Here is a 142,376-nt window from a genome sequence, read left to right as displayed (position 1 = left end):
TCTGTGTAGCAAACACTCTCCTCCATTTTTGTTTATGTTGCCTTCATGTTGCTTTCCCATCTGTATCTGTGCCCTGTGGCTCAATGGGATATTTACAATAGAGCGGCATATGAATCATGTTTCACGTTGTTGTCAGATAATAAATATAATTACTTTGCCGAACCGTACCTCAAACTGAAAAGGGATGTACAGAAAAACTGTGAAGTGACTAAGTGTCAACACAAGCACATACAGTCAAGTTTCAAGTTTGAATGAACAGTTACAGTGAAGCTGTTGATCACTGTGCTGTCAGCCACAACAAACAGAGCCACAATGGAAACCACACACATGCTTTGAACAGTGTCTCAGTTCTAGGTTCAGGACAGGTCCATTATTTTTAATTTGTCAAAGAGTCTAAGTCTAAGTCAAGTTTCCTTTTTCTATTTGGGAACAACATTATTTCGTCCAAACCAAAGAAGCAAATTACATAAATAGTTGATGTATATATTATTATTATACTTGTTCTTACCCTATCACACTACTCTTCCAGTGCTGCCTATTAATATCCGATTGGCTTGGTTGTTCTTCCAATCTTGGAAACAGCCATCAAGAGCACAGTGAGTTTTCAGTGAAGTGCTAACATCAGCATGCTAAAGTCGTTAGACTGTTAATATGCTAATGTTTAAGGTACAATGTTTAACACGACTATGTTTATTTACCTAAAATGACAGAAACCATCTTTGAGAGACACTTTAGTTTCGGTCACTGTCCCATCCACCAACACGGAGTTAGGGATTATGACCTATGAAGCAGCCAGCTACCAGGGGGTGATCAAGATCCTTTGGATTCACTTTTAGAGGGCTGTCATGTCACCTGTCTTTATTTACATGTTTTATATGTACTATGTTTTATTTCTGTACCTCTGTAGGCTGTGTCTCGTCCCAGTGGTTGTTGTGGCAACACTTCCTGTGCCGTTATCGCTTCACAACAGTCTCCCTCATAAAGCCAGGCAGTCATATCCCACAATCCACCAACCAGCCAGAAATGTGTCCATCCGTCCATTCATCCATCCAACTGCTCCCGGTGGGGATGATGGAAATTGAAAAAAAGAACAAACAGCAAGATAAACAAAACTGAGCAAAATTAAGATTGAGGCAAAAAACAAAGTAAACTGGAGATCGTAAAAGAGAGACAGGGAAAGAGATCAATCAGAGGAAAGAAGGTCAGAGACAGAGGCAACATGTTATTTGTTTGAACCCATCATTCCTAGAAGACTGTTTTTGTGTCTGTCAGCAGCTTCTTATCATTCTCTTGTGGGCAAATGTACGTGCACCCAAAATGTCAACTTTGTCTTAGATTATGCTGCCATCACAATTTTTCCTTTTTTTATACACGCATAGATCTCAATGACACATCATTATAGTGCCATCAGTAAGGTCCTATTGAGATGATTCTGAGTTGATCTGACTACATGGTGAAGTCAGGTAATCTAGGTACATTCTTGTTGCCCCTGATCTCAGACCTATCAAAATGATTGTGTCATGCAAAAGACGTGTGTAACAACAATGCAATTACATGTTTGGTGATTAGCTGCTAATATTGAAAAACCCTGACATGTGAAACCTAATTTGTCACAATTCACCTCACGTCCCTGACTCCACTCTGGTTCAACCATCTTGTTTTTCCTTCCTTCCTCCCTGTGTCCTACTTCCCTTTTGATCCCACAGTTTCATACGCATTTCTCATTTTCACTATTTCATTCTTGTGACTTATTCTTTGTCTCATCCTCTCCCAAGACGCCTTCTTTGTCTTTCTTATCAGGACAAATCACCACCCTGCTGTTCCTCGTAAATCCAGGAAATGAAACCATAAAAACTGGAGGGAAACATCTGAGGACCTTTATTCAAACCTCTGTCTCAATATGTCTTGCCTGTCTCCCTCTGTCTTCTTATATTTTCTCCATCCCATTTGTCATCTCCCACATTCCCTTTCTCTGCTGGTGTTATTTTTAAGTGCACATTTGGAGGCAGAGTTAAGGAGACTGTGGATTTTAAATCTCATAGTCATTTATTAATCATGGAGGTGGCCTCAGCATGCAGAACACCTTCCACTGACTGTGCTGTCTCTCAAACCATTTTCATATCTCCTTCTTTGCCCAGTGGTTGTGGACAGGGCATGAGATAGAGTAGAGATCCACTGAATGCTGAATTTTCTTGGCCGATTCCAATTTTTTTTAAAGTCTGACCTTCAAGCTCAGATGTTTTTATCACTTGTGATAATATGTCTGACTGTTGATCAGCAGATTAATCAATAATCAATAGTCAAAATGAAAGAAATATGGTTTAAAATCTGCTGTTTCTGAGTCATCAAACTCAACCAACAGTAAAATCATGCTTTTATAATGTACCTGTAATGTTTATGGAATGGCATGGTATATACAACAATATTTGCATTGTGTACTTTTACTTAAAATGCTTCAACTATAAGTGATAACTCACTTTCATACTTTTATCATATTCTATGTAAGCTCTGCAGTGCGGTACCAATAACCTTTACTGATTTCTAGTAAAGAATTTGAATATTTCCTCTGACACTGGTGCAAACATTGTGCAAAAACAATAATAATCATGAAATACAATGTACTGTGAAACCATTATATTTTTTATATGTTAATAAACCACAAACATCTGATACCATCACAACCCCGCACCCGACACAGAAGGTGCTGGACAGGGAGTGTTGTGGGAGAAGAATAAACAAAGTTGATGGAGAGAAAAAGACGCCTTAAGACAGAATAGAGGGTTTCAAAGAGACACACAGCGACACATGGACAGATGATGAGTAGGAGGAGGAGAGCAGATGAAGTCATTGAGGCGTGTAGGAAAAGAATGGTGAGAATCTGACGCATAGCTGAGACACGATGTAGCGAGACAGCGCTGCCCTACATCACACACTGAACTGACATGGAGCAGAAATGAATGGAAGGAGCGCTGTCAATTTGTCCTCTCGCTCTTTTTTTTAAAATATATAATCAAGGCTTTTTCCCTGGTCAATTCCCAAAGTCAAGAACAATCACAATCACTGTTTACTGATTCTTCCAGTTTCACCACTCACATAGTTATTTTGACATGGAAACACCCAGCATGAGATGATTTTGTTTGGAAATGTGTGGCTTAAGATTTGATTTCAACACTTCAACCTCACTTCTCTCAGCTTCTCTTCCCTTTTTCCATTTGCAAAATTCATTTAAACAAACACAGACATAAGGAGTCACCCACACCCACCCACACCATCATATCCCTGTCCCTTCTGACCGCCAGTCCCACCCTTCCCTTTTAGTCCCCTGCTCCCATCTTTCCCCTCTTTCACACTACATTATAGAACAGCTTTCATTTAGGTATGAATATTAGATATTGCTTTTGAATAATGGAGAAAGACCGTATGTGAGGAATCTGCAGACATAAGAAGAAAAACGACAGTCGTACTTGTGGTTCTTCACCCGCACATTTAAAATAGCTCAATAAAAATGACTTTCTCTCGTCCAAACTGTTTCATTAAATAAAAGATTGGCTTTAAGTGCGAGTGAAGAAGTGAGGTGTGTATGTGTGTGTGATGCTACAATGGGTTGGAAGCTCTGCCGAAAGACTTGAGAGACACACTACTGTTGAAAATGACAACATATTACATCTGTTCTCTGTTTTTGTAAAAACAACTTGGGAGGTTTTATCAAGTTTTGTGCTTGCTATACTTTATGGGTGTAGAATACATGAAAAATGCATCTAAGGGTTTTGAACGTTTTACACGACTTCTAAAGCACAGAGACAAGTGGGGAAAATTGTTTTTTCCTTAGTTCCTGAAGAGGTGGTTTGGGAAATTGCATTTGCAGCAATGTAATATAAGAGAACAGGGCAAAGGAAGAAGAGAGAGAAAGGAAGAGAGAGGGCCACAGGAAGAAACAAATAACACAAGCCCTGAAGCATCTGAGTCACTTTAATTCGATGGAAGTGATTAACTGCTGTGTCTCCGTGTGAGTGTGTGTTGGTATTAGTTATAAAATAAGTACCTCTAGGAGCACATGAACTTCATGGCACACTTTATTCTTACCGACTATTAGATTACCTGAATTACCTGGTGCAGGAGTTTAAATAGCTTGCCTACACACACATGCACACACACTGCTGCAACAGAGGAGGCATGCATGAATAAACACATAAAACTAACCCAGGGCTGCGCAGAGAGACACATACAACACACTAAAACGGCAACATGAGCAAGACAGAGGAAAACAGATTTGAGTCGCATTTAAAAGAGATTAAGAGCTTTACTTACAAAGTGAAATATTCTTATTGGCTTTTCTGGCACAAACATTAACACACACACAATTGGATGGTCATTGGAAGTGACAGCAACGAGCGAGAATGAAAGCATGATTCCTGTTCATTCCACATGGACTGATTCCACATCCACCAACATGAAGTTTAAGTCGCTGACCGAACACAGTGGAAAGAAAAAGAACCCGAACCCTGTGGAAGTATCTGTTTCTCTGACTTAATTTTTCATAATCTGTGATCTAATCATCGAAGTAAGAACTTGTGTCTTTGTTGAAAACATCCCTGAAACATTCAGAGATTTTGTGACTGGTAAAATCCTCGTTTGGCTGCAGTAACCTCAAAGTGTTTTCTGTAGCTGCAGATCAGAAAAACACAATGTGAATGTATTTTTTTTGACCATTTTTCCAAAAACTGCTTTTAGATCAGACAGAGCGTGAGCTGCACCGCACTGGCCTTTTAGAAGCCCTTTTTTGTGATGTCTGTAGACCAATAGAATTTTCACATGTACAGGCAGAGGGCACTTGCTCGGCTCCGACTGAGAGTGATAGGCTATTCCTGAGTAAAACACTGGACACATGTAAACAGTAGACCAACCTAAATAGGAGAAATTAGGGGAAATATCACTTAAAGTCCATTTGCTTCGCCTGGATGATGGTTGATTCAAGGTTTTTATTTGTCCAGTCAAAGACAATTTGACATTCTAATGTAAATTGTTTGATCCCTCATCTCAACAATATAAACTACAGGGAGTCCATTAGTCCTGCTGAGTGGCTGAGCAGTTTTCTGGGGTCAGTGTCATTTGTTTCAATGTCACTGCTATATTTTGGATTGAGACCTATCCTACTCTTTATCCAATGAGCCAAAATATTTGTGTAGATGTAATTTTTTAACAAAGCATCAAGTTATGATAGATCAGAATACTTATACTTAAAAAATATTTTAAATGACTGCAGGCCTGCTCCTACGCAATAACGGAAACCATGAAATAGGGTTGGACCGTCGACCTTGGTTGTCATAGTTCACATGGGCAAGATACAGTTGACTCTGAGGAACATGGAGACGGCATGCAATTTTTCCACCATTAGTCTTACTGTGAGTAAACAGTGCTAAATTAATCCCCTGCTTTCACCCAGGTTCAGTGGCTCAGACAGTGCAACTAACAGAGTTGGCAGCACTCACAAGAGGGAACGCTGCCAATCTCTCCATGGTCGCTATGACTCCTACAGGTTAGTAAGGATGTCTGTTCAGCAGGGATGGGGCAATCTGTGGGAGACAGCACCAAAACTCACTGAGAATCTGAGGAGGTCAATTGGCTTTGTCCTGTCTATCTTGTATTTTTTATCACTCTGCATGCTTGTATATACTACTTTATGGCGGTTATATAACATCTATTCAGAAGGAAAGATAGAAAATAGTCAACTATTAGTAGAATTAGAAAGATGGTTTGCCAAGAAGGCAACAAGTGCATAACATATCACTCCACCCCCCAAACCGTCTTTATAGTTCAACTATTTCCATTCAGTCCTCTGACACAGCCTTTCTATAATAAAACTGCCCTCTCATGGTCATTCAACCACCGCCCCAACCCAAAAATCCCCACATCAGTCCAGACAAAAAGTAAAGAATGTCTAAAATAAATAACACACATGCAAACGAGACACAAACTCAACCTTTACAGCTCTGAAGATAGATGGAGGGAACACAGGGAATCCAAAAACAACATGAAAGAAGGAAATAACAGCCTCTGAGAAACAACATCACATGTTCATATTTTACCAAGCGACTGCTCCAAGCAGGAAAGTGTGTTGTCTGTGAAAATATGAATTACTATGTGTCCTGTGTGTGTGTGTGTGTGCGTGCAGGAGAGAAACCCATTTGGGACAGTTGGGGTTGGTCAGACCAAAGAGGTTGCAAAAAACAGGAAACACATGGTAGTGGAGGCAACAAAGCTCAACTCAGAGCATCACACACAGAGCTGCACACAAACACACTCATGCACACACATTTGCATTCCCGAGCCCCTTACCCTAACCTTAGACTAATCATAACCTGAACTCCAAAACCAAGTCTTAACCCTGAAATAATAGTCTGGAGCCACGGGGACCTCAATTTTGTGAGTTCTTTTTATACTTGGCTACCGAATCAAACCATAGCATTCCAAGGATGTTTCCCTGAATCGCTCGATAAACACAAAGCAACTTATGTTACCGGAATGTGAACAGCACTGCAGACCTTATTTTATTCAAGTTCCCACTGTTGATATTTAAACAGCTGCTTTGTAAGAGAAGGCAGTAGAACTTGAAAGGCTCAGTAATGATGGTAATATAAAGCTTAAAGATAAAGGTCAAATGTTATGTTATGAGCAGTATCAAAAAAAATTATGAAAGTACTGTGAAGAAGGATTCAATATAACTGTAGTAAAATATACATTTATATGTATACACCCCAGACTCTATAGACGGTGCCCCTGAGACAGTCCAGCAAATAATAGTCAGCTGTATGATGCACGCAGTACTGACATACAGTACATTGAACACCTCAACCAAGTGGTTGGCATAGCATAGCATAGAAGAACCTTTGTATTGAGTATTATGGGCTGGAAGTCAAGATCATAATGGAAGATGCCTCTAAAGGTGGTTGATGATGACATCTGTTGGGCCTCTTGTCCACATGTGCATACAGGCATTTTTACAAACGCCTTCCAAAGTGCAAAACTCTTTCTGTGTATCTGTCTGCACCTGCAAAATGAAGCATTTGGGAAACTATGGCATCACAGCTTACATCACACACGTCCACTATTGCTTTGTGTAATGACCATGCATCAGAAAATAATGGAAGCTATACATCACTTTCTTTATGTTTGCTTCGTACTTCTAGGTCTTTAATCTAGTTTTGATTGAATTGGAGAGCTGCTCTGTAGACACCTGACACAGAAAAAGGCATTTTCAAGTTTTTATTGCATTTACCTGAATGTGAGTTTATAGTGTGAAAGACAGTTTTTAGATCAGACAGTAGCAGAAAGACATACAGTTGTGTTTTTGTTGAGTGTTGACACCCACATGCAGGTAGGTTATCTCCAGTGTGAGAGGAGGTCTGCCCTGTGACACCTCAGTCTGACGGCCATAACTCATAACAGCACACAAATACATACAAACACAATAGATACTGTACGTGGATAATGATGTGACAGTGTGCTTTCACGGACAGATACCACTAAATGAACACACACTCTTGAGCATGTGAACAGACACACACAGACACACATAATTTCACTACATAAAGTTCAGACTGCATGTCTGCCCTGAATGCCCCTCAGCTACATAATTCACAATGAGTGTCTGACCTGTTTTTGATGATGTAGGTGGAAACTTCTAGACGATTATTCATGTCTGTGCAAAATCCTGACTCAGAGATAAAAAATAATTATATTACAGCAATACAATGTGCTTAAGGGGGGAAAGTCTCAAAGGCTTATGACTGCTTATTTGTTTCCTGTAATCTACATTATGTTTGTACCGTGCAAAGTCAGCTATATAAAGCTTAGACAACATGCGAGGTAGAGTGTGGACAGTTCATCATATAGACTGAATATGGCTGCAGACTCAGGTGGATTCTCAGTGAGAAAGACAAACATTTATATTGCCTCTCAAGAGGTTGCTAGATTAAATGTAGACATCAGAATATAATGTATTGGTGCTTTAAGACATTTCAACAGTAAATATGTCAAGTGTAATATATTATGTATGAACCCCTGGGTCAATGCACCTTCTCTCTGTATTTTATGAAAATTGCAATTATGGTCAAGCTGATTGAAAACATAAATTACAGGATCTCCATCATTTGTCATGTGTCAGAATGTGTCATATGTCCAACTTCCCTCAAGATCAGTGGCCGGAGAAACAACTCTACATACTCCTGATGTCTGACTTCACGCTCAAGAGGATTGATGAAAACACATCAATTAGTTTAAAATAGCAAATGTTCAGCAAGCAACAGCAAAAAAATGACACAAACTCTTAGGTTAGGAAAACTTGGCTTAACACCAGTCACAGGGAATTTGACATCAGTTGACACTAATCGATCTTTTCCTTTGCAATCTTATTTTAGGACGACTCAGTTGGTTTACCAATAATTTCAGTTTCTTTTGCTTTTCCACAAAGCAATAATGATACCATGAACCGCGTAAACTTTAAAGGCCATGTGAATCTTGTCTTTCTGCTCAACTGTGGGTGAATTCAATTTCTGGTGAGACGTTTCTTTTTTCTGTTAACACTTTGTCTTCATACTGTAACTTCACTTTAACATGAGTTTTAACATGAGTTTTCTAGAAAGCAGTCCCTAGCCGGTATTAAAGTTTGACAGCTTTGATGCAAAACTTCATACAGAGAAAAAAAGCCTCCGTTTGGTTTGCTTTACTTGTCTGTTGCAAGCTAGATTGCTGTAGCTGTAGCTAGCGTAACACTGCCCACTGGAGAAGTTAGACCAAATGAAATAATAAGAAACTAATATTCTGCCTATGGAAAGCAGTGTTTCCCACAAAAGCACATTTTGGCTGCATCCAAACGTGCGTCACATGTCCATATACAGTATGTACACCGGGCATGTGTGCTGGTTAGGCCATGAAGTTGGTTATTTAGTTACAGAAAAAACAACTAAGGAACAACAATGGTGAAAAGAAACAGGGATTTTCTTTTTCTGACGAGAAAAACGAGGTGGAACTGTCACTGTTATGGCAACACTTTGCATTTACCACTGGAAGTTTAGTGGTGATTGATAAGGACTTATCAAACATCTCCATTTTTGCGTAAAGTAGGCAACAGTGATGTGTTTTAAGACTAAACATAGCAGTGTGGATGTAGCCTCTTTCAAATCCAGTATATGCCCCCCCCCCAGTTTGTGTTGTAAACTCATTTGCATATTCATCACATCCTAACTTTGATGCTTCCTCCCAGCTTTCCTGCAGGTTTAATGACACAGCTCCACATCTTGCGTCATCCTAAATTTCAAATGGGGGCCTCATGATTGTTCCAGTCAAAGTAAGACGGAGAGGAGGAGTCTGACTCGTGTGGCAAGGAGAGTTAAAAGCATTTTGGAGCCATTAACACCATTTTCTCTGCCTTCACAGCCTCTTAAAGGCAATGAAGTCTGACACCATGTCTGTTTCAGTGACGTCTGCTGCGACTCCGTATCTGTCTCTAATAGAAAGAGTGAAATCATGTTGGATGAAGATCAACCTCACACTCCTCCCTTGAATGAGGTTTAATTTCCCTCCGTCTGTCCCTCTGTCGTCTTTTACCAGCCTCCCACTCTTCACTTCCTTCTTTCTCTCAAACAGACATGAACATGCTCCTCATCTTTTTTTCATCCATTAGAGGAACACCCTCCCTCTTATTTCTCTTCCCCGCATTTATCTTCTGTCTGTTTCTTTTAGCTCATCATTTTGTTCTGAGTCAGAACTTCCATCAAGCTCTTTTCCCTATTTGTGCCTTTTAAAACACTTTCAATTTCCATTTGATTCCTCCATCTTTATCTTTACCTTTTACTCCATCACATCACTCATGCTGTAGATCTCCTTGTGGATACAGCATAACATATCCACAATATATCTTGCTTTGTTTTAAGGTGTGTTTACTGACCTCATACACAGCAAGTATTAGAGTATTATGGAATAAGTAATATGAAATGGGCCAAGTGCTGAAGACGCCGTGACCTTAACCAACCCCGAACTCACCACCTGTCTCCACACACGTTTCTCTGCACACTCTCCATTTGCTCAGCTGTTGTGTCTGACTGTGTCTGTCTGCCTGCTTGGCTGAGTTCATCTTTACTAATGAAGCATGTTAGTGACAGAAACACTGAGCTAATCCTGCCCAGGATACAGCATTTAGGAGAATTACAAACACACAAATGAACAGACTCTCCAGCAGGCTGGGGGGCAGCTAATGTGCTTCATATGCCACAAGAGAAAAGAGGCTCTTTCCATCTTAAGATAAGTCAATACAAACAAATTCCATCAGGTTATTTTTCGATATCTTAAAAAAATAGTTTGAATTTGTTTAAATCATATTCACAAACGTTCAAAGAGGCACGCTGCGGTCGCATAGCAACAGTATTGTGCTCAACAAGACCGAGGATTGACAAGAGCTACTCTCAGTAACACTCCACTGCTCTGCTGATGCAATGCTGATGCTATGGATGAAAGTCAAAGATAGCATCCTCACACACAGACACATTGTATCATACACGCAGAAAATCAAACCCACACATGCCAAACAGATGCTCGCAAAAATAAAGCGTGCATAATAAGTTTAGATACATGAATGCGTACACACAGCGTGTTGGCAAGGCAAATAAACTGTTCTTTGCACAGCAATGTCATTCATTTAGGAACTGGTCGAGCACAGGCTGGCAAAAGTATAAACTTATACAGAAATAATGTGTGAGACTACGGGAAAAAACTTCCCCTGAAAACCATGACAAACATTTACAAATAATAGTTTGAATGCAGTTGCTAAAGGAGTTTAACATAGTTCAAACCTTTTCAATGGGTTTTTCCATTTTCATAAACTGTTGCACAAGCAAATATGGCAGTGCAATTGTCCTCAGGTAATGAGTCTGGGTATTTTGGGTGTAGTTTTAAAGGCAGGTGGAAACAGGCTGGGATTAAAAGACATGAATCTGTCAGTACAGATATCATTTTGCAGCCAATCAAACAAAGTGCAAAGTGCTGATGGAAAGAATAACTCAGAGCTAATCACATCTTATTCAGAGATAAATCAAGGAGAAGTGAAGAGTGATCACACCCTCAGTAAATAAACTTGTGAAGGCAGCTTATGTTAGAATAGTGTTTGAAGAATATTTGGTGCCTCTCTGTTCCTTTGAGAATGTTCACCAGACGTAAGTAGCAACAGTGTTAAAAACCAGCAGCACATCATGAGGACAGCTTTTAGCCACAGGAGGGGGGCGTCCACCAACCACTGCCTGATATTTCTGATTTAGAAAAAAGACAGCCTCTGTGTCATGCCACATACTGACAGCACTTCCATCTAGAATTGCATTAACGTTGCAAATTATACAGAGGTGTGGACTTTCTTCTTCCCGGGAATAAATGGTGTCTGCCCATATGTGGTCTGAAACAGCAGGCTTTCATTGCTTGACACTGCCCAGACTGTGTCTCTCCTCCCACGTAAGTGCAGCCAAGGTCATGATGAGTCATCAAAAAAACAACTAAATGGATACAGGTGAGAAAAACAAAAGTGATGAAAAGGCTCTTTTTCTGGTGCAAACCCCCACCGTGCACTGGTCACAAACACAGATCCCCCTTTAAACTGGTGATTTGGTACAAAGCCTTACATTGACCACAATCCAAAAAATGATACAGAAAAAAAGAAAACATTGAAAATTGGCCGTTTGGGCTGCGAAAAAAACCTGCACAAATCCTGCAGGATTCTACACCTTGATTTTATACCTTGAAGCCTCAGGTGCTTCAGGCCAGTTGGTGATGAGACACCACGCTAACAGTGAAGACTGGAGAATATGATCCAGCAGTACCATTTCTTATTAAAGACAAGGGCTGGAGATTCACTTCAGTCACCTATATGTGCATGTTTATTAGTTTCAAATCTGACTCTGATTGATTCACTGTTTCCTCACAGTGTTTAGTGAGCGGAGGTTGGACAGGATTCTTACAGTAAGCCAGGGTTTTTCTTGGGTTATGGGGGGGGATTAGGTGCCTTACAGCAGCTTTATGAAACTCCTGCTGGTTAAACTGGACTAACCCAACACTTTTAGAACAGACGCACTCTAAAAAGCCTTATTTAGACTTTTCTAATTGTCAAGACCAAATTCACTAGTGCTAATCATTAACATATGAAGAACACGGCGGGCGACGGTCCTGGTCAGACGTGTTCACAACAATGGGAACATCTCCAGAGTTTTCAGGTGACAGGTGGCTTCTGGGTATAGATCAGGCATGAGGTAGGACATGAAGTATACATTTTCCTGAGAAATCACATTTTTGTTTTCAGCAAATCAATACTGGCGTCGGCCCTTAACGCAAAAAGCTCTTGAATCTTGTTGTCTCCATCTTCTTCTGTATCGCTCCTGTTTTTCAACCCGAGATATTTTCGTTCTTTTCTTTAGAAACAACATAAACAAACACCCTTGCTTTAGGTGATTCCTCCGGATGATATTCTATTGTATTCTCACACATTTTGTGGACATTTCACGAGGGCGCTGGCAGAGAAAAACAACTAGGACATTTGCGTTGTCACATGCAGCCCCTCCAGAAAATTTCAGGAGAATATCCAGAGTTGAGAGTTGAGAACACCTGCTATCAACCCTGCATCTGCTCTGACACACACATACACAGATTGGTCACTTTGCATACGACTGTCAGCCACAAACTACAACAAAAGGCCTTTACGCTGTCTGGGATTGTGTATCATCTCCAATAGGAAGTGCATGTGTGCGTGTAACTGTGCGAGTGTGTGCGGATGATCCATGGTTTGTCTACGGGCTGGTAGACAGAACCACAGTCATAAATCCGCCCAGCTGTAACCGTGGTGATTTGCAGGTTCAGAGAAACCATAAACATCGGCACTGAGCGGCCCACTGCCCTCAGAGGAGGCTGAATTAAGTGGTGAGTGTGTAGCTGTTTGTGTGTTTGTGCATGCAAAGTGTGTGTGCGCATGTATCCCCTCTCAGTGCGAGTTTGCTCAAGGGCATCCTTTGCTGGAGATGAGAGGTGAGTTTGGTGATTGGCCGAGGATCTGAAGGGTCATTAATCTACGCTGCCTCATTGGCTGTGACGGCAGAGGGGAGGGGTTAGTGCAGCTGGTCAGTTAGCTGCTGTCATTTTTCTAATCTGGGACATTCTTCAATATTAGACAGAGTGCAGAGGATCACTGGGGCCAAACTGGAATCACTAAAACATTTGATTTCTCTGTCCTGCCCCCTTTCAGTTTTCGCGTTTCTTTTATTAGGGGGCACGCTGTGCTGGTTATTTATTTATCTATTTATTGGGGTTCAGAGGCAGATAAATAAGCAGAAAGGTGTTTTTAACATTAGAGAATCCTGAGGTCGGATCATATATATATTTTTATTTTTTTCATTTTCACTCTCCTAATCTCTGTCTGTTAATCATTTTTATTTTCACCTCCCTCCTTCAAACCCATTTCTCTTTTATGAGAGGAAGGATGGACAGTCCAATCTCCAAGAAGATTGTTTTTCCTTCCAGTAGGATCTTTACAGATAAACATCTGCTGGACAGTGGGTGACGATAACGTAGGACAAATCCAACATGAAAGAAAGGCTCACTTGAGTTTTACGGTTGGACCAGGGAACAGGAGTGTGTCCAAAATCCCTCACTAATCATATGCTGCAACTAACTATTATTTAGATACTGATTCATCTGTTGATTATTTTTTCAAGTAATCGATTAATAATTGGATAAAAACACACAAACATACATTTTACTCTTTCCAGCCGTTTTTTTTTGAAAATTAACCTACTCTATATTTATTACAAATATCTTCTATTGAATTATTCCATTTTCACTTACCAGCAATTTAATTCTGACGAGTCATAACTGCAAGATGTCTTAAAGTAACCTAAATCCAAGCTACCTTAAATTAAGTTTGAACTTAATTTAGGATTGATGTTGTAGATATCATGAACATGAAATATGACTATAGTCAGAATTTCATTGTATATAACTGAAACTGGAAATGAAAATTATGATATAATATGATATAACTCAACTGAAACGTTCGAATGACATCACAGCTGCTTTGCACATGCCCACTGTTGCTTTGTTTAATGAGCATGTGCCAAGTGCACGGGTTTCTCTACGTTTGGTTAGCGCTGCTAGGTGTAATCACAAGTTTGCAGCTAAATACAGAATCACTGCACCACATATGCAGCTTTCACACTTCTGTCTCAGCCATTTCTACTTGTAACCATAGTGTTTTTCTCTAGTATTCGGTGGATCAATGATGTAGACTTGATGTAGCCACCAATATGCTTGTTTGAGCGTTTAGTCATTTTTGTTCTCCTCTGGACTAAGATATTTTAAAACCCAAAACTCTCGAGGACCCTTTTTTAAAGGGAAAAATTCAGAGTGGACAAGGCTTTAATATCTGTCCACTGTAACCGTGTAACACACAGTTCAACAGCAGTGGACAGACACCATTCACAGCCACTAGTTGGTAAACTGATTGATTCAGAAAAAAGGTCTCATGTAAAATCAATCAGCAAACAGATTCTGGATGGCATGTGTCCAGTAACATCGATCCAGCAGGAAAAAAAAACAGTGACTACCTCAGTATTCTTCAATATCTGGAATAAAAATCTATGTATATATAATATAATATAATATATAGTTCAATACAGGATTCAAACATAAAGCAAGATGTCCAGTAAAATGTAGAGATGGAAGATTCATTTTGACACAAACAATAAAAAAGTGACAGTATATTTAAAGTATTTGAGGAGGACTGAAGTAGCTCCAGAGCATCAACACAGGAAAATCAATCAGCTCATTCCAAACAGGGAGGGTGTTTAGAATGGGCTCTGCATTACTTAATATAAATGGAATGGAAGAAAAGTTTGGAACAACTCTCTCTATAACCCAGTACAATTCCACAGTACCACAAAGATTTATTGCAGGCCTTTATTTTGTTTTGTCTCCTGTTCCTAATAAACTGGCAAGTGCAAAGCTTTTGAATTTTTAGTCCACTATTATCTAATTAAGTGTCTGACAAATAGGGTCTATCATTATTAATGTTATTATTAATACCACAAACAGCCCTGACAGGGAAATCAGATGGTGATGATTGGAAGATTTATTTGATGATTGAACTGTTGAAGCTTAGTTGTAAGTCATTTGCAAGCCCTCCTGGAAAAGAGCGCCAGCAAAATATGTCCATATAAATCAAAATTAATATAATATTGACATATTGATGATACAGTGAGTATTTGCAAGTCAGTAGTCTCAAATATTGTGCAAGAAGTTCTTTAAAAATCCTGTCAAACATCCAGCAATAACTCGGTAATCCCCTTAATCTGCAGGGACTACGTAGATTAGAGTAGAACAGAGAGAGACAGGGAGAAAGTGACGCTGCAAAAAAAAAGCCGGGAAGCAAAGACATAAAAAAGAGAAAGATAAAGAAGTGGTTGAAAAAGAACAAGGGAAGGAGAAAGAGTACAAAGAGAGCGAGGTGTGAAGGTGCAAAAAGAAGAGGAGAGAGCAAATTATACGAGAAGAAAGAAAAGCCGTGAGCAGAGACAAGAGTTATAGAGGAATAGAGGAAATCGGCAGAGGAGAGTGAAGATAAAGAGAACAAAGGAGAAACAAAAGCAAAGAGGGAGAGAGCAGGAAATTCCCCTGAAGTGTGTATGTGTCTCCTGAGAGGATCACAGATCAGAGAGACGAGTGACCTGGTGGTCATCTGTCAGCCCCTCTGACTCTGCTGGAGGCGGGAGATCTCTCTAGGGAGAGAACACACTGTCTCACACACACACACACTCTCTCTCGCACACACACACACACACACACACACACACACGCGCACGCACGCACGCACGCACACACACACACACACAGACGCACACACACAGACACACAGACACACACACACACTCCCTGTACAGTATACTGAAAGAAACTGATTTTTGCTCCTACTCACAAACTCATAAACAAAGCAAAGCGTGAAATGTCTTGTCTGTGTTTTACTCTCTGAAGTGAGTCTGTATTGTTTTGTAATCAATGAAAAAGATGATCTTAATACTAAATGAATTCTTCTGCTTCTCCGTCCTCACTAACACTATCACCGCTTCCATGTTCAACTTCCCATTTTCCGTCTCCTGAGGTTTTTATGCCTGCACTGTACTTCATAAATGAAACCCACATAATTCACTATGTATGCCGCCCACTATGCTCCATATGGAGATTCATCTAAAATACAAAGATGATGAGCACAAGGTCCACTTAGTGGAAATGTTACAACCTCAGGTCAGAGGTCATGGACTGCCAAATAATCAATTTCAATGAATGTGAAAAGACTCAGTTAATTAGAATATGTTTGAATCCCCACAGGTGAATGGTACAGCTCACCTTTGTTTGTGACTTTGATGTAGAACTCAAAACGCTTCATTACTGTGCTATTCAGATGCGTTGGTTTCATGGTTGTCCATTTACGATGGCTTCGCTTTGCTAGCATCCCCAAGTTTCACAGAAAAACAATGCAACATAGATTAAGCTGACAGCGAGCGCCCTCTGCTGGATCTTGAGGCAAACTACTTCAGAAAGCCTGATGCGCATATGGACTTTATATTTTCAACAATCGAATGACTGTTTCAATTTCGGATAAAAACAACAGCCTTAGACTCCACTTCCTCCCACTATCCAGAAATGAAGCCAAAACATTTTGGATATGAACACTGCCATCTTGCACAGTTGGAGTCTGTGCAGTAGCGAAAAGGAGAAGGAGAGTCCGTAGAAGGATCCCACCAGCACACACACTACACTTCTCATTCGGGGAGCTGTTATGTCGTCTTATCTTTATACACTTTATACATTTTCAAAAAAAATTTATTTGGCCTTGTAGTTCAAACATGGAGCTAGTTTTACAGTGTAACGAACACGTATATTAAGAGCTCAACACAACACCCCCCCAGAACTACAGAATATTTAATGCCCAATTATCATACACACGCACACACGCCTTACAATACAAGTCATGTGTAACGTGATTGCAGTGAGCTGTGGCAGCAAACCAAAGACCACAAACCAATGGGTGACAGCACGAGTGTCACATGACCAGCGGGGTGTAACTTGATTGGCTGGATGTTGGTCAGACTACAGAATCGATTGCTTATCCTTTGTATATCTGAATGTTGAGGAATGTCTGAATTCATTTGACTTGAATTTTGTTATGTGAATTTAACACGTTGAATTAGAGCAACTTGAACATATGACTTTAACTGTCTTGTTCTGAATTTATTTACAATGTAAATAAAGAATAACAGTGAAATGAGTGAGATACATTTTCAAGAGTTGAATTCAGAAATAAAATTTTAGACACATATTCAAAGAGGATTTAAATGTTCTAGTTGTGGAGACTTTGTTTCCACAGTTCTGTCCTTTAAACAATGACACCACGCAGACCAGCCAGGTGAAACCTACAGGAGAAGGTGGTTGGTACTCACACATTATGGGCTGTTTCCTGAAGCGTGACAGAAGTAACAGAGGAGGGAGGTGTGCGGCCTTGTTTCAGGTGTTTCAGGTGTTTCAGGAGGTTGGAACAGGATCAAACACACGCTACACACACCTGAGGCCTGTCAGGTTGAGCATTAGCACTGAGCTAACTAAACTTCCTCCTTTTCACTCCTCTGCCCCGCCCCCTCGACTCTCAGCCAATCACAGTTAACTTCACTCACCTTGCTCGTTGTCATTGGTTAGCTGATTTGACTGACATGTTCACTGACATCCGGGAAAACTCGGCAAGATCCATTTTGTGCTAAACTCATCGTGACCGTCTTGACACGGTGAAGCTGTGATGTTAGCGTTGAAATGTTACCCCGTCCATGGTTAGATGAGTGTATTTACAAATGGACGTGATGAGCGCTCCCAAAAAGTGAACCTGGAACAGGTCATAAATCCTACCTCCTCCATGTTAGTGGATGGGATGTGGGCCTAACAAAATAAATAAAAGTATACGTCAAACCCATTTCTTCTCATATGGTTTCTGAGAACTAACCTGGGACTATAACCTGCAGCATTACCTTCACCTCTGCCTTCACAGTGACAGACAACCAACCTACACTTAACTGACTTGTGTTGTGTTGTGTTGTGTTGTGTTGTGATTAAGCTACGTTCAGACATGTTCTGAACTCTGGAGTTTCTTCAGCCTTTCTCCACAGGGGCTGTCTCTGTGAAGACAAATGTCTAACTGACAGATTTCTCTTTGTCGTTGTGAAATCATCTGACCAGAGAACCTCTTGTTGTGTTGCTCATGTGTTAAAGGCAAACAGAAGGTCCAGACCCAATTCTTCTGACTCCCACTGAAGATCACGAGTGTCCATTTTGTTGTACTGTTTGAACAGTTTGTTATGTTACAGTGAACTACTGACTTTTCTGACATGTAACAGTTTTATATACTTACCTCTTTTATATCCTTCTACACATCAGATTTTATTCAGAGCTGCATTAAAACATCATGAACAAAATAAACAACTCTATTCATTGAAAATACTTTCATGAGGAAAATGTGCAGCAGGGTTTCAAAGAGAATGAAACAGCTACATAACTGAAAAGATGTTGGGTTTAGTCCTTCCATTATTACACTGTGTTTATTTTCAGAGCAGTATACCAGACCCACTTACTCGAGAATCAGATTTTCAATTTATTTTACAATGTGCTTAAAAAGCTTTGCAATTATTTTAATGTTCATTGGGGTTCATATATTTTTATTATTAGCAGGTGCAGGACATTTTCCTGCAGCTGACCACTCACACATGGCCTTTTCAAAACCTTCATCTCCTCCTGGAGGACAGAGCTGTCATAAGGAGGAGTCCATTACAACATGATGGTGTCACAGATACAGATATAATGTTGTGTGGTGCTACGATGTGTCCCCGTAGACACATGGACGGATTGATTATATGTCTGGTAATTCTGTTGGATCATTTTATGAGATCAAATAAATCCTCTACAGTTGACCATAAAATATTTATTAACCACAAAAAAATATATTTCTAAAAGAAGAATTTTAGGATGAGGAAGATTATGATTTAAGTCTGACAAAAGCTACAGGGGCCATTGGATAAAGAGTAATCTGCTGTCATACATACTGTTATTTAATCCATTGTGTAAATATTTCCAGCTGTAAATGTGTTACTGAGGGCTGAGGGCAGCAGGATGGTGTATGTGGGACTGACCCAAATAAATTACACTGCCCATTTTCATCACAACGATGATTTGTCTCGCCAGAATTGAAATTGTTGTTCAAAATGAAATTGTTTTTGAATAACAGTGAAGGTCGATGATACAGAGGAATTCGATTTATTGGGCTTTGGCTACAGTGAGAGGCGTCGTCAGGCTGATGAATTCATCACTGCTTTTGGTCTTTTCATGGAACTTGCTGACAAGAAGAAAATGAAAACTTCACATCTGCTGATTTAGATGTTATATATAGATTTACCCAAGACAGGTGCATTTAAACAGAATTCTCCCGAGAAATGTGGGTTAGTGGTTCTGATCCTGGTGTTGATCAAACCTACAGGAAAACACTTTGATCCCATTTGTCCTCTCAAACATTTGGTCCACACCTCGTCCACATGTTTTCACTGCAGAGTATTTTCAGCACTTTTTCCATCCTCGTCCTCTTGAGCATCCTGTCGAAGGTGTTGGCTTTTCCTCTCACTTCCCAATTCTTAAAACCCCTGAGGTGGGATACACCGGGGCATCTGCTGTAATTTAGCAGCACAGCGAGATTCACAGTGATAATGATGGAAGCGATGGTTAAAACCAGAGCTGTCGTCACTAAGTTTCAGCTCTTGACCTAAAAACAGACCTGTACCTTGGTGCGACGGCAGATCTAGGATATTGCTGAATCAGGGGCCATAAAGGGGCCACAATTTACACAGAGGGGCTGTTCATGCACCTTTCTTCATTCAGCAAGGTGCATATTCAACCAATTCTTTGTTTACTGTTAGTGCTATAGCTTTGAGTCAAGCCACAAATCATTGATTTTATTTTGACTCCAAAAAAGCTTAGAAAATAAAAAATGTTTACAAATTGTTTATAGTATTGTTCATAAGTCACTAGGACTGTGACACTCCAGGGGTCAATCAGATTTCAACTGGGGCTGGTGCCCATGGCCCAGTCCCTGGATCCACCCTGGCATGGTGAAATGTTCATGAGTGGCAGTGGGACGTGTAACAAAGCAGCTGTATGAATGTGTGTGAGTGGGTGAATGCGACAGCAGCATATGTCCTTTGTATGAATAATATGATCATGATAATACTGATCATCAATGTTATCATGGTAACTGTGATGATTAGCAGCAGCGTTGTGTGAACTCTGACTCTGAACAGATGTAACATGATGAGCAGGGCTCATCTGAGGTTTCTGTGGTTCTCATTGACAGTGTGAAAACTGCTGGATGCAGCAGTGATGAACACTTTCAATCCAGAAACCCAAATAAGAAATCTACGTTCGAATAAGAACCTTAAACATTTAACCTCTCTTGTTTTACGAGGACCCACAGAGCTGAGAGCAAAAGTAAAAACACCAGTGTCACATACATTAGACAGGATTCCTGCGTAAGAACAAATGAGGTCAGATGACATTTCTACAGGATAGAAAAACAAATTAAAACATCTCATTCTTCACTTTATACATTCTCATGTTTGTGTGTTTATTCTGACTGAATGTGATTATCAGATAGGTAATGTTATGTTTATGTCTCACACTGGCACAGGCGATGCTTCTGCAGAACTGTATTGTGTTATTGTTTAAACATAGGAAGGCCCCAAACACTTTGAGTGGTGGGCGCCATCGAAGAATGATTGGAGGAACTTGTGGAAGAATGGATGGAGGGTCTGGAACTGATTGTAGCCAGGAAAGGAAAATAATTTGAGAAAAGAAAATTATAGAAATAATGATTTTCCAGATTAAACTCTTTGTGTTATGCAGTTCTACTTGAGTGTGGGTTCTGTGGCTGCTCTTTGATTTTAATGAGGTAGACGAGAGTTTTGTCATTTGTCTGTAAATGCTTTTAAATCAATGCTCTGAAACTGACTCATTTTGTGTGGGTTTGAGACCAGAAATCCACAACCAACATCTCACTGCAGCAGCGACAGAACACCGTCAGAGTTTTATCAGGAATACTCTTTCAAACCTGGCACGGCAGCTCGTGATAAAAAAAAATTAAATCTGAAAACACATTGCCTTGGAAACAAGCCCTCGGCGAAGCATTGTGTGTTCGCTGTGATGCTGATGTTAATTTCCCACCTGTGCCTGCAGGATGAGAAGTCATCAAAACTTAAGGAACGAAAAAAGAGATGGAGGAAAAAAGAAGTAAGGAAACAAAGGGGGACTGGGGAGGAAGTGAAGAGGAAACTACATTGAACATTGAGAAAAGTCAAAAACAAAAAGTTATTGAGATTGTGGTGTTTAAGAAATGACCAGCATTTAGAGTTAGGCTTTTACTTCTACTTATTACACCAACATGTATGTGTGTGTGTCTGTGTAGCTTTTTCTCTGGTTATCTAATTTTTAAAAATGTAAGTTCACCCCAGCTCTAAGCTACTCCATAATTAAAAAAGAAGTGGTAAGAAGTGGGCCAGGGGCTGAGAGGGGAGTCGAGGGGGCTTGGATGTGAAGTAAGAGCTGCTCAGTGATCTCCCCAGGCTGCAGGGGATAATGGAGAGCGACACAGAAAATTGCAAAGCACCTCTGCTACAGGGCTCGTTGGAGGTGGAGGTCTTTTCCCCCCTTCAGGAACCCCTGAAGCCGACATCAGTGTGGTGGAGGACCATGGTGGTCATGAGCCGCATCACTTTAAGCTGGTGGCTCCGGCCCCAGAGCTGCAGCTCTCTGAGCTCTCGTGCACTCAGAATGGCACTGTGGTGAAAATTGCAAATGTACACCGCAGTTTGTGGTTATAGAGGGGGCTACCACACCAGACCACTGCAGAGCCACAGGAGGAGTCAGATGATGATTCTACAGCTGTCGAAAGACCTAATTTTGCCCAAACTGAAAATACTAAGTAAGGCATGAACGCATAGACTGGAAGAAATGATGGATGACATGTTTCTACTTCTTCCCACTATAAAAACAAAGTATCCTGTATACAAACGTATTTGGGGCCAGAGTCTGCACAGTAGCGATCAGGGTATAGAGCTGCGGTATCAAAGTCCTGTCACATTGGTCAAATAACAAATTCAATCAAACAACTAATTAAAACTGAACTTAACAGAAAAATTAGCACTTGACATACATCGGTTCTTTTACTGACACAAACCATCTTATATTTGACTTGTAGCAAACTCCTGCGAGTGATGAGTCAACAGATATTTAAAAGTGAGAACAGTTTCAGATTCCAGAGAACAGGACCTGAGAGAGGCGGGACTTGAGGACTCAAGATGTTCACAACATTTATCTTTAATTTTAAGAAATGTCAGTATCAACACATACTGACGTGTTTCATCACTATATTCATATCATTATAGTTTACAGCTAATAAACGTGTTGGAATGTGCAGAGCTTTTTTAAGGTTGCAGAAAAGGTAAAGAACAAACTGATGGTCTGTACGTGTGTGTGTGTGTGTGTGTGTTTGTGTGTGTGTGTGTGTGTGTGTGTATGACATTTTCTATCTGCTCCCTCTCCTTCACTCGTCCCTCCTGTTCATTTTTCCACGACTCACTCACTACTTATCCAAACCCTCTCCCTCCATCTCTTTCCTTTTAACCCCCTGCTCTCTCTCCCAGCCTCCTCATCACCTGTGCTCTCCTCATTTTCCTGTTTCCGTCCTTTTTTTTTTAAAACCCAGTTGTATAGCCTTTTCTCTCCTTCTCTCTCTCATTCTCTCCGCCTTCATTCCTCTGTCTCTCTTTCTCTCTCTGACCCAGAGGGCTGTGTTTTGCCGAAATCCAATCCTCTCTCATTCTTAAACCTGCTGTTCCATTTCACTCGCATTTTGTCACACTGCGATGCACACACAATACCTGCTCCTCCCTCATTTCAACCCTTTTCTCTGTCTCCCTCAACACACACACACACGCACATACACACACACACATTCAGACACAGCAGAGTGAACACACAAGCATATGCACACACGCATTCACAAACATTTGTACAACTGCATAAACACAAACACAAAAAAGAGAAGAAAAAAAAAAAGACTTAATTAACCTATCAATCAAATTTGATGCTCCTGGTTGGAGTCATACACAAACACACACACACACGTACACACTTTACGCACCTAACCCCCCCCCCCGCAGCTCAGTGGCCATCCATCACAGCTTCACTGACTCCGCTCAACCACAACTCAGAGCCAATCACACAGAGGTTAGGGACCAACGGAGTGCTTGTGAATGTAAGTGTGTGTGTGTTTGGGGGAGAGAGAGGGAACCCACATTTGCTTTGGGAACAGACACTGATGCGTTTCATGCCTTTGAAGCACATTTCAGCAGAACTGAGGGAGAGGCCGAGCGGGTGGAGTGAACTGTGACTGCTGATGGTGTGTGGTGGAGGATTGGCTCTCACACACACACACACACACACACACACACACACACACACACACACACACACACACACACACACACACACACACACAGGCACACAGAATGTTGGTGCTTTGGTAATATTATTCTTGATAATTATTCTTGACAACTGAAAAACAGAACAATAGTGATATTTATTTCATCTTTACTCCAAATATATAAAGTTTTACATCCTCATATTTTCCAACTTTTTCTGCCAGCCCTCTTGAAAAATGTCCAGAAAATGTCCAAATGAGCCAGATGACATTTCAACCATGTGATGGACGCAAAACAGACAGGAAAAATCCAAAGAATATAAATATCTCAGGGTGAAGAGGAGGTTCCGAACATGTAGAAGACGCTGAAGATGTCGACGTGGAAAGACAATGAGTGGAGAGTTTTTGGTGATGAAACACAAGCATTGAGGTTCTGGAGTAAAAAACATGATTTCCACAGAAACATTTCCCTCCTGCTTCGCCCATGATCCGGATGTTTTCCTGTTGTTGTAAACGTTCTGACCCGAACAATCTCCTGCTGCCTTCTTCATAATCGAAAGGCAATCTCTGGAAAAATATCTGGACTCAATTTTCCTGAGTTCATGTCTGAAAGCAGTTTAAAAAGAACGCAGCCCCGGTCTGTATCCACTGGTCGGGGTTCACTCCGCAGGGCAGGCAGAGGTGTGTGACCACCTTCACCCGCTCTGAGCTGGTGTACAGAGGCAGCCAGATCTCTTCTATCACAGCAGAGTCAGCAGCAGACGTCTATGATTGAACATAAAATACACAAATTAATACATGTATTCACAATGACTTTGTATTTAAGTAATTCGATTACAATGATAAAATATTATTAGGTGTCTATAAAAACTAATCAATGATCAAATCTCCAAAGATCCATAAGTTAAGTTTAACATTCACAACTGAAGAAGGTATCAGTATATCCAGTTTCACACAAATCATCTAAATGCAGAAATTTCTGGTTTTAATAACCAGTAATTATTTCATAACTCTGTTCTGCAAACTAGTGCAGAGACGATCAGTCGATTAGTTTATATGTTTGACTCTGTCCATTGCTTTGTTTATTGCTTTGTTTTGTAAGCAGGGTTACGCAAAAACTAACAAACCAATTTTTACAAAACTTGGTTTCAAGGACGGGACATACAGTAGGTTGTAAAAGAACCCAATAAACTTTAGGGAGGATCATTCTTTTTTTCCCCATGCAGGGAATAATTCATGGATCTTGATCAAATTAAATCTGATATATTTAGGGGACTCATACTTATACGTCTGTGTAACTTGGTGCAATTAAAAATCTGGATCTAGTGGATTGAAATGGTCTGATTACACTATGCTGATGTTTTAAACACAATTATACACCTGTGGAACCCAGGCCATGTAGCAGGGCGGGACAGCTGACACACTGGGAGAATTGTGTTGATTCTCACAAAGACGGAGTCCATCAAAACTACAACCCTCCAACTGCAGACCTCCAACCTAAAAACAAGAAAAGAAAGAGAGATATATTAGGTGAGAGGAGGAGAGGGGGCAAAGAACCACAAATAAAAATATCATATCAATAAAAAGTGATCATTACAAGAATGAGAACAACTGAGAAGGTGGGTTAACAAAGACGAGTAATTACAAGCAGCAGATTCAAGACATGAGGAGACAACTGTGGTGACGAGAAGAGAGGGAAAGGAAAGTGGTGAAGATGATAGAGAGCATGTAAACAAGAAGAAATGTGATGTGAGAGAGAGAGAGAGAGGGGTGTATGTGTGTCAGTGAAATCAGTCCAGTGACTCAGGGATTTTCCTCAGTGGGCCAGACAAAAAAAAAAGAGGGAACTCTGGCATCAAGTCAGATAAACACAAGTGACGACTAAATCACCATCATCTGAGGGAGAGAAGGCGAGAGGGAAATTCAGAAAAAGCTACATTGTGTGTGTGTGTGTGTGTGTGTGTGTGCATGTGTGTGCGTGTGTGTGTGTGTGTGTGTGTGTGTGTGTGTGTGTGTGTGTGTGTGTGTGTGCGTGTGTGTTTGTGAGCATAGAAGAGAGCTCATTGCCTCTCAACAATTATCCCCTTTCTCTTCCACTGTCAGATGTCTGAGTGTTTCCCTCTCCTCCCTGCAGCTGCAGCCTCTCTCGAGGCACACACACCCTTCTCCTCGCTCTCTTTGTATGGTTAAAGTTCACGTCAAGTCGTGCCCAGTTTTATTGGCTTGACAGAAATGAAACAGAATCCTTAAAGTATTCAAATTGCAGACGATACAATTATATCCCCCTCAAATCAAAGCCTGAAAGGCAAAGAAATGAAGAGTGAGAGTGGGGCTGTGCAGTGTGTGTGAGCTCAGTTCTTTAATTGTAGGAATTTCTGTCTGTCAAATGCATGAAAAAGCAACAAGGGAGCAGAGATTACAGCTGTCAAAGACAGTAGACTCTGATGCATGTGCAGAAAACTTACTTTTCTTTCTTTCTTACTCTTTTCTCTAGTCTTTCAGTCTCAGCTTTCTTCTCTGGATCCATATACTATTCCAATTCAAACTTGGTGTAAGGATGCAGTGTGGGTCAAGGAGGAACCCATTGAATTTTGCTGCAGATCAGGATATTTCCCCCCACTTTCTTTAACTTTTCAACACTTAGAACTCATGGATCTTGATGAAAAAAGTCAGGCACTTTTGAGAAACTGTCATTTATGAGTGTGTGGAATAAAAATCTGGATCGATTGGATTTAAATGTGGTTTCATGAGGGGACTGTTAGGCCTTGGCAGAGGTATGCACTCTGCTGAGTGCTATTCTAGTTACATTATATTTATCACTCAAGCTGCTTTCAGACATGCACTGAACTCCGGACATCCTTCTGAGGGGATGTATCTGAGAACTCAAATGTCCGACTTAGAGCCTCCAGACTTTCTGGTAAAAGGTCAACAGAAGGTTCGGAGGAGCTGATGTGAGAACACAGCAACAGATCCTCCGGAGGATTCACCCTGAGCGAATGAGGGGGGTGATTAAGTTTCTAACACACAAAATAAAAAGAGAAATAAATCGAATATCTCAGGATGAAAAAGAAAATAAACAAAAGTTGAAGACCTTCGTAGGTCATGTCTGAAAACAGCTTCAGTTCCAGTCTGTCTTGTTTAAAGTGTCAGTTTTCTGCAGTGACATAACAGCAGTATCCATCCACTGTCTGTATATATATCATCTGTGGCTTGAGTTGTAATTTTACCTTCACTTGCAGTTTGGCCTGTGTAATGGGACTCCTCCATGATGAGACAAACACCAAACTATCCATTGAACAACCCATGGACCTAAAAACCAAAACAAATGTGGTTAACTTTAGCATTCATGCTCTTTACGTCTCCAAAGTGTGTTCAGACTCACATGTACAGTAACGTCAGCAGTGTCAGTGTTACCTGGCTGTTTCCTGTCTCAGGGCATTGAGGAAGGTATCCGGGTGGAAGAGCTCAGACAGATCCAGGGTGTCTGAAAGAAGAGCTTGTCGACCTGCACGCTCCACCCAATTCTGTAGGGACAAATGTAGAAAGAGACACACACACAGACAGACACACAAATTATTACCAAAACAAATTAAGCTCTCAAAGATAACACAGACATTGGGAATAAAATCAGTTTTACACAGGAGTCAGGTTAAAGAGTTAGATGGTCAGTTAAAGATAATGAGAATAAACACAATTTTCCTCATCGACTCTGTTTGGTTCAAGAAAACACACAGAGCTAATGTTTGTGTCGTATTTACCCTTTAAACTTACATAGAGAATGTGATTTGTCATCCGTTACTTCTGAGTCAGTGTGTATTTGTTAATGAGAGATGTCCTAATGGAGTACAGCATATCTGTGTACATGTACACACACGTACACACACGCATGCACACACACACACAAATTCCCTATGGTGTTCCTGATTTGTCACAGGAACGTGAGGTGACAGTGCCATTGACCTTTGACCACTAAATTCTAATCAGTTCATCTTTAAGTCTAAGTGAACATTTGTGCTACATTTGAAGAAATTCCTGCAAAGTATTCTTGAGATATCTTGTTCAAAATGGGACAGACAGAAACCCACCATCACTGGTGCAGAAGCAAAGAACACAAACGAAGAGTGAATCTGAATGATCAGAAATGAGTGTTTTAACAAAAACAAACCACAACTTAAGGTGAAATAACTCACAAAAAAATCTATTATTTTGTATTTCTTTTCTTTTTCGCTGGAGCACCGCAACTGATTTCGCTTATGACACTTGCAGCTGACAATACTTGGTAGAAGTAGACATATGCCTTGAGAGTTTATCTAAGATTCAGGTCTAGTTCTCTCCTGGGCTCATTTTTGCACTTATTATTTTAATGTGTAGTTTTGTCTGAATCACCATAGAAAATATTGGGATTTGGAGATCAGCTGAAGAAAGAGTGAAAAAAAACATCTGATCCAATCTCTTCTTTATATGGAGTCCTTTTTAGCACAGTGTCAGTCGCCACTGGCTTTATTGAGCTTTATACCAAGGAAATAATACGCACAAATGAAAACCCATACTCACACACGAGAGTGCACACACCATCATGCACTGAGAAAGATATATGGCTGGTGTGTGTAGGTATGCATTGTGTTTATGTGCATTACTGTGTATGTGTGTGAGCATTTGAGTGTTTTCAAGGTCGTCTGGCACTTCTGGGTGCATTGCTGCACTGTTAGCTGTTTTGTTTTTTTTCCTCTTCAGCAGCTCCACACAGCAGCAGCTCTGGCCGACTCCGCCTTTATTAGACTGATTAGCTTACAGGACACAGACACACTGCTAACAGAGATATCACTCAGTACTGATGGGCAGAGGGAGACAGTTAAGGACAGTGCAGCCTCCAGAGAGACACACATGAGGACAGATGGAGTGCAGGCAGACAGGTAGGGTAGCAGACAGCGAGAGCAACGAGTGAAGACAGACGGGGAGAAACAGATGTGTAGGCAGGAAGGCAGACAGAGCGTGGCTCACCCATACAAATAATGAAATTCATCAAATTCACTAAGAAATAAATAATTTCTGATTGTGTGTATGTGTGTGTTGTGGTCTGCCAGAACATATTGAGGGAGGCGTACAGTCAGACACAGCTGAGAGGAGACAGAAAGTAGTTTCAGCCAGAACCTTACTGATGATACTAATGCTGATTAGAATTTTTTTCTTAAAGCTTCTTCCCCAGGGCTAAAAGTGCACAAATGTAGTTGCTGCAAGCGAACAGACATTTCACCAGAACAAAAGCAGGCCTGTGAGAATGTACCTGAATGGCGAGAGCCTGTGTTACCACAGCTCTGAGGTACAGCATTGGCTCCTCTGGTCCGTCCCATTTTTTCTGCCATGTTGAAGGGCACTGAAACACAAACAGGCACGAAAAGAACAGGAATAAAAGATATTGAGAGTCATTATGGAGAAATACAAAATACAAAAATAAAAGATATTGAGAGTCATTATGGAGAAATACAAAATACAAAAATAAAAGTGAGTTCACTAAACTGAAAGGGTGCATTCTTCAAACCAGGTAAATGACCTATCTCGTCCTATCCAAGCAGTGTTTCCCATAAATAGTGAGCTGTGAGCAGCACCATTTTGCAATGTTATTTGCAGCAACCTCGCTCAAGCTCTCCTGCTATTGTCCATAAAGTTTTTACTGTCTATGCAAACAGTCACACCTCATGGTTTCACTTGCAGTTGCACAAGTACCCACACAGGAATTCAATAATTCGTAGATTGAATGCAGATTGGTTGGGTCCTTTTTATGTAATCTTGCTAACTTACAATCAAGCAAAGGCAAATGAGAACATCACCTCCTTGGTAGAGGTAATTAAGTGATGCCCTGATAGCGAACATTGTGCATAACATGTGACCTCAACTTGACCCATACCAATGTTGCATGTCATCCCCCTCTCCACCCTTGTTTCCTGTCGCCTCTAACACATAAACAGTTTTTTTTAAAACATACTAGAGCCTTCAATCTCACTTGAAAAAATTCCATAAATACACATTTAAACACAGTGCTGTGTCGTAGCCTAGGAGACCATAAAGCCTGTGTCGTAGCCTAGGAGACCATAAAGCACCACTGTGGTTGAGAAAAGTGATGAATGTAATATGTGTAGGTGGCAAAAGAACGCTTCCCTGAGGAGACAAACTGGAGAAAGTTGGTCTGTGTTGCTTTCTCTGTTAAACACTGATCAAAGAGTTGCCACACACACACACACGCACGCACGCACGCACACACACACACACACACGCACACACACACACACACACACACACACACAAATAAATATGCTCAGCGGGAGAGTGACGATCTGGAATTTTGTGATATTCAAGCTTTAAGTCATAATGAAACTAATAGGGAATTGATATGTCTCTCAGCAGCGAGTCAACCATTCAGTCAGTCTCCAGCTGTGTGTGTGTGTGTGTGTGTGTGTGTGTGTGTGTGTGTGTGTGTGTGTGTAACACTTTAGTGTGTGAGGAGATAAACACGAAGGCTTAAGTTGTGTTGCTGAAATGACTATGGTTGAAATACCAATGTCTACTAATGATGGGTTAAAAATGACAGAAAAATCTAGAATTACCGCCCACCAGTTGTATGCCTCTGCCAACCAGTGAAGAATATATTTTTTTATTTTCAGCTGTGTTTGATGAAAACTAAACCTCTTAGGTCGTCTGAGCAGATACAAAATAGTATTTGTGTTTAGCAAATTCATACCAATTACACATTCTATCTCAGGAGGCATACACCTAAGACTTTATACTGCAGCTCATTGCCAGAACATTTAATTGCTGTAAATAATCACCATGGTAACTTGCTTCATTTTTCAAGTACCAACTACTGTTTGCTGGCAAACAAAAGTTTTGGATATCAAGACTCCTCTGGCTACTTATTACTTCTGATCCCAAGTTTGCATGAAAAAAAATCAGTCATGGTGACATAATTAATACAACTGGCACAAAAATGATCACTGATGCCAGAGATTGCTCAACCTTTAATCAAAAAGCCATCCCTGCATCAGTCACCATGTCTTCATATTAATAATCTTTCCACTGACTATAGGCTGTGCTGATATTTATTTCTGCTTTGCGGCGCTGCTTACCACTCTCTGATGCTTGGGTAGTTTCCAAGTATCTAATTATTTCTTTACTGCACAGTTGAGGACAGGGGCAATGGAGCTGATCCCTCCAGAGCAGCGCCTGCCACACTTTTACAATATTATAACTCCAAGAGGTTCATTTTTCCAAATGTATAAATCACATCAGTAGCTCTCTCTGTTCCTCTTCTCTGATTGAAACTGGGCTAATCAGTAATGCTTGGTTAAATCAACATTATGTGTTGTCATATTTGTCATATTTTACAACCAGCTGAAAGTCTATATGTAATCATTTATTTATTTTTATTATTTTAGATACATGGTGTCCTCTACAGTAGAGAACAAATGTCAGACTGTAGGGGATTCAATAGCAGAGCAGGGATGATCAATTAAAATACAGAGAGAAACTTTCCCCAAGCAAAGGTCCAGGAACATCATAATATCGCATTATGATTCAGTGCAATGTGTGTCGAAATATTACGTTCATCACAGACACCCTGCAACTGAGCATAATGCAATTATATTTTAACCGATAACTATATAAGTACACTTTTCTCATGTCAAGTATAAAATAAAATACTTTCATTGTGCATCCAAAAGATTAATTAGTTTGGAAAAATAAAATTTAATTTAATTTAATTAAGTTCTTCTTGTTAACTAATATCCACTTAACAATTTCAAAATATCCTGACAACTGAACATTTTCTTGTTCAGTGAGAAAAGTTTAGTTCCTTTCTGGATTTAAATCTGGACTGGTGTAGTGCTATTTCACATCTTTGTCTTTAACAATTGCCTCAGTCCTGGAACATATGAGATATACTGGTTTTGAACTGCCCATCGAATAAACATAGGAGTCTGATGAGTCTTGAGTAAAAGCCTGTCTCTCCCTGGTGTGTACATTTCACTCACAGACAGGTGCTTATTGGAATTCCCTGATCTGACTGACTGAGTGGCATCATGATGAGATGATTTACACTGCATGCAATTGAACAGTGAGTTCTCTGGGCTGCTAACCTTGTGTTGTAAAGGCTAGAAAAGCTGCACTGGTTAAAACTGAGACGCTCTAACAAAATGTTACAATTCTTAATGATTTATCAGTTATAGGTCTGGATAGGGCGGTGTCTGGATCAGGATGCGGACTGCAGTCTGTCTATTAGTGACCTCTGCTGTAGAGTAAAAGGTGTGCACATTGAAATTAGCTAATTTTATCAGGCAAATTCTAGCTCTACTTTTTTAGGTTTTCAATAAAAAGCTCAAATATTTATATGATACATATTATTGCTCAAAATGTGTCTGCTATGATGGATACTAAAGAATGGTATTATTATGAAATGTTCATTAGACAAGAGGAGAGCTTTATGCTTTTCAAATGCTCATTAGTTTTGAAAATAAAGAGTCTCATAGCAATTACACACTGATAAACTCATACACAAGATAATACAAAACAATTATTATCACAACCAAGTTAAGATAAGTTTATATTACCAATAGTAATCAAATACCATTGTGGTTTCTTTGTTTCACTTTGTCACTGTGAGGTTTCTTCTTTGAGGAGAAAGTGGGTTCTTGTGTCATCTCTTTGACAGTGATGTAAAACTTTGCCTATCAGGGCCACAAATGTCATTAGGTTTTAAACTGTGCTGCTGGTAAATTTAGTTTGGATGAAGGATTTTGTGGTTTGGCAAAATGTACAGAAGCATCATCAAAGATAAGAGCCTTTTTAAGGTTACACGATTTTTTCACCCAATGATAAACAAGACTAATTCTTAATATCCTTTTTAATATACTGTGATTTAAGTCTGCAGAAATATTTAATATCTGGGAGAAGCAAACTTTCAGCCCGAACTAATATTTATGCACCATAATTAATCATCTTAATTTATAAATCATGCTATGTTAAAACGCTGCAAAGTTGTACTGAACTAAAAAACATTTGCTTGATTATCAAACCATTTCATTGAAATGTTGCATTTTGATTAAGCCCAACACAGACAGAGGGAATATTTTAAAATGGACCCTAGAAACGATCATGTGAGCTGTGCTCACTACATTGGGTTATGGGAAGTGTTTCATCAGCTGAGTTAAAGAGGTTTATACATTTTTAAAAAAGGAATAAGAGCTCATCTGTTTTATATACTGGGTTGTTTCCTAGGTCAGCCATGCTGCACTACAAGGTGTCCTCATTTGTGGAAACTCATGCCAGGTGGACACTCAATTTTATTTTTGTGTTTGTTAAATGAAAAGAGGCACAGTAAGAATCATGGTAAAAATATCTATAACACAGTTGTATTGAGACACATGAGGAGACGTCTTTGAATGCCAGGTGTTGGAACTGATGTACTTACAGTTCACCACTTGTGATCAGATCACATGAGATGCTGTGATTGCTGGTATACTTTGTTTGCCTGCAGCTTTAGAATCAACTTTATAACAGTGAGAGAAACTTTTCCACTTCACCACTTTAGCGAGATTAAAATGAGAGAGATCTGATCATTGTTTTATGATAACATGAAACATATTGTAAGTCATTGGTGATTCAACATATTTCTTCCATTTCCTCATTTTCACAATTTGATATTAAATATGAAATGTCACCTTCTGTATACACAACAGACAGCAAGCAGCATGTTTATATTTTCAGCGTCTCTCTCTCTTTCTCTTCTTACCTCTTGATTGAGCAGGGCAGTGGCCAGTTTTTGGACTTCAGGAGTCAGCAGCTGTGTCCCTCTGATGACCTTGCTCAGTGCAGCCAGGGATTTGTGGATACTCTGTGAAAACACCTGCATATTATTTCACATTCTGTGGAAACGTTTGAGGAAATGTGTAGCTGCAGAGTCATTAATCATTTGATTGAAGAGTTGTCATTCCTATGACTAATTGTCTGAATTAATTGTGGCATGAGATTTAGTTAGTAATCTTTGTTATTTGATTTGATTTCCCAAAAAGTTATCAGAGATTCTTGAACCAGAAGAAAAACACTCTAGTACGTAAGTCACTATATTAAAACTATAATACAGTTATGTTCTGGCCTTTTTCATTATGAGGATGCACATTTTAAATTCTCATAATAACAGTCATACAGATTGCTCCTACAAACGTCTGTTACAAAAGAAGGTGAATTACATAAGCTGGCATCTTATGACTCATCTCATGCATCTTCATAAAGCTATGCCCACTTTCCATCATTCTTACCATTGTTATAGATCCATCTCTTTTATATTACAAGGTACAATCTATTACATTTAATGAGGGCCACAAAGGGTAAGTAAGCACAACCCACAGACGTTTTGAACAAGCTCAGTCTTATTTTGATTTCAAATACTACAATCCTAAAAATTTAAGAAATCTTTTCTAATCTGACCCACCTGGACCAAGCGGATAGCATTGAACTGCTCCAGAGCGATGAATGATAAGACTGGTGACCCATGACCTTCTGCAGGTGGGGCCACCTTCTGATGGATCAGTGTAGAGCCCTGATGGAAGGACAGGAGACAGGGAGCCTCATTAGCACAATGACAGAAAAGTCAAACTATAGAATAGATACATACAGTGGATAGACAGAATAGATACTGTATAAAGATGGATAGAGAGAGCCAGAGAGAGATATGAAACTCTAATTTTACCAGACCGACATTGAATTTTAATAAGAGAATATACAAATTCCACACACAGAAAGTTCAATCACCGGACCTACTGCTCCGAGGCAACAGAGCTTATCACTGAATAACCAGTTAATAAAATATAGAATGTGCCTTGTGTTACCTGATGTAACCAAACAGGAAACTGTTTCTCTCTGTCTGCAGAGCAAACCAAGATGACAATTTGTTTACATTGGTTTTCACAGAAATCTACTGTAGGTACACCAAGTGTTTATGAAGACAGAGGTACACAAATGTAGATATTTTGATGTATTATGTTGCAGATATCACACTCTGTACTCGCACCCTATTTTGTTTCCCACACAAATACTCAGCAAGAAGCAAAGGAGGAGGGAGGGGGAGAGAAATGGTGGGTCTGTTGGATAGAGGAGTGGAGACAACGGAAAGTGAGAGATGAATAAGACCAGAAAAAAAATCTGTTGGGGTGTTATTCAGCTTGTCTACAGCTCTGCTTTTGTCTCTATTCAAAAATGTGACTAAACAGCCAAATAAACACTTTCTGCAGTCTCATGAGTCTCTCCTCCATCCAGACTGACTACAGATTCACCAAAATAAATACAATCATTTCTACGTACACACAGTTTATACACACACACACACACACAGACACACACACACAGTGTATACAGTATCACAGAATGTATCAGCTCCACAGAGGTAAAAGAAAAGCACTTTGATTGCCACCTAGTGGCTGGCTGCAATAGACCTGCCTCCTTCATGTTAGTGGATGGGACATGGACCAAACTAAAAAAGTCAAAGTAAACATCAAATAGTTTCTCAGGGATGGTTTCTGTCGTTCTAGTTTTGTATCACATTGTTGTTTGTTCAAGTGTTTTAATTTCCTGATAAGGTCAGTATTAGGAGCTGAGACTGACCCGACATCGGTCAAACATGTGTTTCAAAAGGAACTCACTACCACGGCTCATTCCCACGATCACTCGCAGACTCTGGCTCCAAATGTGTAAAATGTCATCATTCATGTCCTCGGTATTTTGGCTTCATTTCGTGATAGAAGGAGGAAATAGGTACGCGTCATCCATCTCTATATACAGTCTATGGTACACGATCATACAGATGTGCGCTGACATGAACATTATCCTTCATACACACATGATGAACATGCAAAAACACGAGAGCTCAAGCTCCACATTGTGGCAAAAAATCCACTGATAGTCCAACACAGAGGTGACTGACAAACAAAGGGCCCGTTAATTGAAAGCAGCCAGACATGGATTGTGATCTATGGGAGAGCTAGCTGGTGATGTGATAGTGACAACCATTAATCATTCAATCATTCCCCTTTCAGTAAGTAGGAAATAGAACTGTGCCTGCGAGGGACTGAGAATATAAGTCAGAGAGGGGGAGAGAGAAAGAGAGGAATAGGCACACATGAGAGAGGGAAGGGAGAGCAAGAAGCTTTGTAATTTACAGCATGAGAGTGAATATAAGAGCGGCAGAGTAAGGGAACAGGAATAAGGTAGCTAAATTATTTAATGTAGAGGTAGATGTCCTTTTGATTTGAAAGGTGCTGGTCTCCTGGCAACCACACATGGTAGAGCTACGTGGCCCGAGTAAGCCAGTGGCTATCACACACCGTGCTCAATTAGACTCTACTAATTTCCAATTAGCTTTCACAGCTTTTAATTTAGATTAGTTGCTGCTGTACCGGCAATGTAAAAACATGGTTTTGCATACAAATAAAGAGTCGCGTGGAACTGTTAGAGAATACAAAGAAGTACAAATAAGAGGAGGGGAAATCAAACAGTGTTTCTCCAACTAATCAAGAGTAAATGCTCAGCAGAGAAATGAACACATGATCTCCAGGAATCCTAACACAGAGAGATCTTTAAAAAATTTAAATCAAGACCATCAGGTAGGGCTACAGGGACAATAAAACAATATCAATAATTATCACAATATAATTTTAATTAAAAGCAATATACCAGAGTCCAAAATAAATCAATGTATTGCTTATGCATTAACATCACTGATGATTTGTAAAGTGTTTTGCTGTTTTTAAAATATTTGTCATTGTTGAAAACCTCCACCTTCACTCAGTCTTTAAACTTAACAGGATTATTAATGTGACCTTTAACATGATTGTTATCGATACCAACTGGTATGAACCTTTTTATCTGGATATAGCTTTTGGCCATATCGCCCAGGCCGACATTTACCAATAATAGAGTTTGAGGTTTTGACAGCATTAGTAAAGGGATTTGATCTCCAGGAATCTTAACACAGCGTTTCTATGATTCCAATTACAATTTCATGACGTGAGTTTAAGAGTCACAGAGGAGACACCAGGAGACCATTATAAGGGAACAGGATGGAATGAAGATTAAATTGAGAAAGAAAGCTTTGGAGAATGGTCTGCAGAATTTACATCAATGTAAGAAAGGTTTTTGATTTCTCATCTTAGAGAAAGAAGAAAAACTAAACACAAAAAAATAAAGAACTGACCTGGTTGAGTTTCTTCCATAAGTTGAGGACAGGTGAAAGTCCATTCGACCAGAGCTCCCTGTCAAACTTCGACCCAGTTGCTACTGAGCGGCTCAGGATACGGAGCTGGGAAATCACCTGTTAAAAAATCAGTTATAAACACAAACAAATTATCCAACTAAACAAAATCATGTAGAATTAACAAAAACAATAAATGTCTGTTGCATGCATACTTGTAAAAGGTTGCCCCAAAATAAATGTCCATACATGTCCATATTGTTGACAACTACCTTCATATAATTAGTCAGGGATGATCATAAAAACATATGTACACAAACATTTGCAACATCAGACTTCAGTAAAAGTCTTCTGTAAAGAATAAGAAAACACACACTTTTAGTAATTTCAGCAAAATTTCCCAATTTTACCCAAACACAAAATAAAGGTAAATAAAATAAATCACTATTTGCTCTGAAAACACTGTTAAAATATCACCATATACCTGGTGGCTACAATCTCACTGTTTCAGGTCTGGAAATATTAGTGAAAAAAGGTCCAGAACCCATACACATCTCCTAACAGCTCCTTACACACCTAATCAAACATGCTTAGCTTTTATCTAGACACAGCGAGTGTGTGCGTTTGTGCAGTTGTGTGTGACTCTGTATGTGTGTTTGTTGCACGGAAGGCAAACTGTCTGATAAATGGCTTTCATTCGGTCAGGGAGAACTCTGTACTAACACCTGCTTTATCTTCTCTGCTCAGGAGGGAAAGTGTGTGTGTGTGTGTGTGTGTGTGTGTGTGTGTGTGTGTGCAAGTTTTTATGGAAGAGAGAGTGAGAAAGGGAGAGAGGAGGAAAGAAAGGGGGAGGGGAGGATAAAAACAGATAGCTGATTTAAAACTTTATCCTGATAGCGGTAAAAAAGGGAGCAGCTGAGTTGGTGAAATACATTGGAGTTATGAATTTAAAGATATTAAGATTTATTCTTATCTCAACCAGTGACGACCAGAGAGAGGCTGCATTTACCGTCATAACCGACTGGAAAGTGAAACGTTATTGACAATGTCTCTGTGCAAGGAAGTCCGTTTTAATCTCATAGGGTGCAGTCAAATGAGGTGAGGCTTTTATTTTAAATCAGTGTAATCCAGGATTGTGGATCAGGGTTTTTAATCAGGGGAATATTTATCATAGTCTTAGTCAAGATGATGTTCAATGAAGAGTTTTAAAGATATTTTTGAGGTATTTTGCCATTATGGAAATCACAGAAACGTGAAATATGGAGAGAAAGCGGGGAAGATTCGCAGCAAATGGTGAGGCTGGAACTGAACCAGTGATCGCTGCAGGAAGCTATATGGGCCGCCTGCGCTACCAGATGAGCTAGTGGGCGCTACTGAGCAGAATTCTCTAAAAAAAACTTAGATATTGATGCGACTATTTCAAAATATATGAACTGAATATAAGCACAATGAGAAATGTATATAAAATATACTTTATGGTTATGCAATGGTTTTTCAACTTACCTTATGATAAAATGCCAATGATACATTTCCACTTTCGCGTTCCTACTTTGCCTCATGTCCCTCATCTCATCATCATCACATTAGCTGTGTCACAATACAGGGGTGCCTCTTTCTTTGCAGCTGCTTAGACCAAGAGGGCTGGGCCAAAATGATCTGGTCTGGTCTACAGAGGATTTCTGTGATCACATGTCCCCGCATGTCCCGCACTTAGTGCTGTCACCAAGTGACAGAGCGGAAGTTCCGAAATGAAGAGAAAGTTCAATGCCCCTTTTTTAACATGTGTACCATTAGCTGTTTGGTTGCTTATGTCTGATACTTAAGAATCAGATGTCTTGTTGCTTGCCAGGGCCATTACCTCTTGGCAAACGGTTCTTCACTGAAGCACAATCAATCCTGGATAGGTTAGCCTGAGAGTGATCCTACTGTTGGAGCCTATGTTTCATGGGGTGGAACGACACGTTTGTTGGCCACATTTAGAGGAAACAGTGTAGTCGTGCTACTGTGATGCTATCATTGCTCAAATGAAGCCTCCGAAGGATGCAACCTCTGAATTAAAGCACAGCTGGTGAGTCTGTAAGTGCAAGAAAATCATCTGTTTATATTTCAGACCATTCTGACCAATGACTGATGTCAGATCATTCGCAATAAACTCAATCATCTGTTTTTAAATGACATCCACCAAAACCAGTGATTATCCCAATGTGGTGTGGTGTGTACCCAACCCACAAACACTGACAAGGGTCTTTGGGGAGAAAGAAGACCATGAAGGGGAAAAAGGGGGGATGACAGAGAGAGAGAAAGAAAGAACATGAAAGTGAATGACAAATGACAGTCTGGGGGAGAAAGAGACAATGACATATGGGGGAGATAGGAGGAGAGACACACACGGACACAAGTGCCCTTGTGGGGGTTGTGTGAATGAAACTAGGTTGGTGGTTCCAGTAATCGACCACACTGACAGTATGAATGGACAGAAAGGCATTAACACCCACACAGGGACTGCACACGCAAGCTGTAATAGTTCTGGTTGCTGAGGATAATTACACAGAAGGACACATGCTAACACAAAAACAGCAAAAGGATCACTGTCCCCTTATTTTCAGCTCCATGAGCAGCTCTGTCATTAAAGCAGTGATTTTGCTCTTGTTTTTCAGTAAATACTGTATGTTACATTAAGTGTGAATCATGCTCATGCAATAGGTTGGTTGCAAAAACTTAGCAGAGCAGAGCAGTCACTCGCCTTTTTCTTTACATCCTGTTCCACTTCCATGTTTGGTTTATATCTTCTATCCATTTCTTTTGTTGCAACCTCTCTTACAAACACACACACACAACCATGGCATTGCGTGAACACATTTGACGTATGTGTGATACTGTTGCACTGAGTTTCATCAGAATCTGCAGTGGCCATCAACACAAACTCGTACACACACACACACACAGACACACAGACACACACACACACACACACACGCACACGCACACACACGCACACGCACACACACGCACACGCATGCACACGCATGCACACGCACACAAATTCTGTCTCTAGACTGAAACTTAATTAACCTCTTGTTCATTTTATATGACACTCAAATGAATATATACTATTCAGCTACATTAAAACAGGGAACTGGTTTTCATGTCGTAGCTGATCTGTGTATGGATCCTGGAGGTTACACTTGACCTTGTCTCCATGTCAAACAAATTCATGTTAAGAAATTCCGCTCTAACCTTCACACCTACACGTCTAACCACAACCTCTTGACCGATTACAGTCTCTGAAAAAATCATCTTTTCATTTTTTGCAGACTGTTGAACATTGCACTGTACTGTAAGTAATATTATTGCTGCAGTCTACACATTTTAAAATCGATTGACATTTAAGAACACCTCATATTGACAATAATAATACAACTGTGACAACGATAAAAGCAGACATGATCTCCACTGTGATGGATTGCCCATCTAAACCTGCCTTCACATCACTGCAAGGTGAATTTTATTTCCTAGTGACGTACTGTATATTGAAACGGATGTCTGCCTGGTAAAATGCTTTAACCTTAAATTGAAGTCCTGACCCTAAAATAAACTGCTTTCATGTCTCCAGAATGAAGGTGACTGCCTGCAACATGAGTGGGTGTGGGTTTGTTTTAACGATACACACACATATGCATTAAGTCACACAGTCCAACACACACACACACACACACACACACACACACACACACACACACAAGATAATGTCATACAGTGTAACAAGATGAACAATAATCACCTCTATAATTTGAGTATTTAGGAGTTAAATTGCATTTTTTAGGTGTAAAGTTTAGTAACAAGGCACAGAATGGCTGCCGAGTGAAAGACTGAGACTTTCCTTTTGGCAGGAACTGCTTGTTTGACCTGACTCAGTGAGTGAAGCTCCGTTTAAAGCTTTAGAAGTTGAAAAACACCAGTATCTGTAGAGAGCCGCTTCACTTGCTGATACACATGGTCAAGTCAGTATATCTTAATAGGCCTTGTTCTGACCTGTTATTAACATCTGTTCTGAAATATCTAGCTTTCAGTACATCTGTTCACACCAGGTACTAAAATGCATCCTCAATGTAAGTCTTGTGACCACTTGTGATCGAATCTCACTTCCCCCGCTCTATATGCTCGCCATGTCTGTTCGTAAAGAGCAAATGATGTTGTTTATAACCAGTCTGAGTGAACAGAAATCATAATATGGAGGTCAGTGTTGATATGGTGGCAGTGATCACAAACAAAACAATGTATGGTCACTGTAAAACTGTAGCGGGTCAGAGAAGGTGAGATGAGGCAAAGAGAGAAAAGGAAGTTCTTTCTTGTAAGGAAAAGCATCATCTGCACTGTTGATATGGGCTGTTTGTGGCAAATAAACACGGAACGCCACGATTTTCAAACTGTCAAATTTGCACAAAAGAGCAAAATGAAGCTTTGAATGAAGGAAAGAAGTCACCGTGGCCCTGTTCACACCTGGTATTCACATCTGTCCTGAGACATCTGATCACAAGTGCACGGCTCAAAGTTCTTCTGTTCACGAATGGCATTAAAACAAGTCCTGAATGTGTCTCATGTGACCACTTGAGGTCTGCCCTCCCTTCCCCGCTCTATATGCGAATCCACATGTGCTTCAATTCTGTTTGCAAGGACAAAATTATGTTGTTTTTAGCCTGTTTTAGCTTGATTTTATAGATGTGTCTGTTGTCATTGTCTTAGTATGTGTGTGTGTGTCTGTGTGATGGTACGAGCTGAGTGAATCGATGAGATATGTGCAGGTGTGTGTGTGTGTGTGTGTGTGTGTGTGTGTGTGTGTGTGTGTGTGTGTGTGTGTGTGTGTGTGTTTGCATGCGTGCAGTTGCACCTGGGAGCTGATGATTCTTTGGGAAGATCTCTCTATGTTAGCAGGCAGACCGAAGAATGCAGGTCTGTCGTCCTCTGGGAGATGCTCTATCACGCTGCGGTAGTCCTGAGAAGACACACAGACACATGCAGAGATGTTTACGTTTAGTAACAGATACAGTGTAAGATACAGTGTAAGGGTCAAAAGGAGATGCACATATGATGTCATGGCTCTCAGACAATAGACAATCCTACAACAGTTTTACCTTTCGAAGCAAAATATGCTATAGACCTGCAAGTAGTTTGATATTGTCTTTAAAGTTGTGTTGCTTGATACTTTTTTGTAACAACATTCACACAAAAAAAAGACTGTTAAAATGTAAAATTCCAAAATATAGATTTTCATTTTGACTTATTTAAAAAAGGATCTCTCAGTGGCTGTGCAGTATACTTACATACTCTTAATAGGACTTCAAATGAACAGGCATCTGATAAACTGTTGTAAGTATTTATGCCCACATTTATTTTTTTTGTTTATACTAAGCTACATCCATGGAATATACACTATATGCACAACAATACAATAGCAACATACATCAAGTAAACTTGAGAGGAAGTAATGGCATTTATTTGTAGTTGCTACTTTATAAACTGACTTAAAATGAAGCTAACACAAGACAGGCTAATGAAATTTCAATAGAATGCAAACCACAAACACTAAATCCAGTCCATTGGGTACCTTTAATTGATTGCCATTGCTTTAGCCTTTTTGCCAATGCACTTGGGACTATTAGGGTGTGCATACACGACATTGCACCTTAACTATTCAGTATAACAAGAAAGTAGTGTTTGTTTTTTGCTCTGTATATAGAATTAATTCCTTGAAAATGTTTAAGAACCCTACAACACCTCTGCCTGCAACACTTAATAAGGTCTATTGCTTTCCAACTGTGTGTTACACCACTGTGTTGTCCTGACAACCTACCAATATGCTGCAAGAAGCTGGGAGGCTGATCTGAGGTGGAAAGAAGCGCGTTCCTCCACTGCTCTTCCTCTGAGCAGCTGAGAGGGAGGATGAGAGGAGTCGTGCCGAGAAGAACTGCTCCAGGTAAGAACGTAGGATGCGGAGGTCAGAGGGGTTGTCGATGCGTCCGCCGTAGATGGCACTCTCCAGCAGTCCATGGACAAACTCCCACTGGAAAGATTTACCACCTTGGAGATACCAAGACAGCACCGGTTCAAGTAAAAAGCTATAATCATGTGTAATGAGTGTGCACAGCACATAACAACTGTGCTGACATGGACACATCACACACTCAGAAAGGAAAGGAGACACAGAGGTTATGTTATACATACACCATGCATTAAAATACAAATGCAGACTTTTTCAGGTCATGCTCTATCACGGGTGGTGTTAATATAACAGGTAAATGATTGACAACTCCATAGATTCCCCTTTCATTAAAATGTGTTGTGTTGAGATGAACAATCGAGCAGGTATGTCCACTGCACTGGGATCAGTTACCAGCTCTCTTACCTTCAAAAAGACTGTCGATGATCTCAAATCCAGCGCGGAGGTCTGACAAAGAAAACTCATAGAACTTAGTCCAACCCTGTAAAAAGCAGAGAGGAGGGGAAATAAATACAATAACAATATATTAATGTCACTGTTTGCATGAGTGTTATTTTTAGAGTCTGAAAACCACAGAATAACAGATGGCGTTCACACCTTTTTTTCTTCATCCTACACCTCCATTTCTTGTCAACATTATAACAACTGTGTAGGCTTAATTACCATGTTTGCAATTTTTTTCCTTAAACTGTTATCAGGCCTGAACTATATCCAGAAAACATCCCTCATCACCAAGACTGTATCTGGTTTTCATTCCAAATTGAAATCCTTAACGGCATCTTCTACATATGTGGCACCTCTTTTTCATCATGAGATATTTGTATTATTTAGTTTTTTTCAGTGTTGCATGTGTTGTATGTCGGGAATGTCAATGCGCCCACTCACTCGCTGTGAATTCTCTGCAAGTAATCCTTCTATATTCTCACATGGTCTCACTCGGACATCCAGACAATGTCTATGGCCACTCACTCGAAACCTCCAGGTAATTACAGGTGAATATCCAGAATTCAATGCATGTCTGAAAGCAGTTTATCTTGGATTACACAGATCTGAGAAATTAAAGGTACCTGTATACTGTTTAGTAGAGAATATGTTTGGCTTATCATTTAATCTGATGAAATTCAGTGGCTCTTATTTTCAGGGTGAATATCCATCAGCAATAATACATTCAAACACAGTTAAACTTAGTGATACCTTTCAGAAACCCAATTCAACCAATGTTTTTTAATACAGCCCCAAAATAATGCTGCAATGACTTGCTGAAGGGAAACACGCTTTCCCATATTACCAAGCTATTACCATTAGATTACCATTTACTTCCTTTATCTTGAATGCATCTAGTCAGAAGGGAAACTCAAATACATCCTTGTGTTTGCGCCTGTACTTAGCGCTTTGTGATTGGATCACTCAGGATGGATGTTACAGTAATGCCAGGTCTGAACGTGGCCTTTAAATGAAGGGGTTGTTGCACAGGCACAGGCATACAAAAAGTATGAAAACAAGGGAGAGAATAAATGAGAAATGGGAGGGAGGACAGTGGATGAAGCAAGAAAGGAGTGAGTAATGGTGGATGAAAGGAGCTGTGACTGTTTCAGTAATGAGGTGATTATGTTTTTGGGACAGACACCACATTACAATCAAAAATGACAACACTTACTAGACATTCAGTGATTAAGAGAGAAAAAGAAAGAGAGAGACAGGGAAATCCTCTTCGAGAGGGATACTGATAAAATGAAAATGTGGGGACAGATAAATGCAGAGAGAATATAAGGAAGAACATGAACACAGACCCCTGTGAGATTTACAAGACACAGAAATGCTGTATGTCAGATATGTGGGTATACATTGTCCCTTTGGGCAATCAATACTTTATTTTTCTCTAAACAACTCTGCGATGGGGGGGAATGATTAAGGGAGAGCATTGGGACCAAGCCTGAGGAAATAGGAGAGACAGCTAGAGAAAAAACTAGAGTACAGAAGTTGAAGCAATTTAATTAGAAAAACACGTTCTATGCTACAGTTCTCCCTTGTGTTCTCTGGTTTACTGGGAGGGTTGTGATTGTTCGTTGGTGAGCACACCCCCAAAAAATGTCCTGCTGTAACTGCAAACATTTCGTATTACTCGACTAGACAATTTGACCGCTCCGCAGCATCACTGCTGCACACACACACACACACACACACACACACACACACACACACACACACACACACACACACACACACACACACACACACACACACACACACACACATAGATAAATGAGTCCCAGTGCAGCATAGGACTCTGCCCCATACTGGCATGCTTGTAAAAGAGGAAACATGACACAGCAAACTGCAGCAAGTAGCAAGTAATTACAGGTGCAACCACATCTTCTATCGCCTGTGTAAAAATGTGCTCACATCTCTGTCTAATGATGCGCAAAACAGCACTCATAAACAAACGCCAAAGATTCAAGAAGCTTTATTTACTCAATGCTGCTTCCTAGACTGCAAATAGATGGAAGACACAATTCCACTTCCTATTGTTTTGCAAAAATGAAGTCAAAATATCAAAGTCCCACCGATAAACGTGCTTGACCAATCTTGAGTCAGTCTCAGCTGTCATTTGTGACATTTCACAAATTCAAACTAATCTTACCACAACATTTGTGTGATAAGAATGACATCAAATGACAGGAACCATCTTTGAAAAAATTTGATTTTATGTGTACTTTGACTTTTTTTGGTTAGTCCATGTCCCATCCACTAACATGGAGGAGGCAGGGGTTAATGACCTGTACTGCAGCCAGCCACCAGGGAGCAATCACAATGATTTGGGTTTCATTTTCAGGAGCTGTTCATCTGCTAGACAGTCTATACTTCTACAGGTTATATTGTACAAACACATGGCGAGAAAGCAAAATGTGATAATGTGCTTTTCTAGATTTTGAGGGGACAAGCAACAACTGGGTATCAGATGTGAATGTTCGCCTGAAGACAATGTGTCTGTTTGAATTTGGTAGAAGTGAGAGCTCCATAACTGTTAAATGCACTGGGCATCAAAAGGCTGTTATGTTATTTAAAAAACATTCAAACAAACCATTCCATGCTTCTGTTACTCACTGCACAACATGAAGGCAGCATGCCACACTGACTTACTAAGATAAGGAGATACATTGGGTCTCAACAAACTTGTTTGTACAACATGTCATGTTGTGTTTACTGTTGTTCTGGACAGCCACAGTCCAAAGCAGGGTGAAAATCCTGCTTTCATACAGAGTGGTGAGCTGTGTTAATGGTTTTAACATGTGAATAACTCAGTTTTTAGATAGTCCCTTCTAAAAAAAAAAGGTTTCCCCCAAAGGGTTTGCAAAGGGAAAGGATGATTTGAGTGGACTGTTCCAGAAGCCATTTTCTGCATTGTACATGTTCATACATACAAAACTGAATATCATTTCAGAATTTTTGTCAGAACCAGGAACCTGATCCTGGAATCTGATGGGCTCTGATGGGCCACTACACTCAAATGTGTATGTATAGATTCATACAATGAACTTAAAATCCACTTTTACTAATTATTTACCTGTATGTAACCAGCAAGGTCATGTGCAGTATGCACATGTGAGTAAATACAGCTAGTAAAGTAAAAAGTAAAAACTACCAAGAAGCTTCAGCAAGGTATTAAAATGTTTTATGATATATTGTATATGTACAAAAGTAAGTAAATAAGACAGCAACTAATGCTCATAACATTCAGGTTGAAGTTGTCTGTAATCCAACAGTAAATTCAAGAAAAGGAGCTGATTTAATAGTTTTTGTGTGCATTTTAGTCCTGCTTCAACTGTTCCTTTCCTCCTTTAAACAGCATTGTAATGCTACAGTATAATTTGGATTTATTGTCCTGAGATAAACCTGTGGAGCTATGACCAGTTTGGTTCATATTGGTGTTTGTGTATTTTACCTGGGGTATGTAGTTGCGTCTCTCTTGGCAGACAGCATGGAACCAGGCCAGACAGAACAGAGACTGAGCTCTGGCCAGGATGCCTCCTAAACACAAACAATCGATAGCATGTCATAACAAATCATTGATGCTGTTTTCTGTTACAGTTCTTGAAACTTAAGGGATGCTTAGTAACTGTTTCTGCTTTTTAGAATTCTCAAAACTGACTGACAAACATTGAGAGCAGAGCAGAGCAGAGCAGAGCAGAGCAGAGCAGAGAAATGAAGAGAAAAGAAGAGAAGAGAAGAGAAGAGAAGAGAAGAGGATCGACAACCTTTACTGATCTGCTCAGGAGTCCACGACTCATACGTCCTCAGCAGATTCTTCTTCAACCCAGGCGGAGCCTGGAGATGGGAAAAGAAAGGAGGATTAGATATACAGACAGGGAGAGGAAAAATGGAGGGAGGGTAAGTGGGGGGAGTCCAGGTGACTGCAAGGACACAGAATCCCAAGTTTTGGTTTGTTGGGGACATTTTAAACCAAGATAGTAAAAAATTATATCTCCCATCCATCTGTAATCTGTGATTCATGAATGATGAATCAATCTGACTTCAAAAACAGCAGTTACACTGAAGACCAGCTGTTTCATGTGAGCTTATTGTGAGACTGTGAGATTGAATTGAAAGAATTTGGAATAATATTATCTGGACATCTCCAAGTGATCCCCTTAATCAAATATGTGTGCCTGGCAAGACTAGAGAGAAGGTGTGAAAGCCTTTCAGGGTGTGTGTCATGTTGATTCTGTTTAGTCTGCTTTGTGTTCTGTGTTTCTAGGTCGAAGCACCAGCAAATATTGGATCACGTATAAAAAGCATTTCTCTCATTCCAAAACTCTCAATTTACAGTAACAACATATAAGACTGGTCTGACAATGTGGAGAAACTGGACTAGCAAGGAAGAGAAATAATATAAAGAGAGAGATAAAGAAAAAGTTGATGTTTAGGTCACTTGGATCGAACCATTGGTGTCAAAGAGTTACAAGGAAATCCTGTAAAAGCATTGTTTGGTCAGGGATGGACACTCAATAAGAAATATACTACAGTCACGAATAGAACCACAGCCCATGACAGAATGATTTCTGTGCTCTTTTATATGAACTAAATCATTCAGTGACAGTGATAGTGTTTGAATGTGTATTCAAATTCAGCCTTTTCCTACTCCCTGAGAAATGTTTTGTTATTTATCCTGTAATGTTCCATGTGTTTTTCAAACTGTGCAAATATATAAAAACATTAAAATAATATATATAGATATTACTCTGTTCATTTGATCCATCTGTCAACAATATGTTCTTCTTATGATACAAACAATGAGTATATGTTGAGATCAGTTCACACATTTTTAGCTTTGCTGAACATTTGGTAGCTCCATCTGGAGGTTTTGATAACACACACAGTCCATAATGAATATGTACTAAATTTGCCAGATTCACTACATATGTTATCAAGTTGAGTGGATTAAACGTATTTGCAAGGCACAAACCTTTTTTAATATTGCACATCCCCAGACAGTCTGGATTTAACCTGTTTAAGCAGCTGCAGTTTCACCTTCCGCATCAGTGAGTGATTTCACCCGTAACAATTGAAACTAACTGTTCAGATACCTGTTTCATCACTTTTTAATCTTACATGAAGTAACTGGATTCTGCTTTGGTTTGCTTTCATTGGATACGCATTTGTTAATTTCATATTTGCTCTACGAAAAAGTTGGAGCTGTTGGTGTACTGTACACTGCCAGCTGTAATAAAGAGGCACCAAACACACTTACTGTCTGATGCTTCAACACAATAATGTGAAGGGGAGTTAAGTGTGTTGTATAGGGGAAAGCTATAGTGGTTGGGATATGACAGTTTTATTAATTGAGTTTTTTATAATATTTGATCACTTGTATCTATGTAAAAATGCATTGTACGAGAGGCTACTACTATTAACACTTATATTGCTACAGATAGTTCATCTTTGCTTTGACAGATTAGCATCAACATTTTCTTTTCCTGCAGTCAAGGAATAATATATCACAGTGCCTTTGTTTACCACTGGGGGATGCATTCAGGACGTGTGTGTAATGTCAGTAAGTTTTAGCCCATAAAAGTGTTTGTGTGTGAGAGAAACAGAGACAGTCAGGGAGAGGCTGTTTGTGCAGCATGCTTGGCTGCTGAAGTAGTTAACCCCGTGAGCATAGCTACCATCAGAAACACCCAGCGCACTAAAGCACAGTAGAGTCATTATTCCATAGTATGTGAAAAAGACACGCTACGCTTTGTAGTAACAAGCAGACAGTATATGGAAAAACTAAAGGAAAGGTTTAAATACCATGTGGACAGTGGGGACATGTGTAAGTCAGCAATGCTAAGAATATTGAATGTGAATGTGTGTGTTTGACTACCTCATAAGTGATCTTGAGGCTGGACTGCAGCAGTATAGGAGGGAATCTGGGGTGAACTTCTGCCGTCAGCCAGAGGCGGAAACCCGCTTTGGGACGCAGCACATTAAGCTCCTGTGAGGAAAAGACGGTGCACACACTAGACTCATTAGCTAAGAGATCAGAGGAGGAACATGAGAGTAATATTAAATGAGACCACTTGTGCTGTTATATCAAGCTATGGTCTTCACTTACATGCCCTACCCCCCTATATATATACACATACACACACACAAATAAACTTTATTTCAAATTATAAAAGTCACTCATAAGTTGGAGCGATTGGAAAAAACGTAATCCTTTGCTGAGACATATCGTCAGTTACGCAGTTTGATCTATTTTAGGGGTGTAAAGGGCTGGAGTCTGAGTATATCCACAAAGCTGATTTAGATTCAGACACAGGGCTGTCTTCCTCTGAGGTACAAGTACTAACCACAAAGTTCACTCAAGTTCACACAGACCAACTTTTATTTCAAGAGTAGAGTAAATGCTCCACTTTTTACATATCAATAACCTTTCTAACAAAGCACTGACTTAAATATATGTAACTTAAAACCTATTAACAACAAAAGTGCTCTTTATGTTTTATCTTTGTGGAGATACAGTAGGTGGACATATTCAGGCAACCTTTGTTATTACATATACTTCAATTATCGAAGAGTGTTTGCTTCGGTGGATTGGAGGTATGAAGTAAATACTGAACACTAAAAGGAGGATGAACAAAATATATTTCTTCTTTTGATTTTTCTTTTTTTTGTCCATTAGATTTCCTGCCTAGAAAAAAATTGTCCACAATGACAAACCATTAATACCTCACTTTTATAAATTTGTTACTCTCCCTCTCTCTTAATCTGTTTCTGCTCACTGTCTCCATCTCTGTCTCTTTGTCTCAATTTCCAGCTCCCACCCCCTTCCTTCTCCTTTTACATTCATCCCCCTCTCTTTCTATCTTTCTCAAAGACATGTGGTTAAAAATAGAATACGGGCAACTTAGGGTCTTGTGTCATCTTATTGGGAACTCACACACATGCACGCACTCACACACTCACACAAACACTCTCACACACATACACATGCTGTCTCTCTCTCATGGTAGCGAACACAATCAGAGAACACAGGGGACTCTAAGAGAGCTCCTGTATCGCTTTTTGTGTCTCTTATGTGTCATCAACCAGAATTCTACTGGAACATGGCAGAGACACTACCAAAGTGAATATGAAAAATAGGCAGATAAAAACAAGAGAAGGAAAAAGTCTGAGAAGAGAAGAAAGAGCAGGGATTCAGCACATCAAAAACTATCTTTGTCAGAATACAGACATTACTGTAGATGCAGATCGTGAAACAAAGCTATTTGCAGTCATATACTGTAGATAAACAGATTTTGTATCTGCACACTATGGATACAGTGACTCCTGATGCTACTGTCTCACTTTGAACAATAACACCAATACAGTTTTTTTTCTGAAAGCTGCTATAAACTGAATTTCATTTATTTATTGTTCTATATAACTCTGTGTTATATTCATCATTTTGAATTTGGCGTACGACTGAAAGTTAGATTGAGCAATGAATTGAAAAGATAGATCCATAAGTGGATGGATGGAGACCGAGATGTGAAAAATGAGCGACAGGAAACATCATAAGTGGAAGAATATGAGTGGACAGGGATGAGAGGACATCTGCACTGCCAACTTCAATTATGAACACTTTCTGCCCCGTTTTACTTCCCTCCCTTCTCCTCTCTCTGACTGACCAACTGGTTTAGGGATGGAGGGAGTGACTGGGGAGACAGATGGCAAAAAATTTTGAAACTACATTAGGAGTTAGACAGAGTAAATTGAAAGAGCTACTGAAACAGTAAAACAAAGCCCTCTATTGGGTAGAATATCTGCCTCAGTTCATTTCTTTTACTACTCCCCTCCTTTCACATCTACTGTTTCTTAATTAATTTTTTCTTCTGCTTCCTGTCTCCCTCGATCCCCTTGTTGCATCAGTTTTTCATTTCAAGCTCGACTACTGGGACCTCAACCTCATCGGTTTCTGAGCAAAGAGCTAGAGGAAAAAACAGAGACAGACAGACAGAGCGGGAGTTTTAGTTGGACAACATAAAGGGGGACAGGAGGAGTGCTGAGAAAAAAACTTGGGAGGAGATGTCTGACATGTAGTGGTGGAAACAAGTGGAGGAAAAACTGGAAGAAAACACAAAATTAAATAGGTGGGAAAAAGCTAGAGGTGAGTTGAGGTGAAAAGGGTCAAAAGTAGAAGACGACAGCTGTATTAAGCCCCGGTTAAAGTCACACAGGGAGCACAGACGACTCAGGACAGGAGGGATCTCTGGCTAACCCCAGGGCACGAATGCACAAATACACACCAACACAAACACTAAAAACCTATACACAATGCAACTCACACACACAGGTGAGGATGCATAAATATAGACACACACACACGGGCCAATCACTGCCAACAGCTGTGCCTCCTAGTGAGATATGACCTGCTATAGTTACACACTAAACTGAACCCCAGGAAAAGCACCTTGACACAAAATAAACCCAAGCAGAAATAAACCTGCTTAATGTGACACAAACGCACACAATAATTAAAACATACAGAACAATCTAATTGAAGGACACACACAGTTATACCCTCATTACATTTTAAGCAAGCATGATACAAATGCATTATACACACATGTTGGTCCACAGAGAGACAAACTCAGAAAGACAAACACACCTGGCCACAAAAAGAGCCACACAAACAACAGCACGGTGACTAACATGAGCTGACAGGAGGAATACAAAATGTGTACGTACAGGCAACGGTAATTTTAGAAATGGAAATTTAAGCAGCCAGCAAAATATGCGTGTGTGTGTGTGTGTGTTTTAAACAGTGCTGTACTCCTCAGTATTATAGATAAACACTGACAAGCTGAGTGAAGCTGAAAATTGCTTGCAAACTTCAAAGGTACCCTGTGGAGTTTTGGATTTATGAAAATGGTTTGGTTATAGAAGATATCTGTTTATTTTGTCTCATACACTTATGTGCACCTAAACAGTCCTGGTCATGCTTTCACATTGTTCCTCTCATCCAGTGATGTCAACAAGTGTAGATATGGAGCGGTGCTCTGGTAATTGCCATAAAGCAGGATAGTTAATAAGCATAGATGTAAATGATGTAGGATTTCGAATAGTTTCTTGGTTTAATAGTTCTCTTTTATGGGGGAGGAAATGCATTTGACCTGCTTGTTGGAGCTTGAGGACACAAAGCATGTGACACTGACGGTTAAAATTAACTTTTGTTTGTTTACAAGAAAACTCCACTGGGAACCTTTTACTACTTTTTAGTACAGAACATCCTCCTGGGTCCCTCTTTCACTGACCTTCACCCTGAAAGATTCAGTGCGTAGGATTAGGATACCAGTTGCATCTGGTAGTGAGTATGCAGTTTGCTACCAACTAAATATTCCTCATGGTCCCCTAAAGCATGTAGCAGAACCTACTGTGGCCTTCAGGTAACATGAAAATGTGAAAGGCTCATTACAGAACCGGTGTTTAGTTGGTCCCTTCTGTGCTACTGCACTAGCATGGTGGCACTACATGGCAGGTTCCATGGACGAGGACACTCTCACAAAATGACAAAATAAATAGGAAAAACAAAACTCTCTCTCTCTCTCACACACACACACACACATTATATAAATACATTTAAAACAAATTTCCCAAAAGCACACAAAGCACCTACTTTTTCCAGGAGTGGTAGCCATGCAGTGACGAGGTGAAGGTTTTTCAGGCAAAGCCAGTCTCCATTTCTGGAACATTCTCTGAGTGTAGCCACGGCCACGTCAGCCTGTCCCTGCCCCATAGAGATCTAAACAGATGGAGAGAGTTGAGATTATGGATTTGTGTGAGGCCGGGAGGTGGAAATGTATAAAATTTGATTCAACATTGTAATTTGTCAGAAGTTAGGGGCAGATATCTGATTCAATATATTAATTCCTTGCTCTCCTCAGTGAGAGTAGCCTGCATAGTGAGATTCTCAATGTGATTTTACTCAATAGGGGCACCCACATAGAAGCAGGTAACTCTTAACTAATGTGATTTATATTCATATGTAACTGATGTGATGTAAGTAATGCTATATAAAGTCCAGTAAAAAATGACTGTGAACAGCACAGACTAAAACACATAGTGGCTATATGGTTAAACAAATCTAAGCTCTAAATCTGTGAGCCAAATGTAAGATTTCTCATCAAAATGACCACAAATGAAATATTTTGAAATACAGTATGTAAATAAAATCTATTTAAAAATGTAGTTCAGTCATAAGGTTTTTGGCCAGACGTCTTATTAGTGTCATTTAAAACTGAAGGAAAAACCCAAAGAAATACAACTCAAACTGAAATGTAGGAACTTGTGTTGTATATACCAGTGGGGGTGGGGGGTGGTCACCTACTACCAAACTCGGAGTGAACATTATTTGGGAGGGTATCTCCAGATGATTAACATTTTGAGCTGATTGGTCAGGGTGGGGGGTGTAGAGGATGACACCCCAGCGTTAGAGAACTTATCCCACAGGGTGAAAGCAGTATCTACCTAGTTTATGCTGAATCCAGCCTACCTGCTGAAAATGACTACATATTTATGGATGTTTTAACAGTCACTGATGCTGTTAGGTTTTCTGATTGTTAATGTTACTGTGACAGACAGTCAATGTGTTTGTGTGGGAGAGAGAGGGAGGGTGAGGCAAAAAGCACTGTCCTCATGATTTAGTTAGCAGTATTAAATACAGGATGTTAACCTGCACACACAGGTCTCTCATAGTGGATGGGGGGGATGGCATCTTCAGCTTTATCCTGTTATTCATTACCTCATGATAGTTATCTCTGCCAATGGTTTCTGCTGCTAGTTCAGCAAGCTCCTGGGATGGATCTGCCCCAGGAGAGATGATGATCAACACAGGCTCCAATTCCAAGGTCTCAGTGTAGAGACGACGCAGGTTCAGTGGAGGGGGGGAGAGCTCTTTCATACCTGCAGAGGAGAGAAAGTGGAGATAGGAAGAGGATGAAGGGGTGGGGGTGAAAGCTGGATCTTTAAAGTGTGTTTCAACATATTTCAATTTAATATGCTACTCAAAGTTACTGGATATTCTGCAAAAAGAGGGAATGGATAAAAGCAGAGGTTGAGGCAAACGCCAGCAAGCAGCAGTAGCAAAGGGGCACATGGTAGCCAAATCAAGTGGGAAAAGATGACAGGGAAAGAGAGAGGGCATGAACAGGGAGGGGTAGACAGTACCTAATGGGGGATGATGGGGAATGGAGGTTAGGGTGAAAAATGTAGAAGAAGAGGGAGAGCATAAAGAAGGCAATGATGGAGAGAGGGTTTTAGAGGAAGACACTGAGAAACAGAGTGAGAGAGATTATAAGGATAATGTGCTGTGCATACTGAGTGCTAGGTATGCAGCAGTATTCAACATACAAAGCAGAAGAATACCTTGTCAGCCCCCTGGTGTTGAAAAGCCAGGCTCTTTGTATCTGTGTCTAAGTTTGTGTGTGAGTGTCTGCATGTGTGCGTTTCCTCAGTGAGCATTAGACTCTAATCCTGCTGTAATATATTGAATTGCACATCAGATATGAGTTAATAGTGACACACAGGCAGCGGTACGGGCGCACACAGTGTGAGCAGCTGTGTTAGAAATTCCACAGTGACGTTATTTGTGCGTGTATCAGCAGATATACCTTTCAGACTCACACACACATGCATGCATGCATGCATGCACGCACAAACATGCAGGCGCGTGCACGCAAGCACACACACAAAGCACTATCCTTCCTGGTTGAAACGACTGCTCCCGACTGAACATTCTCTCAGTGTCTGCTGCCAAATGCAATCTGCTGCACTGAAATACACACATTTGTGCACGTAAGGTCTTGAAAGACAACATCTTAGAGCGACCTTTTGCCACATCACCATAGCAACACAAAGAAAAACATCTGACCACAAGGCTTGTGGTGTATGATTGCAAAAAAAGGGGAGCTTGTACAGATCGTGCACGTGCACAAATACATACACAACTACTTTGGACAGGGCAGGTAATCAGTATTCGTGCTGCAGAGCAGCATCGTCTGACTGTGAATAGCAAAGTTCACCTTGGCTTTTATGACACACAATCAGGCCAAAGAGAAGCCTAGAAAAAAACAGTGCAGTCTCGTTATGGTTCAAACACAGTTTAGGGGGAAAGGCACTGAGAGGTTAATAATTAAAGAAGTGTTCTATCATTTTATTTAATCAGTATAACGGAAAGGATGCATTTTTATCTAAAAGTTGATTGGTTGTTTAAACAAAAAGTGATTACTGATAAGAAAAATGACTGAAAATAGAGACATTGTTTTATGCTTATGTGAACAGGGGTTTGTGTTTTGGAAAGTAGAGTTAGTATGCCAGTGAGCGTGCACTGTCTGACTGTGTATGTGTGTTCACTCAGGCATGCCTGTGTGCATGAGCAGTGCCCAGGCCTGGACTGGGAGGATTGAGTGAGATTAGCTGTAAGAGGATTACAGACTATGCCTCATTAGCATACTGATTCACTGCCAAAAACACATACACATAAACTCAAAATCTTCTTCTCTCCTGCTATTTTTTTTATCTGTCTGTCTTTCACTTTTTTTTCAGACAGAGACACACTCCCACCTCATGCACTTGTACACACACACGCACACAAACTGCACTTTTATCCCTGGGTTCACTCTGTGTTCAAGGAGTGCAAGGGCTATCATGATATATCAAAAGTGTGATTTAGTTTACTGTACACAGAATAACAAGAAGAGACACAAGGAGGAATTCGCTTAAATGGAGAGAGACCTTAGGAAACATGAAATATGGGACAAAGACACCTAGACAAACACATTGTCATACACACAAAGCCTGAACCCTCATCTTGTAGGGCTGATATATCCCATTCTCTGATGGCCTTGTTGAGATAATAAGCAGTGTGTTGGCATCATAAACAGAAGGTTGTGGCAAAAAGAGATAATTACAACACACACAACATGGCGCAAAAACACACACCTTCAAGGACAGAAAACTGGTAGAAGAGACACTCATAAATACAGATAGATTCTCGTCCTCACTGAGCCTGTATCATTATTAGACCTCTCGAGCAGCTGCACAACAGCTGACACTGAGTTTCAGTCAATAGAGGTTCGGCTATAAGTAGAAAGCAAGGCAGTCAAAGTACTGGGCTCTTTCCCTCTTTGTCTACATCTCCTCCCTTTCATCCCTCTTTTTTTGCAACCACTTCTTTTTGGCTGGATCTCTATTGAGTGTCCAATTTCTAACATTTGAGGGTTAAGAAAAATGCTACAATTAAAATTGCAGCCTATCATTTTCAAAAATAAAAATGAGTGAAATATGTGTTGCTGTTAACAGTAAAGTGCCAGGAGATTTGATAAAGCAAACTAATCAAAGAATATTACATTTTTTGATTAGTTTGGTTTCTCATAATTATAATTCAGACTGCAGCACACACAGAACTAAGTCTGAAATGCAATACCACTTTTACACCAAAAGCAGCTAGTATACACGTCGTTTGATTTTCAGCTCTGGTGTTTGTTTTTTTCTCAGTGAGACATGTTAAACCACAAACTATTGGAAATGGGAAAAAGATCAAACAAAACTAACCCTAACCCCAGAGGAAGCATCAGGAAGACCAGTGACACTTTTATTTCTCATATTTCAGGCTCTCTTTCAAACTCAGTGGAAACTGAACGATTTTAGATTTCTTAGAATTTCAATTCGCATCATGATTTCACACCAGAAAAGGTGCAGCGTCAGCGTCCAGACTGCCAAAAGAAAGAGGAAGGAAATAAGCACATTCACTTGGGTGTCATGTTTTCATAACTGCTGATCTGAGCCAGAACCGATAAAAAACCTGTTTCTACCGCAGAGTCATTTGACCTGGGAGTAAATCCCGATCGTAGGCATTCCAATTGCAGACAAAAACCTGAAGCTGGTGGGTTTTTTGACCTGTTGAAAAGGGGCTAAAGTGATTTTATGTTCCTATTACCAGGCCAACTATAATACTATGTATGACTGTGAAGCTGGATTAACACAGGAATTAGCCCTGACACAGAATAACAATATGAGGCTTTTATTTGAGAAAAAACAGAACGTTTAATGAACTGTCGCAGTTTTCCCATAAGATTACACTGTAATAATGACATGACTGCCAGCAGAGGCAATCTACTGGACCAAATTCAAAAGGTTTTGTACCATTAATTTACACCCCATCATTTATATACATAGGGCCCATGAAAAATACTGGAGTTCCCCATATTGCCAAGTACACATGGCGATTTTCTTATTGAAAATGTTATGTTGTCACAGCAACATAGAATAGTGGAGACGAAGATCACACACTAACAAACAGCAAGTAGAGTCATTTTGTTTAAGGATGGAAAAGTAGTCCATCTAGAGATGAACTGTCTATCTAGAAGCATAATCACATCACCACCATATCTTCCTTAGTGTTGGCTGCTACAGTATCAATCTTCTGTTTCCCTAAATCTGCATGCCCTCTCTTTAGTCATGACTTTGGTGACGGGTAATATCACAGAGTATCTGACAAAGCATTTTAAAAAAATAAAACACTTCAGATCATGTCTGAACATTGTTGGAGCAGCAGGCAGCGCATCACTCTCATAATGTGAATGTGTTGCGTTCAAGCCTCATACAGGGCAGGCATGTTTCATACTATAATGAAGAAAAACATGGCTACAACTGTCAATTAATGCTGACTGCATTACATGTGATTCTGTGCAGCAAGTTAAAAGGTTGACAGCAATAATATAAATGATTCATAAAATCTTGCAACTTTAGTCAAACAGCCGAAAAACTTTCTCAGTATGTCCTATTTGGAAAATGCAATTTCTCTGTCCTCACATCCTCATCAAAGCTTTTCTTTGTGACTCTCTCACATCCCTGTTGGGAGGAGTTCAAAGGCAAATAAAAGATGTGAGCGAGGGAAGCAGTCCAACATCTCTACTGTTTGTTTTATGCGATTCAGTGTAAATCTCTCACATGCCTCACATTCATCCATGCACAAACATTTACTGAACTAACAACAGCATGCATATGACTTTTGTTGTAGTTATATAATGAGGCCTTAATGGTATAACGTTGTATAAAAGCTAAGGTGTGCACACACACTGTTGTCGTTCGGTGCAAAGATCTAATTGTATGTTTTCATTTTCTAAACTCCTCCCCCTAGTTGGTGCAGCAGGCAGTGTCAGTCTGGTAATCTGAAAGTCATTAGTTCAAGCCCCACACGGGGCATATGCTTTATTACTGAAAAGAAAACTACGACCCCACAACATGGCAACAACAATGGCTCTCAAATGAGCCTTGCAGATACACAGCTTAACACTGAAACAGCTGTTTATGATGCAGGTAACTGTACCATTCTTGGGGGAGAGTTAAAATTGCTTATTTTAATGTGATGCGCTATAAGCTGCTGCTGTACACATGTAGACATGTAAGCCCCCCTCCTTTGCGATCAATCAGTGCAGGGCCATTCCACAAAGCAGGCCTCGTTGGCGCAGTAGGCAGCGCGTCAGTCTCATAATCTGAAGGTCGTGAGTTCAAGCCTCACACGGGGCAGACTTTTCATGCAAAACACGACGTCAAAGCAGTGGAGAAATAAACACCAACTGAATTTACAACATTGGTGCATATTGTCAAACGATTTCTTAAACTAATCTAATGTTTTTAAATCGATCCTCTTTAGCATCTATTAAGAGTTTTCCTTCTTTTTAACTTGCCTGTTTAACTTAATTGCGACTGTATTAGGAAGAGTGATTAACTGGATTGCAAGCAGCTCAAAACCAGCCCCAAAAAAATGTAAAGACTTAAACCCACACAACAAATGTTTATCTATTGATGGGAAAATGAATGTAAGTGGTATTGTAAGTAAAACAATCCCACACAGCGAACAGAGACAGAACACATTACATATAACTGAATACCAGTTTTATAGAAATAGATGAAAAACCTGCATCTTAGTTTACCTGACACCAATTAGCACCAATAAGTGTCCCAGATACTGCTGGCAGAAGTCAACACACCATTAAAATTATCCGAACTGAAAGAATGGGCTCATTAAGCAAAATAAACTAACCACTCTCAAGCAAATCATAACTGTATCTTTGTGATGTCACTTATCGTATGTATAATGGAGAATCATTTTCTGCTCAGTATACGTTTTAGGGATTACTGTTGATCCCTGTGCACATGTTGCACCTCTGTGAGGTTGGCACCCCGTGTGATCATGAAAATATTAAACTTTTAATTTCTTTGTGAATTTTTCTGACCAAGTAAGAGCAAGAAATAAGAGAAACCTTGTAAAATATGAATAAAGGTGAGACCCATGTGCAGAGCAGGTAGGTATTGAGTGTGCTGCATGATTATATCGTAAATAAGGTTTGTGTTATTGTAGTTTTCAGTGGGATATTGTTTTGTTTTTGTATATTCTGGTTACGATTATGGAAACAGTGCCGAACCCAACTCCAACCCACTTAGGCAACACTGGTAAGTAATAATAATGAAGAAAGATTAAAAGCTCTAAAATGAACTACTTACCCAGAGCCTGAGAGGCAAATGCTGCCATGGCACTCTGCAGTCGGTCTGGTCTGACTGCCTGAACCAATAATAGCTGAGGAGATGGGAGCGCAATGAAGGAGAGATAAGCTCAGGGACAAAGAAATATTACATATCAAAGAAGCCAAATAAAACAGCCTACCAACATACCCAATGTTAAATTAACAGAGGTTGTAGATTTTCAATTATTATATATTAGAGCACAATACATGAAATAAATGATAAAGTCAGTTGGTTTGACAGTCAAGTGTGCGTAGTTGACTTTAGTGATAGCTGCCTTCTCCCCTCTCTGTGGTTTGTAATCCAGTTAACTAAGTCTTTATTTAATCTTGACTCCCACATAAAAGTGTGTACTAAAGGATTAGTATCTACTGTTATAATGTTGTCTTTAGGGAAAAAAGTTAATATTGATTTAATGGGCTGTCATTAGAGCAAATCAAAGTAGCTGTCATTATTGCTCTACACTACTTTATGTCAAATTTAGAAAAGAAGAAGGTTTTAATTAGCATCAATATTTAAAGCTGCATTCAAAGATATGTATTGATTTACAGCACAGATAATAGAGATATATGGAGAATATCTAAATCCTGTTAAAGGTCAAGAGTGTACAGTAAAATTTAGGTGAAAGGGAATGTAAAGTAATCCTATTGATGTTTTTACAAGTGTGTTTCACCTAAATTGGTGAAAATGGTCATTTAACTTCATAATAGGTCATGTGAGTTTATATCACATAATTCACATGTATAGAAATATGATAAATCATATTTGTAGCTTTAAATGTTAATCAAAAAATGTTCTGCAGTTAATATGTTTTAGCAGAAATGGGTATGAACTGTACTCAACATTTACATTACAATACATTACATATCATTTAGCTGACGCTTTCATCCAAAGCAACTTAAAATAAGTGCATTCAACCATGAGGGTACAAACCCAGAACAGCAAGAAACGTTTCATGCTTGACCAACAAATCCAGGAGGGAAAATAATTATATTTTTTAGTTTCACAGTTATTAACTATGAACCAAAATGTAATGTGCTTTATAAATGTCCAACCCCAACTCTAAGCACATGGTGACACTAATTACACTAAAGCTAACAATCTTCTTTCCGGACCCATGTTCTAACTTTAGAATAATTGTATTCAAATCTGCTTATTTACAGGGAAACAAACTGAGCTGAAAGCAGAACTTTCGTGGCCGAGGTAACACAACATGTGTGTCGACTTCTGAAATGGTCTGTAAATAATGATAAGGTTGTTTTGCTTTTTTTCAATTTGGCTGATGAAATGAAACGAGTGGTTTTGATTGAAAGCTGACCTGCTGGAAGGGAGTAATCTTCTTGGCAACGGAGGATGGGATTTCCTGTTCACACTGTGAGCTCTGCGAGAAGGACATCCAAAGGTCTGAGTCACTCAAACACAGAGACTGGTAGAGGGCTGGGAACGTAGCCTGTGAAAGAAGGATGGCAAAAGTTTCAACAGGTGAATGACAGATTTAAACATTTAATCATGCAATTCAATAAGGAATGAATTATTGGTATTCTATTTGAACTGCAGTAAACTTTTATTTGAATGGATAACGGATCGATGGATGTTTACTTTAAAAATAGCCACTGCTCCATGTCTCTCCAGATCAATCCAGGAGGGCAACTCCTGCCGAGAATGGGTTTAAGTCAAAGCCAGAAATAATAACATGTTGACAAAAAAAATAAATAAAAAGCTGCATGCTCACATCTTTCTTAAACATTTCTCCTACGATGGATCCAGTGAAGACGTCCCACTCCTAAAACAAAGGAATAATGATTATATGTTGAAGTAGAAGTTGTGGTAAGGTTAAAATTTTGCAGATCCAAAGCTTCTATTTTTATATTTAAAGCTGGGGTTGGTCATTTTGGGAAAAGCTAGCAAGCTCAGGGTACTCTGCAAAAAATGCAACCGATGAATCCCATCCTCTCCCACCGGCCCTCTGATCAAGGCCACGCCCCAAAACACATGAACGTGCACTGTCTGACAACTGCTAGAAGGCGACTTTTCCATGACTCGCTTCTTAACTAAAAAACAATATTTGCACTGAATGAAATGATTGGTCGTATTTATAACAGTCTACATTGTAGACTTTTCTGATTACTTTATATTGAAGTCTATTGGGATCTGATGATTTCAACAAATAATATAATTTAATAATTACCGACCCTCCCTTTAATTTGTCCTTGAAATCAGCATCAATGGTTGCCTAAAATACAGATACAGCAAATACTCACGTTCTCCTGGAAGAGTTCAGGGTACATGCCTTTCACAAAGTGCATAGCAAACATCAATTGGTCAGCCTGAGGCAGAGAGAAGAAAACAGAGGGAAGCCACACATAAGAACATGGAATTTTCCCTTGTACAAAGCTTAACTACAAACAATGAAAGTCAAGGTAGAGCAAAAAAAAAAACTTCAGCATCTTATTCACATGAGGCCCTCATATTCCCACTGCATGATAAGCAGCTCAGCCAATTTATCTTAAGGGCTTGTAGAGGTTTTCCACAACCAGACAAAAAGCCCAGAGGACTCCAACAACTACACTGGCTGTTGTATCATCCCGACACTGTCTCTCTTTCTCTCTTATCTGCTGGTCAAGTTTAAGAGAGATAGCAGAAAAAAGCTGCTAATCAAAAGCTCCCCCACCCGTGAAAGAAAACAGGAAGACTTTGAGCAAGAAACTTCACCGCCCCAGTAAATATGGCAGGAAGAGAAACAGGGAGACCACAGCAAGTATATACACATATACACATTTACACACACGCACGCGCAACACAATGATGAGGCTTGAAAGACTTGTTTAATCTTAAATTAATCCGTTTTTTCCCATCACAATCTTAAACCCTTCTATAATCACACAGCTTTCTTTAATCTTAATAAAATATCTAATATATGATGAAAATAATTGTATAAAGAAATAGAAAAATGTGTACATCCATGCAGGTTAACCGTTTATAACACCATGACTTCTCTCCACAGTTTGCTCTTTAATGATTCGTTCACTGACATTGCCCATAACATTCACTTTGAAATACATACACACTGCTCCTGTGCTGATCTAGCATACTGTATCGTGGAAATCAATATGTATGCACACAACGGTCAAGCAAAGGGCAACCAAATTAGAAGTAGAATTGGATTTTAGTAAAACTATAAGTCAAATGACTGTATTCATACAGTCACAGTAGCTGCTATCACTGCTCATTCATTTGATCTAATCGTAAGACAACTGCGTCTGTGTGCATCAACGTGTGGTTGTGTTGAGTGTGTATGTGTCAGAGAGAGAGAGAGTCTGTGTGTGTGTGTGTGTGTGTGTACTGCCAACACTCTGACAGGAACCTTAGTAGACAGTACAACCTGTTATATGTCACACTTAAGCACATCACGAAACTCAAACTACTGCATGTGTACAAGAGATGCATCAATACGCTCATACATATAGTCAAAGCCCTGAATGCTTCAACCTGTCACCACACACAAACACACAAACACACAAATTGAGTCCATATATAAATGTTTGTATATAAAAATCGGTAAACAAATGCACAATCTTATTTTTGCCCATCTTTGACTGTTTACTACTTTGCTCCTCTAAAAATATAATCTCCTGAGTGAACACCCCTTCAGTGTGCAGCAATGTGCTGAAAAGAAAAGCTTTAATGTTGTTGTTGTTGCATCTTCTCTATGGACAAAAGCAAGATTCACTAGGGTGCTACGCAGAGTTGACAAAGCCTACTGTTGCATCTGATACTTATGAACTTATTTTGTCACAGCAAAATTAGGAATCCAGGCCATTTCTTTGGTAGAATATAAGAACACTGTCTTCCTCTGTCTATACTGTGTTTTTAAATGAACAATTAATTTGTTTTTCCAAAGTTTGTATTATTGACAAAGTTTGAAATATTATACAGTGTTTCCCACAGAATTAATTTAGTCCGTGTCAGCCACACAGGGTCACCTGCATGTGCACGCAGTCTGCTTTCACACGCAACTGAGCCCAAGTGTCAGGTAAGCATGATCCCCACATGTCTCGTTCAGTACATTTAAGAAAATGAAAGCTGCTCCACATATAAAACATCTCATTATGGTTCAAATGACACGATCTAAACAAAATCACACCAGGCCCTGAGATAAAATAAATAAAAAACTATTTTTGTTCATGAGAGGTTCAACAATCAATATTTAGAGGAGCAGCCCTGCTTCTTTATTACAGCTCTGACGTATCCAGCCATGCTCAATCAATACCTTATTAAGCTGAATCAGTTGTTTGTGGTGGAATTTAACACAAAAACAGAATGGTCATCTGGGTGCCTCCCACTACCATAACAACAATACAGATATTCACAAAAAGGTGTACATCATGCTTTCCAATCTTGATTATCTTTCACTTTCTATTTATTATCTTTAATTTATTTTTTTCCCTCCCTCACTAATTATCCACCTTTATCTTTTCATTGGACGCCTCTTCCACCTCTTTCCTTCTCTCCCTGGAGTTATCTCTTTGGTAACACAGATGGGGGTGTTGACAAGGGCACTGATAATGTAGTCTATTGTTTCCTCTCTACTAATAACTGGGCTGCAGCATCTGTATATATGTGTGTGTGAGAGGTGGTTAGCAGTTCACAGCCCCCCACAGCCATCCAAAGAGACACACACACACACAAAGACAGAGAAATTACATTTACTATTTACTGCCTGATCGATGCAACAACTGCTGTGTTAGTCAATATTTGACACTTCATTAGTGTGTTAATGGCAGAGGTTGGACTGTATAAGTGTGTAAATGTGTGTTCATCTAATTGTGCATTTGGTCTAAAAGATCAATAATAATAGTAGTATGCTATTTCTTTGCTTCTGTATTTACAAGAATTCAGTGGATCCGTGAACAACCAACCTTGTTTCTATTAAACACCAAACTGACCACTCAAAGCATGTAGATGTTAACCTGTTGTTTTGATTTGCTGGGAGAGTTGGTTTGTTTGTCAGGAGGATTACACATAATCTATTCTCAAATTTCAATTTTAGGGCAGATCAAGGATTTTTCATTTTTATTTTTTTTACCTTATTTACCCACTTAGCCCACCACTCAAAATACTGAACAAATCACTGCAGTGATGACAGGAAGTTTAAACTCATACTCAAAACCACACTTGTTCAAGTATGTATGTGAGTGTGCATATTACCTTGAAAAGCGACCGGCAGACATATTCATACACCATGTTCTTCAAGCTGGACTCCAAAGCAGCAATCCTGGCCTCAGTATTCTCTACTTCCTAAAACACACACACACACACACACACACACGCACACACACACACACACACACACACACACACACACACACACACACACACACAAAATTAGTGAGGTGAGAGATATAAATAGATAAGCACCATTAAACTGGGTGAGAGGATGTTAGACTCGGGGATAATTCATGTCCATGTGTCTGTCCATGTCTCTGTTCTGAATAAATATGAGGCAGTTGTGCAAGTGACAATGAAATTAAAAAGTTAGAAGCCACATTTTTTTCAAAGCGTTAACTTGTGTTTCTTCTCTTTGTTTTTTAGCCTTTTTTTTTTCTTTTCCTCTGAGACACAAATTGAAAAATTAAGAAAGATCAGACTTGAAGAACCAGAGTGTTGAAGTTCCTCTTATAGTGTCTTACAATATTTTGGGACGTTTGCCATTATTGAGAGAACAGTTCAAGTGTGAACTGGGGAGACATGCAGCAAAAGGCCAGGTTTGACATTTTTCTGAATTTTCTTCCTTCTCTCATTTCACCTTTTTGACATTATGTATATACATTGACAGTTACATGGGGTCCAGATTGGAACTAAACCTGTAGCCGCTGTAGAGGAGGCAAGTCTCTGTATGCGGGGATCTGGCCATTTGCAGCATGCAACGGCAAATGAAACTTGCTCATTCAGTACAAAAATGGCCAAAAGTAACAAAGGGACATAGAGTCGATGAATAAATGCACTTTTATTACACCCTCACATACACACACATACATACAGTACATAACAGTGGTGACCAGCTGCTGCCTAATGACATTCTTGGATGACAGCAGTGGCTCTAACAACCCACAGAGGATTTGGGGAATTTGTGCTCAATCTTTCAACCCAGTGTGTATGTGTGTGTGTGTGTGTGTGTGTGTGTGTGTACACTGGTTATCAGACAGCGTTTAGGGGCTCAGATTGACAACTGCAGCGTGATAGACATTCTATGGATCTCTCCAGCTGCACAGGTCAGATTGAGATAGACATGCCGATACAAACAAGCCGACCCCTCAACTGAAACAAAATCATCTAAAATAATCCAAAGGTTTATGGAATTAACTTCAGTTTATCATACACTTTTTCTTGAGATTCATAACCCAGTGCCAACCCAAAGCACGCAACTACTGAGAGGAATTTGTTGAGAAATACGTACAAAAACAATGAATGGATAATGCCTTTTTTTGCCTTATTGCCCACGCAAAGTGTTTTTACAGTGCAAGCAACAATCATCTATTCACACACACATTCATATGGCAGCATTAGTATCTTGCTCAAGAACACTTGGGAATGCAGACTGGAGTAACCAGGGATTGAAGCACCAACCGTCAATTTAGTGGATGACCCGCTCTGTCTCCTAAGATGAAGCTGTCCAGGTATTCTGATACTTTTACCCCTTTGTTTGCACCTGGGTTAGCATGTTGCCATGGCCCCATGAGTGAGGTCAACAAGCTCATCAAACATAGTCACAGAAACACATCTAAAGATTTTCTTTTAATTAAATGCACATGAGCTGAATTAGAATTTAAGTTTATCTATAGGTGTAATTATTCATCCAGTTGCATGAAAGTTTTATATATTTCGAATGTTTTCCAACTCTTTGCTGGACAGAAATGGAAGCACTAGTAAGAGTTGTGTGGCATCCACTCACCTTCTTGGCCTGTAGAGCTCTTTGGAAAAGGCGTAGAAAAGAAGCTAGGCTGAAGCGGTACATGTTGTTGATCTTCGACAGGTCTGTGATGACAAAATACATCTTGCTGGCACTCTCCGCCAGAGGTAGGTAGGCATCCCGCTCCTAAAGTAAAAACAATAAAAAAAAAAAAAAACAGAGATGAAAATGAACCAAGGAGCAACCGAAAAACGACCACAAAATATAGATTTAAAGAAAATACAATATATGTATAGATGGCAGGGAGAGGGATATATTTGAAGTTGCATGAGTGGACAAGTAGAGAAGAGAATATTTATTTTAATCAAGATAGAAGGAAAGAGACAGAAAAAAAGAAAGAGAGAGAGAGATGAGGATAGACAGCACAAGGTGTGATAACAGGAAATGTGAGAGAAAAAATCAAGGTGGTGCATAAGAAGAAGACAGAAACAGGGTTGAGAAAATGAATAAATAAAAACAACTGAGAGAAAAGTACATCAACAGATCTGGTGTAACACTGCACCCTAGAGGGCGGTTATATATTGCATCTACAGTAGTGCCCTGCTTGTGCAGTGTGCAGTTTATGTATCTGTAGACAACTCAACTTTTTGTAAAACTCAAAATGATGCTTGCTTCCAGAAACCACACTTAGGTACAAAAGTGGAGTCATCTTACAGCCACATTTTCAGACTCTGTCCGTTCTCACACACAACTGAGCTGAAGTGTCAGGTACACACACTAAAGACCGAAAGAGAAATCCTCTGTGAGAGCGAGGTGAAAGCCAGAACTCTGGGGTCTGACTGCGTGGAGGAAAAAACTTTAATGGATGATTTAAATTTTATCAAGCTGCACCAAATTTTGCATACTCATAGATGTCAGTCCCCTAAATTTGATTTAGATTTTCAAGTTGTATGAATAATCCAATAAGAAATTTGTGAAAATGTTAAAAAACCCACTAATAATGTGATGGATTTTTTCTTGGTCTGATTCTTCCAAAGGTTTTGCATAATCCTATTGACAAACAAACAAACCAATGGACAGGGACATAACATCCATTCTGGAGGTAATATATAGCATTATATTGTCATTTCAATGCACTACCATGTCAATTACGAAAATACTATTAAATATAACAGAGCTATAACTGATATTCACAAGCTATTAATATTACATAGACAGATCCCGGACAGTATGAGTTTGCATGATCCCCACATGTCTCGTTCAGTACATTTAAGAAAATGAAAGCTGCTCCACATATAAAACATCTCATTATAGTTCAAATGACACGATCTAAACAAAATCACACCAGGCCCTGAGATAAAATAAATAAAAAACTATTTTTGTTCATGAGAGGTTCAACAATCAATATTTAGAGGAGCAGCCCTGCTTCTTTATTACAGCTCTGACGTATCCAGCCATGCTCAATCAATACCTTATTAAGCTGAATCAGTTGTTTGTGGTGGAATTTATCAAAAAAACAGAATGGTCGTCTGGGTGCCTCCCACTACCATAACAACAATACAGATATTCACAAAAAGGTGTACATCATGCTTTCCAATCTTGTTCAGTTGTTTTTGTGAGATTTTCCATAATTTGTGTGTGTGTGTGTGAGTGTGTGTGAGTTTGTATATCTGAGGTCCAGTACCTGGTCCAGAGATGCCTGCAGCCTGTGTGATTCCAGCAGTGACTCCTGGATCAGGGCGCTGCTCGCCTTGGTCTGGTTCAGGCTGTCTATCAGCTCCCTGTTCTCCAGAATATTCCCCTGAGCTGTAGCCAGTGTCTGACATAGGAAACAGACAGATGGACGAACATGCAGGTATAAACAAAAAGACACAGCAAGGAGGCAGAGAGGGTGTCTCTAGTATGAGAGATAAAAAGAGGAGTATGGGAGAGGTCAATTGGCTGAAGTCTGTGATCTTACAAAAGTTGCAGGGGCAAGAGATGTTGTTTTATAACTGTCGGATTCGGGACACTTTTTTATTCTTTTATCCAAGCTTATATTCTTATACTCATTGAATGCCATGAGTGGCCCATTTCACTCTGTAGAATCTATTCTCTGAAACGAACTGATAAAGATTTATTCAAATAGATTCACATAAAATAGATGAGAAAGCAGTGGAGCATGGAAATGTCAAGTTGAATATGCTCCTACAGTTCTAGATTAATTACATGTCTAGTAGCACTGAAGCACTGACATCCTGCTTTTGGCACCGTCTATGTGTTGGTGTCTGAATTTCTATCACAAATCGTTAAAGTGTATATATACATTTATCTCTGTATGAAAGTTTGTGATTGTACTTACTACAAACAATCTTATTCAAACGCTAAGGTTTCTGGACTACGTAGATACACACAAAAAACATTACAGGCACGTGATTTTTAAAGTTATAAAATAAAAACCATATAAAATCAACTCTGGACTGAGCGAGGTTGTCCAACCAATTAAAATGGCTCAGTACATGAGTTCAACATCAATAAGTTGTGCTTCTGTCTGGGCTGAGTAACAGAATTAATTGTCAGTGACAAATCACATCCTTGATGCAACAGTGACTCCTCCTGAATGCTCTGTTCATATCATCTCATTCTGGCTATGACATTCTCCTTAGGCTAACAGTGGGAGTTAGCAACAACAAGGTCTCTAGTGCAGCAAGAACGGAGCCTTCCACATTTACAAATGGTCTAATGAGGGAGAATGGGGGAAGACATGTAGCAAAAAGCTGGATCAGAACCGAATCTGCAGTAGCTGCAGGAGGGTTCAATGTATGTGTATCAATTCCGGGGTGCCATTAAAATGAACTTGCTGACAGTTGAATGTGACGGTTCTTGTTTGTCAAATAATGGATTTCCATCCACATACATGAACTCAGAGCCTAAAGATTTCTAAAGGTTCTCCCATTCTAGACCAAGAGGAAAAAAGACTTGATTATTCTGAGTAAATTTGATAAATCGCATCCTAACAGGAAACTTTTTATGTACCAAAGAGGTACACTTTCTTCTTTATTGTCTTTATTTATTCCTCCACTTATAGCTTCACACTTTTCTTTCCTGAGTCATCTGTAATTCTCCCCCAAGTACACTCATAAAGCGCTCCTCATGGGTAACTTGTTTCAATGTATATATCTCATCTGTCATTTTCTATTGCCTCTAAGACATCGACCTTGCCAAAATATTATTGGTCACAATATTTTACTGTATTTTGAGTGGATATAACTTCCTAGTAACTGTCTGTATTTAGCTCAGGCTTTCAGACTTGGACATTTTTACTTTCTTTGTACTTGTGTCTCTAATGTCATGTTGATAATAAAATATATGTCTCAACATCAGACTAGGTGAAATGGTGGAAATGGTGATTTGGTGGTGACTAAAATCTGATATTAAGACCATGCTGTGTACTGAATCATGCTCCATATGAAGAGGTATATTTATATCACATATGTGCACTGTATTATATCAGTAGATGATCCTGCCCCAGCTTGTGTACCCAAATTGCAGTATTTGCTTCTATATGCTCTAACAGTGTATGCTGTGTGCCTGCATGTATACCTCTAACAGTGATTCTTCCAGCAGAGCCAGCTGTATTTTCTTGTCTTCCTCTTGTTGCAGAAGTCTTGTTTTCTCTGTCTCCAATTCTGGCTTCTCCTGCTGGATGGTCAAGGCTAGGAGCTAGACACAAGCATAACGACATGGTCACAGTGGACACACAGCCTCACAACACACGCGCAGTATGACTGCAACATACAGCATATAGTCTTTATATACACTGTAGTATTGTACTATAAAAACACTTGTTTCACAAAAGTAGGTCAAACTTCGTATTTCATTGTATTATTTTATAAAACATCACCACAGGCTTTGGCCTTAAACACCGTGAAGTCTTAAAAACACTGCTGCAAGTGTATACAAGAGTGAAAATAGACTCCCAATGGTTACATTTACTGCAGTTACAGTAGAATGTGTGAGGGTGGTTGTGGGTTATGTGCATTACCTGTCCTCGTAAGCCTGCCCGGGTGGTAGTAAAGTTGACCTCTGTAACCACAGAAACAGCATCGGGTGGGATGAAGGGAGAGGGATTCCTTGTTGCCAGGAAGAGACGGAAGTCCTCGTTGTAATCGATAACCTTGTCTCCTATCTGCACCACATATCTAGGGCCTGGGTGTGTTTGTTTGTGTGTTTGTGTGTGTGTGTGTGTGTGTGTGTGTGTGTGTGGGTGTGTGGGTGTGTGGGTGTGTGTGTGTGTGTGTGTGTGTGTGTAAGTTGGACAGAAACACAAGGAGTCTCTGTTAACGACATACACTATCAAACAGTGGTGTAACTTTGTCTTCAATGGCCACTTTATATTCTGTCTTCACTCGTTTACATTCTGCTCTCGTCTTCGTCTTCTAGATGTCTGCAATGCAGTGCTGCCATCTCTTTGTCTCGCCTCTTTTTTCAGTCCTGCTCGACACAACTTTTAAGTGAATAACTTGCTCTTTCTCACACTTTCTCTGCGCCCACTCTCTCTGCGCTTCAAATAACAACCGCCTTGCCCTGGATGAACCAGAGCCTTATGAATCACCCTCATTTTCCAGAGGTTGGTGCGTTTCTAACCTCTGTTTGGTAAGAAAATACTTAAACAGAGAAAGTGAAATATCACCAGTTATATAAAAACTTTAAGAGCAAAATACACAGAATACACAGAATATCTTTTAAATGTTATAGATACTATATTAATTATTATTAATACATAATTTCAAGTAGTCTTTCAAATGAACTAAATCCATTAACTGAATTTATTAAATAAATCCCTACAGCACATCTGCTTGCTTATTTTACAGATGAAATATGAATTCCACTTGGGAAATCACGTTTTTGTGCAAATCACATCGACACCTAATTCAACCCGTGGCGCCAAAAGCTCTTGAATGTCTTTGTCTTTCCAGTCTGACATCTTCATCTGTGTCTTTTATGTGTGTAGCACCTCTTCCTATTTCTGAGACATTTGTATTCATTTAGTTTTGTCCTTTCAGTTTACATCTCTTTAAAAACTTCTCACATGGGTGCACTCTGACACTTTACGAGGGGGTTGGCAGGAAAACTTGCAAAAAAATGTTTGCAGCAACTGACTCGGACATTTGAGATTCACTTGCAGAAGCACCATTTCTGTATGTATTGTACTTGTTTTCTGTGTGTAACTACAGCCATTCTTGACCAAGAGGGAAAAAAAAGTTGATAAACACATCCTAACGGGAAACTTCTTATATACCAAAGAGGGGTATTACATAACAGCAATGACAGTGTGACACACTCACTTTCTTCTTTATTGTTTTTATTTATTCCTCCACTTATAGCTTCACACTTTTCTTTCCTGAGTCATCTGTAATTCTCCCCCAAGTACACTCATAAAGCGCTCCTCATGGGTAACTTGGTTCAATGTATATATGGCATCTGTCATTTTCTATTGTCTGTTACTAGTTTAGCTCAGGCTTTCACACTTGGACACAACTTTCTTTATACTTGTGTCTCTGATATCATGTTGTGGTACCTGCTGCTAAAAATACACATCTGAACATCAGACTAGTTGTAAATCTATAAATGCCCTTAAAACTGATATTAAGACCACCATGTCTACTGAATCACACCCAGTATGAACATGTACATGGGTGATGTGGCTATTCAGTAAAACAGTCAATATCTCATTGTTAATTTTACATATCATTAGCAGAATTAAAGCATTCATAACCACTATGTTGTTCATGGTGCACAGAGCATAGATCATCTGTTTTTGGCCGACAGCTTCATGCCCAGTGCATGGGCTGTCAGGATTGGTTACTGAAAATTGCTTAAAAGCCAAAGAGAGGCAGACTGGCTCACACTAGTTAACATAATGATGTTTACATTCAGGAAATATTCCTCAAAATGGGATTTCCCTTCATAATTGAAACGCAGCTGACAAACTTAGACAAACTTTTCGTCAGCAACCAGTGGATGTGGAAGCCTCTAAATTACACCTAATATAATTTCCCTATCCCCACCTGGTATTTAAGTGGTGTTTGTGTTTGTGCTTGTGAGTGTTTGCATACCCTGTGCTATGAGGTCCTTCCTCAGCAGTGGATAGAGCACAGGTTCAACTCTATCCATCTCTTGGATGATGAGAGTTTTTCCAAATCTGACTGCCAGCTCCAGAGATGTCATGAAGTTACTGTCCTGCAGAGAGCGAACATGCCAACACAGATCCATAATTGTATGAAAACCTTCAAACAAAGTACAGGTTATTCACACAATCTTATATTTTCACATTTTTATTTTTTTATTTTATGAGTTTGTTGAACAGAAAGTTTTAGTCTTTTTTAGTCGTTTTTTTTTCATTTTTTTTCTCATACTGACTGGTCAGTATTTCAGTTTACCAACACTTAAGGTCATATATAAAATTACTAACTAACAATTAATGATTAACGAGTAATAAAGTTGCAGAAATAACTAGTATAAACTGGACAACCGGAAAAACTAAGAAGAAAGGTGGCTTATCACCACACCACAGTGGTAGCATTAGTATACTAAGTATACAAATGGACTAAATATAGACTAAAATTGACTTGGATTAGTCAAACGGGAAGAAAAAGTACAGTCAAGGACATATGAAGAAATACTTCGAAGAAATGTTAACATAAACAGCTTTAGAAGCTCCTGCAGATAATAAAGTTTCTATACCAGATTAGGGTTAATTGATATGAGCAAAACATTTCACCAGTATGCATGCATGGGAAAATGTGTCAGAGAGTGTGTGTGTGTGTGTGTGTGTGTGTGTGTGTGTGTGTGTGTGTGTGTGTGTGTGTGTGTGTTACCTGTTGGTTGATAACCTCTAGTCTGTTCTCTTTGAGATGTGTGCGTAGCCATTCTGTAGCTCGAGATGAAGGGTCAATCAGGAACGGACAGGCAACACTCTTGAGTACAGAACAACAACAAAGAGCCGTGTTTCAGTTGATGCGCTGGATAGTTTGACTTAGGAAGAGACTCAGCTACTGAGGAAAACGAGCTTTGTGTGCTGCTGTCGTGCTTATCGACATCCATCAGCATCACTCCAGGCAAAGAAACAAAGCCACGACCGTTTCTTTCATCCTATGCTCGTCTATTTCACGGTCTCTTGCTCAAGGATTCTCTTCCCCACACGTTTTTTTGACAGTTCCCCATAATCTTTTCTTACACTGTGTACTGACACCAGTAACTTAAGTAGTGTCTTTTTGTTTCTTTCGTGTGTGTGTGTGTGTGTGTGTCTGTGTGTGTTAGGGACATTACATCATCTCTCAGTGACTAACTCTATATGTTCAGTAACTACTATTATTGCAATTTCCCTTGATATTTTTGTATAAACTTGGTTGTCAGGAACTACAGGAAAAATGTGTTAAAGACATCTAAAAGCAACCAAACTAATTCTATTCAAAGCAGTTTTGTACAGTATATACTATTTGTTGGTGAGACACACACTAACACAACCACACAAATGCTAAAATGAACTAGGTGAGGGCTAAAAGGATGAATGATGAATCACTTCTTACCCTTAACTTGAGAGTATTGATCTGAAGGCAGCGAAGGCAAAAGAAACACACACACACAATACGGACAAATGGAGGACAAATGAATGGCAATGGCAAGTGCATAATTGTGTTTTATAATGGTTGTTGGAAATAAATGCTGGTGTTACAATGGGCGTTGATGTCTTTTAATTCAAAAGCAAAATACGACAGATTTTAAGATAGAGAGGGGAGAGAGAGGAAAGAAACGACAAAAGATTTGTACTGAAGGTGATTAAAACAGAACTAGATAGATTAATATGGATTGACTGAAAGGTGATCTGATGTCTGACCTGTAGTATGACCAGTGCGTTCTCCATGGAGAGTTCATCAGATGGCAGCCCTTGACTCTTCCAGATCAACTGCTCGCTCTCCGAGCACAGGAATGACCGCAAGTCAAACTCTGACACAAAGACACACAACATACATATGTTCACTGAAAAGATATTTGACATTTAACTTGTTACTGGATGACTCAGCTTTTTTGGATTCACATGCAAATCTCAAGCACTTCTCAATGGTTGCTGAGACAAATATGTGAGAGGTGTTAATGCTGAAAGATACAATAATTTTACAAGTAATTTGTGTGGATCACAGATTAACATCTCAATATAAGAGGTAATAGCAGTATAATGCTTTTAAAGTTTATATTTGATTTAAAGATGTTCATTATGTAGAAGTCACTTGGGTACTCAGTGTGTTGCGTTGAGTACTTAATATGTTGTGACCTCATTAACCGTTAATCGACAAAAAGAATTTTGACCAACTACTACTAAGAGAGAAAGCTGTCTGTTGAGGTCTGAGTTGGTCTAGCCTGTTAATGAGCGTTGATTGTCATGACTGCCCACTGAAAACTTATGACGTTTACTCTTATTTTCATTAGAGCGACTGCAGGAACATGCACATGCATATGTATTGGTACTTTTTAATGTGTCAGACACTCATTTATTATATAACATTTCATTCTTGCTGGCGATAGTGTTTTATGCCTAAAATAAAATTTACTCTGAAGTCCAGATTGATCCATCCACGTCTCCAGACACTGTCTTCTCCGGTCTTCAGAAGCAGCAGACAGATAGGTAATGAAGGCTGCAGCAAGCATGGCTCTCATTGGGAGTGTATCCAACTCATTCTTTATATCAGACATCTGATTGAAAGAGAAACACGGTTCGTAAAGTAACAAACTGGATGGAGATGGGGCAGACAGGTTAGTGATTTGGGGGAGAAAAGTAGGAAAAGATAAAGACTCAAGGGGGAAGGGCGCCATTAAGACTGGAATGTAAAGAGAAGCAGGAATGAGAGAGGGGAAAGATGGAGGACAAAGTCAATGATTTGATGCAGAGAAATGAAGAGTCAGCCACATGTGGGCATCATGCTCTAGCCACATGTGGCTGACTTTCCTCCTCCAAACTGATGTGACCCAAACTCACAGCCCAGAATAGGAAATACATGTCCACACTGATTTGAACAAGAATGCAAGATAGATGTGACTGATAAGTGGTCTAGTTCTATTCCTGGATAACTGCACATCAGACTTCTTTGGCAAGCTTCATTACTCAATATCCAAACCTATGAGGTTGCAGATTTTCAGCACCATGTAACCACTGCACAATAACTAATTAAAACCAACCTTATAAGAACTCAAGGTTTCCATCATGTACATTTTTATTATCACTACTGCTTCAGGATTAGAGCAGAAGCAGAGCATTCTCCCTCCCCACCCCTCAGCTGGCCTGCGCTCACATTGCACTTTAACAATAGACAAACACTGATCAGAAATGATCAGGACCCATCCAGTACTGACGGGATTACTCAAGGGTTTGCTTGATTCCATTAAAGAGACTATGAGGCACACATTTTCCTCAAACACATTGAAAAAAAGGTAATCTGCACAGATGCTGGCTGGCCCACCCCCCTGCTAAAAAAACAAAAAACCTAAAGAAACTCTGGAACAACCTCAAATAACTATCTTTGAGGAAAAACAAAAAGTACTTTGACATTTTACTAGACAGGGTTAAGGACCTATACTGCAGCTAGCCACCAGGGATGCTGATGAAGTTGCCCTTAATTACATTCTTGATCTTGAGATCAAGTCTTTCAAGGATAATAAACTGGGATTCACTTTAGGGGAGCAATCATGTTGGCCATCTTAATATACAGTTGATGGTATTAAAACTTTCAAACATCCTGCCGCTCTCTAAACTTTGACTCAAAACTTGTGTCCGTGTTTGCTGCACTTACACTATTGTTGTGTGGTTCATTCTTCCCCTGAAGCATTTAAACAGCTTAAATACATTAACATATAGTAAACCTTATCTACCGCACACTGTGCAGATGAAACAGGTGTAAGTAAATAAGTGTGTGCGTGAACATGCAAGTGTATGTGTGACTATATGGAGCTACTGTACGTGAGCAGAGAGTAAACTGGCTCTCTAGTGGTAGCCTTGAGGGAGGCACTGAGTGTGAGAGTGTGTGTGTGTCAGGAAGAGATTGAGTGTTTTAATTAAGGTGCAGACAGATGCTGTGGAGAGGAGTAAAAACAGCCAGAAGGGACCCAAGACAGCAGGATTCATCCCCCTGTCACACTCACATTCACACGGACACAAACTTCTGTTGGTCTTTGGTGGTAAAGGTGGTAAAGAAGCCTCTTTGAATTTGTAAACCCTCCCACCCCAATACACACATCAACACACCCATACATCAAAGTACCTGTGTGTTCCACCGTGTGTGTTCTCCGTCCAATTGTGAAATGAGCTGCTGGGCAGCAGCGATCGTGTCCTGGGCTTTGGTCACCTCAGCCTCCAACTTCGCTGCTTCTGCAGTGTGACACTGAAACCTGAAGAAAGAGCAAGTAGAGGAAAAGAGACCATTCAGAAGAGAAATGTGTTGTATGCAAGATCATTAGAGGTTTGGTAAATTGAATTTACCAAAGATTGATGATCAAATCATGACTGGTTCACTACATCACAGTGTTAAAGTAGATCCACTTAAAGTGCTTTCAACTTCAGTTGGATGTGCTGACTTGAAACTCTTGAGATGTGATCATAATACAACTAATGCTACAAAGGAAAATAACATTTATGGTTACACCTGCTTTTAAATTATTACTTTATGTTATATCAGTTTTACATTTTCTCACAAGATGCTCGTTGAGAATGTTTGTGGGTTTATAATCTTTTAAATTTTTAATTTAAAATATGTTAATATATAACATTAAAGTGAAAAGCTAGGCTAGATTTAAAAGGATAGGGAGATAAACGACAGAACACATGGCTGAAAAGAGCAAAAGTTGAGGAAGGAATGGCAACATCGAGAATCTAAAAGGTTAGGGCAGTTTGAGGTTCACCTTTGTTGAACTTTGAACTGATAAACAATCATACTGGCCAATGTCCAGTAATAACACGTGGTGGAAGACACTTGACCTTAAACATTATTGATTATTTACATCTTTTATTCATAAAGCTGCATGGTAGAAGAATACAGACAGAACAGAGGGAGGGATGCTGCATGGATAGCAGTAACTGAGGGATTTGTGCACTCTTACTCTTTGTTTTTTTTTTCTATTTTAGCAGTTTTTAAATTATGTTTTATCATAAACACATTATAATGGTTATTTATGACTATAAAACAACCTCAAGATTTTTATCCCAGGGGAAATATGACAGAAATGGAAAGAGTCAGCGGCAGAAGAATAGATGAAAGTTTGAGGAAGGTACGTACTTCTCTTTCAATTCGCTGACTTTGGCTCCAACAGAGTTGAGCTGGTGCTCCAGCTTATTCTTCCTACTCTCCGTTTTCCTCAGGTTTCTGGACAAACACACACACAATGATATCTCACATGTTTATCATGTAGATTGAAGCATGGGGTCATAACATACATCACTGAATTAATATAAGCAAATTTGGAAATTTGAGTTTGCAACTTTTTATTTGTTCATGTACAGAACTAATGACCAGGTGTGAGGTTTTGCTGAAGAAATCAATCAAGTGTTCTCTGCATGGTGTGTGTGTGGGTGTAGGTTCTTACTCAAGCAGTCCGGCCTGCTCTCTCTCCAGTGGTTCGATCCTCTCTAGGACGTGGGAGTACTGGACGTTGGCTTTGACCCAGGCAGCCAGAGGAGCAGCTGCTGCACTCGCACGCTTAGCATTCTGACCACAGCAATAACAGCATCACAAGTCAGAAAGAAGTCAGCACCAAAATAATCATAAGACAAAGAAAACACATCAACAAGAGGTTAATAAAGATCCAGCAACCATAGAGATGATTCTCTTTCTATAACCATGGGTAGCTGACCTTGGGCTCAAAGGAGGCCTTGTTCCTGTTGAGTAGCTCCTCTACACTCTGACGAATCTCAGGGGTGATGTTCCTCACTTCGAATGTTGCTATGTCCTCCCTCACACCCCGCTTAGCCAGAAAACTACAGAAAAGATGAGCAAGCAGACAAAAAAATAACAATAAGCAAGAGAGAGTATTGGACACGGGTGGGTGACAGATAAACACAGAGGTCCTGTCCATGCCCCCGCCCCCCTCCTGAAAAAAACAACAACTTTGAGTGGTGAGGAATTAAAAGCTATATGGTATATATATATATTATATATATATATATATTAAATAAGCTGACACTTCACTGCAAAACAAGCTTTTAAATAAAGCCATGAGAATATGTAGTGGGGAAATTTAAGTGTTGGGATGAGATGACATGTTTGGATATTTCATCTTTTACACAGCTCAAACTTGAACAGACATTGATTAATTTCTCCCAACTTTCCTGACAGTGTCAAAGCTGTCCTCTCCTTTCTGCCTTCACATCTAATCACTTCCTCTCACCTCTCTTTGGTAAGCCGAGAAGTGTTGAAGATCCTTGTCAGTTTAAATAGTTACTACGTGGTAAATATCTAGCCATCCTTCTTTTTCACCCTTCTTCTGTCCATTCTTTTTACTCATTCTTTCCATCCCTTTCCCTTTCTCACCTCTTCATGCTGACCCAAGAGGTGTCGAAGACGCCCATCAGTCTCAGCACCCCCTCCAGGATGTCTCTGATGACGTCAGGGGGCATACGCAGCGAGCGAATCTCAGACAGAGCTTCAGGCTTAATGTTTCCCACTGCACGCTTTGCCTCATCTACCAAAGGCTAGAGGGTGGCAATGGTAAGCAGAGGGAGCAACACAAAGTGAGGGATTAGTACAGCAGGGATCACAAGAATAGAAAAGGTAGAGGGAGTGTGTATGTGTGTATCTCTAGTAACTGACAGATAATATCGTAGTGACCCCATTCAGACCTGATATCAACATCCATCCTGAATGATCCGATCACAAGTGGTCAGATCCGATCACTCAAACCACATGTGGAGGTGGTCTACGACACATGTAGTCACTTTCTTTTAGCAGTGTGAACACAAATGCGTGCTGGGCCACATATGAAGGTCCGCCTACTCTGCTTACGTCCTCACTCAATAAAATGACTCTCATATTCAAATTACTCTTCTCCCTGTTTATGGCCACTGCCACAATATCAGCACCGACCAAAACATGACAATTGATAGTTTTTTTTCGAATGGGTAAAATCTTTCTGACTGTGACATTGTCATTGGACTCATCTGTAAAGTCAGACTGGGTAAAAACAAACAGATCTGAACAGGGCCATTGACTGCACGAGTCAACTCACCTGTACTTCCTTCAGCTCATCATCAATTTTTGCTTTCCTTTCTTCAATCTTGGAAAGTTCTTGAGCCATCTTCCCCTTTATCTTTTCCATCTCTGTCTTCTGGTCACTAGCATTCTGTAAAATGAAAAAAGATCATGTGATGTTTGATTTAGTTGATTAAAAATACAGCCTTCAAGTTTTTTATATGATCTTCTCGACTTAACCACAGAGAAATCCTGTCCCCTGACTGAGATATATTACAACCTGAACCAATCCAAACAAGCTTCTTTCTCAGTACTTCAATTTACCAGCTTGAGGCATGAATCTCTGTGAACAGATGGACAGTTTGGTTTAGGGAATCATCACAGTCGGAGAGTAAGTCATTGAAAATGAAAAGAGAGATGGGATGAATGTGTTGTATCATCATTTCCTGCACTTCCTCTCTCACCTCTTGACCCCTAAATTCTATCCATCTTGTCGCATCAAATCCTCATTCAAGCTAATCTCATCATTGACTGTCTCCCCATCCCTCCAATTCTCCCACAGTAAAGCCATGACCCCTTCATATAACGCAACACTTTTCTTGTTTCCTCTCCAAATTAATTTTTTTTATGTTTCCCTCTTCCGCCTCTTTTACCCTCTGTCTCTGGCCCATCTCCCTCCATCTCCCCCATCCTCCCTGCTGTCTCCTTCTCTACAGGAGACAAAGTCACCACAGCCCAAAGGGATAAGTGGAGTTGCCAATTATCACTCTGAAAACTGACTCTGCTGACAGTTTTTCTTTCTCTTGTTTTTCTCTCCTTTCTTCTTTCTCCCTCCCTCTGTCCATCTCATTCAAAAAGCAGATTCCCCACAGAGAGTAATACAGAAGGATATAGTGACTAATGAACAAAATTCTGCTTCATTGTCTTCATCTATCCATCCATTCCAATTGGAAGACAGAAAACTTTATGAAAAGTCAAACAAATGCAAATGCATCAACAAATAAGTAGTGAGTTCACAGCAGTGGGTAGAAAGCTGTGGGAATCCAGAAAAAGTTTTCTGAGAAGAGGAGAGACAAGAAGAGTGGCATGGTGAGACATGAGGGGAACTGAGATGGTACTTAGTGGAGAAGTGAAACCCTGCAGGACCCAACTCTCCTGCTGGTCACACACAGACACCAACACACAGACACCAACACACACACACAGACACACAAACACACACACACACACATTGAATGACAAACATATATACATACACACCTGCATGGAGGTGGTGATTTCCTGTAGGGCAGAATCTGCCTCCTGTTGTTTGGTCTGCAGCAGTGCACTCTGCTCTGCAGCTCGCCTCTTCAACTCATCGACCAGAGCTTTGGCTTCATTCAGCTTAGACACACCTGCCTGCAGACACAAGTCTATCATAAAATGTCTGACAAATAAAATGAGACTTGAATATATGAGTAAAGAAAACTCAAATTCAACACCAAGTTCAATAGCGTTGAAGGTTTAGTTATAGGTTTATCACTGCTCAGCATTCTGGTAGAATATGTTTGTAGAATACATAGTAAAAACAACTTTTGATTATACATACCTGTGTGTAAGATAAGCACCATAAGGTAAACATTCTTATTCATTTGGAGATACACAAAAAGAATCATTTAAAAGTTCCTTATTAAACCAGTTGCTGTTTACTGAACAGGAGTCAGCATCCTGAACACTGGTCAAACAGTGACATCACATACACAAAACTGAACGTGATTGGTTGTGCTGGCAATGGGATGAAACAAAAGATACTTTGACTAACATTCTCTTTTTTTTAAAATATCATTTATAAAGCATAATATAATTGTAAGCTTGCTAGCAAGCACAATGCAGGCTAGCAAAATACTCAGGCTTGTTGGATGATACATTGACTGCATTTATGTTATATGTGGGATTGGCTCCAGCCTTGCCTACATGTAATTACTGAAAATCCTTATCCAGTAGTAGTAGTAGTTGTACTTCCTTGTGAATATGTATTTTTTAGTAGAGCTGATATTTTACCTGCAGATGCTGTTGTCTCGTTGTGAGCTGACTTTGCTTCCGGCTGTATAATGCAGTGTAAACATGCAGAAAGGCCATGTACTGGCTGGGTGTTGCACCATGTTCTCTACATGATTCATGGACCATCAGGAACAAACGGCACAGGTCTCCCCGATCAGAGCCTGCTGGGAGAAAAAGAAGTGTGTGAGCACAGATTGTTTGAAGTTATAAAGTCATTCATTTTACATTAAACAAAAAAACATGTTTGGAATATAGTTAATAACGCCTGAAAATATCTAATATCTAATATTGTTACCACAATATAAGATTATTTTGTGTAATTCAAATATTTTAATTCAAAAGTGTAATTCAGAGAAAATGGGTTTTGCATTAATAAAAATCATGCTTGGCTTCACATACAGTATATGTGCTCTCACCTGTCATATTATCTCTCTCATTGTCAGCCCCTCCTCCCTCTGTCTTTGCCAGCAGCAGCTCAGGAATCTGATCAGGTTAACACACACACACCAGATGTATAATTTAGGCAGAAACCATTGTCTGTATTAAAAAACAGGGTCAATATTGGATCTGGAAACAGTGGATACTCCTACAGCATACAAGTGTGTCAAGGCTATAGCAGTGACTGTTAGTGTTCAACATTATCAGATTTGTGAATCTCCACGTTCAACACTGGCATGAACAAACATTGTTGTTCTTATCTTGTTCTTCTACTCAACATCCTCCTCTAACCTGCTTCATGCTGCTTTCGGTCCATCCTTCCATCCACTGGACAGAACACTTGCGGTAGAAAGCTGGGTTGCTCTCACAGTTGATGGTGAAGTTAGAGTTGGAGCAGTCCATAATCAGAACAATGTGAAGGTTCTGCCGGATTCCTAAGAGATGTGTCAAACAAAAACATTTTGAAGGGTTTTTAGCAGAAAATGAAGTCTCAAAAAGCAAATGAGAAGGAAACAGATAGTGAGAGACAAAGTGATTATGTCCATGAGTTATTGTATCTGTGATATTGTCAGTGGTAGCTGGGATCTCCTTGCCAGAATCAGAAAATGAAGGGTGAGCAGGGAGCTCTTTAGTGGGTTTATTTTTACAATATTAGAGCTATTGATTTGATTCTTCAGCAGTAACCTCAACCTCATTGACACTGCACGATACCTGCAGTCCACACACTACTGCACAGCTGCAAGGCAGAAGGATGGAGTCAGATACCATCATAGAAGATATACTGAAATACTGTATAGTATAATGTACTGGATAGGAATGACACAAGTTTTACAGTGAGAAGACGACCAGAGTTCCAGATATATAGAAGAAAACAATGAATAACAAAGACAGAGAATGTGCTGTCAATAAATCTGCAGTACTTACTGTAGGAAAAGTAGTTGTAGAGTGGCTCTGTGAATCCATCCTGGGAGGCAGAATCTTTGAGGGAGGACAGGAGAGGTTCCAGCTCCTCTGGGGAGTACAGACCTGGAACTTCGCCTTTAACAGAACACACACAATAAAATGATGTGTGTGTTTTTGACATAGCTGCAACTCACAGTGGGAACTAAATCCTGCATTAAAAGGGCAAACTATGATCGATGTACAGCACTGTTATAATTATGGCTCACTCTAGTGCATTGCTCATTTTCAAATATAGATCATGTATACTGCAAAACCCAGGCTGCTTTGTGATTTAAAATAAGAAAGCACGCTCAATAAAACAATTACACACCTGACGACAGCAAACTGTTGACCATCTCTAAGAAGGCTGGGTGAACAAATTGATAATCCTCCAACAGCAGAACCACCTGTTGACCCTCCAGACCTGCCAACTGCATCACCTACAAACACAGTACAAACACAGTACACTTTAGGGGCATCTACTGTTTAACAGCTAAGGTGTCATTCAACAATCAGTCTGTCAATTTAAATCTGAAATAAAACACTTGATAGACTGCTAATGGGAAGATAATTAAAGTGCTTGCCAGTACAAGGCTATTATCTCTAAGTGCCCTCTGCTAAAAGTGGTTGGAATGATGTGAACCATTTGAGCAGATAAAAATCTTATAAAGGCAATCCTCAATTACCGTCTTGAGATCGTTGTTGAAATGCTTAAGAGAGTAACCGCGGGAGATTTTCGGTGTGAACAGTGTGTATCCGTGCATGTGCGACACCAGGCATGTGGCTGTGTGCCGACCCACTCCGCTACGGCCTGCTAGCAGCAGAGAGCCACCAGCCCTGCTCAGGACCCGATCCACCCTGGACACGAAGTCGCACACTTCCCTGAACAGGAGAAGGTCCAGCTCCTTGTTATCGCGACTGTACAGCACAACTCCCTACAGGTGACATTGGAAGAAAAAGATACATGTGAGGAAGTGCAACAACAATGAAATGAAAAAAAGAGCACAAATACAAACAAACACAATCTAAAATGAGATACAAAGATAGCAGCAGAAGTTTTCAAATGTATTCAGATCCTTTACTTGCCAAGTTGCAATAATAAAATGTAAAAAAAGCTTCATTATAATAAGCAGTTCATTTAATATTCAGTATATGAGTGTCTTAAAGTATATATAAGGTTTATCAGTAAAAACTCAAAGTTCTAATAAAGCAGAATAGCCTCTTGAAGAGTTGTGTGTTTTGTAGGTCAAATCTTAAAAAATTAAAAGATTACAGTCAAAAAATTGCCGTGAAGCAAAAATTACAAAATGTAATTTAATAGTGGAGCATCAAGCTGAAATAAAAATAAAAATAACTACCCTTAAAAAAGTAGAGCTTCTAAACAATTTCATACATTTACATGAGTACACAAACTATCCCTAAGTCTGACTACACACAACAGTTCCTCACTGAGTACCTTCTGTATAACTTGTTTTAGGTCGACAGAATCCAGACGTCCCAGTTGTTTCCCATGAGGAGGCAGCGACTGGCCTGGAGCCATTACAGCCCCTTCAGAGGCTCCCCATGTCACATAGAAACCATCTGCACACGAGAAATATCATGCACTGTCAGTAATGCATGCACATACTGTAGAAAATACACTCAAACTGAGCACAGCTACGGCAGAACTGTCACAAAAATGAATCAGTCAAATAAGTATGAAAATGAGATAAAATGTGTATCTCATTGTTCAACCTGTGCAATATGTATTCTGATGGTGGGTTATCCCAAACCCACAGCTAACATACCAGCTATTGCAGAGAAGCAGGCCGGTGTTTTACAGGCAGACTGGCCACAGTTTGGAAGAGACATTTCTCACTAAGGTTATAAAGCACTGGCCTTTAACTGATGCCTTCTCACATAAAAGATACCAATGCAATTATGGGTGCTGCCTATTGGTGCGTGCATTGCAGGGCCCACACACGAGAGACAGAAAAAGACATGCGGAATTAAGTCGAATCCTGTTCTTTGACTTTTCTAAGAATTTCGTCCAACGATTGGCTCAAAAATCGCGAAAACGACGAATTGGACTTAAGGTCTCTCGCACAAAAGAACCTACTTGTGGTGTGTTTAAACTGCTCTCAAAGCCACAAATGGAGGTTGTCAGACATGATCAAAATAAAAAAGAGTTTTTTTGCTACGCAGACATCTCTCGGACCTATACTTTTGGCTGTATTATTTTTTTGAAAAAGGTTTTACAGTCTCACCTCTCCAATGGATACCATGTTAATCTTGAAAAAAAAAAATTCTAATTCGCTCCCACGGCCACATTTCTTAACTCTAACCAATAAAAATAAGTGTACGTTCAGGGAAGTCTTGGGATTCTCACAATGTTTTTATTTCATAGATAGGACTTAAGAGTTTTTGAGTAAGAAGCATTTGTTTGAAGACTGGTGCTAGAGCACAGAGCTCTCTCTGCCAGAGAGCTCTGTAAGGTTGAAGACGAGATTTTGGAGGGAAAAAAGAAACACGGTCACATTTCGTAACTCTAACCAATAAAAAACATTAAAACATTCAACAAAATAGTTTTTAATAATAACTAGGACCCTAGCTTGGTTTCAGCATTGTCTAAGCATCCCTTCACTATGCTGTGCAGATCACTGCTTAGTACAGAGCATTGCATATTATTTTTAATACTACGGTGTGTACCTTTATATGTAAGGACAACAGACTTGAAATTTGTTGTACTCTTTAATTTCTCCTACAATTGTAAGGGGACCTGTGCCATGTTAACAACACTAAACATCTTTCTGGTATGACTCTTGATTCTTGACTTGTTCTCATTTTTCTCACACTTGGAAGAGGCTGGCTCGGAAGTGTGTCACTGGAATCTTGACAGCTTCGGCTAGGATTTGAAACCAGTTGCCAACATCTCAACACTGCTTTTACTAAGAAATCGAAATGTTGTGTCTAGTGGGAGACACTATATTCTCAATGGGTGAATAGGAAATTTGTTAAACACATGGTTAGTTAATATTTAAGTTGGTTTGAGCTGTCAGACTAACTGGAATAAAGAAACAATTTATTCATGTCATGTCAGTTTAGAACAAGCAACCAGCAAACAGAGTGAAAGGACAGAGCCAAAACATATCATCAGATGTTGCTTTCATTCAGGCATCAGTGACACTCGGAAAATGTTGACCTGAATAGCATCAAGCGGAGCTACGTACGTCTTGTCCCCCTTTTGACTGTTGAATCCACATGAGCCTGCAAACAGTTTTGCAGGATTTAAATTAGGGAATAGGTCTGTGAGTGTGGATCTATCTCATACCAGTCATGTTGTCCAGAGCATCAGAGCCCCAGTCGCCCCGTATGATGGAGGAGAGGATGTTATCAAAGGTGTGAAGGTCTTTGGAGGAAACTAGCCGGTCTCTAAACAGCCTCCTGGCTTCGTAAGCCACCACCTCCAACACGCTGTCTGTCACATTAGACTGAGCTGCAAAGGAAACAAGATTTTTTTAGGATAAATACTCAATAGGTTATCATAAGGCACTGAAAAGCAGGATGAGATTTACTGATCAAATATTCAGCATAAAGACGGAACGGAACTATTCATTTTCTTGAAGAGCAGCTTAGAATTTCAAAAAGAACAGACAAGATCAGTAATTACAACATGACTCAGACCTCAACATTAGTCAAAGGTCGTTTTTTTGGTGGGATAAGACGTAACGAAAGCACCTCCCAGGGTGAGACTAAATTTACTTAATTCCCCAAAGACCAAGTGCTGCGAGCTAAAAAAAGAGCGCCACAGAGACCAGCCTTAACTGTGGTCTCAGAGGCTCCTGGCTTCAACAGTGTCTGTCACATTATATTGAAAGAGCTGAAGAAGAGAATCTAGTCGAGACACAGCTGATACTCTGGGGTTTTCCTGACATATAAAATTTTAAAAACTACAGAAGAAAGGAATAACACAAAAGTTCCAAGTTGTCATGCTAAGCATTTCTACAGCTTAAAAAAAAAAAAGAATATCAGAATATCAAAACAAATTCTGCATTTCCGGGGGCTGTGTTGGAAGATTTCGATATCCGAGAACTTGAAAAGTATTTTTACGTATTTATATTTTTTCCCGATTTAAAAAAACACTTCATACATAGATAGACAGAGAGTTGGAAAACATGAAAAAACACACATCTGTGATTAGCTTAAAGTGACTGATGGTATTAACCATCCCAATGCATTAGTAAGCTCCTAAAGACACAAAGTAAACTAAAATGTTATTCAGTATAGTGCATACCTCCGCCAAGGCCCAACAGTCCTTTATGAAACCACATCTAAATTTACTAGCTCCAGATTATCTTTGGATCAAAACCCAAAATGACATTCATAGATATCAGTCTTATAAACATGCCTGTTTTTTTCATCAAGATTGATGAATTATTCTCTGAGAAATCAACAAAAATGTAAGAGAGTGGAAAATAATTCCTGGATCTGCCTCAAAGTGTAATGGCCCATCATACCACATACCTCCTTGGTGGCGGCCAAAAAATGTTTTGTTCCTAATTTACTGTTATTGAGCGCAAACAACAGTAACATAAAGATCATTACAGATGACCACCTTCTCACTGACATGGGTATACACAAGCAAACTTGATGTTTTGAAATGTATATTGTGAATATAGTCATTGCAATTACACGCTCATACATGAACACAGTGAAAGAATCAAAATGTAAAGAGGTTTTTACAGGAACCAGGATGAAGGTAAACAATGAGAACTAATAGCAAGTTAAAAAATGATGAGCACAGGAAAAGCAAAGCTTGTCGGCTGACTTGGTTAATTAAGATAAATGATAGGACTTACTATCGCCACAGGACACTGCAGATAGATAGAGGGAGAGGGAGAGATGAAAAGACTGCAAAGTGGGAGGATGATGAAAGAAAAAAGGAGAGACAAGACTAGTAACAGAGGAAAGAGAGGAGAGAACAGGGAAGGAGAGAGAGATGGAATGAAAAAGAGGTGAGAGTTGGAGACAGTAGCTCTGAGCTAAAAGAAAACTGACAAGAAACTAAGCCATCTGGTGCTGTCTTTTTGATTCTGGCATCAAAACTGACAGAGTTATTAATGCTTCATGCTCCTCAGCCACAGCTGAAATGTACACGTGGACTCTAAAGAATTAGCAGAAAACCAGTGAGTCATTAAATCACAGAGCATAGAGCAGTGCTTCTGAAAACTGAAGTCCCTTACGGGCCATGGGTCTGATTCTTAAGACTGTTCCTATTACAAAAGTAGACGTATTTTTAAACATATTTTTGATGCATCTGGTCCCCAATAAAGCCTGAAAATTCTAACTTGGAGAAGCTTGGGATGTGCCTTGTTACTGCATCCATCTTAAGGCTCATTCATACTCAACATTAGATATGGATACAACTCTGTACTCTGTGTTCATTTCATCCATATTTGTGTTTTGAAAGTTTTTGGATATGGACGAAACACACAATAATACAGTGAAGCCAATTGTTGAAGTGAGAAGACCATAAGACATGAGGAAGAACCTTCAATGACGGTGAAACCTGCAAATGTGAAGGATGCATTGAGGTACTGTATGTGGCCAGTGGCGGTTATATCGTTTAAGCAGGATGCATCACTTTTGTTCATAAAGGCAGAATAAATGAGCATTTCCACCTATTTAAAAAAGTGTTGAAAACATAGACGTGGGTATGGAGTCCTGCAAACGTATAATTACCTGCAGTGAGGTCATATCTCAGCAGGCTGAGGACCCATTCAGTGAGGATACAGGGGGTGAACAGGTAGTGACTGTGGTCATCCACTGTAAACTTGGCTTTCACCTGAGAGAAGAGAAACACATGTGGATGATATTAAATAGGATCAAAATTAATTGAATGATTCATCGGTAAGAAGAAGAATTTTTAGCCAAAACCTGGTTTTCACATGCCTCAGCATCATACATGACAGATAAATAAATGAAAAAGCAAATATTTTATTCTGGACATAGTTGTAGTCTCTACAACTCTAGTACGACACCACTTAACACTTTTTTAAAACACATTACATTGGTATGCGTTTATAATTCACTGACACCTGTATTAAAGTTTTGTTGAAAAGCTACAATGTACCAACACAGACATTTTGCCCTGTAACCCAACCTTTAAACCAGTATAGAGGGGAACCTGAGGCCTCCATGCCATATAAAAGAAAAGGTAATCTGCCCTGAAAGGCAATTCATAAATACAAAAGAATCTCACAACAGCAACAGATTTTTTTCTGGGATAAAATGAATAAACATTAAACAAAAGACCAGAGCCTTTTGAGTGTATGCCTGTTTGATCACAGTCAGGGTGAAAGGCACACATGAAACAAAAAATCACCACATTCAAGAAAAGTAAAAGCAGAGAAACGGACAAACAATTATCTTTTGTTGATATAAAGGATTAGCCAGTGTAACTAATTTGCAGAGACGAGCTCACAGTGATGAAAAAGCCTGATCTGGAGCATCATCACTACATGATAAACTGGATGAGTTACAAGGACAAATGCACTTGGATTTGGGTGTAATAATAAAACTTTTACGAGACAAAATTATGACAGACAGGCAGGCAAGTTCTGTGGTAAGCAAGCTAATAGCTATGACGTTGGATCCTCATTAAGAATTTCTGCAATAGAACCTCATTACCACTTTGAGCTGCATGCACTGGACAAAGTCAAATTGTTCCAGTGCTAGTTTGAATTGTTTGAGGTACGTTTATTGTTCGCTAAAACCAGGAGTGAGTTTGTAGAATCAAATCTATCTGCCATCAGACACTGCACTGAAAAGTAGCTGTTACAGCCATCGGAGAGAGTTTAGAGTGATAAATGTTACCAATAATTTAGTACGGCCCACAAAGGATGTTAAGTAAACTGAAATGTATGTACCTGTATTATACTTATGTTTGTATGAGCAATGCAAACCACTCAGCTGAACCCGGGAATTAAAAGCCATGTTTTTAAAGTACTTGGGCGATGCTATTTTGCTGCAAATCGGTATAATAACTTCTTCCTGATCACAATAGCCTGTCAGTAAGTGTTTATATGTCCCTCATATTTTCTCAAATTCAACATCTGGAGTCTCCTGTGACTTGTTGATGCCTTTAGTATCTCAAGAAAGAATCTGTTGCTACAATAAGACCATGAATGAAAACTCCAGTCCAATTCATTACCTGTTCATAGAGTTGCACTAGAGAGCCAGCCAGCTGGTGTGTCTTCCCTGTGCTGGCCCAGGCTGCCTGGCCGCCAAGACTGTGCTGAAGAACTGGCTGCAGGTACGCTGAGTAGATAGTCTGAAGCTGCTCCCTGTCTGGATAGCTGATGGCAGAGGCAGGAAGCAGAGACAGAGACGGATGTAACAGGAAACAAGACGGTAAGTCAGGGTTGGGGTTAGCAACAGCAACATGGACAAACAAAACAGAGAGAGAGAGAGAGAGGAGGACAGATGGTGGACATGGACATATGTATGTGAATTAATTAGAGTTGGGGTGCTTGCATCATACTTACTCAATGGTGCAGATGCGTACTATAGAGGAGAAGCGGGAGGTGAGCGAATGGCTCCCGACAGCACCCCCTGTTGACATGGAGGCCACCACCTGGATGTTCTCGAGACTGACCCATTCCAGATTTTCATCATAAAATCCCTTATACGTCAACACCTGGAGGAGTGACATTGTGTAAGGTTAGATGTGTCTGACTAAATTATAAAAAAATAACAAAAATAATCAAGAATTTGAAACCACAAACTCTTTGTGTGGAGTTTGTGTGATTTCCCCATGACGATGGGGGTTTCCTCTTCAGTATTTCCTCCAACATTCTAAATACATGCAGATTGGTGTTTTATATATTATCAATTGTCCCTAGGTTTGAATGTGACTTTGAATGGTTGTTTGTCTCTATATGTCAGCCCTGTGGTGGACTGGCGACCTGTCCAGGGTGTACCCTGCCTCTCGCCCAATGTCAGCTGGGATTGACTCCACCCCCACCGCGGTCCTAGATAATGGAGGGATGGATTATTTGAATGAATTTCTAAGGCTGTGTGTTAATGAAAGGGTTCAAAAACTACATGAGAAAGTACGATGGGACAGCTCTGGACCCACACTGATGTGAAAGGAACCAGCGTCAAAGTCTCAGCTTCCCTCCATCCATTCATTCATTATTTGCTTATTGGTGTTTGTGTCAGTGTATCAGCTATACCTGTTGCAGGAAGGCAGTGAGGTTGCTTGTCCCCCACTTGTCCGGTTTGGGCAGGTTGATGTCTTTCAGGTAAAGGACCAGATTCTCACAGTCCTTGGGTCTGAACACCCGGCCAGTGTTAGAGCTCAGCAACAGGCAGGTCTGACTGAGCTTCTGGAGGACATGGCGGGAAGAGGTCTGTGCACTGCAGTGAACCACAGCGACTTGGGTGGAGCGCAGCCGAGAGAAGGCGTAGCGCAGCAGCATGCTAGACACACAAAACACATGGAAAGAACATCAAGAAATACATACTCACTTGTATTTAGTTATTGACAGACATGATCTCACAGCTTCAGCTAGAAGTCTTAATGCTACTTTTCATGGTGAATGCGCATTTACATTCTCTACTGTATAGGTGTGTGTAAATTAATTGAAACATTTTTTTCAAGGAACTAAAGTGACAAACCCAGAGCCAGTGACCTTTTAGGTAAAGTGAAGCAAGACAAGATGATTAGAAATGGAAAGAGTTGGAGACTAAGCTGGGGAGTAATAATGGCACACTGAGCGACCCTTGTGTTTCAAACATTTGGAATTGGAGGCAGCTACTTTTGAGGCAACAACTCTGTGTGTACACATACATAAACAAAGCAACAACACATACACAAGAAACTTATTTGTATATATAAACATGTATGTTGATGATGGGTGTTTTTTCTGCAAATGTGCTATTACCCCTTTCCACAGCCCTCTGGCCCCACCACCATGAAGGGCTGCCTGTGCTGAGCGGTGAGCCACGGGGAGAAACAGTGCAGACCTCTCTGCATGTCTGCGGTCTCTATAACAGGTAGGGTGTGAGTATGAGCAAGCTGCTCCAGTGTGAGACCCTCAGGACGCTGGAATATATAGGCTGCTAGATGGCCGCTGTCAGTATCATAGTAGGTGTCTAGTGGTTTTCTGGTGTTTGGAGGACTTTCTCTGGCCCAGCTCAGCAACTACAGAAGTACAAAGACATAAGAGCACACGTCAGGACTTGGAGTGGTACCCCAGCAGTTCCATACCATATAGTGACTTCTACTACTATTACTATTACTACAAACTTCAGGGGAGGCATGAATGAAATTTAAATCCTAAAATTGAACTTCTTAATGTCATCGTCTTCCCATGCTAAAAATAAAAAAGAAATACAAAACACAAGGGTTCTTACCTCCTTGGCAAGCTCCTGTCGTGTTTTGAAATTGAGGTTCCCTCCCAAACCTCTAAGAAGGCCAACAATAAACTGACCTCTCTCCGTCACAGCGTTGAGATGGGACAGACCATTGAACACTGTTCCCACCAGACTGGACTCCACCACAAAGTCATTCTGATGAAAGGAGAGAAGGGGTTATATGAGTCTGATTTACAAACTAAATATCCAATGAGCCTGGTCGCAAGAGATTTTTGTGAGTTGATCGAAATGTTATAACATTAATAATCAAAACTAATTCAGTTTTGAAACACACAGAAAAATCCTGCTACATGTTTAGTGTTTTTAGGCCTAAACTGTCAGCACAGTGAAATAGTTGACTGAAAAATCGGTGTGTAGATTAGATTGGAAAGAATTTCGGAAGAGGAATGTTGTTTAAAATATTGAAAAAAAATCTATACTATTCAAATACTGTATTTACATTGTAAAGCAAATTCATATTTGTTTTATAAATGAATTGGCTCAATGGCTCCAGTTTGGTTCGTTCATCAACTTGCTTCACATTTTAACATCTGTGATATATTCGACAGATATAGAAATTGAGACGCTCATGAAAGTTGTACTGTTGCTGGTCCAAAAATTAGCAACACATCATTTGCACTGTCTATTTTGCTGTAAACTCCACAAGACCCCAAATCTCTAGAAGATCCATAAGTCTCACGTTAAATGCTGTACACATAGTAATAATTGTAGAGGAAGATTGTCAGCCCTATTGGTGATGTAGAATAGCACCATCCTCTACACAGTACCTGTTTGACCACCCAGTCCAGGGCTCGCTGGAAATAGTCTCCCAGCCAGTTTTCCAGGTTACTGCAACACTCCTCCGGCTGACCCCTCAACCACGACTTGACCAAGGCCCCAACATCAATGTCTTCATCGCTGAAGATATAAGTTGTAGGTTAAATAAATCAGTGATGCTGATTTTTCAGCTGAAACTTATACAAATAAACAATAAGATGTCCGGAAAGGTTCACAGACCTGAGAAAGATCATCCCCATACGAGAGATGGTGGCTGGTGAGGCGCAGCTGAGATCGTGAGTCTCAAACAAGAAGTTAACATTGGGGCCGAACTGGATGCGTTCTCCGCTTGGCATGGTCAACAGTCGGTTATCATCGAGTACAGAGTTTAGACTCTCAATCCACTCTGGGTCAATGTCGCCGTCACACACAATCCATGAGCTCACCTCTAGAAAAAACCACAAACACATATACATTCATATGCTGTAGATACACACCTCAATCCAAATACATCCAGTGCAGAGCGTACCAAAGTTAGCCTCCTTCAGGCTCACTGTTTTCAGTCTCTGTAGACAGTACTGGGAGCAGTGCAAGAACTTTTCAAGTTAAAGAAACAAGTTTTCAAAAGTTTGGCTAAGCAAGACAAAAGTTTATTATGAAATATTTGCATCTATTTGAGATGTGTCTCCTTCTTACCCTGTGGTTCTCTGACCACGCTCCTGGCACTGTGTGTGAGGACACCATCAGCCCATTCTCTGGTGTCCATGTCTATGTGTCCAAGCAGCTGCTGTCTGGGCATGGCCTTGGGATTCATTGTGTACTGTTTCACCTGTAGAGATACAGGGTCCGCAAGACAACATTAGCAGGGTTTCTGCAGGATTCAACAAGAAACTTTTTACACTATTTAAGACTATGATGAACGAATTTGAATTTGAGACCTACATCAATTACAACAGATATGAAGGATCATCAGTGTGTCAGAATTACTTACACCTCCCCTATAAAAGATAAGGTGAAGTAGCCTAGAGAATAACCCACGAAACACCACATTATCAAACTACAGGGGGAGACAATAGGTATGCATAGTCTTTTCCACAGCCACCTCGAGTGTAGTTGAGTTCTGCATTAGTCTTGTTTCTAGTTTATTACAGCATCCTAATATCTGATTAAATGAATGTTAACATAATTAAGACATACCTAAATTTAGTCAAGACCTAATACATAATATTGTTTATTTTTTAAGTCCTAAATTTCATTAAGATTATTGAATTGTATACTCCTTTTTTAGACTATTTAAGAATCTGAGGGAACCTTGATTAGGAACTTTTTTTTTAATTCACCCATTAACTGCCATATTAGTGCTTTTTATGCTCCTTCATATCTGTATAACACAGCATTTCTGTATTTTAATACAGGTGGAATCGATGAATGAAACTCCAGGTATGCAGCTCATCTCTTACTCACCACTCTGCCTGTCTTGCTGAGAGCAGCCCTGAGCATCCTCCAGAGTGTCGACTTCCCTGCTCCGCTTGGCCCGACAATAACTACACCCATGCGCTGTCTCAGCTGCTCATTCAGCTCCAGTGCCTTCTTCAGCTACATAGATTGTAAAAACAATCAGTGATTAATGTGTGATTTGTCCACCATCAAAATCAATTAATGTCAAAGACATTTAATAGAGTGATAACAAATATTGTCTGAACACCAGTTCACACCATGTATCATGACAATAACGTGTGTTTTCAGCTACTAATTGCATGCACACACCTGGCTGGGTATGAGCTCAAGTCGTGCCTCCTTGTAGACGTGTTCGAGTGCATTCATGAGTATATGGTCCTCCACGTCAGTGAAATTAACCCCAGAGAAGACGTCTTTGACCAGAGCGTCAAACCGAGAGCTATCAGCAAATGTCAGCTTGGACATGGTGTTCAGTCTCAAGGCCTGCACCACCAGACTGCTCTCCTGAACTGAATGTAGATGAAAGAGATTGATTTAGTATGAACGTGATGTATACCACTGTAAAAACAGACTATATGCAGAAAAGTATAAACACAGGCTTGATAGAGAAGACAAAAAAACAAGGTTATGAAATTTAACCTTTCCCGCTTGTAAAAGTGATAATTACCAAAGCTTGTCATGATTTACAGGTTTGTCAATACTTTTGTTCTGTTTACCAAAGATGTTTGCCTTTCCCTCAGGCACGAATGTGGTACAGAGAGAGGAGCACTTGGCCTGACTACACACAGAGACAAACACAGCACCTTGGGGACTCATTGATAGACAGGGGTTCCATGCGGTGTGCGTTGGCAAGATAAAGGGCTGGTGGTAGAACAGGAGGATTTGAAAGAGAGAGGGATGGGTTCAAGAAGAGGCAGAGAGGAAAATTAGAAACAGAAAGATAGAAGGGAAAATATTGAAAAGAAGAGACTTGAAGGGAAGGCGGGGGGGTGAAAACGGAGGGCGGCGAGCGAGAATGGTGAGAGCGGCATCGACAGCTAGGTATCAGAGAGAGAGCTGACAAGAGGTCAGGAGGAGGGGAAAGGAGGTGTGTGGGGGGGGAGGGTATAGAAGCAGTAAACAACAGAACTCTGGCAAAGTCTCTGGGAACAGGAGAATGTAGAAGGACAAAAGTACAGACGAGTGAAAAGCCCAGGGGAAGACAAGTTTTCAGGAGGGAGCGTTTGGGCTAAATGTCAATTGATGTGTCTGTATTAGAGGCTTTAGAGGGCGAGGACGAGAGCAGAGGAGAAAGAGAGAAGTGCTGTTCAAAAGAACCTTTTGATGTTTGAGTACACTCATGTATAGTGTTGATCAAACTGCATTAAAGAGAGAAATCCACACAGGGAGACACAGATAAACAAAACGCTCTGCAGTGTGACCCAGCTGGCTGAAGGATGAGCGTCAACAAACCAGTAGAAGTTTCACTCGTCACATGCTCGTCTAATCTGTTTCATCAGCTCTATAACTTTCTGTCTTCAGCTCAGGAGATCAGTCTCAGCACTTTCCAGGAGAAATGCTTTAAAGACGCTTCAACCAAATGTGAAATTTACATTATTGACTTAATGTGGAAAACTAGAATTACTGCCCCACGGTTATATGGCTCCTCCTCCAGTCTCATGAGGTCACTGTGACTTTTGACCTTAGACCACTTGAATCTTAACAGTTCATCTTTGAGTCTAAGTGCTAACTGGTCAACATTTTAAGAAATTCCCTGGAAGCAAAATTGAGCTTCTTAAAGAGGCCAGAACATTTTTTGTGAGGCCACCATGACCTTGACTTTTGACCACCCAAATCGAATTCTTTAATCTGTGAATCTAAGTGAACATTTGTGCCAGATCTGAAAGGTTTCCCTCCAGATGTTCCTGAGAAATTCTGTTCTCTAGAATGTGATGAACAGACAGACGACCTGAAAACGTAATACCTTTGGTCACTGACTGTCACTGGCACAGAGATATTAAAAACATAAACTGGAAATACTACAACTTTTTATCTTAACTATAATGCCCTATAGAGACATGAGAAGTTATGTAACTACACTAAAGTAAGTGTGAGTGCTTAAAGGTCCAGTGTGATTTAGGTCTAAGGCATTTTTGGCAGATATTGAATATAAAATAATCCTAGTGATGTTTTCACCAGTGTGTTTCATCTAAATTGTATGAATTGTTGTTTTCTTTACCATAGAATGAGCCCTTTATGTTTAAAAACTATATATTTCTATGGAGGCCGCCATGTTTTTTACTGTTTACAAACTGGACAAAGAAAAACCTTTTGAGATTTCATGACAACTGAAGTTCACCACAGGTTCTCTTTCATGTTTGCAAGGGGAGGATGATAGAGGAGTATTCAGCAGCAACATGCAACTTCACCTCTAGATGTCACTTAATTCTACACACTGAACCTTTAAGTGTTAAATAATGAAAATGTAAATTATTGATTTATTGTTATTGATTAAAATCTTATCTAAACATTAAATATTGAACATTTCTGATGGTCATCATTTGTTGTGCATTTATAAGGCAGAAGTTCGATATTGGCTCCACTCACCACTGGGGGTTAGCACATTTAGTCTTCAAACATCTCAACTGGGCTTGTTTGTGGTTCTTTGCCATGAATTATGACACACGTAGTTGTCTTTAAATCCTCTGAGACAGCAAAGTAGCACAGAATGACAACCCAAAATTAGGCTGTCTCAGATAGATTGCTGCAGGTAAAATGGTAATTTAGTCCTTTCTGCTTAATTGCGCTACTTGATGGATTTTGTACTTTATTACTATACAATTTTTTCCACCTGTGAAGCATGAATAAAATCTCATATTGAGTCGGTGAGTTGTATCAAACTGGTGCATCACTGATTGCAAACTTTAGCAGCTTTCCACTATCAGACATCAACGCAGACACTAGAACATTCCTGTTCCATGAAATGTGTTAAGTAAAACTGAAAAATCTTCAAAATCCGCATTTACATTCATTACCTATATGTCACATAATAACGATCATGGCAACATTCCCTACCTTCTTACACACACCTTACAAAAATCATATGGACAACAAATACATTATGTAGAATAATGGCTTAAATATGTTTTGTTTGGGTATCAGAATACATCAGTTTTTAGATCTTATCTAAAAAATACCCCCGGCACAATCTCTAAAAGAATAAACCCTGTCCTGCCTAATTTTAAACAGACAAATCATCTGTAGCAGGGTCACTGAAATCTGTTACGAGAAAGTACATAACAGGACCCCATCAATTTTGCACTGTGCTCCTATAACATATTGGACTTGACATGATGCAACATAAAAAGAGATGATCAAACTCGATGCGGCAGAACAAGATATGTTTGTTTATACCATGCACTCAAGTCATTAGCCTCAAAAAGAGATGAGGATTTGGTTACAGAGGTGTAACACCAACAGACACATATTAAACTAAAAGATCACGCCAAATTGTTTCATTGATGAGCACAACTTCAGCTACAGACAGTAGGACGTCATCAGTGAAATCACCCAGTGTATGTTTTATGTGTATATGTTTTGTGTTGTGTAGTTTTGTTTCCCTATAGCAAAAATGTTTTGTGTACTAGAGCCTGACTAATTTGGAATTTTGGGGGCAGATGCCGATACTGATTTTAGAGGATTAAAAATTTCCAATACCTATAAATCTGCCGATATATCGAACACAAAATCCAACAAAATCTATTTGGGGCTTGATATTTTACAGTTAAACCATACATTTTGTTAAAAATATCTATAAATCAATTGTAGAATGTAAACAAAAAGGCAAATGCAAAATGTTTCTTGATTGTTTATCCTGTAAAAAATGGTTTTGATTTCAGCAAAAATAAACATCAACAGCTATGAATGTGACTAGAGATCATGACCTATACCTTGATGCATCTACTTCCTCCTAACTGCCCTGTCATACTCAGCTAATGGAAAAGTAAAAATACCTCACAGAAAAATTGTACTCGGAATTCAATAAACATATAGCGGGGGGTGATGGGTGGTGGGTCTTACTCCTGTCCTTGTCGTGACTCCTCCTCTGTTGCTGCAGGAGACTGCCACAGGCCTTCAGCACCGTCTTCAGAGCACGCAAACCCCAGTCATAGTGCTGCTGGGGAGTCAACAGCTCCCTGGACAGACAAATACAGACATGCTCAATTAACGGTTGTAGCAGAATTAAGGGTTGGGAGGTAGAGGATAAACTTATCCACAAAATCAATAGAATACAAAAGAGGTACTTTAGGTAAATTCAAATAAATTCAACACACACAGCATGATACTGTTTGAAACAAAAAACGCCACTTAGTGAACCACACAGACAAAAAGACAAAATTGGTTAAATGCATAGAAAACAAATAAAAAAGAGACTAGAAATTTCTACCTGGCCAGGTTGAAAATTGCAACCAATTTGCGTCCCAGTATTTCTCCACTCTTGAAGCCCTCTGAATACAGAATGACTTCTGCAATGAGCTCGTTGTCTGGTCTGCTCATGGCCACAGGTCTGAACAGCTGCTTTAAGTTGTCTGGAAGTTTTTGTCTGCCTCCGTAGCCTTTTCCTGCCGGGTTCAGGGTGATAAACACTCCAGAGTTTGGGTCCAAATCCACCTGGTGTACAGAGAGGAAGGAAAAGTGATATCGTGTTTTACACTGACATGAATACAGGTTGTATGATTGCTGATGATTATTGACCCAAGCAATTATTTCACAATAGATGAAAAACTGATTCAAAACAAAGGCAATGATGGCAGGTTGAAGTTAAAAACTTGTAATGATGTGTTTATTTATGTGTTTAAAATAGCCACTATAAACATATATCATATATACTGTTATATTATATAATGTAGATGTAATAGGACATAAGGCGGCCTGGAGAAATAAGGCGTAATTAGCATTTGAAAAGTGTTTCTCTGCATCTCTTCTTTATAATTTTCTGACCTCCTTTCCCAGCAGTTCACACGTGTACTTGTGATGTTTGAGAGAGTCTTGGATGGCCTGAATTTGCATGGAAACTGCAGAGAGTACTGCTTCCTCCAAACGGTTAAACTCGTCAAAGCAGCCCCATGCTCCGCACTTCACCAAGCCCACAAAGATTCGTCCCATTGACTTCACATCAATGCCCTGAAAGACAGACGGATGCAAACCAGAAAATGTGTTATCCCTGACATTTCTTTTTTCATTTATCAATCTTGTGCATGTGTGTGTTCTCACGTTTTCAATGACGGTGTGTCTTTCTTCTATATACCAGATATCTATTCATTCAAATGTGAATACCTAGATCCTCATATGTGTTTTGCTTCCAGAATAATTAGCTGTGATATAAAGTTTCTGGCAGAGAAAGTTGTGTGTCGTCTTAAATTGAGTATTAAAAGTTAAACCCTTCATATAATCTCAGCGAGCATCTTAATACCTCATCACAGTTGAACACCAGCACTTGGCGTCCAAACAGCCCTCCGAGGGCTTTGACCGACTCGGTTTTTCCTGTGCCAGCAGGTCCGTAGGGGTTTCCCCCGAGCCCCATCTTCATGGCCTGGGTCAGAGTCAGGTAGCACTTATCAGTCAGCGGAGTGTGCACCAGCTTAGCTGCATTCCCCTGAGTTGGAGAAGAAAGTGAGCGATAACACGAGAGAGAGCGAGGGAGAGAATATGACAAAATGCAGTGAGATGACCAGGCAGAAGGTAGGAGGAGTGAGAGAAGGGTGGATGATGGGGTGTATGAGATGGAGAAAAAGGCCAAGGCAAACAGGAAGATGACTGCTTAAAAAAGTGAGGAATGAAAAACAAATGAAGGGCAAGCAAAGGGAAATGAAAATGACTAAGACTTTCTCTTGCATGACTTTTTTAAGAAAACTGCAGAGGAGGGACATACAGCAAGATAGATTCAGTGCTCATCTGTGCATTCACAGCGCCCCCAATAGGTATGAAATAAGAAAGTTCAAGTAGACTTGAATTTCAAACTTCAACGGTTTTCTTCACTGTTCTGGTTAACGATGATTAAAATAATTCAATTACAAATATGTATGGACTCCAGGAGACACTAGGATGTATATATTTAAATGTATCGTACTTTGACAGGACAGACATGCATTAGCATATTGTTAATAAACTGCACTTCATTCCCCTTGACTGATCAGGTGGAAACATTAAAACTACAGAAAATAATTGTATCCAGTTATGAAAATTACTAATTATTTAACCTGAATTGTAAAAGCAAATGTTTTCTATTAATACAGGCATGCTTAGTAAGCATATTACTTCTTGATTATATTCTATATTAATCAGAAATATCCTTTTGTGAAAATAAAGGTGAGGTGCAGCCCTAGAAATATTATGTTATGTTTGTGAATATTTGTCTCATGGGCAGTTACAGAGAAAGAAGATTACAGTAACTACATTCCGACATACCTGGTATTCATATGTATAGCTGAACTGTGCATCCACCATGTGTATGTGGCAGCATTTGTCAGGTCCCATGTAGAAGCGCAGCTGCTTCTTCCAGGCCCAGGCGTCAAGACTCCTAACTTGAGCCTGCTTAAGTTGCTTCACAACACTGATGTTATGAATGATGTCCAGGATTAGAGCCTTGAGCTTCAGCTGCAGGACACTGGACTCTGCACAGGGAGATATGAATGAGTATCAGGATAGCAGGAAAATAACACTTATTCATGTGCCCATCCGGTTCTTCTCTCTTCAGGTGCTTTTGATCCAAGATGAGTGGAACCTACATGAGGGAGGCTGGAGGGGGAGATCGCCGTCTGCTCGTCTGGCAATCCAGCTTTTCACAGGTTTTGTTTGCTACTTTTTCTATTTTATTTAGTTTAGGTGGTTGCTCTGGGCCTACGCTTCTTTGCCTATGTAGCCTCCTACATCTTATTTTGTTTTTGGCCAGCTTCCCGAATTCCTAGTTTTGGTTAAGTTATTTTTTTGATGGTTTGTATATCAAAATACTTTAGCTATATTGATCCTCGGGTATGTTGTCCCAATTATAAATTGCTGGTTAAATGTGTTATTGTGGCTATAGCATACACACATAAAACAAGCTTTATAAAAAAAGAGGATATCACACGTACAGAATTCAACTTTAAAAGTAACAAAAATATACACATCACTAAACAAAAACTTTTGTATTATCACATTGTATACTCAGTCCTGTATTTGCCCATTAATAGTCCTGTTGGTTTAAATGATAAACCGCATGTAACATTAGTTTCTCTTTCTCCCTATTCATGATCAGTTACATTGAATGTTAAAAAGTCTTATTCATCTTTACACTGGTATAATAAGCACAACATTATTTAGTGTTCTGCATGAACACCCCAGGTCATTAGATAATTAGACAGATAACCCTGCCAGGCTGCTTTGCAGTGAATTAGATGGTAAAACCATCACTGTAAGCATGCAGACAGAATAACAATAGCTTCTGTGTTCCCACAAAACAGCAGCAGCTCTTATCAAGTAAAAAAAATGCAGAATTGTATCGATCAGTGAGAAGAACAAATGGAACCGCTTACTGTGCAAACATACCCAACATACCAGGTGATATTTTTAAACAACAACTTAGAGTGGGACACTTTGTCTGACATGAATGCAGCCACCACACTGATATCCTGGAAAATCAATATCATCAACAAATACTTGCTTAACTGTTTATGGCTGCACAAAATGTAGGAAAAAAAGACACTTGAGGCCGTTTATGAAAGTGTCATTGTACTGACTTGTGCAGCATCCATTATAATTTTGTTTCTCTGTAGTTAGGGCAGAGGATGGTTTCACAGCTGAGCAAAAACCAAATGATAATAATAATTATATTAAGAATGACAGATTAAGTTCATATAACTATCCATCCATCCATTTTCTGACGGTCGTAGGGGCAGCTGGAGCCAAGCGCAGCAGACATTAGGTGAGAGGCGGCGTTTCCAGTGTATGAGGAAGGGCCAATATATAGAGACAACCATTCACATTCACATGCACACTCACATGCACACCTAAAATCACTTAACCCCTATAGTCTCCAATCAACCAAACCGCAATCTGTAGGAGGAAGACAGAGAACATGCAACTACACAGACTCCAAGCTGGGCATTCTAATTGCTTACCTTCTTACTGTGACAGTGCTAAACTACATGCATATACAAATTACTATAGTCCATATATATAATCAACAGAATTTCTTTTTACTGCCAAACTTTGGCAACAACCCCAAAAAATCCAGCAGCAGAAAAGATTATTCATACAGACATTGCAAGTGTTGCTCTTAAAATCAAAAATCTCTGTGGTTCTTTTCAACATCCATCTCTAAAGCTGGGACTTGATAGTTTAATTATTAGGTGTTGAAATACCATCTCCTATGTACTTTTGATGCTTTTTATTTCTTGGATGAAAGAAGGCATCACTGACATTAGTCTTTACCCAGAGGCTCGCAACATGTCAAATGTTCATCATCCTGTCTTATCTCTCTGCCAGAAGAGGCGGATTGCTCCCACTGCCTGAGTGTTTTTATGGTTCATTTATGTAGACTGGGTAATGAGATTATCCTTCCTGTTATCACTTTAGCTGCTTTAATCAGTACTAGTCATCTACAGCCTCTTCAGGATACCTGCTTGTGTTGAGGGAGCCAGTAATTTGATTAGATGAAATCATGGAAACAAGCTCCATGTGTACATTTATAACAGTCCTTTTAAAATTGCTTTGCTGAAATTCTATTCTACAAATCTGACTGACTTGCTAAAGTAATGAATAAAGGGGATTTTCCGCCAGTACAACTTTGTGTGCAAGCTTTCTTGGATGTATATACTGTATATACAGGCTACACAGCATGGCATATAAATTTGGAATTTGGCAGCAACGTCCCATGGAATGATGCCTCACAGGGTTATGGACGATCTTTTCATCACATGCATGAAGAAATCTTTATTAAAATTTGAAAGTCATTCTTTGAAATTCAAGTTCTGTAAAAAGGCTTTATGTTTATTCAGCCCCAGGTGATATTATCCTGCCAGCTACTGTGTCAGTGGCATTAAAGGTTACCGGCTGGTTGCAGGCTCTAGTGTGTGTCTGGCTATCAAGAGATTCAGACAAGAGCAGGCATTTGGCATTAATCTCTCAGTGCTGAGTAACAACCCAAGATTATGATCAGAGTGCAATCATGAACAACACAAGAGGGAGTCAGATAGTGGAACGAAGTGTCAAGTAGTCGCAGTTTTTAAGGACTTTCAAAAAGAGGTTAATGTTGTGAAGAATGTGAACAGAAACTGAAAAAAAGGACAGGGTTGAACAATCTGCTGCAGAAATAAGAAAGGACTAAGAAAGCAAGACAAAATTGTGCATTTGGTGTGATCATAATTTTTCATGATGTCCCAGATTATGATCACAATTTGATTAACACAACAGGAAAATAAAGGTAACATGGCTAAGCATATTCAGGGATGAGGTGAAGCTTATGGAGTTGCTTTTTACATTTTAGCAAACACTTGCATACTTTGAGTGTTCCGAGCAAATTTTAAAGGTGGTATGGTCATACAAAGCCAGCAATTCTTAGATTTTGGTGGTGGTTTATGCTAAATCTTGCTTGGCTGCTAAAGTTAGTAAATTATTTATGGATAGCAACCGACCACCAGTCACATGTATGATTTCTTCCGGTGCTGAAAATGGTCAGTCTGACTGCAAGATGGTCAGTGTGTTTGTGAGTGAGGGCATGAGTATAAAGAGCAGTGTCCTACTATTCTTTTCTATGCCCCTCGGTTTCAACTTTAAAAAAGGGGGAATTGCATCCCCACTCATCCACCAGCTTGCTGGTCGTATAGAAAGTTAGTGAACAGATCTAAGTTGGCACAAACATGAAGACTAGTTGGTACAGTACAGATTGACACTCCCTACACCCAATCAGTGTGTATACCACTGCTGGATAGATAACAGCTACAGCTAACATCTTTAAAGTCAGTACAATTGCATTTTATACTAATAATTTTCATTGGTCACATTAAAATAAATAAGATACGGTGTCAGTGGCAGTGGACTACATTTGTTCATAACCAAAAGGAACAATTTCTGAAAGGATATTCGTATTCACCAATGCATACACACACTCACAGACTTACCTGTGTTGGCTTGATCCTCTGAACTCGTGTCCACTGTGGTGTAGTGTTCCAGCTTTGTATGGAGCTCAAGCTCTAGCTGCTGCAGATTCTGCTCTTTTAAAGCTCGTTCCAAATCTTCAGTGAACTGGATTTGTTCGGCCAGACACAGAATCTACAGCAGAAACACTGAAGTTTAGACACTGCTGAGTATTTAACAAAATGTTCTTACAGGAAAAGCTTTTTCACACCCTGAGTCACACGGTCTTAGAAATGAGAAAATACTGGCAAATGGTCCTGGATCTCAACTTGAACAAGGTAATTGTGGTTAAAAAAAAAGAACTCAGACTCCATTCAGTTACCAGGTACTTCAAAAAGCTTTGGGAATATATAGAGAGAACACAAATTGTATGTTTATATAAACATGTTATGGTATGTTAATATAAAAAGCATGTGTACCTGTGATGGGTAGCGTGAGGGGTCCACCTCCCCTTTCTTCCCTGCTGACACACATTCATACAGTAGGTGCTTCAGAGTCTCCTTCATTTCCACAGACAGGTCCCTCAACCACACCTGCAAAGAATTTCTGCATTAATTATACTGATATAACACACATACAAAGTGTCCAAACAAAACCCACATGGATTACAGAACATGAAATATATATTTACTTTACCTCCACAAGGCTGGAGATTTGAATGAGGTTCCTGAGTGGCACTATTTCCCCCTCCAAAGAACACATGGCGACGATGTGCTGGCACTGCTCATCAAATACAACACTGTGGATGCCTACACAGATAATACATTCACATATGAGATTCCCCGTCCAAGAGAATATAGGTAGTTCTTACAGGTAATAGGTTTCTCACCAGCAAATAGTTTCTTGAGGTGTGACTGGATGACTGTCGGGTTGGTTGCCTGTCCAAGAATCTCTAGCAGATCATCATCTCCAATGAAATAGAACCGTGGGAAGGCAGAACGCTTCTCCTGCAATAACCACACAAAAACACATGAATACATGATATGTGATGCCTGCAACATGTTACACATGCACAGAAAAATACCTCCAGGAACTCATTGAGGGACTTTTGGCAGCGCTGCAGCTGATCCAGTATGGTGACCAGGGAGTTTCTGATGCCGGCCCTCGAGCTCAGAGAAACGACTCTGTTGTCTCTCTGAATGTCTGACATTATAGACCTGTGATACATAGTTAGAAAAAGTTTTGTTGAGATAAATATTAAAATAAATGAATATTAAAACGTATTATTCGAACCAATCTTAGTGTAACATATGACCAATATATTGTTGGCTGACAAGTAATTCAATATAATTGCTGGTGTAATACAATTTTCTATTATGTTATTTGCAGCATGACAAAAAATACCATTATATATAATGTGCTGATGCTCTTGAGAGTTAAAATCTGATGGCTAGGACAATGCTCTTTCTATGTCTTGGTCAAATGAGCAAATCTATATTTGATGTGTAAAACCAATTAACAGTAAAGACCAAGAAAGAAAAGTACCTGAAGTCTTCATCAACCCGTTTAAAGCGGGCCTCCTCCCGGGGTAATGCCCCTCGTCCAAAAATAGGCTCCAGATAAACCCAACGTCTCTGGATGGCGTTCAGACTCAGCAGGTACTCATCTAAGTCTGATAGACGAACCTCCCATAGACTGACCTGGATATACAGTACAAGAAAAATTACCGTTACAGTGGTCTGTGCTGCTTCAGTAATTTAAGAAATCTTGACATATGGGGGAACCACAAACAAAAACCACTGGATTAAGTTAAATCAGTTGGATCTTTCATTAAAGTCAAAGTGAAATTGACTTTTACCATGAACAGAAGTAAAACACTGATTCAAAATGTGTATTCATAGATTCAAGCCTTTGACCTGACCTTGTCTTGGAAGCTGCGATAGTAGGGAGAGTCTTTCAGAGACTGCAGCAGACAGCGGTTATCTCCCACCTGGATGAGGATAGAGCAGTGATAAAGCCAATGTTTGCTAATCCTAAAGAATTAATTTAATGAGCCAGTAGATATGTCTGCATTTTCCTCACGACATTTCCATTTCTTCAGAGTAAATCTACAGAGCGGTCAATAGAAGTCAAATGACCTGCCTGGAACGATGATTAACAAAAGTAATGAGGCAAGAGGATGTGCACACTTAACAGTGACAACAGCTGAATATATACTGTATATACACACAAGCGCACACACACACACACAAAAACAAATATATATATATATATATATATATATATATATATATATATATGAGACACCTCAACACATCACATTCAACAAAACATCCTTCAGTAATAAGGCTCATAGCTGCAACTGTACTATCTCTATCTCTACCTTCATTTTCCATTTTTTTCAGACATAAGATACCTTCACATTTATACTTGTTCAGTGAGAGGTAGAAAACTTAAAAATATATTCAGAGACCAGGCACAGTTTTGCTCTACACATTTTCAAATTAATTCAACAACCCAAAGGCAGCCAGTGTAAAAACAGTAATCATGTCATGTTTCTTCATTCCTTCATCCAAAAGAATCACCTGAAGATTGAGCAGAGTCAGCTTCCAGCAGTAAATCTGTAATAACTTTGTGAAAAGTAATTTCTGTACAATGATCAGCCCTAAACCCTGATTTACATTTCTCAGAAAGTACAGAGGCAAGGAAATGGAGGATTGTTTGGAATTACCAGCATTCATGGATAAAACTATGTTTGAATATGGTCTGATCACTCATGATCATCTAAGTTACAATAATGAACAAACACAGTCATTGTTTTGTTCTTGTTGATATTGAATAAATCATTTAAACATTAATAGTATGTGAACCCTCGGGGTGTGTTGGAGTTCCAATGAATAAGGACAGCTTTCAGTTTTCTGAAATGAATGATATTAACCACGCATCACTCAAAAGACTTCTCAGATTTATAATCACCACAATTTACATGGAACTGGAAAGGGTTGCAAAGTCATCTCAAAGAGTTGATATTCATCAGTGCAGTAAGAGACACTGTCTAGATCTTACAGGATAACATCAGGGTGGCTGTTTGCCAGCCCAGGATCAGTAGACGTTGGGGGATGCAGCAGTACAATGACCATAAATGTCAAAGTAAATCTACAACAGAATGACTTTAAACAAAGACATTTTAAACTCTCCTCAAAACCTAAAATCCAGTAACATCCAACCTTTTTCCTGTGGGTGGATGCCATGATCTGCTTGAACAAGTTGTTTATTATCAAGTGTGGCTGATAAAACTATAACCACTTATAGTTAATTGTATTTTGCTTTACTCAATAAAACCTTTCAAGTGCCAAAGATAAACCCTGAATCACTTTGTCAACACAAACTAAATGTGTGTGTTTTGGGTTTATATATGCGAGCACATATTTGTCTACCTGGTTGACTATATCCTTCCAGTCCTTGATGAGGGTGAGAGTGCGGCTGCTGCTGTCTGTGTACTCAGTGAGATTGAAGGTGGCTGCAGCTCCCCACAAGTCCAGTTCCCTCAGGGCTTCTCTGATCGTCACCTCAGCCTGGGCACGGCTGTTCAGGTCCTTAAAGCAAGTGCAGCTTGATCACACGACTTATATACGTTTTATAGAAACAAGTACAAGATTGTATAAGATCCATATTTCTGGGGTGGATGGCAAGTACTTCTTCTTCAGCACAACATATGTTGTCATGGTTACCCAAATTTTCATATCAGATTCAAATTAAGACAAAATAGTGTCCTGAACGATGAACACAAGCAGTATGCTTTTTATTTCTTCCGAACTGATTGGTTATATTTCAGCCAAAATCTATATATCACTGTGTTCTAATGCTGTTAAAGATTTGTATATGTGCATTAGGTTTGAGGAACAGGCAGAGGTTGTTTTTTTACTTTCAACCATGATCAGTTAAGAAGTTCTTGTATAATTATTATTTTATCAACACACACACAATCCTTAAATTACACATTGTATGTAAATATGCATGTGATTCTGTACAGACAAATGCAATGTACAAATACAAGCCTTACAAAAAACAGTATGTTGAATTCAGAGTTTATGACTTGCTGCTGCCCTCTGATGTCCATTGTCACTTACTGCAATATTCATGGTTAACTTTTTTTTCTTTTTAATACGTATATATATCAACTATCATCCCAAACCTCCCAAAGAAATATCATTTAGTTTAGGTTTGGGATGATAGTTGTTTTATATATACGAAACATTTTGAACCATTTGAATAGTCGTCTGCTTTGACCCAGTATCTACAAGCACTTTCATATGTGTTTGTACAAACCTTGAGCTCCACAGCCTTTTCTATTATGGTATTTGTCACACTCAGTAGGTCATTAAAGGTGAGTCTCTCTAACGTTGTCCCTCGTGGGAGACCCAGCAAACGAAACATATCCAACCAATGGTCTTGGGACAGGTGTTCCCCACGAACGTATTTCAGCACTGGGACCATGTTCTAGACATACAAACAGAAACAGTCATGAAAAACCAATTAAGAATAAGATGTCATTTTCAATGTCATTTTATAATGAGTAGTTTTCTGTCCTATTTATGATGACATACAATTCTTACTTGAAGACAATGCTCCGACCACTTTCATGCGCTTACAATGATTACAATACTTAAAAAACAAAACAATATTTAGTTTATATATCTGGTACCATGAAATTATGAATGCCTCTTGTGAGACACAGAGGAAGTACGATTTAGGTTTTACAAATGCAGTTGAAAAAAAGATACAGATTTATGTAACAGGCTGTCTGTGATGTCGAATATATGCTCCACAAAAGAGGAGCCCTTTTGAATTTCATATTTCTATTGTCCTATAGTGCTACACTGACTAAGCTATTATTTTAACAATCTTCTCAGCAATAACAATAGTTAGTATCAGGGGCATTCAAATACAGAAACTGAAATTAAATTATACATAGTTCTATATATTAATGGGAGGAGTAATACTTTCTACTCAAGTCCCTGGCAGAGACACTGACCTGAGTAGGTTTACTGTGGCTTAAATTTTGAAGTTGCAGTTGCAGATTCCTTTAATCTTCAATGTGCTTCTTTGGTGTTATAGTGGTGTTTTCCAATGTTTCCCTTTCATTGTTGAATCTTTTAACTCATACAACACTCTTTGGCGGCTTAAATATGAGTGTGTGGGGTAAAATGATCATGACAGCCATGTGTCACTTGCAAAAGATCTAAGTCAAGTTGAAAATAAAAAATTTCCTTTAAGTTCAAATTGATTTTTATTTCTGTCCGGAATAAGACCAGAGTCTTCCTACTGAGTATGCAACTAAAGTTAAAAACCCCCACAATGAATGATTCCTGTAACTCTGCAGTCTACCTTGTATTTGTCCACTTCTGCTTGTAGTTTGACAGACATCGCAGTTGGCTGCTCCAGCTTCCTCAGTCTCTCCTGCCACGTGAACAGAAACTCCTCAAACACATACGTCTTACTCCTATAAAATAACAGAAACATATATATTAACAGTAAACTGAACACACAGTAACGATCAAACCGCAAAAACAACTAAAAGTAAATACAGAGCTATTGACCCTCTACCTGAAGGTGATCCAGTCCTCCTGGGCCTTCGCTGTGAAGCCTTGCTGCCACTCCTCATACAAACCCCACATCTGGCCACACTCCTCCATATCTTTCATCGTCTCCTCCGCCAGAGAGAAATCTGGAGCCTCCAGGTCAAAATAGCCACAGTCCTCACTGAGGACAGGAGAGGAAGGATAATCATTGAATTAAGAGAAACACTTTTTCTTTCTTTGATTGTGTGGTAAAGGTAAAACCTGAGACTCCACATATAAACTTTTATTGAAGTATCAAAGTCATGAATCATAAAGTACTTCTCGTTGTTTCAGGGTTGTGTTTGTCAATTGAAATGTGTTGATGATTAGGAGGAGTAGCTTTGCAAAATACATGAATAGAAAACAAAACCTTTAAACCAAAAGAACATTAATATATTTTTTAATATAAATGGTTATATCTTCTCAATCTTACCACATCAGAATTTGTTACTAACAATTCTATGAACAGAAAAAGGATTTACAACTAAATTTTATCCAAACACAACAGTTCTAAAATGATGAAGGCAATAATCATCTTCATTAGCTGTTGTGACTCTCTGAGTGAAGAAATGACCTCCACCACCAACCAGTCAAGTTGCAGGAACAATGGAGGAAATCTCACCTGCTGTTCCTTTGGAGTAGCAGCATTGTAAAATTGCAAGGCACGTCTTCTTGCAGAATATTATGATGAAACAGTGAAGTTGACCTTTTGGATATTAAATTTCACCACTTCATCATTTAATTCTATTGGACATTTTCATGATTTTTCTTTTCAGAATCAGCACATGAATTCTTGAGGTCACAGAGACCTTGATCTTTGACGACGAAAAATCCCGTCCTCTAGTGCAAGTGAGATTCCTTCAAGGTGTTCCTGAGATGTCACGTTAAAAAAAACAGATGGCAGACAGATGGCATGAAGGCATAAATTCAGTATATTAAAACATAACTTACAGCAGTTTACTGCGGACAAGCTCCAGCTCCTGGAACTCTTGCTGCTTGTCCCTGATGGTCTGGAGGCACGCGAATAGAGCAGCATGGTCACCGCTCTCAAGCACCTCGTCTTTAGGCTTCAGCTGGTCCCAGCGGGCCTTAAACCGCTGCAGATCTGCCCGGTAGCTGTCGATACGACCAGCAGCATTACTTCGCATTACCTCCACCTACAGTAGGAACAAGGCCAAATACAGTGTGTTAAAGAAGAGCACAGCCAAAGAAAGACAGAGAAGAGAGGAGAGACTTCAGGTAAAAGAATAGTAGCAGAAAGTTACTGTTAGAGAAACTTTATGATGGGATGTTTTTAAATCATGATCCAAGATGTGTGAGTTTGTGAGTCTATGTCACCTGTTCTTTGATCATGAGCTGGTGACTCTCCATGACAAGCTCCAGTTTGTCCCACTTGGCTCTGAGGGAGGACAGTGAGTCCAGGCCTGATCCTGCCACCGCTCGCAGCAAGCGGTTCTTCTCCTCAACACACTGGAACTGAGCTAAGATCTACACACCAACAATACATATTGTGTTATTTATTAGTTTTGATTGTCAGGTCCAACATTTGGCCCATTCCACATGGAATGACAAGACATGGTTGTAACAGTACAACATAAATGCTCCATACATTAAAATAAATCAGTCTAATGAGGAACAGGAACTAACATCATTTACTTTCTGATCTGGAAAGACACCTCTATTGAAAAGTCAAAAACAAATGCAACAATGTCAAAGACTTGATTTTAATTTCTTTGACAATATAGCAAACGATTCAACTAAATGTTGGATGATTAATCTGTTTTTGTAAAAAGACAATGCTGACTGAATAAGGGACTAATATGAAGCATTAGTATTGTCATTCAATAGTGAACCTAATGAGGTGTATGTTTGACCTACCTCAGTTTTGCTGGCTAGTATTTGACTATATTTGCCACTGGCCGCACCGATCTCCTCCATGTTCTCTGGTCTAATGGACAAGGCCTCCATTGACTCTGACACAAAACTGTCTATGGCCTGAGTGTGGCCTGAACAACAGGAGAATTATGACATATAAAAGAGTAAAAGGATGTTATTAGGCCAACAGAATGGAAAGTAAAATGGAAACAGACATGAGTTTGGTTTGTGACTGGAAAAATGTATGTCGCATACAAATTTGATAGGAGTGAAATGGTTGAAGTTCCGTCACAGTATATATATCAGCCTACAAACAATAATATCAATAAATCAAATAGACAATTCATGTGGTCACCTTTTATGGACTTCCTGAGAGATAAGAGCAGCAGATCAAAGAGCCTCTGGATCAGGTCATCAATGGAGCCTTTTACTGGCTCACAGTTGACTGTGATACAGTCTACCTTCTCCTGACTGACAAAGGGAGAGAGTTGGTGACTGTGACTCAGTTGTGGTGTCAAATAACATGAGGTCATTTAAATGTACGACCTTTAATATTAGGAACACAGAGCTCTGAGACATCCACAGAATCGGATTAATCAAAGGGAACTAAAGATCTGAGTATTTAAAAGCTGTGGGCTTGAAAAAAAATGTCAAGTGGAAGTCTGGTCCTCAGCGTCATTAATTATTTCACAAACCTTTGAATGATGTTGCATTGACATCTGTGTCACCAAAATGTGAAAGGGTTTATTAATCATTCATCATCCTGTTTAAAAGGTTCACACCCAATGAAAGCCTCTTTATTTCCACCATTGTTGTATTTATAGGTGTTTACATGACATGTTAATTTGGTTTACTTAAATATTTCATGTGTGCTGTGAAATGAAATTTAAGTATTATTATTCAATCTTCCTACAGTTGTGGACCAAAACCCACTGTTTTGATATGAATGTTTATTTTGTTTAAGAAAAGTATGCAACATTTTTATCATGACTTTAAAAGAAAGGGTGTCGGATGTCTTTGCATTTGTACCAAGCAGATATAATTTTATCATATTTAATTGTGTTAAGTATGTGTGACACACACCTGGGTAGACGTTCTGACTCTTTTCCTCTGGCTTTTAGGGCCTTGAAGTTTCTCTCCCAATCATTTGCGGAGATCAAATGCTTCTCCACCAACGTCTCTAGATCCACCTGGCCCAGAACCACCCACTCCTATACACACACACACACACACACACACACACACACACACACACACACACACACACACACACACACACACACACACACACACACACACACACACACACACACACACACACACACACACACTAAATTAAAAAAGGCTGGGTGCAGTATAAGTTTCTAATGTCAAAGGTGACAGAAACCTCACATAATGACAGAGACTAGATGACTAAATGAAAAGAGAAGTAAAGGAAAGGGGAAATAAAAGAGAAGTCTGGTGTTTGCCGAGGGCTTCCCCCTTGTATTTTAGACATGCATGGCTGCAGCACTCAGGGTAGTATGAAGGGAAGGGATGCTGGTCATGAAAACAACTGCACCACAGTATGTAAATAGAGAAGCAAGACTAATTCAAGCTACACTCTTTCATAGAAAACATCACAAGCGTGACTGATTGCTTCAATGAACAATATGTGACAAGGTTTAATCGTCCAATATACATGTGAAATAAGAGATAACATGTATCAGTGTTGAAACACAGCGTAACAGATGCAATAATGGTTAGAAAAACAAATACTGGGCCACAAGAGCACATTATCCATGACTTCATGTTCTACAGCTGTCATAAATGACTACAGTATTCATGTTAAATGAATCGGTTCAGGCACCTTAAATTTGTGTTGTAAAGCCTGCAGGCGGCCAAAGAGGTCCTCGGCCTTGCTGAAGATGGTGAGAAACCCGGAGGCGTTTCTATCAATCATGAAGCTGAAGATAAGCTCCTCCCCTTGGGCACTGACTCCCTTGAACTGGTTTGGGATCGAGATGAACCGCTTCATCTCCCGGAAATAGCGTGCTCGCACCTCTTCGAAAGGAGGACGGAACTGCAAACGTCCCTGCCTGTTCGCAAGAAGAACATTTGACAGATGTTAAATATTATTCAAAACAGAAATGTTTTGTTTAAAAAGAAAAAGAAAGAGAAACATGGATGGACAAAGGATGAATATAAATGAAGAGATGGGGAAAGAAAGGCAGAAGTCTGTGTGAGCAGTTCAAGGTGAAGGGGAAATACTGAGACTGTTTGAAAGGAAGAGAAACGCATAGCCAACACGAAAAGGTGGAATATAGAAGAAAGAGTCAGCAAGTGTGTGTGTGTGTGTGTGTGTGTGTGTGTGTGAGTGTGTGTGTGTGTGTGTGTGTGTGTGTGTGTGTGTGTAGGAGTGGGTGTGTAGGAGTGGGTGGTTCTGGGCCAGGTGGATCTAGAGACGTTGTGTACTGACTTGAAAGTGAGGTCTATGTGTATTTCGGGCAGGTTTTTGTTGAGAGCTTCCAGTCCCATCTGGTATTGGTGCTCAAGAGCCTTGTACAACTGATGGTTCCAGTGATGACGCCATGCCTGCATGTCATCAGACCTGAAGCCCTGTACATACACACACATGCATTAGCTTTCCAAGAAAGAGAAATTAAATTTATCGTAGAGGTTGCACTCGAATAATTTGTATCAATCTCATTTACAATGATAATCACAGTAATCACAATGCAGTGCAGGGGTAAACACACACTATTGGACACATACCTGAGCCTCCAGAGTGGCAAAGCCTGTACGCAGATCCTGAAGTCCATCCTTCCACCGCTGCGGATGTCTCAGCAGGTCCACATTCATCAGTGTCACCACCTGAGAAATGCACAGATAGGTTCACACAAAATCACAGAACAGCAAGAAGTTATTTACTAATCTCAGATTGTGCTTATAAAATATGGTTCTTCTTTGTATTCAGTCTTATGGCAAAATAAAATAAAAACATAGAACAGCAAGCTACCACCTTGTCAATGAAGTCCATGTGCCATTTGCGTAGCTTCCTGTTCTCAGTGGAAAGTTTCTCAGCAGCAGACTGGAGCTTGTTGATGTAAACTTCCAACTCTTTAGGGTTGTCCCAAGTGATCTGTAGTTTACCCCCCGATTCCTTCGACTGAGAACGAGGATTCTGACAAAGAAAAGCAGAACACATCAGAAGCAAGTTTAAGTATAGAAGAACTCTAATAGCATAACACAGTATGTAACATGCGAGGCATAGATGGGAAAAACAATAGTTTAAAGCCTTGAGTCCTACCTTGATGACCTGTTCAAAGGCCAGTGCCAGACTAAGCATCATAGGTCTCTGAGAGGGAATCATCTGCTGGTCAATGGTGTTGTAGAAATGGGCCACCTGCACCCAATATTTTAACATAGCATTAGCTTGAGACAGCCTATATCAGAAAAAAGATAAATGAAGAAAGAAAATGTGTTATTGTGCTGTGACTTGTACTCTGACCTGTTTTAGGACAATGGCCTGTCTGTAGAATTTATCCGCAGTATTAGCAGCCTGTTGTATCTTGGCTGGGATGGGGAAACCCAGGGCAGAGAGCTGCCTGACCTCTCTGATCAGACTGACGAGTCTGTCTGAGTACTGGACCTTCAGACTGCCATCCAAATGGTCCAGGTCCATCACACGATTACTGGCCTGGAGACTGTAAGGAGGGAGACGGTCACAGTGGTGAAAAATAGAATATAGCATCCAGCAGAGGATAAACCATCCTCAATGCTTTAGTGTTAATTCAGTAGAAGGGTCGCAATGTCCACTGTTTCCAACCTGATCCCTGATTTTGAGTCAACTAGTCCTGACAGTATATCCCTCGACCAGTCCTCAAACTGTTCCTGCTCATATACTCTCAGAATTTCCAGTAGGTCATCACAGAAATGCAGGAATCCTTTGAACACAGACAGGTCTGAGAGCAGAGCCTCTGCGATACGGACAGAGTCCTCCACCTGACGTACGATGTAAGCACAGAAATACATAAGTGACATAAGCAGAAACCTTGATTATTATTGATAGTAAACCAATGACATGCCATTAAGTTCATGCTATTTTATATCAGCTACATATACACTACGTGCCCATGTAAGCATATTCAGCCAAACAGTAAACACTGTAAACATTAAGTTACCTTGTGGATGAGCTGTCGAACCCACACGATTTTGTTGACGACCTCTGGAAGGTTCCTGCCAATGAGAGGCCCAGACTTTTCTCCAGGGCCTCCATGACAACGACTCTCAAAGTCAGTCTTCAGGCCTAAAGGAAATCAATAACGAAGCAAGGGTTTGAAGATGAGGAACAACAATGTGACAAAACTGAACATTGTCCCTATACAAATCCATGAACTGCAGAGAAAATATTTTTGTTTAGTAAGAAATCCCCCTTACATTAATCATTCAGCTGATACTTCCTCACTTACTATGAGTGGGCAGGTAGTGGTGCAGTTCAAAAACACATATCTGTTTATTTATGAATAGAGCCTTTCCATGATACATGAATATTTTCAGCCATTACGACATTTAATTTAGCCATTTAAATCAAAATGTAACAAATGAAGGCAATGGATATCTTGGTATCTGGACCATGGACTGTTTATAAACACAGACAACATGACAGCTCCAAAAAAGTGAAGCCAAAGCATCTCAAATGTATCCTGGTGGCTGCACTAGAAGTCGTAAATCCCACCTCCTCCATGCAAATGGATGAAAGATGGGCCACATAAAATGTCAAAGTACACATCAAATAAAATGTTCTCAAAGATTTAGTTTGTTCAAGTATTCAGATTTCTGGTATATTTAAAGTGAAACAACAAAGTGAGACAACATGACTGAGACTGACTCGTGATTGTTTGAGCGTGGGAATCGACAGGACCTCAGCACCCCTGCTCCATCCACCTATCACTACTGCACAATCTCCAAATGTGCAAGAAGGCGGCTTTCATATCTGGGACCTTTTAGCTTAATTCCTGGATAGTGGGAGGAGGTGGAGACGTGCCGTCCATCCTCATACACAGTCGATGGTCTGGACCAGAGGTTTTCAAAGGCTGACACTCAGACAAAGTTAAGTGTCTAAAGATAAACCTAAAATAACTTAGTTCCGGGACTGTGTATTCAGATTTGATAAGTCATACCTTACTTGCCTCCATCACAGCTCACTGTGTATAAACACTGGATATGTTGAATAGTGGGCCAAATCAGAAGAGAACATTTCATTTGCATGTACTAATAAACACAGAGAATGAATTGGGTTTATTAAAGAAATTACATATGTTGCTCCCTTGTCTAAACATGATAACCCACTGTCAAATTGTCCCTGATTTGAGACAGAGCTGTGTACCCTTGTTGTAATCCAGTAGTCTGGCCAGAAGAGTCTCTCTCTCTGACTGCAGCTCTTTGCTGATAGTGGGACGTCTGATCAGTTCCTTGTGCTTTTGAAACACCTGCAGCAGCTATAACAGCAAACACACATACACATGGCAAGTTAGCATAGCACAAAGCTACTCACAGTATTTTATAACCTGAGTTGCAGTAATGTTTTGTTACCTGTTGTGGGTTATCCTGCACATCAGCAATGTAGCTCTTCAGTCTCCCAGCCACCTCCTGCTCTGACGGAGCCATTAGGCGCTCAAATTGAGCCATTGCTGCTCTCCAAAGAGGCTAGAGAAACAGACAACAGTTGTAGCCTGAGTCTATATAATATGTAGTTGTTAAGATATAAACATTTAAGAGATGATTCAATGTTGCTGAAATAGATCCTGTAGAACTTGCAACAACAAATGTTTGAATAATCATTACTGCTTTCTATGTTCTGAGCTGCAAGACAGGTGCTCTCTCTCTTAAACTTTCCACTGAGAACAGGAAGCTACGCAAATGGCACATGGACTTCATTGACAAGGTGGTAGCTTGCTGTTCTATGTTTTTATTTTATTTTGCCATAAGACTGAATACAAAGAAGAACCATATTTTGTAAGCACAATCTGAGATTAGTAAATAACTTCTTGCTGTTCTGTGATTTTGTGTGAACCTATCTGTGCATTTCTCAGGTGGTGACACTGATGAATGTGGACCTGCTGAGACATCCGCAGCGGTGGAAGGATGGACTTCAGGATCTGCGTACAGGCTTTGCCACTCTGGAGGCTCAGGTATGTGTCCAATAGTGTGTGTTTACCCCTGCACTGCATTGTGATTACTGTGATTATCATTGTAAATGAGATTGATACAAATTATTCGAGTGCAACCTCTACGATAAATTTAATTTCTCTTTCTTGGAAAGCTAATGCATGTGTGTGTATGTACAGGGCTTCAGGTCTGATGACATGCAGGCATGGCGTCATCACTGGAACCATCAGTTGTACAAGGCTCTTGAGCACCAATAGACCAGATGGGACTGGAAGCTCTCAACAAAAACCTGCCCGAAATACACATAGACCTCACTTTCAAGTCAGTACACAACGTCTCTAGATCCACCTGGCCCAGAACCACCCACTCCTACACACCTACACACCTACACACACACACACACACACACACACACACACACACACACACACACACACACACACACACACACACACACACACACACACACACACACACACACACACTTGCTGACTCTTCTATATTCCACCTTTTCGTGTTGGCTATGCGTTTCTCTTCCTTTCAAACAGTCTCAGTATTTCCCCCTCACCTTGAACTGCTCACACAGACTTCTGCCTTTCTTTTCCCATCTCTTCATTTATATTCATCCTTTGTCCATCCATGTTTCTCTTTCTTTTTCTTTTGAACAAATACATTTCTGTTTTGAATAATATTTAATATCTGTCAAATGTTCTCACACACACACACACACACACACGCACGCACGCACGCACGCACGCACGCACGCACGCACGCACACACGAACTACAATACAGCTAACCTCAGTGTAAGGGTTGTAATGCAGAGGGTTGAGTCCAGAGAAAGGTTCAAAGACACGATCTGAAGTCAGAGCTTGCTGCTTCCCTCCTGGGAGCAAACGCAGCAGTTTCTCGTGAACCATACGCAGAGACACCACCTGTTCAACGAAAACAGGGAGAGTGTATTCACATGTTGTCCATGTCCAATATCTAAGTTTTATTTATGCATCAAAAATGTTGACAGTGACATTTTCCACTGTTGCAGTAACTCTGAGACTGTGGATAAAGGTAGAGACATTCACAGATAAGACTCCAGATTTAATTATCATTTAAACAATAAATACGTCCATCAGAATGATCATTGTCATTTAAATAAGATAATAATTTAATTCAGTATAAGAAAATGGTGGCTGTTACCATAGTAACACTAAAGCTCTACAGGCACTGCACTTGTTCAACTTACTGACTCTATTTCAACAAAAATTTTACTTAATGGGTTTTATTTCCATCTTATTTTCCGTGAATTCTGTTTTTATGTTCTGTCTTCATGTCTGTAAATGTAAATGTATTGTTGTAATGCACTTTGAGCTGCATTTCATGTATGATAGGTGCTATAGAAAGATTTCATTATTCGTATTATTATTACATGTGATGTCTGTTCATTTACAAAGATGCAGGAAAAGGGAAAGGAGAATGAAAATAATACATGTAGATATATTTTAAGAACTTAATATAATGCCACATTTTAGTCAAAACAATGTCTACTTATACTCTGCTCTTGAATTAGAAGCATATTTTACCTCGTCCAATCTCTTTGCAAGACAGTGAAGGGTCTGCGGGCAGTGCTTGTTTCCCTTCCAGGAATGGGGTGCATATCTCTTCCACACCTGAGAAAATGTATCACAATCTATGTGATGATCTACCTTCTTTGTACATAATGAGGGCGGGTTTCTGCAGGTTTTTCAAACAATTTCCACATACTTGTCCTGTCAGATGATCACAGGCCGCCACCCACTGCTCACAGATGGTTATACCCATCTTCAGGTTCTCTCTCACCAATGCAAATGACTCCTCAAAAATGTTAAGGCTGCCCAGCTTCCTCTGCACATATCTTCCCAGAGCTCCACCTTGTAAACATACACACAAAACCAACAGGAAAATAAAAAGAGGGCAAAATTACTACTCAGAGCCATCCATGTATCGTGTATGCAAACATACATTTATACAAATTGCACATATGCACACACAGTTACTTTGAGACTGAGTTGACCTTTTTAATACATCTAAAAATACCCCATTGCTTGTAAACTAGCCAGTGCAGGGTGTACTGAGGGTTCTTCAGAAATCAAAGTTGGTTTCAGTTCTCAAATTTTGTTTCATCAAAACTAGTTGCTAAATGGCCTATGCATCATTGAAGGAAAAAATATTTTCCAGTTCCTGATTTTGTTGAGAGTGGGTGTGAGAGAGCCCCACCAATAATATCCATGAGCCGAACCATGCGTGTTTCTGGATAAGGCTCAAAATCAGTCTGCCTCCACACATCATCCAGGGTGTCTCTGCTCTGTTCCACCAGATCCACAACATCAGACATTGACAAGCCATCAAGACCGCCATACTCCTAATGGAAACACAGAGACACGGTGTAGCATTAATCCTTAGTCTTCTTCAACCTTGGTTTTAAATATCAGCTTCTCTTAACAATTTTAAAACATTGTCAAAGGTGTATGTGAAACAATGTTTTTTAATACCAATAACTACTTATAGCCTATAACTGAAAATCCTAAAATATACCAACATGTAATGAACAACTTGTCTGTGGAATCCTTGCTTTGTAGAGATTATAGTTCACATCTCAATAACTGTAATTCAATTAGCAACCAGTCAATATTCATAGAAAAACAGTGCTATACTGTACTATACAGTAAATACACTACCCCCTTTCATTTTTGTACAAAATCCTGATACATAATGTTTAGCCAGCATACCTTTTGTATAGGTTTAAACTGCTCAGTGAAAAATGCCGCCCTTTCTCTCACACTGTTTTTCTCTGCAGATGCAGCAAGGTCTGCCCAGTACTGGAACTCATCACTAGGAGTCAGGATACCTGCACAGAGTGAATGAATTATAAAATAAAAAAATACAAATGATGTTTAGTACCAAGCCCGTCTGGTGACATGGGTGGAAGGAAAAAAAAATTCCGTGGCCACGAATTAATAACGCTTGGGAACGAGATCCTATCCCGTGGCCACGACTTGCTTAATGCGTGGGAACGAGATGAGATGGCCACAAATTAATAAGACATGAGAAATGTTTGTCATTTCATCAGTGAGACTGTTGACTTTCTGGCATCAGTAGCTTCAGCCGCAAACATGGACAAGTTTGATCTGATTTTGTTTTCTTTTATTCTAGGGATGAATTATAATGATATCCTGAAATCACTTGCCGTTAGACATGGCTGCTCAAAAAGCAGCTCAAACGTAAACAATATGCTGACCTCGGGGAAGTTATAGATTTCATCATGCGTCTTATTAATTCGTGGCCACCTAATAATCATCTCCTTCCCATGCATTAAGCAATTCGTGGCCACGGAGTAGGATCTTGTTCCCACTCATAAACAAATCGTGGCCCCGGGATAGGATCTCGTTCCCACGCGTTATTAATTCGTGGCCACGGAATTTTTTTTTTTTCACCCGTGTCACCAGACGGGCTCCGTAGTTTAGCAAAATTCATACCTGCAAACAGAGATGTGCATACAAATCATGTTTGTATTCATATATTAGTCTAACACAATACATTAAACAGTGATATTGATACAAAGGCTTAAAGTGCATATTTAAGGGCAGTGTCCATTAAAGTTAAACTAATTGAGCATAAGTCATATGCTCAATTAGTTTAACTTTAATGAACAAAAATGTTACCTCCTTTTAAATTTCAATCAATCACAGCTCTGACCATTCTGCATGCATTGACCTGTGCATTTCTGTTCTACTACAATATATTCACGCATACCAAGGACATCTTCCTCCTTGCGGCCCTCTTTGATAGAGGGTTGTGCTCCGGACTGACGTACCACTGAACCCAGGCCAAGCTCAAGCTCACTCAGCAGGTCTGCCAACTTCGGATCGAATGCTGAACGCCAGCGCTCATCCTTGGGAGAAGAAAAATATTCTCTGCTCTTGTTTGCAAAATCGTTTGTGCACTCAAAACTCTAAATCAGACTATTAAGAGAAAGCTAATTTTATATTAGTCAAAGAGTTAACAAGCCTTTTTTCCTTATTACAAATATAGGAAAGTTTCGATTCACTCTAACCTCATATTTGCTGGTAGATTTTGCTCATTGTGTGATCAGAACCTTTCACCTCAGTTAATGTTACAGACAAAGCCTAAAGTTTTCAAAAAGCATAAATGGAAATTCTTCAGTACACAAGCACGGGCTCACCTTTAGCAGTACAGGTGCAAAGACTTGTCTGACAGCCTGGTAGAGGGTGTTGATGGGAGACTCAAGCATGGATGACACCAGGATGCTCCTGTGAAGGTTGTCTTCCGTGATCACTGTGGGCTGCAGCTTGAAGAACACCAACACCTTCTCTCTGCTGTCGCCAGAGGCTTCGACCTGTCAAAAGAGGATAAGAAGATTAAAAAAAATGACACTTGTTAGAATCTTTAAGTTAACTTATGATTGTGAATTGTGCAGCACTTTGATGAACATTTTGTTTCTTTTAAATATCATGTAATTACAAAAACAAGAAACTTTAACAAATTGTCATTCATGGAATTATTATTTGGAGTCCATAATTTTAGGTACATTTTATTTTGTCTTTATTATTTTTCACATTTACCAAAGAGCAAAATTTTGTTTTGTGGTTTTTGATAAAATACATCATTCTTAGTGTGCTTTAAAAAATATTCTCATTGAACCAATGACAAATAGGATCTTGCCCTTTGAATCTTGAGGCAAATATTAACGTTAACGTTGTAATGATGCTTTCACAATTTGCGTCACCTTATTTGACAGCTGAAGATCATTGTCGTGTCTGCTGATGGACAGGACAAATTCATTTCCATCATCCAAGAAGTTATTGAGCTCGGAGCTGTCAGCCAGGGATGACAACGGCTTTAACCCGTAGAAGTTTCCGGTTGTGGTCAGGATGAATTTCTTGCGGGCATCATCTGAACCATGGGGCATCTTTGAGCTGGAACTAACATACTGATAGTGAGAACGCTGTAGTAATATACATATATATATATATATATATGTTATATATTCATATGTGTGTGTCTATTTGTTATGTGTAAGCAGAAAGCTAAATGCTTCAAAAACACAATAGAGTTTGTAATAAGCAATAAATATATGCATGAAAACACAAGAAAAAAACATGCAACACTGTGTGTGCTGTGGGACATAAACAGCTTCTAGTCTATAACAAGTACAGATCATCTCACTAGGACTTTTAAATGTTGGATTTTAACAATGCATTTAGAACTGGGCCAGTTAATGCTGATGTCAGGACCCAGTTTGAGCCTGAGAACCCATTAAAAGCATCTTTTTTGCTTTACAACGTTGCACTGAATCAAGCCAGGACCGAGGCAATAGACGAGCTATGGCCAAACTCCACGAGCTTTCAAGTAGTGTTTGACGTCTTTGGATTTAACAGAGCAGTGCTATCAGTGCTCGTGTGGCTGCTAAACTCTCAGCTACTGTCTCACCACTCTTCATTCACTGGCTCAGTGTCCTTCTGTTAAACCTCCTCTCTGGCGTGGACCGGACTAAGCTGTTAGCAAAGTGATAGAGCAGCTGCAGCGTCACAGCTAACCTTAGCGACGGCTACAGCTGCTAGCAAGCTAACGCTAGCTCATCGCCTCCGTGAGTTAAGGATTAGCATATTAGCTAGCAGGTCCGCCTTTAGCATGCTAGCGTAGCAATTGCAACTTTGGCTTATTACCGTTTTCCAGCAAATGTTCTTCTCTTGCAGCTTCTGGAGACTTAGCCCGCGGAGAGAACCTGTACCAGCCTGTTGCTAGTGTCCGTGTGTACTATGCTTGCGTAGTTACCAGGCAGCTACGTCGTTTTCTTGTACCACGTGACACGGCAGACTTAGCATTCTACGCCATTTACTTACCGCAGAGCCTTTACCAGGCTTCCCACCATCGAAGCACATATGGACCCATGTATATTGTATATTCTTTGGTATAGATTTACAATATAGAGCACAGGCAAACAACATATTGGATGTAAGGTGTATAGGAACTCCTTTTCAAATATGTAGATTAAATCATTAGGTGAGGTTTGTCTGCTTCATCACTGTTTTTAAACAATACCTTTTTATGTTCACTTCATTCACTTGTTTGTATAATATCTCTTTTTTATTCGCCTGAATGAATACAAATGAATGAATGATCAAAAAGCATTACAATATTCCTTCAGTATTCTGTTACAAAGCCACACATGCAAAACCACATTGAAACAGTGATTTATTTTATACATAACTGACTTTCAGTTCTAAAAATGTGACGGTCAATGTATGGTTACTGAGAAGCGTGTTAATATGTGTGATTCAATGTGAAACTGAGGTGAGTCAGAGGACATTCATTTGTAGGTGGCCCGGGAATGCATTTGCATTCACCCACTGATGAGGCCAAATTTGTCCCAGACCACCTCTGAATGTGATCTTAGTGATCAGATGTTCACACCTGAACGTATTATTGGATCACTCAGGATGGATCTAACAGGTCAAAATGAGATCATTAACAAGGTTGAATATTGTGATGACGAAACTGAATATATTGCAATCCCACATTTTCTTGCAGTTTTAAATGATGCATCTCAGTGCTGTATTCTAAGTTGCCCCTAGTGGGCCAGGAGTTTACATTTACAGCTCATTTAAGAATTTGAAATTGACTCAATAACGTCTATCTCTTTGTATTACTGATTCAAGAACCAGTCTGGGAAATTTCGTAAGTTTAGTTGACTTCTGTCACATACCTTATAGAACATAAATGGTTGTTAACTCTGATACCATACTTCACATCTGCTACAATAGTTTCAGAAAGTATTCTTCGCTCAGTAGATCTTGTGAAATGAACATTTTTTTACAATCAAAAATCTGAAATCGCTTAATGACAAATATATTCAGACCCTTAATTCAATTCCTTGTAGAATCTCCTCACAGCGTATAAACAATTTTATCCTCTTAAAACAAAATCTACAACACAACAAAGTTTGTAAAAAGTGAAGGGGTCTGAATACTTTCTGGAGTCAGTGTATTTTTCCAAACAGCCACTAAGCTCTTTATTTCTCCTCACAACCCTTGACCTTTCAGTTTGTTACAAGCCCATTTCTGGAGCAAAACACACATTAAAACTTATTATATTGGCAACTTAATCCAGGTCCTCGAGTGTGAATAGCTTTGTGTCAGACAGCAGCTGCAGACTTGCAGCATGATACAGGGCTACACATGGTCTGCTGCATTTCCTTGGGTTTAGGGGAGAACATTTCAGACAGGATGTTACTGAAGAGAGCCGACTGACAGTAAGTGATTCTTTAATATCCAAATCCCTCTGAATGATGAGAAGTGATTTGTTTATGAACTGTTATAGAAATTGTTTCTGGTAATACGATCTCAGATCCTCTCCTCCCACATACTGCCCACCGGCATTGTCATCTATTTTAAGGAAAACATAAAGCTTTAATGATTCAGTGGTCACATACTTCTAAAACAACCATTACCATTACCTCACATTTGAATATGACTGAATGAGACACAGGCAAATGATGAGTAACATTTACTTTCTGGGCAGTTTCCTAAAATTTTTCAGGGACACACATGGAAAATCCCTGGAAATCCTCAATTTCACAACATTCCCTAAATTCTGTTGCTGTCTGTAGTAAGTAGTAAATGTGTGTGTATATATATCAAAGGCTGAGGTTGGTCAGTCAAGGGTATTCCCTTTCTTTCCACTCAGCTGGGATAGGCCCATTCCTGAATAGAAAGAACAGTGGCATTTGGAAAGAAGAACTGACAAGGAGGAGTCGTGGCGTTAAAAGGAGAATCAAGAATCCCCCTCATGTGTCACATGAACTGTGAGTCAGACCTTAGTCATCAAAAGTCTTAGCCAATATGAAATAACACATCAAAATTCAATGCATTGGATGTTCTGTATAGTTCCTATATCCATATATAAAACACAAATTATAAATCCCTTTTTCATCCAAATACATGTGAAACACTGTGCTATGCAGCAGAGGTGTTATTGTCAAACCAGGTGTCGGATTACACTGTGTCATTCACAGCCCATTAAGAACCTGAAATAGACGAGAGGACATACAGTATATTACTGATGCAATAAGATTGAAGAGCTAGTCTGTGAAAGTTTTTTTTTTTATGAAGGAAATTCACTAGTTCCTCTTCCCCCCTGCTGTACTTTTTTAAAAGCACCTTTTTAAAATGGGCAAACAGGATCTTCCAGATTATGTGTTTTTCACAGTTGTACTTAGTAAAACATTTTTCATGATGACCTTGTCAAATGTGAAGAAAATTTGACCTGTAGCTAAGAACGTGTTTCCTTTCTTGTGGTTTATTTTACAACAAAATCACACCGTGATGGAGCATTAAACTATGGTTACATCTTAACAGTCTTAGTGAGTTATATAAATGTAAATACATGATGTCAAAACAACCACATACAGCAGAATATAAGATCTTTATAATTAGAAATGGGGATGCGACTGTAGTAGTACTGGCATGGTAAATGATTGGGATTCCTTCCAGGTGCATGTGCTGATGAGCCTGAGTTGACGGGGAAGTTTCATGTTGTGTACGGAATCACCCATAGCTACGACACAAACACATTGCTTACACACACAAAAACACAAACACACACATACTTTTGTGGAAGCTTCTTTCATCAAAGTACGCAGCTCAACAGGTTTAAACTCAGCAAAATCCGTTGCATAGACTGTGATTCTCAATTTGTGTTACAGCCCTATGACTCATGATATGCTGCTCCACCCACTGCTGCATACACCCTTGAGGAGGAAGTTCATTTCCCACTCTCGCGCACAGAGAAGAGAAGACTGCACACATGGTAAGATACTTTCTTTTCTCTTTTCTGATTTGTCTGAACATGTATGTTTATAGCTATGATTATGGATGTGGATTATGATCATTTAGTTGACAAAGCCATATTGATGGGAGAGAGAAACTCTCTTATGCAATAACTTTTCTGTGATAAAGAAATACTTTACAAACACTATTGAGCAGTGGCCCGTGAATGCTGCATGTTTATGAGTGTGTGGGTGTGTGTTTATATATATATATATATATATATATAAACAAATTCAAAACTTTCATGTGGTGTCAAGTGCTCCACACTTGTTTCAGTTGCAAGATTATGTAATTCAGCAGAACAATTAAACAAAGTTTTATCTGCAAGTAAACTAATATCTTTACAAATATCAGGGAATCCACTTGATTTGTATAGTTTCCCTGTTAAACACCACTTAACTCCTCATCACTAAAAGATTACCTGCATTATCAAATGTAAAAATAATCTCGGCAAATATGTGCTCTCGGGTGTACACAAGTTATATTAATCCAAAACTCAGCTTTAAATACAGCATGTAGCTACACACACAACAGTTGTGAGTAAAAGTCAATAAGATATTCACAGTGTGTTAAGTCTAGACATACTGTGGCTAGAGTTAAGGAAACATATATTCCAGGGGGTGAAATTGATCTGTGACTGTTGTCTTAGATATATATAACTATAACTGTAATTTAACTATTGTAGTTATTCATTTGTGGGCTCTGACGTGATTGGATAAGAGAAAGGAAATAAAAAGTCAGCACGTGATGAGTAGCTCTTGAGCTGCGTAGCAATAGCAGCTAAACTGAGATCAGTCTCCCACTTCAGTTCAACCATTTTCCCTCATAAGATATCTATTTAGTCCTTTCCACTTTTTTACCCTCATGAAATGGCACCACATTAAGAAGACCTGAATCTCATGTGGGATGAGTTTGAATAAAAATGTAGTAGTGGTATCTGGTTTTAAGGCTCAGTTCAACAATAAAAGTGAATAACAATAGTCATGTACTTGTTGCCTTGAGTAGTACAAGTTCTTTCACTTGATATATCACATCATAGGACTCTTATCTCGTTGATTGTCTCATAATCACTGCTGCAACTGTTGACTTAATGATATTAACTATAAAATAAGACTTATATTTGAAGCGAGCAAACATTTACATACACAGACTGACTCATAATGTAAACCTCTGACTTTCTAGTGCTGTCTTCAGGTTTACCTAGAGTTGAATGCATATTGTTTATTGTGTAAATTATTCATGCTTGTATGTATCCCAGAGAACAGAACAGGGGGGACTACAGGAGAGAAAAAATACAAAGTTAATGACATTGAGTAATGTGATAAAAACAAAAAATACATGGGGGATGATGTTTATTTTTTTCTAAACTGACATCATAAAGTCTGTTTATTGTTTTCCATTTGGATAATCGACATAATGTTTTATTCACTGATCATTTCATTCGTTGTATTGATACATTATTTTGGTTTTATATCTCTGCCTTGTAAGGTGATCTTAGGTGATAGGTGCCAATAAATACATTCTATTATTATTATTATAATTTTTAAATTAGCCTGATGCCCAATGAACAATTCCATACTTATTAATATTTCATTGACAATACATCTGGTATCACCTTTTCTGGAAAAAAAATCATGAAGTGATAAAATGGCCCATGGGAATTCCCTGGGAATCCCCAGGGACACAATGTCCCAATGCTAAAAGTCTACTCAATGTGAAACACAGTTCATGTAGTGGTGTTTCCAAAGAAATATTTAGAATATCTGTTTGAATGATATGAGACCTGTGGTCAAGGGTTTCATTTGTCAGACAGGTTTTAACTCTCCTTTTATATCTCCAATTATTTCCACCATGTGAATTTTACACTAATCCATTTAAAACAAACTAATACATCATATAATGTTTCTCCTTGAGGTACATGTGGTTTTTACAGACTAATCTAAATATAAATACTTGCGAAATCTAACTAACATTTTTAGCACCTGGTGGAACACAATAGAAAAACTGGAAGGTAAAGTCTAAGACTGTAGAATTGCTCAGTATAACATCTCTCTGCATGTTAACACAAACAGACACTCTCTGATGCTGAGCACAGGGACTTTCCATAAGCTTTTTGTATGTTAATGGGAGTATTCTCTCAAGATATGGAACCCATTACACCCAGGACGTACTGTGAAGAGCCAGTGCCTGTTAAAGATTACAAAAACACAATGATTTACAATAATAATTGCCATAGCATGTAAATAAAAAGAGAACAAGTAGCTGTGGTGATGGTTAGGAGAGAAATGTAACTATGGTGTAAGGTTTCTTCTTGGTCTATTTATAAGATTTTGACCTAAATGAAAAGATAACCATCAACTTGTTTGTCTTTTCAACAGGCATCCAGTTCCACCATACGTTATTTCTTGTAAGTTACCCCGCAGCTTTTCATCATGTCATGTGTCTTATTAGAAATGTCAGTAGTAGTCCTTGCAATGGTATGACTCACTCTGTCAGCTTATGGAGATTCTCTTCACCGTGTGTATATTTCCATTACAAGAACACTCAATGATGTGGTCATCTAATGTTCTCTAAGGAGGCTAAGTCAAACACAGAAGGAAAAAACCTAGTAGTCTGACCTGAGCTGTAAGTGAAACTATTTGTTCATGTAAGTGACCCTGAATCACTTTGAAGTCAGCACTCCAGCACTTCAATTCTACCACAGTAACATGAATCTGCATTATCCAAACATAAAGTCCAAACACATATCCAAACCGTTTTCAAAGCTTTGCTGTGTTCAATTTTTCAAGTTTTTTGTTCTTGATTTTCGTGACTTTTCAATTTAGGAACTGGTAGGAACTACTGATATGACGCAACTTGTCATTCCAGAGAAAAATACATACTCATGCTATTAACCGGGTCAGTCTGCACTTGTGGTTTTACTGGAGAGGAGACTCAACATGACCTTTTAAAAGAATGATAGCTGGTGACAGAAGAGGGCTGCCAATCTGATCAGATCCAGGGATTAATCAGCAGATAACTATTATCTCTGGGCACAGAGCCAAAAAAGTAAAGTTTGTGGTGTCAACAAGCAGTGTATCGTATGTATGTTACTATATTCCGGTCATGTCCAAGTGTTACCAGGGTAACCGTGTTTACATTTCCCTTTTTCTTCCAAGAAACCAAGGGCCTTCCCTCTGGTTGCTGGTTCTGGTTTGGACTGTGATCTTTTCTCTCACAGGTGAGCACTTATCATATCATATTAATATATCAGAGCACCAGCAACATGTCTATATCTTTGTTTAACAGGGAGACTATACAAATCAGGGTCTGATCCATGGGTGGGGCCCCCCAATCTGATTGGCCCCCTAGCGTGCCTCTGTCCTGTCATTATAATGTAATGCCCGACATAAGGGAAACCTGAGCATAACATAAAAATGAATTCCCTACTCCTCAGGATGTCCAGTGCCATGAACATTTACAGTCCAGCAAAAAGTATATATTTGACAACTTGAGTAGAAAAACTGCATCAGGGTGAGCACAGCCAAAGCAAACCAACAAAAATAATTCCCACAAATGTACCACAAAGAAAAAAATCATGAAAAGGAGAAAACAATATTTGCAAAAGAAAGGCCTCTGACCTCCACATATATCACCACTGCTTTCTAGAGCAATTTACACTATGTACAATAAATAACTAGTTGTCAACAATTTGATCAGGATTGTTATTTTCTAAGCCTTTTAGAAGTACACAATGTGTTTGAACGAGGCACTATTTTGCAAATATATACACATATATACACACGTGTCTTGCTCAAAGCTATCGAGCTAAAAAGAAACAAAAAACAACTTAAATGTGCACTTTACTGAATCATAAATTGTGCAACGATTTTGGACACATATACAGTAATTGGCCCCTCTGTTTGAATTGTGGCCTCTTTATGGCCCCTGATTTAGAAAAGTCCTAGATCAGCCACTGATGTAAATAGGTTACACATATCACCCCACTATGCTTGATAGCACATGGATAAATAAATGCAAATTGTATTATAAGTATAATATAATTATGTGTATTTTGAGGTGCTGCTGCTATCAAGGCTAGCTGTTTCCACATGTTTCCAGTATTTAGCAGTCACAGACTCACTGCCCTCTTCAAACTGATAACAGGTTTTCTTTTTTAAAGCTTTGCTAAAATAAGTTGGCTACAATACCTGTTATCTATCTAGCTTGAGAAAACATTGTTCTCTGCTGTTGATGGATTGAAACACCCACATCAATTGTGATTAAATGAAAAGTAAAACCTCTTTCTAATAGTAACATGAAACATGAAAGGGACATTGATAGAGATGCTTTTTACACAGAAGGAAAAGGGCAGCTAGGAAAAAGAGGAACTGAGATTAGTCAGACACGTCACTGACAGGCGCTCTCAGAAAGCCTAAAGGAAAAACCCTTGACCTTTACAGCCTGTGCTGTTGATCATCATACCTTGAAACACAGAAAAACTATTTCTGTGTTTTCAGACATTACACTTCTGGTTTTCAATAGTCTACAACACTCTCTGATCATGCACCAGTACTATTTGTGCTTATCTATTCTTTTTCAGAGAGTGCTATCACCATTCAACTCAAGGGGGAGGCTGGTGGAAATGTGACCTTTAAATGCCCAGTTGACAATAAACGGACAGTTAGTTGGTTCTACTTTCAACGTGGTGACGTGTTCCTGAACGGCTACCATGCATCAAGAACAATCCCGAATCCAATATTGGAGAACACAAGACTGGAGCCCAACAGCACACATGTGCACATGTTCAGGCTTAACATCTCAGACAGTGGGATGTATCGATGCATCATTCAATACAATGATATCATCACTGAAGATAAAATCCAACTCACTGTCACAGGTATGAGAGTGTTAAATTCAACATTTAATAATGACATTTGAATAAATGACTTTGAATCTCTGACACCTTACAACACAGTGATGAAATAATACTTAGATTAGAAACTTTTCTGACTAATTTCTAACATCAAAGGTGAGGAGTAGTTTTTAAGCTTATGTGAATATGCCCATTGTCCATATCCATCTTACAAAGTTAATGTGTATGTGAGCCTCATTGTGATTAGACTTTAAATTCAAAAACTATAATTCTTACTGGTAAATATTTACCATCCTTGTACCCTTCTATCAATCTCTCAATATTGTTGATACTGATGATCATTGAAAATATACAAGGTGCATAGTTGCACAGTTTCAGAAAACCTTTACATTGGAAACAGACCACTGATGGTGATCACTTTCTCTCTGCTTCTGTGTCCTCTAGCCCCCTACAGCAAACCCACTGCGACAAAATCCTGTGATGATGTCCGTTGTTTGGTGACATGTGCTTCATATGGCGGGTACCCAGGGACCAAGGTGGAGTGGATAATACCTGGGTCTAGAAATACCAACAGTCCGCCATGGAAGGTTGAAAACAACACTCAGGTGTCCCACCAAAGCACGATGTTGGTCGACAGCAGCAGCACTGTGAATTTCAACTGCTCCAACGGAGAGCTGAAGAATCTCAGCTGCTCTGTTGGCAATGTTACCTCCGACTTGTTCTCAGTGTGTGAGTACTGACAGGATGAGCTCTGATGGTTTCTTCAACAGTCTGTTTTATGCTGTCTACCACTGTCTTCTTGAAGACACGAGAGGTGAAAACATCTTCAACAAATCTGTCTTCAAGAAACACAAACAAGACATAAAGAAACACAAGCAAATCTAGTTGCCTTTGTGCACTTGTACAATGTCTGAAAATACCACAACCTGGATGACTGAGAATCTTCTACCAAGCTAACACTCTCAACTCAGATCTCTAACATAAATATACAGTCATAACGTCATCTCCAGGCTTGTCATTGTTCCACTTACTTCTTTTTATCTGACACGTATGTGTTTCTTGAAGACACTTGTGATTTAGGCGTTTTAGCCTCTCATCCACAAGGTTTCTTCAGTTCTGACGTTATACAGTCCAGATATCAGCTGTTTCAATCAGGAAAGGCAGCAACTGGTCTCCTGCTAACACTGTCTCGCTTCAGCTAATTCACCTACCTAACATTGGTAATAAAGCATTGCCACAGCACAGTAACAACTTTCAAACATGTCAACTAATGACTGCAGTTTACAGAATAAATAATCAAACAGTCAGAATCTTGGCACAGAGTCTTCAACTCTGGAATACACCTACAGCTTTCTAAGATTCAGTCCATTTTTCTGGCAGAGTTGTTAATGACAATTCTTGTAATGTGATATACTAAAATAAACAAATGTGTACTGAAGAGTGACTAGTTCCTTTTTACGGCTATTGCTCAGGAGGTAGAGCAGGTCGTCCACTGACCAGAAGTTGTACGGTTCAATGTGATATAGTCCCAAGGCACTTACATTACACACAAGCAGTGAAATACACACCAAATCAATAATGGATGATAACTGATTATTGCTGTTAGATTTCTGATTGAGAGTTTGTCATTTAAGTTTTTGCAAATGCACACATACAAACACACACACAAATTAGTGTCTGTGACCCTAAAGTATAGAGTTTCAGGGAAAATGTATGTCTATCAGTGGATCATGTGGTCTTGGAGTTATATTATCACCAGCAACAAGGGATAATTTGGCTTTATGTCTTGATAGAGGGGGATGTAGAGATGTGTCGTCCATCTTTATATACAGTTTATAGGAGCCACAGAAGGAGGAGCAAAGAAAAAATATATAGAGCAAAGAACTAACAATGTTTGTTCTGAAAATCAATGAATTATAATTCTTTGAACCTAACCGTCACAGTGAATGTGTTTTTAATTCTAACCTATGTTTGTTCTCATTCAAAGGTAACCCCGAGGTTAAACCTAACTCTTACACTCCTCTCAAAATAGCAGCTCCCTGTGCAGTGCTGCTTTTGATTGTGATTGCGGTGGTACTGTGTTGTTGGCACAAGAAAGGACAAACAGGTGAGACAACTTTTATGTTTTACACTGCAGCTGTACAATTATACGCAACAACTCACAATAGTTTCTGTGCCATTTTCTAGGAAAAGATTGCAGAGAAAATGGAAATAAGGAGTAAGTGGATATTTATTACAGACACAACTTTACTTCAATAATATTACTTGGACTGAACATGTGTCCCATTTTTATCACCATCTTGTCACCACTGACCACTGTCTTGTGTCTTTACTGTCTTTCTTTTATGTGATTTTCTCCAGGGAGTTAAAATACCTCAAAGAACTCTGTAAGAAGGAAGGAGAAAAAGAAGATCCAGTAGATGACTTTAACGCACCTTGATGTTTGTTATTAACCGCCAATAAGCAGAACAAAAAACAAGTAGTCAGGTATGTCAGCTTTTTTACAGAGCAAAGACATCAAATCAGAATCTAATGCTGGGACTCAGTGTCACTGAAACATACTTGTCAGTCTGCCAAGTCTGTTACTGACCAAGGAGCTGGAGCAGGGGCTGACACTTGTGACTTTTAGTGATTGAGGCAGTATTGGTTAGTAGTGTCATTTTACTGGTGAAAGACAGTGTGTCATTCTAGTGAGAATAGCTCAGTTTCCACAAAATTACTTGTAAATTGAATTGTGGTGAGATTACGCCACCCAGCAATGTAAGCAGTTAAACCTAAAGCAGTAGAGAGAATGTTTTAAAAGAGAATGTGTGTTTGAATGCGGTTTGAATTTCACTGACATCTTTTTTTTTTCATTTTCGAAAATTAAACATTGTTGTTACAGCACTTTACGATCCCTTTCCTTTTCCCATTTTTAAATATGCTCTTGTCTTTACTGTTTGGCTTTTTTATTGAATGTTGTTAGTAGAATATGTAATGTTACTCCTGCCAAGCTACTACCTGTTTATTATTTATCAGTTCCCTTATTCATGTCTTTGGTTTGTTTTGTCCATCAGAATTGATTTGTAGAAAAACCCAGGGAACAAATGTGAAATTACACAGAAGGTAAATATCAGAAAACGTATTTATTTTCTGAACTTTGATTCAGGTATAAAGTTTTCTGTGGTGCAATAAATGTTTGGTATTTATATAACGCTTCTCTATTGACCGCTCAAAGCTAATAGATTCCAATATTCCAGAATCCCTATTTAATGTGCAATGCTGAATATAAATGAAATTACCAGTGCTCTCATTATTAGAATTACAGTCTATTTCCAAAGTCATAACTATTTTTCTCAGGCGATTTTTCTCTCGTGATTTTTTTTCTTTAATATTGAACAAAGAATTACAGATGTTTTTTTTTCAATATTTATTTCCTGTTTACATTGTTATGAGACTGGAGAATTTTTGTTATTCCTCCTTCCTACAAATTACCAACTGGTCTCAAATGGCTGCTCTCATTTCTCAAATCTGTACAAAGCACTTTTCTCCAGAGGCTGTTGTAACTTTGTTTTTTGTTTTTTTGACATTGTATTGACATTGAAATGCAAAATAAAGTAAAAATACGTGAAATTTGATGTTTATTGTGTCAATGGAAGCACTTTTACTACAAATTCAGACTATTCCTTAAACTTTAACTGCTACTAGATTAGACATTTTACACTGAGATTTGAATTATCTGCGAAATTGGTGAAGATGACCAAAAAAATCCAACTATCTCCGAATGTTAAAGAAAGTGAAAAGAAATTCCTGGATTCACCCTTTTGCCTGGATCAGTGCTAAAAATATGATTTAATATAATGTCTTTGGCGCAAGTAAATAAATACATGTTTACTTCAACATTTTAGTTTAGTTTAGTTCGACCATTTTTTAAAAGGTAAAACAAAATACATTTGTTGAAAAATTTAGTAAAATAAATCAGAAAAAATAATAGTTTATTTTCTGGCTGAAAAAGAATAGGCCAAAGTAATATGCAAGTCTAGTCTTGTGTAGGACAAGATGCTATAAAAAGTCATAAAATGAAAATTTGAGATATAACTTTAGTGTCCATCCTTCCACTACATCAGTGTTTTCTCCTTGCATATGTCAACCTGCTTTCTATTCCTCTTCTTGTTTGTTGTACCTATGAATGTGCCTTTGTACGTTTTATCAAACTGTCTGAGATTTTTATTTTGTTTTATTCCATCCCTCAGTCCATTTCACAAAATCACCCCACAGATTGAAAAGCACACGTTTCAGTTGCAGTGCAGGCAAATTGCCACTAGATAGAGCTCTAGCACTACAGAGTATGGACAAATCTCCTACAGTGGTTGATTGGCACGTTGAGCATTGTACACTTCACATATCTGAATATTATTTTGATATATATAAATATCCATGAGTATGATCGCATTTTTAATGAGATGGCTTTATTTGCGAACATGCCCGGATCTAGAAGTGGGTAATGCCCGCCCAAATTTCTACTCCGCCCACCCAATTGGTCAAGTATATTCTGTGCCATTTGAATCAGCCAGTCATGTCAATTAATTCGCCCCATCATAATTTTCTGTTTTCTGAATTACTGGTTGGACGTAGGGCTGGGTTCATCACTAAGTCCACTGCGTGAAAAGGTGCCAACCTCAAATTTCTAAATGTCCCTGCCCTGATCTGAGTCGTTCAGTTCAAGGACTGTTTCCGTCTGTCCGGGGGAATAAAGCATCGTTTATGCATTAGGTGTATTACTCTGAGCAATGTGATCACAGGGATACACAATGTCTCTCTAACCACAATATGTGGTCATCTGCCAGGAGGAGAATGAGAAAACCTGAAAAGAGAAGAGGAATAAGAGCAAGAGACGAGAGGTGAGATCTGCAGAGGAAAAGTAAGACGGGAGGAGAAGAGATGTAAGGCTGTTTGCTCACATGACTCTATAGGCTGGCCATCATGTACCAGCAATGTTACCTCTTCTTCTTTCTCCATTTATCTTGAGCTCTTCTTCACACGTTTTATTCTTTCAACAGCACCTCCTGCCTCTCTTCCTCGCTTGCTTTCTCTCTGTCTCATGAGTCGCAGTGACGGGCCGTCAGTCCAGCTCTCTGCCCTGTGTTTACACTGGGCAGCCGAGCAGCACCAGGCTGGTTGCACTCCAGGAATGTGAACCCCCCCCAAGGTCCCTGGCCTCCTCCACCTCCTCCGGCTCCCCGCCCCCCCCTGTCCTCCCCATCTTTCTCTTCTTTACCTCCTTCCCTCTTTTATTCCCTCATTGCAAAGACTCACCCCATCTCCTGCACTTTCCTTCTGTCATTCCTTCCGCCATCCCCCTTTTATTCCGCCCCTCTCCTCCATCTAATTATCTTACCCTTTTTGCTCCCTTACCCCCCTTACCCAGCCCTCCCTTCCTCCTCCCTCTGCCACCTTTCTCCCCTCCATCCCGTACCCTCCCTTTCGCCTTTCTCTCCTCCGAGCCTCCACTCCCCTTCTCCCTCGCCTTTTTCTGCTTCCCTCTTTAAAATTCAGAGTGCATTGTCCCAGATTACTCACACCCCCCTTGCCCCTGTCATCCTCCCCTCACCTCCCACCACCCCTCCATCTCTCTGTCCTCCCTCCCCTCATTCCTCTGCTGCCTAACCCAAACAAACCAGGGAGGACTTTCCTCTGGTGGCTGCAACAGAAACACACCACATGTCAGACTCGGGTCAAATATAAACATTGGACAATTTGTGGTGCTGGAAAAAAGATATGAGGTGTGTAAGTTCAGCATGAGATAGAGCTACTATTAGGAAATCTTAACGCTAAAAGTTACCACTGAATATATACACATCAGAGCAGAGAACTGTGTAGTGTGGTGTATATTGGCCATGGTATACTCAAGGTATTTGGGTAACTATCAAAGAAAGCAATGGACTCCATAGAAAAACAATAAAAAAGACATCTTTTCAGTTGCTCTGCATGAACCAGTTAAAAACACTGAAGCTGTTTGGGCCACATGCAACACAAAGAATTCCAATTTTTTCCCTTGAAATAAAAAGCATTTACACCATTACTATAAAGATCTCCCTGGATATCATTGGTATATCACTGTGTAATCAGATTTAACACTTTATGTGGATAAAATACATAGTTAGATGTTTTTTTTAATAGATTTGTTCATTGAATTTCCAGTTTATACATGTGTAAAAATACCACATTGAAAAACTTCACATTAGAGTTTACAGAAAAATCTAGAATGGCACTCAATGGCCAATGCCCAACAGTCCCCATTTAATCTATGAAGCTGTACTAAACTGCACACACTCATTGATATCAGCCCCTTAAATATGCCTGATTTATTTTATCAAGATTCATGAATTATTTCCTGGGAAATCAGTGAAAATTTCTAAAAAAAAATTCCTGGATCTGCACCCTTATCTGGATAAGCACCAAAATTTAAAGAGTTCTTCTAAAACAGGATGAACAGGATGGATTGTGAAAACATCACCTCCTCTGCGGAGGTCGTAAACATTTTACAGAATTGAATAGAAACCCTTGTTTTTGATATGTGGAACTCTGCCTCCAGCTCACTATTTGTTACCAAATAGTATTCCCGCTTGTATAAATGAAAATCTTTATAAACAAGTCAGGAGCCAAATAAAGTAGATGGTATAATTATAAAGAGTCTAAAGCAGACTGTTCTCTTTTCCAGTGATACTGTAGAGTGTGTAATTTCCTGCTAAACTCAGAACCCTTTCAGTCAGAGCACAGTCCTGTGGCATTTCTCAGCGTGTGGTGTGTGACCTCTGCCACACTGTTCTGTGTGGCGCACATACCAAGGGATTTATAATCAGATTATACTAGTTATGAAAGTCAACTAGATTAGTTTTAGTGCGTGGAGCCTGAGCACAAGGCATCGATTCACAGCGGGAGAGGGGAGCTGATCAGCATGAGGGAGATTGGGCTGTTAACGTTCTCAAAATAACAGCAGGCATTTCATCGTCTCTGAATCAGACAAACGTGTGCCTGTGTGTGTGTGAGTGTGTGTGCGTGAGTGTTATGTGCCAATCAACATCAAACTGATTATTCATAATTCAAAATTGCTAAACATTGATATAATAACATTGAACTGAAAACCTAAAGACCTGCAAATATATTTTTTTCTCATTGCAATCAATTCCAATCAAAATCAATGGTGAACACTGGATTGAAGACAAACCCAAGATATGTATCTATTCACAGATGCTATTTTTGATATTTCAATGTCGCAAAATGCTGTGAAAACTCTGTAGGACACTGGGATGTGATTAAGACGTGCATATATCTACAAAATGAAAATAAGGTTGGAGTATTCCACGTCTTAAACCAATTATTTCTTATTCTGAATATATGAACCTTTCTGGGTTATGGCAATCAGCAATCTTGGAACAAGAATCAGCCTTGTTTGCCATGTATGTGTAGACATACTAGGAGTTTGACTTTGGTGTAATTGCGCTCAGTGTACTTACACATGTAGACATATGATTAACAACAGACTACAAGAAACTAGCAAAATAAACATAAGAAGTATATGTGCAAATAGAAACTGTATGAGACAGTAGTGCAACGGGAAATAAAAAGTTCATGGGTGGATGAAAAACATGTAACTACTATGAGGATATGGTGGAATTGTGACCAGAGGACAATAATGGTGGTGCAGAGTTGAAAGATGCTCAAACAAATATGGATCATTAACATAAAGATTACTTATATACACGAGGTAGTAAGATTTCATCTGGCTAAGACTGTTCGCAGCTAACTAGTTTATTTTATCACACGAGTTGAAAGTTTTTCCACAAAAAAGTGATACTTTTTATATCATGGCTAATCTCTATTAACATATATCCACATATGAATGCAGATCAATTAAAAAGATGCATTTTGGTCAATGTGTTCGACCTCTTTCACTCCCTACTAAGACTGTTTACCTGCGAGCAACCAAAGCCTGCTCAAACGCGATTGATCAAACTTGAAAGGGAAACCAGAAGGCTTGCAGTCCCAAAATCTTGTCCCTTCAGATTCAGCATATTCACACAGACCACATGGCAGTGTCTTATTCAGACTATTCAGGCTAGTACTGGAACATTGCTCTCAATGTAAACATCGTCCCTGATTAGCTGATCAATTGTTGTTGTGCAGGTGAGGCGGCAGGAGAGGAGTACACACTCAAACACACAGAGAGACAGAACATGAAACACAAGGAAGAGAAAAAAACAAAGGGAGAGGGCAGAGCAGAGCCGGGGCCCTGACAGAGAGGCCCCCTTTGTTTGGATTCTGGTAGAAGTCTTTTGTAGAAACAAAAAATGAGGCTCACGGAGTGGAGACGGTGAGAGGACCCACCAGGTCAGGGAAGTTCAGCCGTGGTGCTTCAGCTGAGTGATCATGTTGTTGCTGTCACTGCAGAAAACCCTCCACCTGATCCCTAGAGACATGAGAGTTGACCTGGAAGCATTTATCACCTCTCCGCTTTCTGACCCATGACCTGACGCCTGAGATTGGGAAAGGAGCACCAACCCACCAGAGGGGGGAAAGGGAGGAGATAAACAAAAAGATAAGAAAGGGGTTGACCAATGAAACACTCCAAAATTCATCAAACAGAACATACTTCTGGATCGCTTGTGAAAGACATTTCTTTGTTTTTTCTCAATAATTTATGGTGGAACTTTTGGAATCAAGGGTGGGCTGTGTGAGTTTGCATCACGGACATCAATATTTCTCCTGGTTAGAAGATGAAAACATTGCCGGTTTAGATGTGTGGTCCTGGTATGTTTAAGCCAGTCATCAGCAGACACTTGGAAGAGCATGAAACAAGCTGAGAGAGAGAGAGAGATACAGGGAAACAGAGATGTGTGTTGGCTGGCAGCCCAATAGAACTATTAACACCTCTCTGACATGGTGATACACCGAAACAGCTCATTGGCCAAGGCCTTTTCAACTCAGCTGTGACTCAAAATCTAAAGTTGTGTGTGTGTGTGTGAGCGGAACATTGACTAGAGCCACTTCTCGTTTAAATATTTATAGAACTGCTTAAGATGTGACCTTTGCTTTTGCACACACACATTATACACCCCGAGAAGAACACACACTGTTTTTTATTCACCGCTGCATCTGATTATCTATGCTGTGTATACATCTATACAGGAAAACCATAAGGCCGACATCGATCTGTTGCCTGAAGCGCTCAGACAGGTGATCATTCCGCCGGCCGACTGTCCGTGGGAGGATGGTGCGAGGGGAGCCGACGAGAGGAACAGTGAGGGATTGGCGGCTGAGATGCCCACTTGGCTGCAGACACTTGGCAGCGTCGGGTTTCGGGCAGAGGCTGAACATCAAAGACTATCAGAAGTATTTGTAATGTGTGTTGTGGAAAACCAAATGTGACATCATACTAAGACATGATGTTTGCTACAACTCTTCACACTGTGTCATTTTCTATCCCACTGCAGCAGACAACTGCAGATGAATTACAGTTAGCTTGTTAGCTTTTCTCTTCATGTGCATGAATAAATGAGTCAGTGTAGAATAATGGGACTATTGATTTATTAGAGATTATTCAGTGCACAATGGGCCACAAATCTACAAATATATTTTTTTTGTTTTTCCACCATTAAGGTAAAAAATATTAAACTAACTAACTAAAACAACTTTAATTTTATCCCATCTTTTTGGATTTAAAAAAATAAATCACCTCAATTTAAATGTATGTTATATGTTACTTCAGCCACTAAGAGTCTCTCAGATCAAAAACCAACGCAAAAGACCTTGGCGACGTCATGAAGCAGCATGGAATCATGGGAGTTACTATCTGCCTGATGCAACTCAGGAG

The 142,376-nt window shown here is 39.5% G+C and overlaps 2 protein-coding genes and 1 non-coding gene across 8 annotated transcripts; 2 read left to right on the top strand and 1 right to left on the bottom strand.

The window, feature by feature from the left end:
• Window positions 1-23,724: 23,724 nt before the first annotated feature.
• Window positions 23,725-141,003, bottom strand: dync2h1 (dynein cytoplasmic 2 heavy chain 1). Of its 6 annotated transcripts, none has more exons than XM_069533924.1 (97): window positions 140,891-141,003; window positions 123,567-123,762; window positions 123,003-123,176; window positions 122,573-122,711; window positions 121,549-121,667; window positions 121,037-121,181; window positions 120,545-120,690; window positions 120,364-120,450; window positions 119,587-119,721; window positions 118,212-118,325; window positions 118,006-118,117; window positions 116,801-116,925; window positions 116,446-116,621; window positions 116,128-116,323; window positions 115,927-116,022; window positions 115,639-115,800; window positions 115,392-115,490; window positions 115,096-115,235; window positions 114,487-114,715; window positions 113,721-113,848; window positions 112,993-113,108; window positions 112,641-112,768; window positions 112,101-112,250; window positions 111,714-111,919; window positions 110,749-110,904; window positions 110,530-110,644; window positions 109,471-109,641; window positions 108,579-108,737; window positions 107,063-107,131; window positions 106,687-106,841; window positions 106,226-106,358; window positions 106,031-106,148; window positions 105,838-105,950; window positions 105,621-105,734; window positions 105,186-105,336; window positions 101,494-101,699; window positions 100,499-100,681; window positions 100,027-100,209; window positions 99,473-99,696; window positions 99,106-99,221; window positions 95,356-95,555; window positions 95,053-95,184; window positions 94,285-94,417; window positions 93,829-94,036; window positions 93,600-93,729; window positions 92,812-92,967; window positions 92,340-92,599; window positions 91,629-91,875; window positions 90,939-91,090; window positions 90,605-90,749; window positions 89,134-89,236; window positions 86,723-86,887; window positions 84,869-84,993; window positions 84,099-84,347; window positions 83,744-83,852; window positions 83,395-83,508; window positions 82,762-82,904; window positions 82,449-82,515; window positions 82,033-82,196; window positions 81,253-81,390; window positions 80,030-80,143; window positions 79,336-79,496; window positions 78,659-78,782; window positions 78,392-78,513; window positions 78,085-78,171; window positions 77,074-77,200; window positions 75,370-75,511; window positions 74,658-74,767; window positions 74,350-74,370; window positions 73,639-73,737; window positions 72,877-73,000; window positions 70,803-70,966; window positions 70,361-70,480; window positions 68,463-68,597; window positions 66,821-66,964; window positions 65,077-65,166; window positions 62,130-62,195; window positions 61,601-61,651; window positions 61,468-61,521; window positions 61,187-61,318; window positions 59,851-59,923; window positions 54,086-54,246; window positions 52,961-53,086; window positions 49,184-49,294; window positions 47,073-47,142; window positions 46,760-46,845; window positions 43,222-43,297; window positions 42,670-42,896; window positions 41,707-41,811; window positions 36,822-36,938; window positions 34,065-34,172; window positions 33,366-33,467; window positions 28,869-28,958; window positions 26,999-27,108; window positions 26,812-26,893; window positions 24,965-25,081; window positions 23,725-24,349 (listed from the first exon to the last, which is right to left on the bottom strand). In XM_069533924.1, exons 2-97 carry the CDS (start codon window positions 123,747-123,749, stop codon window positions 24,185-24,187), a joined length of 12,924 nt encoding a protein of 4,307 aa, XP_069390025.1. In that variant the 5' UTR covers window positions 123,750-123,762; window positions 140,891-141,003; the 3' UTR covers window positions 23,725-24,184. The 6 variants fall into 6 exon arrangements, with proteins under 6 accessions (XP_069390025.1, XP_069390023.1, XP_019950747.2 ...); XM_069533922.1 differs by lacking the exon at window positions 140,891-141,003 and adding an exon at window positions 124,507-124,637; XM_020095188.2 differs by lacking the exon at window positions 140,891-141,003 and adding an exon at window positions 124,507-124,637 and having other exon boundaries at window positions 82,033-82,193.
• trnam-cau (transfer RNA methionine (anticodon CAU)) lies at window positions 58,800-58,872 on the top strand. Its single transcript has one exon. It is a non-coding gene; the product is annotated as a tRNA-Met (tRNA).
• LOC109634414 (CD276 antigen-like) lies at window positions 127,527-136,135 on the top strand. The gene is made up of 8 exons (XM_020094892.2): window positions 127,527-127,648; window positions 130,047-130,075; window positions 130,827-130,888; window positions 132,251-132,547; window positions 132,968-133,252; window positions 134,511-134,630; window positions 134,711-134,741; window positions 134,885-136,135. Exons 1-8 carry the CDS (start codon window positions 127,646-127,648, stop codon window positions 134,961-134,963), a joined length of 906 nt encoding a protein of 301 aa, XP_019950451.2. The 5' UTR covers window positions 127,527-127,645; the 3' UTR covers window positions 134,964-136,135.
• Window positions 141,004-142,376: the final 1,373 nt, after the last annotated feature.

Source organism: Paralichthys olivaceus, chromosome 11, assembly GCF_024713975.1.
Source record: "Paralichthys olivaceus isolate ysfri-2021 chromosome 11, ASM2471397v2, whole genome shotgun sequence".
Classification (NCBI taxonomy): Eukaryota; Metazoa; Chordata; class Actinopteri; order Pleuronectiformes; family Paralichthyidae; genus Paralichthys; species Paralichthys olivaceus.
Note: the sequence above shows the minus strand (reverse complement) of the source record. Positions and strands in the feature narration are given on the sequence as shown.

Bases quoted from the DNA above. Each gene is read 5' to 3' on its own strand.
- LOC109634414 (XM_020094892.2), top strand. The intron at 130,076-130,826 runs GTAAGTTACCCC...TTTTCTTCCAAG, and splicing joins TCCACCATACGTTATTTCTT to AAACCAAGGGCCTTCCCTCT. The intron at 130,889-132,250 runs GTGAGCACTTAT...ATTCTTTTTCAG, and splicing joins TGTGATCTTTTCTCTCACAG to AGAGTGCTATCACCATTCAA.
- dync2h1 (XM_069533924.1), bottom strand. From the start codon at position 123,749: ATGCCCCATGGTTCAGATGATGCCCGCAAGAAATTCATCCTGACCACA. The intron at 121,182-121,548 runs GTATGCTGGCTA...TGTTTCCATTAG, and splicing joins AGTTTAAACCTATACAAAAG to GAGTATGGCGGTCTTGATGG. The intron at 91,876-92,339 runs GTAATAGCACAT...TTGTGTGTCTAG, and splicing joins CCAGAGGGCTGTGGAAAGGG to CATGCTGCTGCGCTACGCCT.